General features: G+C 41.3%; 6 protein-coding genes across 7 annotated transcripts; 3 read left to right on the top strand and 3 right to left on the bottom strand.

Annotated features, from left to right (window-relative positions):
* Nucleotides 1–8,093: 8,093 nt before the first annotated feature.
* Nucleotides 8,094–31,006, bottom strand: ECHS1 (enoyl-CoA hydratase, short chain 1). Its single transcript, XM_043979957.1, has 8 exons — nucleotides 30,844–31,006; nucleotides 21,277–21,474; nucleotides 19,857–19,984; nucleotides 17,077–17,176; nucleotides 14,509–14,613; nucleotides 13,649–13,768; nucleotides 10,732–10,799; nucleotides 8,094–8,591 (listed from the first exon to the last, which is right to left on the bottom strand). The coding sequence occupies exons 1-8, from the start codon at nucleotides 30,929–30,931 to the stop codon at nucleotides 8,526–8,528; spliced, it is 873 nt and encodes a 290-aa protein (XP_043835892.1). The 5' UTR covers nucleotides 30,932–31,006; the 3' UTR covers nucleotides 8,094–8,525.
* Nucleotides 31,007–39,096: 8,090 nt separating this feature from the next.
* Nucleotides 39,097–53,692, top strand: PAOX (polyamine oxidase). Of its 2 annotated transcripts, XM_043988333.1 has the most exons (7): nucleotides 39,110–39,469; nucleotides 39,973–40,459; nucleotides 41,951–42,150; nucleotides 46,574–46,826; nucleotides 48,850–48,962; nucleotides 49,541–49,698; nucleotides 53,221–53,692. In XM_043988333.1, the coding sequence occupies exons 1-7, from the start codon at nucleotides 39,289–39,291 to the stop codon at nucleotides 53,362–53,364; spliced, it is 1,536 nt and encodes a 511-aa protein (XP_043844268.1). In that variant the 5' UTR covers nucleotides 39,110–39,288; the 3' UTR covers nucleotides 53,365–53,692. The 2 variants fall into 2 exon arrangements, with proteins under 2 accessions (XP_043844269.1, XP_043844268.1); XM_043988334.1 differs by lacking the exon at nucleotides 53,221–53,692 and having other exon boundaries at nucleotides 39,097–39,469; nucleotides 49,440–49,573.
* Nucleotides 53,693–61,634: 7,942 nt separating this feature from the next.
* On the top strand, nucleotides 61,635–80,464 carry MTG1 (mitochondrial ribosome associated GTPase 1). The gene is made up of 11 exons (XM_043983327.1): nucleotides 61,635–61,830; nucleotides 62,937–63,001; nucleotides 64,237–64,341; nucleotides 68,189–68,269; nucleotides 68,990–69,046; nucleotides 69,442–69,532; nucleotides 70,593–70,654; nucleotides 72,994–73,090; nucleotides 73,357–73,438; nucleotides 75,017–75,129; nucleotides 75,797–80,464. Exons 1-11 carry the CDS (start codon nucleotides 61,719–61,721, stop codon nucleotides 75,937–75,939), a joined length of 1,008 nt encoding a protein of 335 aa, XP_043839262.1. The 5' UTR covers nucleotides 61,635–61,718; the 3' UTR covers nucleotides 75,940–80,464.
* A 139-nt stretch (nucleotides 80,465–80,603) lies between these two features.
* On the bottom strand, nucleotides 80,604–85,373 carry SPRN (shadow of prion protein). The gene is made up of 2 exons (XM_043983328.1): nucleotides 85,170–85,373; nucleotides 80,604–82,392 (listed from the first exon to the last, which is right to left on the bottom strand). Exon 2 carries the CDS (start codon nucleotides 82,367–82,369, stop codon nucleotides 81,920–81,922), a length of 450 nt encoding a protein of 149 aa, XP_043839263.1. The 5' UTR covers nucleotides 82,370–82,392; nucleotides 85,170–85,373; the 3' UTR covers nucleotides 80,604–81,919.
* A 35,491-nt stretch (nucleotides 85,374–120,864) lies between these two features.
* Nucleotides 120,865–121,791, top strand: LOC122739936 (olfactory receptor 287-like). Its single transcript, XM_043981665.1, has one exon. It carries the CDS (start codon nucleotides 120,865–120,867, stop codon nucleotides 121,789–121,791), a length of 927 nt encoding a protein of 308 aa, XP_043837600.1.
* Nucleotides 121,792–135,954: 14,163 nt separating this feature from the next.
* LOC122738232 (olfactory receptor 6-like) lies at nucleotides 135,955–136,935 on the bottom strand. Its single transcript, XM_043980290.1, has one exon. It carries the CDS (start codon nucleotides 136,933–136,935, stop codon nucleotides 135,955–135,957), a length of 981 nt encoding a protein of 326 aa, XP_043836225.1.
* Nucleotides 136,936–143,886: the final 6,951 nt, after the last annotated feature.

The following is a 143,886-nucleotide window of genomic DNA, read 5'->3' on the forward strand; positions in this document are numbered from 1 at the left end:
AGTCTTTACAAATAACTTGGAACCAGAAAGGAAATTACTGAAGTGGTGCCCCTGAGGATACAATTTTTTCTAGGCTACCCCTAGAATATCAAGAATAGATGTTCCAGAGACCGTACAACTGTGTGGGATATCTGAGATTCCAGATGAAATGTGCTGATCAAACAGACGTTGGGAGTGGGTTACTAAATTGCAAGGAAACTTCATGTTTGTTAATGTTGATATTCATTGTATTACTTTGGCTTTTTGTCTCTATATCTATATACTGAGTTCTCTTGGTTATCTTGGTGTTGTGGTAAGATAATGGAATTTGGCAGACTGATTGTGATGGGCCACACCTGTCCTGTCCTGAGTGACGTATGCTGCTGATGTCAGCAGGAGAAACCACTCTCCCCAGGCAGTTTGAAGGACTTCCCCTTTTGGGGGAGGGAGAGTAAACGCTCGCTGAGGGGAGCTCAGTCTCTTTCTGGGGGTCACTTTCTTTCTGGTGGTGTGAGCTGCAGGAGCGGGCAGAAAGAGGTTTTTTCCTGGCAGTTTTGTCTTGTGGGCCCTGACTGCAAAGCTGTTTCCCATTGAAGCTATGGACCCCAGGTGGTGAGTTAACATACAAGCCCTGCTCTTTTGAATTAGCTGAACTGGAAGCGAGTTTGGAGATTGTGTAGACTTAGGTTAGCGTTAGGGGGATTATCCGTATTTCTTTTTCCCTATTCCCTTGTCTTTGATTTTATTAATTTCACCTTTGCTGTTTATTTTATTTCCAGTAATAAAACCTGATTCATTTGTGGAAAAGAGGCTGTAAGGCGAGGGAGCTTTGGACCTAGAGGTCCCTCATTATTTCCAGGACCCCAATATTACGGTGAGTCACTCAATTAACTCTCCCAATATTAAATTTGGGGGTTTTTTTGTTTATTTTTTAGTGAGGCAATTGGGGTTAAGTGACTTGCCCAGGGTCACACAGCTAGTAAGTGTTAAGTGTCTGAGGCTGGATTTGAGCTCAGGTCTTCTGACTCCAGTGCCAGTGCTCTATCCACTGCACCACCTAGCTGCCCCCTCCCTATGTTAAATTTGGCCCCCACAATGTTATATGAATTTCATTTCTGAATTAGTCCCTGATTTTGGACATTCTTACTATGGTTTGTATCGTGATGGGTCAATGATTCTGACCTCACTTTGTAATTGGAAGTATTCTGTCTCACCACTAATATGTTGTAAATCGCCCAATCCATGTTTCTTGGTCTCTGCACTTAGTTCAGAAACTCTGGCTCCCTGGAGGCTCAGCCTCATTGGCTCAGGCCATCCTTCAGGGTTTAGGTCTCCTGTTAGCTTTCTCTCTGTTAACCTTTATCCTTGTGAGGTGCTTCTTAACCTTAGCCTTCAGATGTTCTTCCTGGGTAGTGTCCAAGAAATGTTTTACCTTGTGGTCTCTCTGTGGTCATTGGCATACCCAGACGTCACTTTGACCAATGGGAGGGATGTAAAGGGACCCCCGAACTTGTTTTCTTGAGTTGCCCTATTTTTCAAAGATGAGGCCCCCCTGAACTAACTTAACAGTGATCTTTTGCTCTATTAAACTCTCAATGTTCTTGAAGCCAAGTCTGCCACAATCCTGGCTCCAGCCTAACCTGGACAGATAAACTGCAGCTGGGAACCTTTCAGATAAGCAGAACTCACCTCTAGGGTCTCATGTTCCCAAGCCCTCCTGCTTCCTCTCACTCCCCCTCCCCTTTTGCTCCCTTCTTCCTCCCATGTCATTTCCATTTGGGGAGGGCTTGTCCTCCAGTCCTCCCCTTTTTGTGACACCCCATAAAAATCCAAGGTATTGTCTATAGGACAAACTCTTTGTTATAAGGAGTTTCCAAATGCATGTACCTTTCTCTTGTAATAAATAGTTACTACCCCTATCTTGGAGACTTGTGACTTTTGGTTAATAGAAGCCACTGACAAGTTTGAGCAGACCTCTGTGTGTATGTATGTATGTAGATCTATGTATACATACACATGTGTATACATATATACACATTTACATATATGCCTATATATACACACATATATGTCTCTATCTGCAAAAATCCACTTAAAGAATACCATTCATTTACCACCGTCCCACTTGAGTGTCAGCAGAATTCAATAAGGAAACATTTCAGTGTCTGATATGTGCAAGGCCCTATGCCAACAACATTGCTCAAGCTTAAGACTCCAAGGGAAGTTGGCACACAGACAGAGCAAGATGAGGCAATGGAAAGCTCATTGGATTTGGAATTCAAAGACTTAGGTTTGAATCCTGGCTCTGGTACTTACTACATATGTGGCCTTGGGCAAGTCACCACCTCTCTGGTGCTCAGTTTACTCTTCTGTAAAATGAAGGAATTATGTTGAAAAGAGAAGAAAATGGACTTGTATCCCAAGCAAAGGAAATCCCCTGAAAACATAAACCAAGACCATTAGCACAAAAGATAGACAAGATTGCTGGAGCAACTAAGATACAAAGCACGAGAGCCAAGAAAAGCAACCTAACAACCAAGATGCTCCAAGGTGAAGAGGTACTTGATGGCTGTTATAAAGGGGGAGTCACATTGAATCCTATAAATGTCTTATTAAATCCTGCTTATTTGGACCTCTTCAAATCGGGGCCTGTTTTGGGGGCAATGCTTTCACCATCGCATTTACTCCATCATTTCCATTGCCTGTGAGACTGACTTCAGGATGCAAACACCCTTCTTGCATTCTTATTAACAGGTTGTTTCTGAAATGGTTTGCCCTTGAAAATGTTGTCCTTTGAGGGGCAGCTAGGTCGTGCAGTGGATTGAGCACCAGCCCTGGAGTCAGGAGGACCTGAGTTCAAATCCGGCCTCAGACACTTAACACTTACTACCTGTGTGACCCTGGGCAAGTCACTTAACCCCAATGGCCTCACCAAAATTTAACAAAAAATTTAAATTAAATATAAATGTCCCCAAAGAAAAGGCTGAGCAAAACAGTAAGAATTTCTTTTTAGGGACAAAGATGATTTCCCACTGTGAGGAAATCTTCTTAATGCAGCCGAATATTCCTCAACTAAATACATGTGGATAAGGGCAAAGGACAATTTAGAGTTTGAAGGCACTTGGACATTTTCTCAGTCGGTATGAAGTCTGCTCTGATTTAGCTGGAATATATTTAATAGTAATAGTTCACACCGATAGGTGGTACTTTGAGGCTTACAAAGCACTTGATATACACAGCATATTTGTAAAATAGGAGCTACAAGTATGATTGTCCCCATGTTACAGATGGGGACATTGAGGCTGAAAGGCTGAAGCGAAGCTCAGATTGGGACTCAAGGATCATAACATCATAGATATGGAGCTAAAATGGACTTCAGAGGCCATTTAATGTACGACAGCCAGGTGGTGCAATAGATAAATAGAACACAGGACCTGGAGTCAGTAAGACCGGGGTTCAAGTCCTGCTTCAGAATCTTCGTGCCGATGGGACGCCCTGGGCAAGTCATTCAACCTCTGTCTGATTTGGTTTTCTTCTCTGTAAAAAAGGGGGTTATAATAGCATCTACTTCCCAGAGTGGTTGAGAATCTAAAACAGTATTTGTAAAGCACTTTGCAAAACCTTAAAGTCCTATGTGAGTGCTTATCACCTTTTTGTCCAACTCCCTCATTTTACAGACGGAGGAACTGAGGCCCAGCGACTCAGCCAGGAAGTTACAGAGAGAGGATTTGGATTTCGGTTCTGAGATTCTCAGTTCAGTCCCTTTGCTGCTATTCTCAGGGAGCAGCAGAAAGATGGGAAATGAGAGTGGCCACTTCCACTCTCCGCCTTCTCATTTACAAGGATGACACAAGGAGCCCTGGGGCAACCAGATGCGTGCTTCCAGTTCTTGTCACGGTCACCATGGTCCTGGCAGGGGGTTAAATGTAGTCATTCTCCTTCTCTGAGTCCCCACCCATCATGTGTACAACAGATGGCCTCCACTGGGGCTACACTTGTGGCTACGGGACAGAAATATTCTCTTCCTCTATGTTCGAGAATGAGCTCATTAGAATAACAGAATTCTCTAAGATTAGAGATCAGTTAGTTCATCCTTCCCACTGTACAGGTGAGAAACCTGATCTCTATCTCTTACCCATAACAGAGGCACGGCGACCCAGGCATATCTGAGACTTCACCATTACATAGAACTAACTATACAATGACCACATTTCTGAAGGCCCAAATCCCATTCTCTAATCACAGGCCTTTCCATTTCTCTAGCTCTCTCATTCACACAACTCCCTACCTCTCAAAAGAACTCTTGGTTACTCAAGAATTCTCCAAAGCACTCCCATGTCACTTCCCTGTTCAGTAAACTCTAATGCCTCCCTCTTACCTCTAGATAAACTATGCTGGCATTCAAAACCCTTCACCAGCTCATCCCAACTTGACTTTCCAAATGTATTACACATTATTCCCCTTCACACACACACACACACACACACACACACACACACACACACACACACACACGACAATGGCCTTCTTACTTTTCCTCACACAAAGATCTCCATTTCCCACCGAGGGTCATTGGCATAGACCCCATTCTCATTCCTGGAATACATGCTTTCCTCACCTCTGCCTCTGTAAATCCTTGCTTTCTTTCAAAACGCAAACAGCTACTTTCTACATGAAGTCTTTGCTGATGAGCCATGAATCTTATCTCCCTCCCTTCCCCAGAGACTAAAGTGGTACAATGGGGTTTTTTCACCTTAGGTATTGGGGAAGATGTTTGTCTGTCTGTATTCTACCTTTAACGTAAATATTCCTTTGTAAAGACCAATATACAACCTACCAAGTAGTTAAATAGAACTATGTTGTAGGGATCCCCCTAAATTGGGTAGAACACAATTGGTAGGGGGCAGCTAGATGGTGCAGTGGATAAAGCACCAGCCCTGGATTTAGGAGGACCTGAATTCAAATCCAGCCTTAGACACTTGACATACTGTGTGACCCTGGGCAAGTCACTTAACCCTCATTGCCCCGCAAAAAACAAACAAACAAACAAAAACAAAATAATGTACTAGGGCAGTTGGTAAAATGACTAGGGTCAGCAGGTGATCCACTCTTTACCTGTGAAGGTAGATTCTCTATCCTCCCATTTTGTCACTTTGCATGCTCATCTGAAATTACCAGTTAGATATTTTGATAGTCATAGGGGGCAACTGGACATCAGAAATGTAACCCAATTCCTTGGTAGCTCTAGGAAGTTATTAGATGTCTTTATGTAGTTAATACTCCACTTATCCAGCCTGAGAAGGGACAAAATTAATCGCAGTTCTTAATTTTCTTCATAATTGAGGTTTTGATGTTATTTAGTCATTTCAATCGTGTGACCCATTTTTGAGAATTTCTTGGCAGATATTGGAGTGGTTTTGCCATTTCCTTCTCCAGCTCATTTTACAGACAAGGAAACTGAGGCAAACAGGGTTAAGTGACTTGCCATGGGTCATGCAGCTAATATCTAAGACCAGATTTGAACTCAGTCTTCCTTACTCCAGACCCAGCACTCTATCCACTGTGCCTGCTAGATGCCCTAATTGAGGTTTACTCCTTTCAGTTCTAAAACTTTTAAATTAGAACAACTTCTGATAGAAATCTAATAGGTGTTCCCCATTCACCTAATTTCTTACTTTTACTTTTTTTTTCTTTGTTTTTTTGCGGGGCAATGGGGGTTAAGTGACTTGCCCAAGGTCACACAACTAGTAAGTGTCAAGTGTCTGAGGCCGGATTTGAACTCAGGAACTCCTGAATCCAGGGCCGGTGCTTTATCCATTGTGCCACCTAGCCGCCCCTCACCTAATTTCTTAAGTAGAATAAAGTCAGTTCTCTCTTTGTGGCTCGCTTGCTGCTTTATACAAAGATCCACATTTTGCTTTCCTGTTTGACCATTATTCCTCAATTTCCAGATCTCTATAAGTCACTTATAGAGCCCTCTAGTGATCATTTGAACAACTGCAGGCTTTCTCAGTTTTAGGGCCTACTCCCACCCATGGGCCACAGGGTTTTGTGCCTGTTTTTGTTTTTACAAGGAACACATTCTTCCCCTCCCCCATTTAAAGATAGATATTTTTGACATTAGTGATTTTATGATATGCTTCTCCTCCTGTCCTTTAAGTCTACCTTAAAATGAAGAAAAAGCCTAACTGACCAACAAAATAAGAAGTAGGACAACCTGTGGCACTTTCTCTCCCCACCTCTCTTCAAAGGAGAGATGTTACCTTCTTTCAACTCAAGGATCAAGGTTGTTCACTAACATTTAATCTGAGTTCCATCGACTTTGTGATACGATCATCTATTTGCATTATCAAAATGGTGGATACTGATTTTTTAGGTAGGCTTTCTTCATTCTGTATCACTTCAGATACAAGTTTTTCCATGTTTCTCTGAATCCCTCATTTTCATAATTGCTTATGATTCAGTCATATTCAATTATATTCCTATCACATGGTTTGTTTGGCCATTTCCCCATCTACAGGCAGGCACCCACATTATCTTGCTGCCACAAAGCACTTGTATAAGTATTTCATCATATACAGTGTCTTTTATTCTGCCAGTGGTAGTGGCATATTGGGGCCAAAGGGATGAAGAGTTTGATGACTTTTCCCACATAGGGAAAAATCATTTCCCAGGATGAATGGGCAAATTCACAGCTCCACTGGCAGGCAATATTAGTGTTTGTCTTTCCACCGTTTCCACCAATGTTGACCATTTCCATCTTTCATCATCTTTACCAACTCAATTGGTATGAGGTGAAACCTACCGTTCAAAATGGAAAAGTCTTTAAAGATCATCTAAGCCCAGCACTCTCTTTACAGAGATGAGGGACCTGAGGCTCAGAAAAGTGAAGAGACTTATTCAAGGTCATACAGCTAGTAAATCACAAATTAGGGTGGGAGTATGATATAGTAGAACAAACTGGAAAGCCTATTTAATGTCGTAAACTAACGTTTATATAGTGCCTACTATGTGTCAGGCACTGTGCTAAGCTCATTACCATTACCTCATTTGATCCTCACAACTGAGTCAGGTGTTATGGTCCCCACTTAATAGATGAGGAAACTGAAGCATACAAGGGTTAAGTGACTTGCCCAGGGTCACACAGCAGCTATGCTACTTGCTCTGTGACCTTGGGCGAATAAATCACTGCTCACTTTTCTACCTCAGTTTCCTCATCTGTAATAAGGAACTTTCACTAGATCCTAGCTTCTTACACTGTGGGTCACCATTACATATGGGATTGAATAACTGAATGAGGGGTTGTGAAAAATTTGGCAACAGTAAAAGGTTATGTACCCTATTTTATATACCTGTATACTTAGGGTGATGTAAAAAATTTCTCCAATGAAAAAGGTGGAAAAAGTTTAAGAAGCCCTGCATTTTCTTTTCTTTTTTGCGAGGCAATGCAGGTTAAGTGACTTGCCCAGGGTCACATAGCTAGTAAGTGTCAAATGTCTGAGGCCGGATTTGAACTCAGGTCCTCCTGAATCCAGGGCCGGTGCTTTACCCACTGTGCCACCTAGCTGCCCCACAAGAAGCCCTGCATTTGATGACATCCAAAGACCCATCCAGCTCTAAATCTTTAATAGTATGACTTGAACGCCATCCTTTTGACTCCAGATTCAGGGCCTTCACTGTATTGTCCCAGAACACGTTTTGGGTTCCTGTGGCTACTTTCTAGTTCTTGTGTCTCGTCCTTTGCTATGAAGATGCGGATAATCACTTCTTGTAACTATGATTTGCAGCTCCAGGCTGGGAAGCAGGACTGCTAAGCCTACTAGAACTGGGCCTAAACCAAGAATCATCCATCTCCTAAAAGTAAATGCAAGAATTTCCATTAACAGGCATCCCAATGTCCATTTCAGCCGCTCAGAAGCATTCTCTGCCTCCCTCCTGGTTCTCCACTGTGTTCCTGTTAATTGAGGTTGCCAGATACACAACCATGGCCTAAGTAACAAAAGTAATCCCCCCCAAAAAAGATGATACATTCCTGTGTAATGGCTCCTTATCTGTTTTTGTGGTACTATTATGAAGAGGATTTTTAAAAAACTCACCTCTTTAGACAAAGGGCATAATGAGGAAGAAGTCATTTTAATCAACAGCTTATCCATGTCATTTAAATAAGGTCCAGACTCTTAATCCCTTATGTCAAGTGAAGCTGTTTTAATATACAACACCAAAGACTTCCAGTGAAGATTTTCTGACCTAACACCAGACAATAACATCAGACTGGTAAGATGCACCTGGAAACAGATCCATTAAGGCAAATAAATGACTTTGGCATCTTGAGATAAGACCTTGGATCCTGGTGAACCAAAGTACAGAAGGACATGCTCTCTGAATCAGCAAAGGATGTCCTGAATCAATTCTGCAGTCTCAGCAGAGGCACATTGTGTCACTTATAGTTTACTTGTGTACCATAGCTATGAGTTTTATTTTTTTAAAAAATCACTTCTAAAGAAAAATCTAAGTGTCTTTGCCACTTCTCAAGTGTACGTCAGTAGTTATTTGTCTTTAAAGCTGGCCTTCCGCTTCTCCACGAATGCGCTCATTCCTTCTTTCCTGTCGTCCTTTGTGAAGAAAGAAAAGGGAAAAGTTGGCATCAATATGTAATCTTCCTTCTTTCAGTCCCTAACCTCCTCTTGTTACAGAAAAATTATATTAATTATGTCAATATAAAAATTCTATGAATTGATGACATTCAGTCTCTTCCTGCATCCTTGTATATTTCTATACTGATACAAATCCACTCCAACCTCCCATGCAAATCCTACCTGTGGTGTCCTAGGCTCCGTTCTACCCACCAAAGCTAATCCCTTGTGAAAAGCAGCATCGAATGCATTCATCTCTATCATTCCACCAGCATCACAATCATAAACATTTATTAAGAATCTATTTGCATTTGATATGGAGTATTATGAAATCCACAGAGATGGCAATATCTCAACATTGTTAGGATCTTATACTTTAAATGCCACAGCCAATCCATGGATCAAAGGCCCACAGATCTAGAATTGATAGAGGCCTTAGGAGCCATCTAGTGCAGAGCTGCTTCAACTTTTTCCACTCGTGACTCCTTTTCACCTGAGAAATTTTTACATGACCCTGGATATAAAATAGGCATACATAATCTTTTCCTGTTGTCGAATTTTTCTCGACCCCCACATTCAGTTACATGACCCCATATAGGGTCGAAATCCAGTTTATGAAGATCTAGTTTAACTCTCTCGTTTTACAGATGAGAGAGGGGATAAGAGAGACTAGAAGAAAAATATTGAGAATATTCACTATGGGCAGTGTGGAAGAGTCAGAGAGCATGGGACCAGGTGTTTTTGGAGCTGAGGAGGATCCAGGGGATATATACTGAGGCCCGGAGAGGTTACCTGATTTGCCCCAAGTCACACAGGAGATGGTGACAGAGGTGGAAAATGAACCCAGGGTCTCAGACTGCAAACCCAGAGCTCTTTCTATGATGATACAAGCTGCTTTAAGATTCAGGACAAGGATGTGAGGTTGATGCTCTTACTACCTTCAAACCAAGGCTTAGAAATGTTAAGTGATTTGCCAGCTAATCAGTATCAAAGGCAAGATTCAAATCCAAGTCTCCCTGAATCTGAGTTCATATATCTTAGCTACTAATACACAACTCATATGCTTCTACGTGCTAGGAAGAGACTCTTTCATTTGCTCAGCAAAACCTGTACCACAGTGGGCACTCAGCAGTAAGGAAGAAATAAAAATGAGAATTCATCTAACTATTCGTTCCTTTGGTTACCAGCAAACATTCTAAAAGTATTAGCTTAAGGGGGCAGTTAGGTGGTGTAGTGGATAAAGCACCCGCCCTGGATTCAGAAGGACCTGAGTTCAAATCCAGCCTCAGACACTTAACACTTATTAGCTGTGTGACCCTGGGCAAGTAATTTGCCCCACTGCCTGCCCCCCCCCCAAAACAAAAGCAGTATTAGCTTAAGGCTTCACAGATCCCAATATAAAAATCTGGGTGATACAACATTTTACCTAATATACAGACATATGTATATTCCATATATTTCGGGGAAATAATTGTGTGTAAATATGTTTTAAATCCATTAGAGGAGCTATCAACAAAGATGGCAATAGGATGCTCAGAACAATCTTCTCAATTGTCCTTTTCTAACGCTTGACTTCTTTATATTATACCGTGTCTGTTCCAAGCAGGTTAAACATGCCCAACTAAATCTGAAAATCAGAGCTGAGCCAGCTAGGAAAGGTGAAGTGGCAATTAGTTACGCCCTTCAGAGTAGGTAGCCACTCTACCAGCACAGGCTTCGGCCCCTCCTCCACGCCTTAGCTGACAGTCTTCATAAGGTGCCAAAAATAACAATAGTTTACACTAACGGAATGCCTTATAAAGTATGTTATCTCATTTGATGGAAGAATCAGCATCTGAGAGCCAACCTTCTGAGGGGAGAGAACCTCTTGAAACTTGGCTGGATGGGTTTTTAATGATAACCATGCACATTCCTGGAGGCTTCTGGGTTTGGTAGGACCTGCTTGTGCTTGGTACCACCCTAAAGAACCCAGAGTAGCCTCCATATCAGCATGAGGGCCTTAATTACATAACCTCCTGTTTTCACATTGAAGTCACACGTGAGTAAGGACTTGAATCGGAACTCCTCCCACTTCAAGGGTGTAGCAGGGGCAGCACCACTGGCTAAACCATTTACTTACTGTGGCAAAGGTTGAATAGAAGAGTTTCTTCTCCAGTCGAAGTCCTTCTGCTAATGTCATCTCAAAAGCTGAAAAACAAATCCTAAGCGTCAAGAATGTGGAAGACACAGGATGAGTGTGATGCTGTTGTCCGGACTTTTTTTTTTTTAATCAAAGTGCTCACCAAATTGCGGTGGCCTCTGAGAAGTTTCTAGCCTTAATCCTCCTGTGTTTAGGGTGTCCTTAGGGGGTGTGTGTGTGTGTGTGAGAGCTTCTCTGCAGTTCACCACAGCTGATTTTCAATTGCAGTCCCCAATAAGACCATGTGGTGCTCCTTCAGAAACACTTAAGAAACTTGTTAACTCAATACCAGTGAATCTGAGGGTCTCACAACTTATACTCATGACCGCCTGCCCCCTCCCCACTGCTGTATCTTATAAAATTCCATAAACAACAAAATAAAGAATAATAAAGAAGTTAAACAAAAGTACTGGAGAGGCTTAAAGAGCACCCTTTGTACCTGTTGTCTCAAGCATTTTAGAAGAGAGAAGAAGAGCCTGGATACAATGTGATGTGCCCCAAAGCCCAAAGCTAATTAGTGGCATTCAGCCCAGAACTTCCCCAGTTTCCAGTCCTGTTCTTGTACAGCTCCATTCAGAAGTTAAAAAAGATTCATGTGGCCAATGGTTTCTAAGCCTTAACCTTCCATTTCAAGAAAGTCACCCAGGGAAAGAGCCTCTTCTGTGTCTGTGGAGCAGCACAGTCCAAGAGAAGCTACTTGTGAGCATGAGCTTCTTAGACTCCCGGAAGTTTATGTACAGAGGCTGATATGCATTTGGAGATTTTTGCAGCAGGTTGTATCAGAAGTGAGAAAATGCCCCTAGGATAGGAGTTCTTAAGTTCGTGGACCCCCCAAGGAGATAGTGGAAAGACTTCAGGATATCTGTAAACTTGGAACTTTCAGTATTTTGATCACTGTATTTCAATATAATTGTTTTTTGCGATGTTAGGGGAATTTTTGATTCCCTTTTATTATTTGGGACTCAGGACCATTCCTCCTGCAATTTTTGGTTAACTAAAAGTCTGTTTTCATGTTAACCTCACCTGAACAAAAGCTGTCCCACAGGATATAAAAATTTACTTAAGAGCCTTAAGTATTCCTTAGATAAGAGGCCAGAGGAAGAACCTCAACTGTCCAAGACTCCTTGGGAAACTAGTAAATTCTCTCCCTCAATCAGCCTATTGGGAATCCTGTATAAATAGTTTAAACTGTAACCTGACTCAGTTTACCTATAGAGTTTTTTGGATGAAGTTTGTTTCCTTAGGGGGATATAAGAGATTATGACGGGGCAGCTATATGGCTCAGTGGACGAAGCACCGGCCCTGGATTCAGGAGGACCTGAGTTCAAATCCAGCCTCAGACACTTGACACTTACTAGTTGTGTGACCCTGGGCAAGTCACTTAACCCCAATTTCCTCACCAAAAAAAAAAAAAACCCAAAAGAGATTATGACTCTGTTTAACTAAGTTTGTACAACTTTTATGACATTGAAAGAAATATGGGATATTGGATCTATCTTCTCCAACTTTTATAGTCTAGGAGGGATGTCCAAGATTACGATATATAAAAGAATGATTTCTGTCATTTTGATGTATAATTTTATAATAATTGTCACTTATAATTATAAGAAGCCTTGTCAGAATCCTCCTTGTGGTTCAAGTTTACTCTGAAGCCTAACCCTAGCTTTAAGCATAATGACAAAACCTAGGCTTTTACCTCCATAATTTCTGCATTGTGGTAAATATATATTTGGCCGTGCTATCTACCACATGAACTCAGAGAGAAGACATTTCTCCTATATCAAATCCTATATATTTTATGCATTTGAGACATTATTCTGAGAAGGGGTCCACAGGCTTCACGAGTCAAACAAAGGGGTCTGTGAGATAGAACAAGGTTGAGGATCCCAGTTCTACAATCTGATAAGAAGATGTAAAGCAAGACTCTGAGAGGCACCAGGAAGGTGAAAGGTGAATCAGGCCAAAAAAGCCTGCCCTTGGGAACTCTGTCTCCTTGCTGCCCACTTGCTGCCCAAAGTATCTGAGTGGCTTGTGAATTGTAAAGGGAACCAGCTGAACCCAAGAAGCTCAGAGGAGAGCTTTCTAGGTTTTGACAAAGGCTGATTACTACAACAGGGCACTGATCTGGGCTCTGGAATGTAAGACAAGAGAACACCCTGAGTTACATTATATTCCTCATATGACAAAAGAAAACGTAGTGATTATTTGGCAAAGAAAGGCTTTTATTTTTTTTTCCTGGAAGTAAATCTTATGGAGAAATTCATTCCAGGAGTACTTGCATAAGGGTGCATTGAGCCAAATTGATAGTATCTTCAACTATGGCTTTATAGAAGCCAAACTCCATTCAAATGGGCTTATACTGACCTCTAATAAAGGTTAAGGATGAATGTAATGTGGCTCTTTTTAGAGAAAGCTTCTGTTTTATGATGATCTAATCTACCATGGGGAAAAATAACAACCTGAGGGAACTAGAATGCTGAACTATTTCAGGGCCTTCAGCATGGATTGGGTGTCTGTTCTCAACTGAATTCCCTAGCAAGCATAGGAAGTGCTGTTCTCCTACTTAGTTTAAGCAAAAGCCATGTACTTTAGTTGGAAGTTATGAAAGGAAGAGTTTTCATTTTGTTACAAATGTGAAGAAGCTAGGCTCTCTTGCTCAAACAGAAGACTGTCTCATCCCCAACTGAAATATTTGAGAATCCAAAGGATTTTTACTCCCGATGTCATTAGTGAATTAGGATGCAGCCTTTTAATGCCATTAAATTTCACTCTTTAGAAATATTCCCTGGAGCCTTGGTTCCTCCCCGAAGTATCCCTTCCATTTTTTTTCCCCTTCCACTTTTGCTAAATTCATTACCTGCATTCACCGCTTCTTTGGCCATTTCTGTAACAATTTTAGAATTGTTGGCAATTTTTTCAGCACACTGTATGGCTTCTTCAACCAGCTTCTCCACAGGGAATATTCTGCTGACGAGGCCTAAAGCAAAAAACAAGGTAAATAGCATACCAAATAAATTCATTCGGAAGTATTTAGTCCCTATTCCTACTTCACCAGTAAGACCGGATTCTTATAGAGCAATGAACACCTTTCCAAAATCAACAAAGAAATCAATTCAGCAAATACATGTTCTGTGCTTCCTCTCCTCATCGTCGAGATTAAGCCACAAGTTTCCCCAAAGAGACCTTGTGTGGATGTTATCAGGGATGAGAATTCAACAGTGACTTGCTTGCTTTTCTCTTGAGGATGGACAGAACCAAACTCCAGGCAGCAACAATTTGGGGGAAGAGAACAGCAAATTCCCTTTTGTCACTTGGAAGGGGGTAGAGTGAAAAGGCACATTTGGCAATTATGCAACCTTCTTAACGAGCAACAACAGCATCACTACCCTATTCGTGCTAGCAGCACCAAGGTCCTCAAGCTCTTAGAAGAATATGGTTCTCTTGCTGAGAGGAATCCTGAGGAACACCCTATCTGAACATGGGAGGAAACAATGGCTACCATCCCCTCCCTCTCACCTTGGCATTGAGTGAGAGTGAATTCCCTGTTCTGAGCTTCTACCATTCCACTGTGACCTGCTTGAGGGCAGGGACTATTTTTTGACTTGTTTTGACTCCCCAGTGCTTAGCACAGTACTTGGCATGCAGCAGGAATTTAATAAATGCTTACTGACTGACTCACTGGTTGAAGTGGCAGCTACAAAAGGATGGGGTCGGTACCTGCTTGCTTGGCTTCTTGAGCTGAGATTCGGTCACCTGTAAGGACCAACTCCATGGCCAAAGACTTTCCAACTGCCCGGATAAGTCTCTGAGTTCCCCCAGCACCTAGAAGGAATAAAATGATAATTATTAGGCTCTCAAAAAAGAAAAAAAAAAGATACCAATACCATTTGTAAGCCTCAAAGATATTAACCATTGGGCTGAATAAAAGTCAAGGATGGGACAGATAAGATAGTAAAGGGCAAACAGAGTAGAGATTGGGGGGAACAGAAAAATTCTTAACAGAAAAACTACAGGCTCTGGTTCATCTCACTTCCAGGAATACTCCCCTTAGATATTGAAGTCTTTTAGTTACTTCCAGCCCTGAGTGTCTAAGCCCCAGTCAAAAGTGTATTTAGTACTATCTTGCCTTCATTTCTTTCCCTTTCTTTTTACCCACTGGCTTTCCCAACAATTCCCACCGCCTCTCACCAGAGAAAAAGATAATTTTGGAACAATGCCCCATACACCTCAGTGAGTTCTCTCTATTCCAACTCAGAACTCCCATTCCTTCAGTGCTCAACAGGTAGGTGTTAGGATTAAACAATCTAGGGGGCAGCTAGGTGGCACAGTGGATAGAGCACCAGCCCTGGAGTCAGGAGGACCTGAGTTCAAATCCGGCCTCAGACACTTAACACTTACTAGCTGTGTGACCCTGGGCAAATCACTTAACCCCAATTGCCTCGCCAAAACAAACAAACAAAAAAAACCAAAAACAATCTGATGAATGATAATTGTCACCCATAACCACTTGTAGCCTGGCTCTAACGGGATAACTAAAATCCCTTTCCTCTGCCTGGCACTTGCAATTCTCTCCTGGGATCTGACAGGCTGGAAACGTCCATTTCCCATGCAGTTTCCCTGGTTTGTGTTGCCTACCTTTTGAACTTAGAAATGGGACACCAATCAGATGCACCTGAGGGAGACCTCCCCATTGAACTCCAATCAACAGCCCAGAAGCACAAGGTGACCAGAGCTTGGTCTAATATTGCGGACCCCATCCTCCTGTCTTGGCATGCAAGGTCCCCCTCTAGACTTTGGTTGAATCCTTGTCCTGCCAGTGACTCTAGACCAGATTCCTGTGTGTTCCTGCCTCCTCCAGATTATGGATGTAGCCCTTGTCTATATCTTTCATGCCCTTGGGTGATTCTAGGTAGGTCACACTGCATTCCCTGGTGAGTAAATACATTAAGTAAAAGGTGTATGTTATCTGATCTTCCAGTTCTAAAGCCTTGATCCTGTGGTCCTTCTTCAAGCCATTAGCTAAACTTGTCTCTCCCTCTCTCCGTATAGACACAACTATATCCTCATAGATACACATAATGCATGTATGTGAATAAATGGATATGCATACACACGTATGACATGCTGAACATATATACATGCACATGTGTGTGCCTGCTCTTGTAACAGTCACTCATCCCCACTCACACTGACACAGAGCTTCCAAGGCCTGCCAAGTTCATGCCTTGCACCAATCCTGCAAGGTGGGTCACAGAAATAGCACCATCCCCACCTGACAGGTGAGGAAGCTGAGGAAGAAATGAGATAACTCGCCCATGGTATATAATCAGTAATCACAGGAGTCTGGACTTGAACCCTAAGGTCATCCCCTAAGGTCCTTCTACTTCTTTTCACCATCTGTTTAAACCTTTAAAAAATGGGAAGAATGGGGCAGCTAGGTGGTGCAGTGGATAGAGCACCAGCCCTGGAGTCAGGAGTACCTGAGTTCAAATCCAACCTCAGACACTTAACACTTACCAGCTGTGTGACCCTGGGCAAGTCACTTAACCCCAATTGCCTCACTAAAATAAAAAAATGGGAAGAATTCTGCGTATATCACACTAACAGAAGCTGCTAAAATAAGTTAGCCTCATATCCCTTTACTAGATTCTTATTTCTTTGTGTTTTTTTTGTTGTTGTTGTTTTGTGTGGGGCAATGGGGGTTAACTGACTTGTCCAAGGTCACACAGCTAGTAAGTGTCAAGTGTCTGAGGCTGGATTTGAACTCAGGTCCTCCTGAATCAGGGGCTGGTGCTCTATCCACTATGCCACCTAGCTGCCCCCTAGATTCCTATTTCTTGGATCCAACACAAATGTCTTATCCTTATTTTTAGGACTAACCCTCTCTGCCTCTGCTCATCTTCATTTCAGACACCTTTCATCTTCCATAATATTGTATCAATTGTTAGGAATCAAATGAATTAAAGTCTTACTTCCCTTACCACTCCAAGGATCCAGGATTATAGAGTGAGCCCTCTCTTCAGTGATGCAAATATCACACATACACACAGACACACTCACAGAACACACTCACACACATGCTCACAGAACACACTTGCACACACACACTTTAGCAGACAGAGTTCTGGTGATGAGGCTCTCTCTACTCTCTGAATTCCAGTTGAGTAAGAGCCACCAATGTGCTGGAGCTTGGCAGGCAAAGCTTTCAAATCCCAGGGTGACCAATGGTTAGACAACTTTAGTGGCAAAATGAAGAGTTGATGACCTAGCCTGTGGTCTCATTACCTGGGATGGTCCCTAACAGGATCTCTGGCTGCCCAAACTGAGCCTTCTCACCGGCGTAGATGATGTCACACATCATAGCAAGCTCACAGCCTCCCCCAAGCTGCAGAAACAAACAAAATGCCGTTGGCACACAGTGGACACCAAACCGACAATTATCCCCTTTGCCAGCTGTAAATCCCCTTAAAACAAAAAAGGGAGGAGACTGACAATGATAGGAAAGTCATCTCTTTGAAGGGTGAGGTGACTAAGCCAAAAACCTAGTGGTTTCCCTCCTACAACTGATGACATCTCTAACACTTTACCTTAACCCTGAACTTATTCTCATAATCCCTGCTCTATTAGAGGGGGGCTGGGCACCATGGGGAACCATGCCCTAAAAGAAGCTCTTCCACTTAATAAAAAACAATACTAATGATATTCAAGAAGGGAGGGCTGGAAAACCAGAGCAATCCTTCTAATTCGCCTTTAAGAAGAAATTCGGTATTTTAATTAAAATCTAAGGAGCTGGAAAAGTACCCAGAGAAAAGTGTTTTATGCCAAAGCATTTTTAAAATGTTTTAAGACTGATCAACTGATTAAGATTAAATTACTATCACAATCCAGGATGTATATGGAAGGGAAGCTAGAGGTCATTTAGTCCAGTTCTTTCATTTTATTTTGGAAATTAATGATATTTTTAGTTTTGGATTTTTTGGGAGGGGAAGGATCTTTGAGCTAAGTCATTTTTACATTTTTTAAAATTTAATTTAACTTACAAATTTTTCCCCAATTACATGTAAAGATATTTTTTGAGTTCCAAATTTTTCTCCCACCCTCCCTCCTCTTCCCCCCTTGAATATTTTTTTTTTTTGTGGGGCAACTGGAGTTAAATGACTTGCCTGGGGTCACACAGCTAGTAAGTGTTAAGTGTTTTGAGGCCAGATTTGAACTCAGGTCCTCCTGAATCCAGGGCTGGTGCTCCATCCACTGCACCACCTAGCTGCCCCCCTTGAGTCATTTTTAAATGAAATTTTTTTCTTTTCCTTTCTTTTTTTTTCTGGGGCAATGAGGGTTAAGTGATTTGCCCAGGGTCATACAGCTAGTATCAAGTGTCTGAGGTCACATTTGAACTCAGGTCCTCCTAACTCCAGGGCCAGTACTCTATCCACTGTGCCACCTAGCTGCCCACATGAAATTTTTTCAATGAGGAAAAATCTATATTCTCTCCCTCCCACCACCTCTCCTACCATTTACTGACAAGAACAAACCACAAAACCCTTGTAACGAACATGCACAGATTGCCAAAAAAAAGAAGAGACATAAAGCAGAGAGGGTCATTGAAGCATTTTTTAAAAACAGAATGCACAGGGGACAACAGAAGGAGGGCAGGAAGGAAACGCAAACAGGGAAGTTTTGAAAGCCACATACGGCATTTATTCTATATCTAAAAGGGAAAACAAGCTATACAGAATAGATTTTCATGTACAATCCTCTTTTTCTGTCCTACTTTGTACATGAAAGTGCTCACTTCATTTGGGGTTTAAGTTAAGAATAAAAAGTAACAGAGAAGCTAGGTGGCGCAGTAGATAGAGCACCAGCCCTGGATTCAGAAGGACCTTAGTTCAAATCTGGCCTCAGACCCTTAACACTTACTAGCTGTGTGACCCTGGGCAAGTCACTTAACCCCAGTTGCCTCACCAAAAAAAAAAAAAATAAAAAGTAACTATAAAGAACAAAGGCAATTACAGTGTCTACTGCCTAGATAAAAAAGACACTTAATTCAGACAGAGGGTCATGAAAAGATAACCTGAAGGCTTCCAGGAGGACTGGTGTTTTACCATTCAGTGGAATACAATGTTTCAAGTTTAGCTTTTATGTCTAAAGGACTATGGAGTATGCATACCCTTTGACCCAGCAGTACCACTACTAGGTCTGTATCCCAAAGAAATCATAAAAAAGGGAAAAGGACCCACATATACAAAAATATTTCTAGAAGCTCTCTTTATGGTGGCAAAGAATTAGAAACTGAGGGGATGCCCATTAATTGGGGAATGGCTGAACAGGTTGTGGTATATAAATGTAATGGAACATTATTGTGCTGTAAGAATTGATGAGCGGGCAGATTTCACGAAAACCTGGAAAGACTTAAGTGGCTTGATGCTGAGTGAAGTGAGCAGAACCAGGAGAACACTGTATACAGTAACAGCAACATTGTGTGATGATCAATTGTGATAAACTTGGCTCTTCTCAGGAATACAATGATCCAAGACAATTCCAAAAGGCTCATGATGGAAAATGCTTTCCACATCCAGAAAAAAGAACTGTGGATTCTGAATGCAGATTGAACCATACTGTTTCTATTTTTGTTTTTCTTTTTTTGAGGATTTTTCCCTTTTGTTCTGATTCTTCTTTCACAACATGACTAATGCAGAAATATGTTAATGTGATTGTACATATGTAACCTAGATTGTTTTTTGACTTGGGGTGGGGGGAGGAAAGTGAGGGAGGGAGAAAAATTTGGAATTAAAAATCTTATGAAAACAAATGCTGAAAACTAAAAATAAATACATAGATAAATTTTAAAAAAGTTTAGTTTTCATGAGAAAATGATGACTGCTAAGAGAGAAGCTACTCCTCCCTAAACCCTCCCGGATTTCTAGGTGCTCAGAGGGAAGTGCCTGTTGCTGCTGGACAGCTGCAAGTGGGAAAATTCAAAATCTTTGCTATAAATATATTTGAATTGAATCACTGAGACCTCTGAAATGAAGGAAACTGATGCGAGAAACAGTCTCAACACTCACTGCGAAACCATTGACAGCAGCTATGATTGGCTTCTTGATTCGTGTGATGGCATCCCAGTCCTTTAATAATACTCCAGAGTAGCAAGACTGGAAAGTCAAATCGCACATCTCCTTGATGTCTGCTCCAGCTATAAAGAGAGAGAAAAACTAACAAAGATCTGATCGTCACCGAGAAGAGGACACATCCCTTCCCACTTAAACTTTTGTTTTGGGTGGGTCAATGAGGGTTAAGTGACTTGCCCAAGGTCACATAGCTAGTAAGTGACAAGTGTCTGAGGTCGGATTTGAACTCAGGTCCTCCTGAATCCAGGGCCAGTGTTTTATCCACTGCGCCACCTAGCTGCCTCCCACTTAAACTTTCAAAAGTCTACAATCTAATCTAATCTCTGTGTGGGTAACCTCTAAATTGGAGTGCTGGGATTTTAAATCAAACAATTACAGGAATCATATTAATACAAGAGTGGGCTGAATCTTAATTTTTCAAGGTATCATTGTTTAGTGAGCAGAAGGTCAGCCTGGGAGTCAGGAAAGCCTGGGTCCAAGTCCTGCCTCTGACCAATACTGACTGTGTAGGAAAGTCATTTAACCTCTCAATGCTCCAGGATACCCTCTGACCATAAATTGCAAAGACCTACAATTGCACCAAGGAAATCCCAGGGATATGTGTGTGTGAGGGGATGCAGGGTGCGGGAGGATTGAATCATAGATGTAGTTGGAAAGAACATTAGAGACCATTTTACAGATGAGGAAACTGAGTCTTCAGTAATTTCAGTAAAAGGTCACAGGGCTATTAAAAGTGCTATTTCTTAGTCCTTACTGCATAGACTGAAGAATATGCTTGTTTCTAGCAATTTTCCCACTTGCTCCCACATCACTTTAGGTTATGGTTGGCCCCAAAGAGCCTATCACCTAATTTTTTTTTTTTTTTTTTTTTGCGGGGCAATGGGGGTTAAGTGACTTGCCCAGGGTCACACAGCTAGTAGGTGTCAAGTGTCTGAGGCCGGATTTGAACTCAGGTACTCCTGAATCCAGGGCCGGTGCTTTATCCACTGCGCCACCTAGCCGCCCCCATCACCTAATATTTTTAAAGCTGCTGGGGCAGCTAGGTGGTGCAGTAGATAGAGCACCAGCCCTGGATTCAGGAGGACCTGAGTTCAAATCTGGCCTCAGACCCTTGACACTTACTAGCTGTGTGACCCTGGGCAAGTCACTTAACCCCAATTGCCTCACCAAAAAAAAAAAAAGCTGCTAATGAGAGGTCACAGAGCCATGCTTTGTCAAAGTCTCTTTGAACAGAATACATATGTTGAGGAATGTCAGTTACAACTCATAAACTTGTCTATATATCCATAAGTTATCCAGAAGTCTAGGCAACCTTGGCAAGGCCATTTACTCACTGTTTTCATCCAATGTGACCCACCTGCAAATGCTTTTTCTGAGCCTGTCAGGACTATGGCTCCTATAGATGGATCCTTCTGAAATGCTATCAGAGCCTGGTTAAGCTCATTTATCAGAGGCTGGCAAAGTGCATTCAGGGCCTTTGGCCGGTTCAGCTGGACCAGCCCCACGTTATTCTTCTCCCCTTTCTTCCCGGTAATGATGTATTCAAAGTCACCACCTACAACAAGAGAGCACAAAGAAAAATTCCACTCAAGAAAAAAAACCAAAGTAGCCCACTGGGCTCACCCTTCCCTGGTCTCCTAAACCTAAACAAAGCATATCGACTGATCCAAAATATAATTTGGAGATATGCTTACTTTTGAATGACAAGGTTTATTCCTTGTAAGTGTAGGCTGAAAAGCTAGTATATATTGAAAAGAGGAGAGAGGATAGACTCAAGGTTCAGACTAAGAGATACATTTTTGGACACTACCAATGTAGACATTTGTTTTGCTTGACTATGCATATTTGTTACAAGGGTATTATTGTTTTAATTTAATTTAATTTAATTTTTCATTTTTTTAATGGGAAGTTGGGAGGGAAAGAAAAGAAATTGTTATTAGAAAAGAAAATTGAACAGAAAAAAAGGAAGGAAGTGAGGAAGGAGAGAAGAGGGTGGGGAAAGACAGTTACTCTGGCTTTATACAAACCTACAAACTCAACAGCTACAGCTTTGTGAGTCCTGTGTAGTTACCTAGCCACTACTTCCTAGGATCCCATTCTCTAACTTTTTGTCAGAGAAAAGGGAGGCTGCCTAACACAAAGGGAGCAGGGATACCTAGAGAGATACTGTTTGATGAATTCAAGGTCCTATTCCTACCTGCTTTCTTCCTGACCACTTCCTCTGCTGGGCCACTGGGAAAAAGACCTAGGTAGCTACGTGGTATCAGACTGGCCCTCCTTGAGGGCAGGGATTGTCATTTGCCTATTTTTTGCATCCCCATTTTAATCACATAACAACCTTGTGAGATGGGGACTATAGAGATTATTCCCATTTTACAGATGAGGTAACCTACCAATGGTTGCACAGCTATCCGGTACCAGGTTGGCCTGATTCCAAGTCCCCCACACCATTCAGTACATCATGTGGCCTCTATTTTCTCAAGAGAAGAATGGCTGAGATAAAGTAGACAACACAGAGACTCTCCTCTACCCACTCTCACAATAACAAACACCCCGTCTACCACTGCTCCCACATAGCCCATCCCAAAGTCAGATCTTATTTTAGTGATATGTGAGACCAGGTACAATAAATGGCCTATGGCAAAGCTTCTTAAATTGTGGGTTGTAATCCTATGGGGTCACATAACCGAATGTGGGAGTCATGAAAAATCTGGCAACAGTAAAAGGTTATGTATGCCTATTTTATATACCTATTACCCAGGGTTGCATAAAAATTTCTCTAGTGAAAAGGGGTTGTGAGTGGAAAAAGTTTAAGAAGTCCTGGTCTATGGGATGGTTTGCCCTGCTGAAATGCTTAACAGGTTAATAAACAAAATTAAAAAAAAAAAACTGACACTGAGCAAAACTGGCTAATACACCTAAATCATGGCCAATGGGAGAAGCTGTTTTGCTTGACTATGCATATTCATTTCATATTAATTTTGTTTTTCTTTTCTTCCTAGCAAGAGAGAGGAAAGGGAAAGAGAAAAAAATGCTTGTTAACTGGCAAAAATAAAATTTAATTTTAACATAAATAATTTTTTAAAAACTATCAATGTAAGCAAAGAGAGATAATGGCCCTTAACTTGGGGTCTATGAACTTAAAAAAACCATTTTTGACAAATTTATTTCAATATAATTAGTTCCTTTTATAATCCAGAGATTATGAGTTTAGTTTGGGGCACATCATCACAGTCATATATTGAAAATGAGACAGATGGAAGAGCAGTGAACGACCTTGGAAAGATTTTTTACACCACCATACACATAGGCCTGGAGTCAGGAAGACTCAATCTGACCTCAGACACTGACTAGCTGGGTGACCCTTGGCAAGTCACCTCCCCCATTTGCCTCAGTTTCCTCATCTGTAAAATGAGCTGGAGAAGGAAATGGCAAATGCTCCAGGATCTTTGCTAAGAAAACCGCACATGGAGGAGAAGATTCTGGGAAGTGGTAGAGCAGGTCAGAAAACTTTAGGCTCTCCAAACTTCCTCCTCAAAGTGAATGGAGAGTAGCAGAAATAAATAAGAGGTCAGGCTAAAGCAGCTGTCCTCCCACGACTACATGAGAAGATCCCAGGAAAGACACAAAGTTTGGCCAGAATGAAAAGCAAATGCAAAGGTGTTTAGGCCAACTCTGTGGAATCACAACCAAAAGCCCTGGCGGGGCTGCTGGGTGGGGAGATAGACTCATGGACAATGTGGAGGCCAGAGGGCTGAGTAGGAGAAAGTCTTGAAAGGCCTTTTACTGTGGAGGAAGCCAAGCACAGCTCTGGGGCTGAGGCCACTGCTGCAGGGGAGAAGGAGGCAGCATACACGTGGTGAGTGTGGTAGCAGTGGGGCAGGGACCCTGCTGGCTGTGGGCACTGGCAGGAGAGCAGAGTCTCAAGTTTCAGTTCCAGGGCAGAGAGGACAGCTGTAGTGTGCAGCCACCAGAGGGTCCACAGGGAACAAGAGCATTTGCCCCAGTCAAGGCTCAGGGGTGGAGAGGAGTGCCCAATGTTGGGACTGGGGACAAAGCTCAGAAAATAAGAATAAGAAGGACCTGAGGCCTGGGGCATCATTCCCCACACCTCAGGATTAGAACCTGAATATCAATAATAAACTGCTAAAAATAAAGTAAAACCAAATAAAAACAAAAATGAGCAAGCAAAGGAGAAAGAACCCAATCATAGTTAGTTAACAGCCACTATGTTGAAGGATCATAGGTCTTGCAACACTACATTTTGTAGAGCAAAGGAGTTGGGGTTATGATAAAGGTTAATTTATCCAGCAAAGTTAATTATAATCCTCAGTGGAAAAAAATGAACATTTAATGAACTGAAGGACTCTCAGGTATTTGTGACAAAAAGAACAGAACTTAATGGAAAATTTGACATGTAAGATCCAGGAGAAATATAAGGTAAATATTAAAGACCAACTAGAAGAGACTCAATAAGGTCAAACTTTATACTTTTATATGTGAAAAAATGTTAACTGTACTCTCATGATGATCATTATTGGAGTAGTTTGAAAGAAAGGCTTGTACTGAGCTGTGGATGATGGGGTAATTCTAAAAAAATAAAACTGCACAGGGAGAAATAAAAAGGATCTCATACAAATGAGGCATGATAGGAAGAATTGATAAAAGAAACAAATGGGGGAGGTATTGGTAGTGTTGGAACCTTACTCTCTTGGGAAATGAGTTAAAGAGAGAACAATATATACATCTGCAAGGGTATAAAAGATTTATAAATTCAGAAAGAAAGAAGAGGGTGACAGAATAGAATAAGGGAGGGACTTTTAGAAGGGTGTTTAGAGTATGAATTAGGAGGGGGTAGGGATAAGAAAGATAGGTAGATTAAGATGGAGGGTGGGGGAGAGGATAAGGGAGGGACTCAGAGGGGCGGGCAGATTAAGAAATAGGAGGGCAAGGTAGCAGGTAGAAGTAAATCAGAGGAGGAAGGAGGGATAGGGTAAATAGGAAAAGAAGTATAGTGAGGAAAATTAGATGGAGGGAAATATACAACAAGTAATTATAAATTGGAGTGTGATGAGATAAATTTACCCATAAAATGGAAACAACAGAATGGATTAAAAATCTGAATTCAACAATTTTCTGCTTTCAAAAAAAACAATTAAAAATGAGGGATATAGGGGACAGCTAGGTGGCACAGTGGATAGAGCACCGGCCCTGGAGTCAGGAAGACCTGAGTTCAAATCTGGCCTCAGACACCTGACACTTACTAGCTGTGTGACCCTGGGCAAGTCACTTTACCCCCACTGCCCTGCAAAAACAAATAAACAAAACAAAACGAAAAAAAATGACAGAATAGTTTTGGGGGCGGCTAGGTGGCACAGTGGATAAAGCACCAGCCCTGGAGTCAGGAGTACCTGAGTTCAAATCCGGCCTCAGAGAATTAAATAAATGGCTAGAGAATAATTTATTTTGTAAAAAAAATCAGGGGTAGTAATCATGATCTTAGACAAAGTTTAAAGCAAATTTAGTTAAAAGAAAAATGGGGAAATGTCACCAAGATTCAATATTGTTTTAGACTATTTAAAATAACTAGAGAGTATAAAATGAGAGTATATCTGCCAAAATAGACACAGGAACTACATGAATATAAACATAAAACACTCTTTATATAAAGTCAGATTTAAAATTGGAGAAACATTCGTTGTTCATGGGTAGGTAAAGTCAATATAACAAAAAATGACAATTTTACCTATTTTATTCAATGCCATCCCGATTAAATTACTAGAAATTTATTTGGAAGAACAAAAGGTCAAGAATTTCAAAGAAACTAAGGGAAAAGTATAAAGGGAGGAGATTCAGTAGCACCAGACCTTAAACTATAAGGCAAGAGCATTGTTGGAAGTGTAAAATGGATAATTTTGATTATTTTAAATTAAAAATTCTTTTGTATAAATAAAACCAATGTAGCCAAGATTAGATAGAAAGCAAAAAATTGGGGGGAAAATGATCATAGACAATCTCTCATATATCACTATGATGGAACATTGCTGTAATATAAGAAATGAGCTGGATAAATCAGAAAAATATGTGTGAGGAACAGGTGCAGACCACCTTCTCAAAATTAGTTCTTTCAGAGGCAGCTTTGGTATGACAAAAAGACCTTTATTGCATTCTCATGAGAATGGGCACCCACACACACACACACACACACAAAAGCAGTAGGTGAGTGCAAATGCTGAAAGCAAGCACTTTGTATTTATCCTATACTCTGCCATAATCAGTCTCTCCCCATAGCCACCGTAGGTTGCTACACAGGTTCACAGTCTTACCAGAAGAGTTCTAGCTAAATCCTCCTTGATATGTTACTCCTCCCATACACATACACCTTCATGTGATCCATGATGAAAAATGGAGTGGAGATTTTATATAGTGGAGAAGTTAATATTGATAAATCTATTAAGCAAGCACAATAAAGACTAGGATTCACCTTTTACCTACTTTTTCTAGGACAATAGCAAGAGCCAGCTCAAACTGGTTTCTAACTCTAACCCTGAAAAAATTTACTTTTCTCTTTCTTGAGCTGTCTTAATTCACTAGATAATATTGCCCTGCTGTTCCCTATATGGGCATGCTTTCCTTGGGAAGATCTCTTCATGTATCAAGCTATTCTGAGAAGATTTCACCATGTATCAAACTATTACTGTCTCTCACAATATGGAAAGACTTGGACCTATGGAGGAAGATGCTATCCGCTTCCAGAGAAAGAACTAACAAATAGAAATACACAGAGTATGGTCTTGCATATATATACACACACACATACATGTGTATGTTTATATGTGTATGTATATGTATATATGTATGCATATATAGGTACACATACATATATATATTTGTGTTCAATTAAAGTCTTGGAGGAGGGAATAAAACAAAAAGTATATAGCAGAGAACAAAAGAAAACTTAGAAGGAAGAACGTAAAAGCTGGGTTGCTTTGAAAACAATGTCTAGGATTTATGACAGGTTTTCTTAAAATGGAAATGTATTGTTTTACATTGAATCCTCTCATGTTCTGCTGTGTAAATGGGAATGTTATTTTTTCCTTTTCTCATTTTGTATTTAAGTTTAAAATAAATAATTTTTTTAAAAAATGAAAACTCCAAATAGGGTCACAGAGAGTCTGACATAACTGAACAACAAAAAAAAGGACAATAATACAAGTTTGGGAAATATAATTGTAATAAACATTTATGGAGGGTGTAGCCACAGGGATAAAATTATAATTGCATTGTCTTTTGGGCTTTAACTAGAGATATGTAATAAATTACCTAGGAATCTTGTGCAATAGGGATAACCTTTACAATAAAATCTATTATACATGATGTTAATTTATTTTTTGTTATAGGAAGGGTGGTGAAGGGTTAATTATGAATTTAGGAAGATCTTCCCAGTTGATGAGAATATAGACTTGCTGGGACCCTTTTGGTTTTGGAATAAATCAGGATGATCGATAGGTTTGTTTTCTGCCTCGAAAGCCTGTCCTGCTTCCTTGGAACAAAACAGAACTTTGGCAGAAGTTCAGAAACAGATAAATGTATTCCCGTCAAAGTAGGATGTTCTTCCTGTCTCACGGACTTGGCCAGTCCTTGAGGAAGGAAGAGAACATCTCTGCTGGTCAAGCAAGCAGTTGACTTAATGTCTTCTTTGTTTAAAACTGTATTTAAGTCTTCACTGGGAAAGTGGTCTCTGAAATCTCACCCGTGGAGAGGATGCTCTGCCTGGGACCTTTCCCAGTCAGAACTCTGGAAGCTGTGAACTGGGATCCCCCAGCTAGAAATCCAGATGTTGGTGCTCCCCTGATTTGGTGATGTATGTCTTATTGCTGTAGTTGTGATTGGAATTGTTATTGTGTCTTTGTTTCTTGATTTCTATACTTCTGAAACTTATTGTCCTTGTCTAACTCGCTATCCTATATTTAATAAAGTTCTTTTAACTCGAGAAGTGTGAGTGTGCTGGTTATACTTCGCAAATCTCGAAACCTTTACAATACAGGTGGAACATGTTCTGTTAACAAAAATTATCATAGATCCAAAGTCAAGTCAACAAGCATTTATTAAGCACCTACTGTGTACCTGAATATTAAGCCTTATCTTTTAGGCTTTATGTAAATTATAAGTATACAATAAATGACTTAGATTGCAAATCCTATTTAATCAAGATAGCATGTATATGGATATAATACTGACTTATTTCTTATCTTGTGGGTGTTAGGGATATACAATCAAGAAATTTCAATTTCATCATAAAAACATGTTGATACTGAAATACTAGTTCAGATAGTGTTGCTAGGGTTCAAATAAAGAGGGCAGCAAAATAGGGAGGTATCAATTAGACCTGAGCCCAAATCCAGCCACGGAGACTTACTAGCTTGGGTATGTCACTTAACCTCCATCTGCCTCAGTTTCCTCAATTATAACATAGGGATAAGAATAGCCTCCCAGAATTTTTGTGAGTATCAAATGAGATAATACTTGTAAAGTACTTAACACAGGGCCTGGCACACAGTGGGCACTACATAAATGCTAGCTATGATTATTGTCTTCATAAGAAGCTAGAGGTCTTTGTATTATTATTCAAATTCTTTGCTAGTGAATATGAACTTTCCTGAATTTAGGGAAGCTGGTCCTGGACAAAAGACACAGTTGAGAGGTTAGGCTCATATTTGAAGTGGATCGATAGTCATCATTACAAAATGAGTTAGCCCTTGATGCTCCTTCTCTCTTCCTTCCAGCTTCGCTAGAGCTGCTCACATGGATATTCCTAAAGCAAGGGTCTGAATGCATTCCTTCTCATACTCAAGGAGTTCCAGTGGGGGCTGATGGCCCTAGGACCAAATACAAACTCTGTTTAACACACAAATCCCTGTTCAACTGGCTCTAGCCTGCCTTTCTCAACTGATTGTACCCTATTTCCCTTCACAACTCGGGGTTCTGGCCAGAGTGGCCTGCTTGCTCTGGCACCTCTACAACATTCCATTCTCCAGTCTCTGTGCCTTTGGTGAGGCTGTTCCCCTTGCCATGCATGCATGGAATGCTCTCCTTCCTCCTAAATTTCACCTCTTGGCATCCCCTGCTCCCTTCCAAACTAGGCTCCCAAGCCTGTTCCTACACAAGGCCTTTCCCCCAGTTCTTAGATCTCTCTGTTCCCTCCCTTCCCTTACAGCCCAGCTCTAGTAGAAAGGAAACTCATGGAGGACAGGAACTGATACATTTTTGTATTTATATCTCCAGTGACCAGGACAGTGCCTGGCATACAGTAGGCCCTTAATAAGTGCTTGCTGACTTGCTGAATTTCCAGTTGCTGTTGTGTCGCATTCTAACCTTAACTCCCAAATTTCTTTAAAAAGTTATTTATGGGGGACAGCTAGGTGGCGCAGTGGATAGAGCACTGGCCTTGGATTCAGGAGGACCTGAGTTCAAATCCAGCCTCCCTGGGTAAGTCACTTAACCCTCATTGCCCTGCAAAAAAAAAAAAAAAGTTATCCATGCCCAGATGCTCCCACCTTCACCTCCTGGCTTCTGCCCCATCCATGCCCTGCTCTTTCAAGGGCTTCCCTATCACCTCCTCATCACCAAATCCAAAGGCCTTTTAAAGTCCCCATTTGCCCTATTTCTTCTGCCACTGATGACCACTCCCTACAACGGGATATGCTAAATCTCTTCCCTGGGCTTCCGACACACGTTCTCACCAGCTTCTCTGGACTCTTCAGGATGTGGAGAGTGAAAGTGACTTAGATAAGTCACTCCGAGCTGAAGAGTAAATGAGTCAGGGGGTCACCGTCCCCAGCAGGACTTAGATGACCTCTTCTCTAAATGCCACATCCTCCCACAACATTAGACTACACTGGTCTCCTAAGGTCAGCCTCCTCCAGCACTACACCATGAAACAATATCTCCCCTAGTACAAGAAGATTAAAAAGCATCAGTGCATGTTGTAAAGAACAACGGATTTGAAAGCAGAGGACCTCGTCAGTTACGACTTGAGAAGTTACTTAACCTCTGGGGCTGGATCACAGAATTGAGAGGGGAAAGGGGCCTTTCCTCCATCCCCTGACTCTGCTTCATGTCCTCCATTGTGGGGGGCACCCACCATCTCTCAAGGAAGTCCATTCCTCTTTTGGCCGCCTTTACTTATTATGGAAAACCCTTCCCAATCTGGTCCTAGCCTATGGTGCATGACTTACTGTCCAGCGATTCTATGTTCCAGCCGGGATGGTCCCCCACAACGTACTGCCTCTATGCCTTTTCCTTGGCACTAGCTCCCATGCCTGGAAGAGGGGAGCCTTCCCAGAAGAGGGAATCCCTCCTCACCAGTTCTTCCTAACATCGAGCCTCACTCCGTCTCTTTCCTGCGTGCACCCGCTTCTGAGTTTCCTGATCTCTAGGAACCTTGGAATTCTAAATCGATAATCACTGACCAGGTTGTCAGCCCTAGAAGCAGCACTGGACAATGGAGGCGCCTCGAGGGCTGATATTTTTCCCCTTTTTTAGTTCTTTTATTCCTAGTGTCCGGCATCAAGCAGGTGCTAAATAAACTCTGGATGGCTGGAAACCAACGACCCCTCCGTTCTATAACCACTCACACACATCTAGCGCTTTAAGGTTTGCAAAGTCCTTTACGGGCGAGGCGTATCCCATCTGTGCACGGCGACCCCGGGAAATAGAGGCTGACATTAGACCCATTTTGTTGGTGGGAAAACTGAGTCGGGGAGGTTGAGTGACTCGCGCAGGCTCACAGGGCAACGCCGGGATTTGAACCGGGGTCTCAGGGGCTCTATCCACGCAAGTACGTGGACACCCACAGGGCCTCAAGTCCAACTTTTCTCTCCCTCCTCATCCCTTTCCCCCGCCCCGGGGCGGCGCCGCTTACCCGCCGCGTAGGTGCGGGCCGCGGGCACCCGTGGGCAGCGGCGGAACAGGGCGGACCCGCGGAGCAGCAACATGGACACAGCAGCCATAGCGCGCAGCCTCGAACCTACAGGGTCACGGTCGCGATCTTGGCTTCTCCGACCAGAGAAAAAGCCCTGACCTTGACTCCGCCCCCTTTTCTTGCCCAGACCAATCAGGGGACGGATCACGAGCCTCCCCCTCTATGGCATCGCGAGATTTCCCTCAAGTCTAGAGAAGGGGGAGGAGGAAGGGGGGGAGGCTTAGCAAGCCCCGCCCCCTTGGCCAATGCAACTGACTGGGACTAAGATCATAGGATAGTGCGAGATCCGGAGATAGTCCAGAGCTGCCAGAGGTCTCAAGACGCGGTCCGCTCCAGCCCCCTCATTTCACAGGCAAGGGAACCGAGCCCCAGAAACAGGGAACAACCGGTTCAAGGCCACCTTTCTAGGAAACGAGCTGAGATGGCTTTTGGATCAGCTCCTTCTGACTTGCCCAACGTTACAGAAAGCTTATTGCTGAGCAAGCATTTAATTCACACGACTTAATATACTGTGTAGTGCACCTGTCCCTACCTGTAATGCCCAAGACAATCGGGGTAAAGGCTCAAGAAGCGGGATTTTTCCAATGTCAAAGAAAATACCTTGGTCCATAGATTTCAAAATGAGAAAGGGGAGGGGCAGCTAGATGGCGCACCGAGTACCTGAGTTCAAATCCGGCCTCAGGCACTTAACACTTGCTGTGTGACCCTGGGCAAGTCACTTAACCACAATTGCCTCACTAAAAAAAAAATGAGAAAGGGGAAAGCATGTGATGTCTTGCCTTCCTTCCTGCCTTCCTTCTCCTTCCCTCCTTTCTTCCTCCCTCCCGTCTTTCTTTCCCTTCTCCATTCTTTTCCAGGTGTTTGTATGTTAACCCAGGGGCAATAGGGAATCACATGAGTTTCTTGAGCAGGAGAGTGACTTGGTTAAATGTATACTTTAGGGAGGGGCAGCTAGGTGGCACAGTGGATAAAGCACTGGCCCTGGATTCAGGAGGACCTGGGTTCAAATTCTGCCTCAGATACTTGACACTTACTAGCTGTGTGACCCTGGGCAAGTCACTTAACCGTTATTGCCACCCCCCCCCCAGTGTACTTTAGGAATATAAATTTGGCAACACATCAAGGATGAATGGATGAATCAAAAAGCATTTATTAAATGCTTGCTACCTTTGTGTAAACCACTAGGGATATAAATAGGAAAGCAAGACAATCTCCATTCTCAAGGAACTTGTTCTAAAAGGGGGAGGCAAGACAACACAGAGCTTTTGGGACAAAAACTGCTGGGAAAACTGGAAAACAGTTCAGCAGAAACTAGGTAGAGACCAACATTTCATACTGCATACTAAGATAAGGTGAGAGTGGGTACATGATTTTGATAAAAAAGGGTGATACCATAAGCAAATTAAGAATAGTTTACCTGTCGGATTTGTAGTTAAGTGAAAAATTTAAAACCAGTTATTGAGAGCATTCTGAAATGTAAAATGGATAATTTTGATTATATTAAATTTAAAATTGTTCACACGAACAAAACCAATGCAACAAAAATTAGAAGGAAAGCAGAACACTGGGGGGGGGGAATTTTTACAGCAAGTATCTTTGTTAAAGGACTAATTTCTCAAATATAGAGAGAACTGAGTCAAATTTGTAAGAAGTAAAATAATTCTCCAATTGATAAATGGCCAAAGGATATAGTCAGGCAGTTTCCAGACAAAGAAATCAAAGCTATCTATAGTCATGAAAAAAAGCTCTAAATCAGTATTGATTAGAGAAATGCAAATTACAACAACACTGAGGTATCACCTTACATCTATGCAAAATGACAAATGCTGGAGGGGATGAAGGGAAAATCGGTACACTCATAAACTGCTGGTGGAGTTGTGAACTAGTCCAACCATTCTGGAGAACAATTTGGAACTATGCCCAAAGGGCATACCCTTTGACCCAGAAATATCACTACTAGATCTGTATCCCAAAGAAATCAAAGAAAAAGGAAAGGGACCTTTATGCAAAAAAATATTTATAATAGCTCTTTTTGTGGTAACTAAGAATTGGAAATTTAGGGGATGCCCATCAATTGGGGAATGGCTCAATAAGTTGTATATGATTGTAATGGAATATTATTGTTCTATAAGAAATGACAAGCAGGCACATTTCAGAAAATCCTGAAAAGACTTAACTGATGTTGAGTGAAGTGAACAGAACCAGGAGAACACTGTACATAGTAATAGCAACATCGTGTGATGATCAGCTGTAATTGACTTAGCTCCTCTCAGCAATACAATGATCCAAGACAGTTCCAAAGGACTCATGATGGAAAATACTCTCCACATCCAGAAAAAGAACTATGGAATCTGAATGCAGATTGAACCATACTATTTTTACTTTTTTTTTTTTTTGAGGTTTTTCCCTTTTGTTCTGATTCTTCTTCTACAACATGACTAATGTGGAAATATGTTTAATGTGATTGTACATATATAACCTGTGAGATTTAAAATTGGATATTAGATCATAAATCTCCCCTACTTAACCTACAAGATATGGTTGCTCTAAGCTTGCAAAGGAGATCATGACCTAATAAATTTACAGGGGCATCAGGCATGAGTAAAAATGAATGTTCTACTGTTAAGGGCCCCATAGATACCATGCGAGGATTCAATTTTGCCACTCTCTGGCTCTTTCCTGAGACTCCCACTACATTCAAAAATCCTACAGGTCTACACCCAGCATCTGGTTTGCTTACTAATACTGATTTAGAGGCTCCTGTGTCTAGCAGACAATCGTAATAAGTCTCCCCCACTTTTAGGGTGACATGTGGTTCATTACTCTGGGGAGGTGAATGGACTGGCACAAGTGTATTCAAAAAATCCGGATCTGGGAATATATGGCTTTCATTATCTATGTTCCATTCCTCCCCAGTTCTCTTGTCTTCTTGAAGTGGTAAGATGTCATCAGGAGGAAACTGGATTCTGATCTGGAAAACTGGATTCTGGACTCTGGTCTGGATAAATATAGTCCTTAACTGTGAAACTACACCATTTGGATGTTTCTCAAAACTAGGGATGTATTCCCCTGAAAAGATTTATATCCATTTTGATTCTGCCTGTAATAAGGCCTATAATTACTCCAGTTCTAGCTGGTCTGCTAAGGCCCTAAAAAGGCACTTGGAAGTTCAGCAGCCTGTGCACTAAAATGGGAAGGCAAAGAAGCTGCCCAGAGGGTGTCATAATCAGAAACTACAGCAGCTCCAGTAAAACGGGTTCCCTCTCTCATAAATGAGGAACCATCTGTTATCCTAACCAACTGTTAAAAAACTTTCATATTTTTTTTTACCACATTTCCCCCTTTGCTTCCTCAAGAAACGGAATATTTCCTTGATGGAACAGTAAAAAGAATATAATAACTGTTGCTAACTAATAATATGTGAACAACAATATAGAAAAGGAAGAGAGGAAAGTTTTGTCCAGAGGGGCGATTTTTTTTTGTCCTCATGAACCGACGATTTGACATTAGTCTTGCAAACCTATATCAGATTGCTTTCTGTCTTGGGGAAAGGGGAAGGAAGGGAGGGAGAAAAATTTGGAATTCAAAATCTTCTAAAAATGAATTTTGAAAACTATCTTTACATGTAACTGGAAAAAATAAAATACAATTAAGTTTGAAAAAATAAAGAAACGATAAGCATGATGATTTCAGAAAAACTTGGAAAGGCTTAAATGAACTGATATAGAGTGAAGTGAGCAGAACCAGAACACCGTACACAGTAACAGCAATATCATATGATGATCAACTGTGAATGACTTAGCTCTCTCTTCTCAGCAATAAAATGAACCAAGACAATTCTAAAGGACTCATCATGAAAAATACTAGCCTCCTTCAGAGACAGAACTGATAGTTTCTGAATACAAACTGAAGCATACTATTTATTTATTTATTTATTTATTTATTTATTTATTTCCTTCCTTCCTTCCTTCCTTCCTTCCTTCCTTCCTTCCTTCCTTCCTTCCTTCCTTCCTTCCTTCCTTCCTTCTTTTCTTTCCCTCCTTCCTTCTTTTTTTCCTTCCTTCCTTGCTAAACCAATTTCTGTTTCTGAGGCTGAACCATGTGACAGTGTCAAGGACTTTGGTGATAAGAATCTTCTTTACCAGGTCTCTAGTAACTGTGACTTGTTAACTGTGACTACTAAAGAAGCAATGGCTGCAGCATAGGCAGGCCATGCTTTTACACAGTTTGTTCTTTCTGAAATTATGAGATGCTGAGCTAGAAGAAGGGCTGGTGGTCTGAGAAACATCACTACGCCTAGAGTTCTTGAGCTTATTTTCTCATCCATGGCAATTGGATGGGAACTGGTCAGCAACTGGTATTGGTGTGGGGGAGATGATGATTGAGGGAGAGAGAGCTGGGCTGGAAGCAGCACCACTTGCCTATGAGCCATTGCTTTACCCAGGACCTGGCAAAGAGTCCTGCGTTGTTTCCAGGTTCTGAGGATGAATTGGAGAGAGGAAGAGCTTAGCCAGGAGAACCATGTGCCCTGATGTCCAGGAGTATTTGCCACCGTCCCTCCTCCTGAAGAAAGACCAAATGTTTAATAAGATGTAGAGCTGGAAAGAATTTGAGGTTACCTAATCCAATGTCCTCATGAGGACCCAGGAACATGAAATAACTTGCTGAAGATGGCGCAGGAATTTTTCCTACTACAAATCGTTCATCATACTTAAAATAATCTTCCACAGGGCTTAGCACAGGGCTGGGCATATAGTGGGTATGTGCTAATTAAATGGTCCTCTTCTATGATCACGGATTGAATCCCCTAATTTTACAAACCAGGTCATAAGGCCGATTTGTTGAGAGAATATGGGTTGGGGGCAGCTACGTGGTGCGGTGGATAAAGCACTGGCCTTGGATTCAGGAGGAGCTGAGTTCAAATCCGGCCTCAGACACTTGACACTTAACTAGCTGTGAGACCCTGGGTAACTCACTTAACCCCTCATTGAGAGAGAGAGAGAGAGAGAGAGAGAGAGAGAGAGAGAGAGAGAGAGGATGTGGATTAACTAGTAAAAACTTAACAAATTTGCAAAACAAACCAACCTAGCAAGTCAACTAATTTCCTATTAATTGTGGGTCAGTCAGTAGCAGTATCTTGGCAGTTACTTTGTATATTTGAAAGGATCACAAGATCATCTGAAAGAAGCTCATAGGTCATATCAGTCAATAACTTCTTTTCATAGATAAGGAAGCTAAGGCACAGAGAAGGTATGACTTGCCCAGTCACCCAGCCATTAATTTATAGTTGTTCAGTTATGTCTGGCTCTCCTCTGACCCCATTTGGCGTTTTTCTTAGCAAAGATACTGGAGTGGTTTCTTATTTCCTTCTCTAGCTCATTTTCCAGATAAGGAAACTGAGGCAAATAGGGTTAAAGCCCAGGGTCACACAGCTAGCTAGTGTCTGGGGCCAGATTTGAACTCACGAAGATGAGCTCACCTAGCTACCCAAGTATTAATTAGTAGAGCCATATTGATCCTAGGCCAGTTGCCTCAAAATCTAGCACTCTTTCTGCTGTTCACCTATGTGTTATTGAGGTAGGGGATGGGATTAGAAATACCAGAATGACATTGAGAAAGAACTGTGCTGGACTGGCTGGCCTGATTGTTTTTGTTTTTAGTTCTGTAGCATGAAAGGGCCCTCTCCCCTAGTAAGGAAGAGCTGAATTATGTATGCCTCTGGGAGGATAAGGATGCGGTTAGAGCTTCCGAAAGAATATTGATGTCTGCTCTAGGATACAGCCCAGCCCAAGGATAGAGCCCCTGAAGCATCTTGATATTCCTAGATAAAATGTTCTTCTGAGGTGTCACAAGAGGGGGCCCCAAGAAGTAAGGAAAACCCTTCTCATGATTCTTTTTTGTTTACTTTCTCCTATAAAAAGTTAGCGGTTTCTTTGCTTTGGGAAGTTGAGATATAGGATCTCTCCTCCCAGACAGTTGCTCTATTGTAATAAACCGAATCTTCCTTTTATCTGAATTATATGTGTGCCAGTTTAATTCCTTAACTGAGGATATAAAAAACCCAGCTCATCCCTGACATATGAGTGGATGTCAATAACTGATCGATGGGTGGGGTTGAAAGGGTCTCTCTCTGTCTCTGTCTCTCTCTCATTTTTTTTTTTTTTGGTGTGTTATTTTTCAAAAACAACCATGATGAAATTGATCCAGATAATACGTAAAGAATTTCACATACCTTAAGGTATTATATAAATGCAAGCTATTATTTTTGCTTGTATCTATAGTATATAGCACTTAGTATATAGGCACTAAGAAATTCGTGTAGGAAGGCAGGCAGGGAAAAAAATGATCACATTCCCCCTCTTTTTCATTTTGAAGAAGCCTATGGAAAAAGTATTTATTTGCTTTGGTTTTGGGAGAATCTAGACAATGAGACTTGAAACCGCTTAGGTGTTTTGCCCTGATTCTACAGGGCATCACATAATCTAGGTTCCGATCCCTGCTCAATTATAAATTCTGTAACCTTAAAACAAAAACAAAACATAAATTCTTGGACAAGTCAGAAGGACCTGGGTTCAAATACCATCTCTGTTCTCTGTTACTTTACTAGGAGAGTGACCTTGGACAAGTTGTTCCCTCTCTGGCCCTCAGTTTTCTTGCCTGTAAAATGGAAAGGGTGGTGGTGGTGTCTCTTCAGGTCTCTTCTACCTTTGTTTCTATGCTCCTTCTATCCTAAGGTCTCTAAGATACCCCCCCCCCCCCAGCTCTGAATCAATGATCTTGAGGCCAGTGCTTCTGCAATTTAAAAGAAAAAGAAAACGAAACCTTTGGAACCAACAAGCATAATCAAAGGAAACACGGAATTTGCGGTGGATAGAGAGCCAAGCCTGGAGTCAGGAAGAAAAACTTCACCCTTTGGCCAACCTGGCCAGGAGGCTTTGCTAATATAGGTAGGCTGGTCCTAAGGCAACAAACAGCTCTCCTCCACGTGCTTCTTGGGGGCCCTTCTAGTCTGTTTGGAGTTTCTAGAGCAGGTGATCTGGTGATCATCTTGGCTTTTCAGAGAACCCCAGGGTCACTTTTTAGCTGCTGAAGGCCTCGAGGGAGGACCAGCGTTAGTGGACACCAGCATGAATACAGGAAAGCAGAGTAGTTGACAAAGGTCAGGGCTCTAGCAGAGTCAGGGCTGGGGCGGGCCGAGGTGGAGCTGGATCTCCAACAAAGGGCATTAGGAGGGCTCTGGAGGAGCCTAGCGTTAGGTGGGAGGTGGGACCGGAGTGGGACGCGGCGCGGTGACTGATCACGAGTGGATCAAATTGTGGAGGCAGGGACAGGGAACTACCTCGCCTGAGTCCAGCTTGGGGGTTAAAAGCGGACCGAAAGGGAACCTGAGGAAGCGGTGAGAGCAAAAGGGATGACAGCCGAACCCTAAAAGGGAGGAGGAAGACCCGAGTGGGGGCGGAACCAAAGCGGGGGAGTGAGCTAGAGGGGCGGGGCTTGTGTATAATTAATTGGGGGCGTGTCCAGGGAGGGCTGCTAACTTTGGGGCGTGACTCGGCTTGGAGGGGGAAGGGTTAGAACCGCGACCTGGGCGGGGCGGGGCGTAAAGGGGCAGTGCCCCGGAGAAGCCGGAAAGGAATTGGGTATCGGGGGAGTTTAAGACTCGGGCCGGGATCGGATCTGGGGAGGCAGGACTTGAAGAGGGACCGGAGCTGGGGTCTGGATGGGAGGGGGGTGGGGTCGGACCTGCACCCTAGAAAGGGTAAAATGGGGACACGATGGAGAAGGAAATGGCAGACCACTCCAGTATCTGCCCAGAAAACCCAGTGAACACGTAGAATCCAACACATCTGAAATACCAAACAACTGGAGTAGAAGGGCGCGAGAAGGGGCGGAGCTAAACTGCGGGGGCGGGGAAGGGAAGAGTTAGAGCCGGCGCTGGAGGGGGAGGGGGATTTATCGAGGGATGGGAGGCGGGACCAGGATTAGAGAAGGGAAGCGATTAGAGCGGGAACTGGAGAACGGGCTCTGATTGGACGAAGGGCGGAGTCAGAGCTGAGCTCTGGCTGGCTGGGCCGAAGCGGAAGGGGGCGGGGTCAGAACGCAGGCGGAGCCGGACTGAGAAGGGGCGGGATCAGAACAGCGTGGGCGGGAAGGGGCGGAGTCAGAGCGTCCGGACTTAGGCAGAGGCGGAGGCGAAGAAGGAGGCGGAGCCGGAGCGGGAGCCGGAGGCGGAGGCGGAGGCGGAGGCGGAGGCGGAGGCGGAGGCGGAGCAGAAGCAGTAACAGAGTGTCCCGGGACGAAGTCAAGCTGCGGTCCAGTCGATCCCCGGAGCTCCGCTACCCCGCCGGAGCGGAGCGGAGCCGAGGAGGCAGGCGGGCGAAGGGCATGGAGAAGGGAGGCGGTAAAGGCCGGACCCCGTCGGAACACCTCGTGGTGGTGGTCGGCGGCGGCATCGCGGGGCTCGGGGCGGCTCAGCGGCTCTGCCGGCATCCGGGCTTCCGGAACCTGCGGCTCCTGGAGGCTACTGATCGCTGCGGGGGCCGCATCCGCTCGCAGTCTGCCTTCGGTAACATACGCCCCCACCCCCGAGACCCTCTCCTCAGGACAGTAGGACCCCTGGCCCCCACTTCTGGTAGAAACCAGGACCCGCTTAACCAGGGGTTCCCCGGGGTGGGCGTGTGGGGGGGAACTCATTGACTCTGGTCGTCAGAAGACGTCGTGGGAGGGAGGGACCATAAAGGTCATCTAGTGCAGCCCCCTGACCTCGGGGCGACAGTGGGGCCCACGGCCCTGGATTTAGAGCTGGAAAGGACCTTGGTAATCACCTAGTCCAACCCTTCGTACAGAGGAGGAAACTGAGGCCTAGCTGGGGGAGGTCCTGCTTAGCAGAGCTTTAGATCTTCCCGGGGTGAGAAGGGAATGGGGCTGATGGGCAGTTGCCCCTGGAGAGGTGGAACAGTCCCGTCTGGAGAGAAGAGAGGGAAGGAAGGTCAAGTTCAGCAGGGAGGGGAAGGCAGGAGAGCATTCGAGATGATGAACTTTGTTCCCTCTTTCCTTCCACTCCCTCAGGTGGTGTGATTGAGATCGGGGCACACTGGATTCACGGGCCCTCCAAGAACAACGCTGTCTTCCAGTTGGCTTTAGAGTATGGCCTATTGGGTGAGAAAGAGATGTCGGAGGAAAATCAGCTTATTGAAGTTGGTGGCCACCCGGGTCTGCCCTCTCTGTCCCTCTCCAGCTCGGGCAAAAATGTGGATCTCAAGTTGGTAGAAGATGTGGCTAATCTGTTCTATACTCTGTTAGACCAAACACGAGAATTCCTCCATGTGGCAGAGACCCCTGTCCCCAGTGTGGGGGAATACCTGAAGAAGGAGATTGCTCGGCACATGGTTGAGTGGACAGAAGATGAAGCAACCAAGAACCTTAAACTGTCCATCCTGAACACCTTCTTCAACCTGGAGTGCTGTGTGAGTGGGAGCCATAGTATGGATTTGGTTGCCCTTGGATCGTTTGGGGAATACGCCATGTTGCCAGGGCTAGATTGTACCTTTTCTGAGTAAGTAGAATCCATCTCATAGTGTGTACCTAGAGCTATTTGTAACTTTGGCTTGAAGAATTCATTTATAGTGGTTTGACCCAGTTGAGGATACCCTGTGACTCATAGTGTTAGGATGAACACATTCTGGTTCTGGTTTTCCAGAGAAAATGCTCAAAATCTGGGGGATGAGGTGGTAAGAAGATTTTAGAATAAGTCACATTTCCATTTTTCTGTTCCCAATCTACTTTTTTTCTACCTTACATTACTACCCTTCCCAATACTGTGGTCCAGCCAACTGCCCTGCTTACTCATAGACAACACTCCATCTCCTGCTCAGATACCTTTGCACTAGTTTTCCATCACATACATGATGTGCTCTGTCCTCAGCCCCTTTGGTCTAATTTCCTTCAGGGTTCAGCTCAACACCATTCCCTCCATTCCCCCAAAGAAGCTATTTTTTTTTTCCCCTTGGCCAATCAGTCCTTGAGATCCCTCTTAGGTAAAAAGGAAAGGGCTTAGGGGCAGCTAGGTGGTGCAGTGGATAGAGTTCCGGCCCTAGATTCAGGAGGACCTGAGTTCAAATCCAGCTTCAGACATTTAACACTTACTAGCTGTGTGACCCTGGGCAAGTCACTTAACCCCAATTGCCTTACCAAAAAAAAAAAAAAAAAAGGAAAAGGCTTAGAGATTTGCTTAATCTTAAGAGAAAATAACTAAAGGAAGGGGAAACATTTTTTGATATAGTGGCCTGTGATTCTCTCCCAGACTAAGCCATTTTGGGGAGCCAATATTTTACCTTTCACCTGGATAATTTTGTCATCTGTGTGTGAGACTTGTCAAGTACAGTAACCTGACTTCTTCTGACCATATGATGGTTTCTGTGGCCTGGGAATAGTGAATAGATGATAGATCTAGAGTGACCAGAACCAGGAGGTAGAGTTAGATAAAACCTCAGAAGTTTGGTGTTTCTTTTCTCTATGTTAGAGTTTGCTAACCAGCTCCTACCTCAGAAGTTTTTTTTTTGAGAGTTGGGAACAGTTTCATTATATATATATAGATATATAGATAGATAGATATAGATATAGATATAGATATAGATATAGATATAGATATAGATATAGATATAGATATAGATATTTTCTTTTTATTGGTGCTTCTTGTTATATTACATTCATTTTTGAATACAGCCTTTCATCTTCCCTTGCCTGGCAAGCCTTTTCTTGTAACATATATTTAAAAGATAAAGGAAAGAAGCAATTTAGTACAACCAACCAACCAAACGACCAATCAATCACTCAACTAACCAACCAACCAATGACTTGTCTGACAGTGTATTAAAATATTCCCACCCATAGTTCCCTACTTCTTCGATCAGAGAAGAAAAGGGCATTTGCTCAACTCTTCTGGTACCAAGTTTGGTTATTACAATTACACAGTTTTGTTTTAAAATGAGTTTCAGCCATTTGGTTCTTCTGAAAAAAATTCTGACTTGTGTCATAACTCTTCTAGGGGGTATGAAGGTCTCACGAACTGCATGATGACTTCTTTGCCGAAAAACGTCGTACTCTTTAACAAACCAGTAAAGACCATTCACTGGAATGGTTCCTACAGACATGAAAATTTTCCAGGAGGGAAATTTCCAGTACTAGTGGAATGTGAAGGAGGAGAGAAGTTTGCAGCACATCACGTTATAGTCACTATACCCTTAGGTAAACATTTTTTGTCTCCTTTTTTCTTGATACATTTGAAATCCAAACTCATCTAAATAGCTTTAGCCTCTTGTGTCTAGACCTGTCTTAAAGGTGCAACCATTTGCTTTATTTCACTTTTGCTATGTTAATTACTAAGCTATTTTAAATTTCAGAAATGTCTTAATTCGTATTTGTATAACAAATTTGTATTGGTATAAACTTATAGTTTGCAAACTGTTTTCCTCCAAAAAACCCTGTGAACTAAGTAGCATTGTGCCCATTTTGTGAAGGAGGCAACTAAGGCTTAGTTAAATTATGCACTTTGCTCAGAGTCACATAACTAATAAGTGGCAGAACTGAGATTTGAATTGTGATCTTCTGACTGGTGCTCTTTTTTAAAAAAAAAATCTATATTATGTTTCTCTTTTCAGTCAGCTTTGACTCTTTGTGACCCCATTTGTTTTTTTTTGTTTTTTGTTTTTGTTTTTTTTGCAGGGCAATGAGGGTTAAGTGACTTGCCCAGGGTCACACAGCTAGTAAGTGTCAAGTGTCTGAAGCTGGATTTGAACTTAGGTCCAACTGAATCCAGGGCTGGTGCTTTATCCACTGTGCCACCTAGCTGCCCCACCATTTGGGGTTTTCTTGGCAGAGAAATGGTTTACCATTTCCTTTTCCATCTTATTTTAAAGATGAGGAAACTGAGACAAACTTACACAAGGTCACACAGCTAGTAATGGTCTGAGGTCAGATTTGAATTCAGGAAGATGAGTCTTCTTAACTTCAGGCCTAGCTCTCTATGTTCTATAGCACCTCTTCGATGTTCCCCTGTACAGAGAGAAAAATAGAGAGTGCTGGACTTGTCAAGAAGACTTGGATTCAAGTAACTGATGACTACTAGTTATGTGACCTTGACCAGGTCATTGATCCCCTTTGCGCCTTGGCAGCCCCTTTGGGAGGAGCTGGCAGTTTCAAACAACTGATGAATTTGAACCAGAGAATGATGTTGGCAAAGGACTAGATTGGGAGGGAGGGGAGCACTCGCCACATGTGGTATGTGTTGCCTTGGACAAATTACTTCATCTCTGTGGGCCTCAGTTTCTTTAGCTGTAAATCAGGGGATTTGACTAGATCTGTAAGGTTCCTTCTGACTCTAATTTGATGATCTGCTACATTATTGATAAATTGCAATCTACACTGATGGAGGCAGTTTCCTTAGCTGACAAAATAATATTCTTCAAGCAGAAGACAAGGGTTAAATATCATTGAGAAAAATGAGGTACATAAGTAGTTATTTCCCTTGTTTGAAATAAGGTTGAGACAACAGTGCAGTAGAAAGAACGTGAAACTAAAGAGTCACAGGATGTGAGTTCAAATTCTGGTTCTCCCACTTCCTCCATGTATAACCTTGGGCAAATCCCTTCACTTGATCTATAAAATAGGGGGTCAGATTAGATGACCCCTGGGGTCCCTTTCAGCTCTAATCCGTGATTCTTTCATCCTGTGACTGTCTTCTAAGCAAAAGAAACAGCTGTAAGCTAGAAGAAATGAATGGGAAGTTAAAACTGTAGTTTTCATTTTTCTGCTTTCCTTATGAAAATTCTTTCAACGAATACAGAGTAGTTTGAAAATCTGATAAAATGTGGAATTAGCTGAATATGAGAGTGATGTTGTTCAGTTTGTAGAAGACTGGGGTGAAAGCCAAGAGGCCCTGGAAAGAAAAGATGACCAGGCTTCGTGGGGATGCAGATAACAAATGCTGACGCCACGAAAATAAACTGTAAATATCAGGCTTTGAAGTGTTTGTGGAACTGTGAGGCCACAGCTTCCCCTAGCAAGGAGCCTCTATAGGCAGCAACCTCATCATAGAATGGTGAGGACCTCTGACAGTGCTGGTCATACCCGTATCAGGCCAAAGAGAACAGCCTTCTTTTTTCTTTTTTCTTTTTTTTTTTTTTTGTGGGGCAATGAGGGTTAAGTGACTTGCCCAGAGTCACACAGCTAATAAATGTCAAGTGTCTGAGGCCAGATTTGAACTCAGGTCCTCCTGAATCCAGGGCCAGTGCTTTATCCACCGCACCACCTAGCTGCCCCATTCTTTTTTCTTTGAAGGCACACCCCCTTCAGCTATTTGAAAATTGCCCTTTTGTCCCTACTGAGTTTTCTCTTCTTCCTGCCTAGAGGCAGCTAGGTGGTGCAGTGGACAGAGTGCTGGGCATGGAATGAGGAAGACCCTATTAGCAGAGTGATCATGGACAAGTCCCATAAAAAAAATCACTGTGTGCCTCAGTTTCCTCATTTGTAAAATGGAAATTATAACTGCTCCTATCTCCTGGGGCTATTGTGAGGCTTAAATGAGATATTTGTAAAGTGCTTGGCTGTAGTAAGAATGTAATAAAGGCTTCGTTTCCTTTAAGGAATAGTACTGTGTAAATGTCAGCATCATCAGTAAGAGCACTTTAGGGTTTGCAAAGTGCTTTGCTTAATTAACTCTTTTGAGTCTTACAACAACCTTGTGAGGTAGGTACTCCAGGCATGATTAATGCTGGGTTTTTTTGTTTGTTTTGTTTTGTTTTGTTTTTTAGTGAGGCAATTGGGGTTAAGGGACTTTCCCAGGGTCACACAGCTAGTAAGTGTTAAGTGTCTGAGGCTGGATTTGAACTCAGGTCCTCCTGACTCCAGGGACGGTGCTCTATCCAGTGCTGTTTTACAGTTGGGGAAACTGAGGCTTAGATAAATTCGCTTGCTTTTGTATATGTAAGAGGTTGTCTTTGAATCTGAGTCTCTCCTGATCCTGAATCCAACATATATTTCTTTCTGTATCATGGCTTCTAGACCCTACGTGTCATCATCTCTTGGACTCATTGGGTTTGTTAATGTCTCTTCTAAAATGTGATTCCCCCAGAAGTAGACACAGTATAACTAATGTAGGCAAACCTGCTGGGGACTCAGTGGAATTCTCATCTTAACATTCACCCGAGGTTACACAAGCTCTTGTGGGGGGGTCATGTCCTATAGTTAGTGCATTCTGAACTTGACTTAAGCTCTTCTCCTGTGAATTGGAGTGAGCTTGTCTAGCTCATCATTCCCCATTCCTGCCCTTGTGCGTTTGATGTTTAAATAGGCTTTGAACTTTAATAGAAATTATTGTTCATCCTGCTATGATCATTTTGGATCCCAGTTCTCTCCTCCAATGTATATTAGCAGATAATCTGTTGAGTCTGAAGTTTCCTCACCTGAAAGTGGAGATCATAGTCCCTCCCTCCTTCCTTCCTCCCTCCCTTCTTTCATTTCCCAAGGTCCCACAGCTATTAACTGTCTGAGACTGCATTGAACTCAGGTCCTCCTGACTCCAGGGCAGGTGCTCTATCCACTGCACCACCTAGCTGCCCCTCAGATCTTGAAACACTTTCACTAAGGGTCTCAATGAGGCTCACATGAAAGGATCTATGTCATGTGCTTTGCAAACCTTACAACTCTCTATGAATGTCAGCCGTTAATATGAAATTAGAGTAAGAACATATTCAAGCACCTTTTGGTCTTCAGCTAAACAAAATCACTTTTCCAACATGGGGATAGACATTTTCCTGTTTTTCAAATTCATAGCATCAGAAAAGGGGTCTATTCATTGTCCATGTTTGAAAGACCCCTTTTCTGCTCCTTTCTGGCTTGAACACAGAAACAATTTGGGCTAACTGTATGTGAGTTTTAAGAGAATGCTTTCCTTCAGAGTCATATCACAGGGCCTAGGGTGGGAATGGCTCTTAAGGGGCATCTGGACTAGCCTCTCTCCATTTAACAGATGAGCATATAGACCCAGGTTCAGTAAATTAACCAAGGTCATGTGACTAGTAAGTAGTATAATGGGAGTTAACAGAAATTACTTTTTTAAAACTAAGTTAAATTCTTGGATCCAGTAGTCTTACTTGACTGCCATCCTCAGATGTTCCCATTGTGTGGAGCTCTAGATATTTTGTGGGATAGAGATGATCTTGAAACTGTGTATAATCTCAGTGGACTTCATTATACCCTCATTTATCAACAAAACCAAACCCATGCTTGTTTGTAGTGACATCATACATTAAACAGCGCCATTAAAGTGAAGGAGCTTTATTCTAGAAGACTCCAGGGTAGGGGATGGAGGTGGGGAGGTATTTCTTGCTTTTGGATATCTGCTCTCCTGAGAAAACTTCACCAATCATTTCAACCACTTTTGGTAGTCCCTACTTTCACATCACCTGGTTCTCCAGGTCAGCATCCTACCAGCTCCTTCTCTTTCCAGCCAGGCCACTCTATGTTCAAAAACTCAGCTGGATGAGAGCCAGCCCAACCATTGGAATTTGAAGCTCTGACTTGTTTTGTACTCCTCCCTAATTATCGATTCATCCCATCACTTTCATCTTGACCTCAGACTCATGTTTTGATCTGATTTGATTTATTTCAGGTGTTCTCAAAGAGCAAATGACTACCTTATTCGACCCTCCACTGCCCCAGAGGAAAGCACAAGTCATCATGAGAATGGGCTTCGGAACCAACAATAAAATATTCCTGGAGTTTGAAGAACCTTTTTGGGAATTAGACTGTCAGCAAATCCAGGTGGTGTGGGAGGACACGTCGCCCTTTTTGGATGTCAAGGCTGAGCTACAGGACATGTGGTTTAAAAAGCTCATTGGCTTTTTAGTCTTGCCTCCCTTGGAGTATGTATTGATTTTTTTGTTTGTTTTAATTTGCGTTTTGAGAGATTCCTCAGGACTGAATCACAAGTGGGTTCCTGGCAACTGGGGAGTTAGCATTGAAGGGCAAACTCAAGTTGCTAGAGTAATACAAGGAATTTAATCCCTATGCCCAAACTCTTGACTGGTTTAGAGCCCACCAAGAAGGGAAATAAGTCTATGTGGTTCTGATAAGATAGATTCTGGATGGCTCATACAAGACTTGGCAGGTTTGAGTATTTGGAAGGGTAGGTAATATGTGAGGTATTGGAACACCTGCAATCTGCTAGGTGCTGAGGGGTGACAGAGGAAGTCAGACACATGGATGTTACCCACAAGGAATTTGTAGTCTTGTGAGGCAAGATTGGAGCGCAGTGAAGACGAAAAGAGGAAGGGATTTAGAGTTGTGGATTGTTGTTTTTGTTGTTCAATTGTTTCAGTCTTACCTTACTCCTTGTGACTGCATTTGGGATTTTGTTGACAAAGATACTGGAGTGGTTTGCCATTTCCTTCTCCAGCCCATTTTACAGAAGAGGAAACTGAGGCGAACAGGGTGAAGTGACTTTTCGAGGATCATACAGCTAGTAAGTGTCAGAGGCCAGATTTGAACTCATGAAATGAGTCTTCCTGAAACCAGGTTCAGATTCGTATCACCTAGCTGCCCTTGTCTTTGGTTTTCCAAGCATTGTCTTGCCACTTAGCTGTCCCTGGAGTCATGGAGCTTGGGTTCAAATCCAGCCTCTCCTGCTTACTACTTTGACAAACCACTTAACCTTTGGGCCTTAGCTCCCTGATCTGTAAAATGAGGGTATTGCTTTAGGTGACCTGGGACGTCCCTCCCAAATGCACAGTCTATAAAGATAATAAATAAGATAGCATCCGTCAGGGTGACATCAGAGAATAGCAGGGTTCAGTCATATGTGAGTGGGACATAGATGGCATTGTGTGGGAAAGGTAAGGGGATAGAGTGCTGGCTTCGGAGTGTGGACGACATGGGTTTGAGTCTGCCATCTTGACATTTCCTTGTCCCTTTTTTGTGCCTTAGACGCCTCCCAGGGACTGATCTATTAAGTCACAGATACAGAGCTGTGTGTGTGTGTGTGTGTGTGTGTGTGTGTGTGTGTGTGTGTGTGAATAAAAGAATCTGTGATTTTGTGATCTGGAGACTCTCTCCACCAACTCTCCCGAGGAGATCATACCCCATCCAGAATTTAGTCTTTGAGAGTCGCCTGGGGCACAGAGATGGTAAGAGGCTTGCTAGGGTTCACATAGCTACGTAAGCAATGGGAAGCAGACTTCAATCCCATGTCTTCTAGACTCCATACCCAGTAGCTCTATCACACTGCCTTTATACCATGTAAAATCATCTCCATATATGTGTATGTGTGTACAGGTATGTGTGTGTATAAATGTATATACATGTGGTGATAATGATAATTCAGAGATTAAATTGAATAATTTGGAGGTTGGAAGAACTGTTTTCTGGGGAAGATTACAGAATCTAAACTGGTATAGTGTGTTAAAGAGAGAAAAGTGTTATCCTGTTACAGCAAAAGAGACAAATAGCAAAGGAGCCTTGAGAACAGTGGGGCAGAAGGAGGGCATGGAGCATAAACGTGGTCCTTTGGTTGTTAAACAGGAGAAGAGTTGAGCAGCTTCCTTCTTTTTTTTTTTTTTTAGTGAGGCAATTGGGGTTAAGTGACTTGCCCAGGGTCATACAGCTAGTAAGTGTTAAGTGTCTGAGGCCGGATTTGAACTCAGGTACTCCTGACTCCAGGGCCGGTGCTTTATCCACTGTGCTACCTAGCCACCCCAAGCTTCCTTCTTTAGGTCATGGTAAAGGAGCTGGCCGAGAGCTTGCCTGCCACCACCCAGCATTCCTGTCTGCAGTTCTACCCGGAGTGCTTCCCAGCTTCCTCCACAGCAGGGGGTCAAGTGGCCAGGCCTGTTCTTTACTTACTTACCCAAACTACTCCTCTCCAGTGAAGGAGCCTTTCTTTCTATGCAGGTCGTCATACGTTCTCTGTGCATTCATCGCTGGACATGAATCAGAATTTATGGAAACCCTTTCTGATGAAGAAGTGCTTTCATCTCTAACCCAAGTCTTGAGGAGGATAACAGGTACTCCTCCCTTAGGTGGGAATAAGTGACCAGGATTGTGTTTGCTTTGAATTGACCTCTGACTCCTAAGCCCAGTGTTTCAGGATATCCCGTGATAGATTCAATCTGTGCTTTCCTAAGGGAGGTTCCTCATTACAGAAACATAGATGGATTAAAAAGTGATTGTGAGGTGTGTAGGGTCACTTTTGCTTAATCCTTACAATGACCCTAAGTTAAAACAGAGGCAGTTTACATTAGCCAACTGAGACCCCAAACAGGAAAGTGACCTTGTTGGGGTCACACATAGTTGATGGGTCAGATCCCCCTTTGTCCCCTCTTAATCTGTCACTTACTGGTCAGCATCTGTTTTGTCCACAAGATTGCATTGCCTTCCTGTTTTGTTTTTTTGTTTTGTTTTTTTTAAGAATTTAGCAAAGCTAAATGGCAGAAGGCGCCTTTTGCTAATATGCTGTATGACTTGGTTTTCTTCCTTGGTAGTGACTTTCATTTTGGAAAATGCCCAGTCTTTAAAATGAAAAGCAAATTGCAAACATACGGGAGGGAATGCTGTGTTAACCTGCTGCATCTCTGGGCTTCAGGAAATCCACAGCTCTCCGGGCCTAGGAGTATACTCAGGTCCAGGTGGCACAGTGCCCCCTACACCAGAGGCTCTTACAGCTACGTGGCAGTTGGCAGCTCTGGAGAAGACATTGATATACTTGCCCAACCCATTCCTTCGACCTCCTTAGACTCCCAGGTAAATGTCTGTCCTCCTTAGACAATGAACTCTAATACCTTTTGATGTGCAGTCAGTCTCTTTTAAAAAATGTTTTATTGTTGCTTTAGAAAACATCATTGCTGTCACTTCGCCAGTGACATCCTCACCACTTTCCTGCCCCCCCCTTATACACACAAAGAGCTACAGTCAAGCAAAGCACACCAGCACATCGGCCATATCTCATGTTCTAGGTTGGCAATTTCTATTCCCTCAACTGAGGAACACTTTTACATTCAAAAACAAAAAAATCTGGGACCTAAAAACGAGTGGTACAAGAAGATAAGTTTATTACTCTAGCTCTGGGCCTCCTTCGGAGGAGGCAGCTGGATTTTATTTTTTAATTTAGAATCCATGCACAGTGATAAGTTAAAGCATTACCCCTTGTGTAGATACGGAAATGATAGGTGGCCTCTCTCATGCAACCGAATGAAACTGGACAGTTCCTGGTGCCCAGAAGCATGTGACTCTGTGCCTTTGGCTTGGTGGGAAAGGGAAAGAAGGGAATGTGTCCTTGATGTAACAACCTAGAATTCAGAATGCATTTTTCAAAAGGAACAATCTTATAATCAAAGGATCATAGATTTAGATCAGGAAGGGACCTTGGATGGTCAAATGCAGTTGAAGAAACTGAACCAAATAGTTTAAGGAACCTGATGTAGGTCACACAGAGTGTAAGTGGCGGATCACGATTTGGATTCAGAGCCTGTGACCCCAAATCCGTTGCTTTCCCCTGGACTAGTCCCACAGAATGGAGGGTGGGAATGAAATAGTATTCTCCTTAGGTAGGGTACAGCTTAAATTGACTTTGGAACCCTCTTCTGAGAACCTGACCATCATTTATAACATTTTTAAAGAGTCGTTCAACAAATATAAAGTTATCGCTGTGCAAAAGCTATGTTAGGCACTGGAGGTAGAAAGATTTTTTTTAAAGTGACATAGTCTGTGCCTCAAGTAGCTTTCTTCTTGGGGTGAGGCTGTGTGTGTGTGCGCGCGTGCGCGCGCATGTGCACATGAGCGTGCGAAGGTGGAGAAGTACAACGTCAACATGGCTAAGTACAATACAAGGTAGGATGTATTGGGGGGTAAAAGAGAGATCCTGACAAAGGATTCTAGGAAAATTTGAGGAAAGAAAAAAATTTGTTAGGAGACCTATAGGAGGGCTTCATGGAGAAGGTGGCACCGAACTGGTCCTGGGAAGAAAAGGAGCAAGATTCTGAAAGGCAGAGTCGAGGAGGGTGGGCATTCTAGGTATGGGGGATGGCTAAGGTAAAGGCATGGAGTCCGGAGGTGCCATGTCACCTCCAGTAGATGTCTTTTTTTTGGGGGGGGGGCGGCAATGAGAGTTGAGTGACTTCCCCAGGGTCACATAAAAGGTAGGTGTCTTGAAGCAGATATAATGGCATTGTCAAGCACTGACTTAGAAATTAACTTTGAAAAGACCGCTCCTAATTTTTGGAGCACCTCTAATACACGTATATTTGCTCAAACAACACAGACTCATAAGTAATGAGAAGAATATGGCATATTCATTTGGATTAGGAAATATACTATGTGCACGAGTAAATATTTTTTAGATTTATTAGCATGGGATCTTTGATACATAATACATCCAGTACTTCCAGTTTGTTTTGTAAGTATTTAGAATGATTATCAAATTTGGATTTCCAGAGCCTTCCTTTTGGCTTTTGGATCATCAGTGAATGGACAGAGGAAAGAGAGATAAATTGGATTTAATTAACCGATTTATAGTCATAGTGAGGGTTTTTTTGAGGAGAAATTTAACTGTTGGTCAGCAGGCATCTATTAAGTACTTGCTATGCTAGGCCTTGTGTGTAGCTCTGGAGAGACAAAGACATAAATGAAACAGTTCACATTCTGTAGAGAAAGGCAACATGTTCATAATAGTTTAGTGTGAAGTGGAAATCCTGGTAATGTTGGACATTGACTTTATCTGTAGTCCCACCTGTGGGGGCTCATTCTCCTAATGCCCACTCATGCTTCTCCCATCAGGGCTCTAGGGCTAGTTTTCTAGGACTGTCCTCATGAGCCCCTACTGCTTTGCTCTTCATTGATTATCTAGTTGATATCAATTAGTCAGCCAGGGTTAATTAGCTCTTAGGTGTGTCTACTGAGGCAGTATAAGAACAGTGGGTACAAAACATCCAGTCCAAAGGTCTTGGGCCCAGTCTCTCACAATTGCATGTGGAGGCCAGGGGAAAGTGGTTTGGGAAAAAGAGAAAAGAAAGCAAGCTTGGAAAGCACAGGGGGCAAGAAGGGAAACTCACAGCCCCTGGAATCCTCAAGAAGTTCCTGTGGCATGTGTGTGCCCCTCTGCCGGGCCCTGATGTTCCAGGGTCCTTGAAGAGTCCTGAAACTGGCCACACCTTTCCTCAGCTTGGCCAATTTGTCTTCCCTCAACTCCTGGCTGCTCTTGACTCTCTAGTGACCTGAGCAGGCCATGCTCATGCTCCCATGCTCTGCCCTCTAGTTTCAGGCACCAGGGTCCATCTAATTCCTCAGAGTATTCTCTCTCTCTCTCTCTCTCTCTCTCTCTCTCTTTCTCTGAGGCAGTGAGAGTTAAGTGACTTGCTCAGGGTCACACAGCTAGTAAGTGTCAAGTGTCTGAGGTCAAATTTGAACACTGCCTGAATCCAGGGTCAGTGCTTTATCCACTGTGCCACCTAGCTGTCCCCTTTGTTATCCAATTTCATTCAACGACTTGAAGTACTTTACTCCTCGAACCTCAATTATACCTTTGAATGATTCAGTAGACATGTCTAGGAGTTGTTCCTATCTAGTTTATACATTTGCTTCTGCAAATCAAAAAGGTGTTCTCAGCTGATTAGGATATTAGGGAATAGAACATCTTGTGAGTTATATTAATTGGGAGGGGAGTGTGCATGGGAAACCTCCCTTTTTCCTTGAAGTTATCTAGTTTAGTTCAATTCAACAAAAATTGCCAGCTACTCCACTTGGCTCTGAGGACGAAGAGTAAAACCAAAGACAGTCTCTGGCTTTAAGGAGCTTACATCCTATGGAGGAAGAGGAGCTATACAATCTAGAGAGAGAAATACCTGTGAAACAAAAGGAGGCTTTGGTCTGTGACCCTTTCAAGTATCCATGCCACACCCATTGTGGAGGATCCTAATATCCTCTTGGTCTTAATAGTCGGGTTGGTAGCCTTTTCATTCCTTCTTAAGAATGTGTGGAAAACACGCAGGCCCTAATGGAGAGAACAGAAACATATTGGAAAATATTTTTCTTTTTCTTTAACACATAATCTTCTTTATTAAAGAGGACCCATGCCAGTATTTAAGTGGGAAAAAACAACAACAACAAAACCAAACCAAACCCCCCCCAAAACCCACAAACCTCTCTTCAGAGCTGTGATCTCCATGGCAACAATAGTAGGAAAAAAATATTCCTTAAGGGAGAAAAACACATCTTTTATGTGCTCCCAACCCCTTCTGTTCTCATCTAAGTATTCCATTTGACTTGTAGTTACAGATCCTTTTCGCTGGGGAAGCCACCCATCGCACTTATTACTCCACCACCCATGGTGCTCTGCTGTCTGGGTGGAGGGAAGCAGATCGTCTCATCAGCCTGTGTGACTCAGGGGCCCAACAGCTTCACCCCAAGCCCTGAGTCTGTCCTTGCTTTATCTTTGCTCTAAATGTTATTTCTCTCTGATGGCTTAATGATTGTTTAGTTAGCCACTGTTTCCTCCAACAAATAATTTTCAGTCCAGCTCAGGTTTTCTTTGAGAATGTCAAGAGTCATTCTCCAATTTTAAAAAAATTCTTAGTTGGTCACTTTTATTTCCTGAAGCTATTGCTATGTTCAGATTCCTCCCACCTACCCAAAATAATCATCAGTGCCCTCTCTGAGAAGCAAGAGCTAAGTGTTCCTGGTGATTCTGAATACAGTGTACGATGAACAGTATTGCACTAAAATAAAGTATTTAAAAAACACATTCCTGTTGATAGTTTCGTCATTCATACCTCAGAGGCAGGTAACCCTGGATTTACAAGCTCTTCCAGGTTCTTCCAGATTGGAAAAGTTTCAAGTACATCTCAAGGAGGGTAGATTATCAGCTGTCAGAAGAGTAGTCTAGGTAATGTGTGCATATATGTACTCATACACAAAATACACATGTATATGTGTGTGATATATACACACATAAATAGATATTGTTGTTGAGTTATTTTTTAGTCGTATCCAACTCTTTGTGACCCCATGTGGGGTTTTCTTGGCAAAGATACTAGAGTGGTTGACCACGTCCTTCTCTAGCTCATTTTCCAAATGAGTAAACTGAGGCAAATATGGTTAAATGACTTTCTCAGGGTCACACAGCTAAGTAAGTATCTGAGGCTGGGTTTGAATTCAGAAAGCGGAGTCTTCCTGTCTCCAAACCCAGCAATACATTCACTGCGTCACCTACTTGACCCATACATATACAGGGTGGGCCAAAATCACAAAGGGGTCTGATGTTTTAATAACTTTTTGAAAATTATTTTTTCTTTTTTTCTGCCATTTATGAGATTTGATTTTTCACATGTAATGTAAATTCATTTCCTATGTATACTGTATATGTTGCTATGGTATTGTAAATTAAAAACAAAAAATAAAGGAGTTATTAAATATTGGTGACTTTTGTCCCACCCTGTGCATTCATACATATATATGTATTTTAAAGACTAGGTAGGTATTCCCATCTTGCCTAGGCTGGAAGTTCTGGGGCTTCTCATGAGACAAATCCACTCTGATCCACTAGGGAGCTTAGACCTTATCCAGCCTGGGTCAGCTTGCCCTTCATTGGAGCCTCGGCAAAAATAATAGCAATTATTATAGTGTAGTATATTATGTGATTTGTTAACACTATAAGATTTATAAAGTTCTTTCCTAAAATCAACGGCCAGATCTGTAGAATAAATATAACAATAAAAAGAATAGCTAATAATCATATAGTGCTTAATATGTGCCAAGCACTGTGTTAAGCACTTTATAATGAATTTTATTTGATTCTCACAACAGCTGGGGTTGGTGGGTGCTATTATTACCTCTATTTTACAATGGGGAAACTGAGGTAAACAGAGGTTAAGCGACTTGCCCTGTGTCACACAGCTCTGATGTGTCTGATACTGGATTTGAACTTGGGTTTTCCAGACTCCAAGGGTTCAGCATTCTAGCCACTGTACCACCTAGATGCTTCAGCTAGGGGCTATAATTATTCCTACTTTAAAGTTAAGTTACTTGCTCCCAAGTCACAAAGATGTCATGTCTTGGAACCAGGATTTGAACTGAGGTTTGGTGGCTCTGGGTGTTTTAGTCCTTGCACAGAATTACAGCATTCCTGCACAAGCTTTCCTTGCTTGATGGAACAATCATGATCCTAAGCACAGTTGGGCTCATCAGCAGCAGGCTGGCCAGCAGGAGATGAATTCTTTGGCCATGGTAACCCATGAGACTGGCACAAGATGAAACACCCCTTCATTCTACTCCACCTCTGATTCTGCAGTGACGGACAAAGCACTTAACTGTAGCTAGTAAAAATAATAAATGCTTTGGACAATGACCCACACTCCTGGAGGAACTGAACCACATTCAAAATAAAAAATGGATGGCCAGAATGTCTCACTGGCATCCACATAGTAATAAAAAACCAAGGGGAAGGCTTTGAGCATGTTGTGTAACCCTTCTGTCAAGGATTTTTAGAAGCAAAAGTAAGAACTGCTCCAGATGGGAAGGCTCAGCGGGGCCTTTGGAAATCCCTGCTAATGGAGGGCTTTCCACATCAATGGATCAGATCCATCCAATAGAGTTGCATTATTTATGATTTCTGTAGTACTTTATTCTCTGAAAATGTTTTGACTTTCATTTGGATTAGCCATTTTACTAACATCCTCAAGCAAAGAAGGTCAAAATTCTCCTTATTTGAAAAAAGATTTAATTTCAGAGAGAAGTGATTTAGTTGCCCATGATCATGTAATGAAACTTTGAAAGAGGGCATTAAACTTTAGCCACAGGCTACAATGATAGCCAACCCAGGAGCAACCTTCAATATGTTGAATTCTGTGTTGAGGTCAGTGGGACTGGCAGATGGGATATAGTAACAATAGCTGACATTGATGAGGTCTTTCATGTCAGCAAGGTGATTTGTATACGTCATTTTATTTGATCTTCATAACAACATTCTTTTTCCCCTAGATCTTTTGCTCTTCACATTTAACTAGAGCCAGTTCACTTTACCTACCGGAATCCAACAGTTTAGCTTTTATTTCTCTGTTTACAAGTAGGTAATGATTCAGGAATTTATTAGAATAAGGTAAAGGAAAGAAATGTTTGAGTTTTACCTAATCATCAGATGGTGCAGCTAGCTGGAGCAGTGGATGGAGCACTGGGCCTGGAGTCAGGAAGGCTCATCTTCCCAAGGTCAAATCTGGCCCCAGACATTTACTAGCTGTTTGACCCTGGACAAGTTACTTCACCCTGTTTGCCTCAATTTCCACATCTGTAAAATGAGGTGGAGAAGGAAATGGCAAACCCTTCCAGTGGAAACCCCCAAATGGGGTCATGGAAATTCAGATGCGAGGGGGCAGAGCCAAGATGGCAGAGGAAAGGCTGTGACTCTCTGAGCTCCTGACAAACCCATCCACATACTTCCAAAAAAAATACCATAAGACAACTGCTGGAGTAGCAAACCCCACAAAAGAACAGAGTGAGACTATTTTCCAGCCAAAAATGGTTTAAATAGGTGGCAGGGATCGTCTGCCATAAGGGGTGAGAGGAGCTCCGAATGCTGCACAGATCCAGACCCCAGGCAGGCCACACCTCCAGAGCCTCAGAATCTTCAGCATCTGCAGCTCACAGACTGGTGAGAGGGTCCAGTGGTTGGCTGGGGAGAAATAGTAGGGAGTGTCTGTGGGAGCAGAGGTGGGAGTGCTATGGTGTTACTCAGGAAGTGGACTCGAGTGGCAGTGGCCCAGTGGGGGAGGGGCACAGGCATGCCAAACTTGTAGACTACAGAGAATCAGATTTCAGTCAGATTTCTGCTTCCGGGTTAAAGAGCAAGCAGGTCCATGGTTACTTACAGGCCAGGCAGGCTGAGAGATGAGCCTAAATCGTACCACCTGGGATCCCCTGTAGCTTGGGACAGTGCATTCTGGAAGCAGGGCTCCATGTTAAGAAGTTAAAAGCCAAGAAATAGGCCAACAAGATGAGCAGAGAAAGCAACAGACCATCGAAAGTTTCTTTGGTGGCAAGGTAGATCAAATTACACCTTCAGGAGAAGATGATAACAAAGTCAAAGCTCCTACATCCAAAGCTTCCAAGAAAAATATGAATTTGTCTCAGGCCATGGAAGTGCTCAAAAGGGACTTTAAAGATAAAGTAAGAGAAGTAGAGGGGAAAGTTAGAGAGGTAGAGGAAAAAATGGAAAGAGAAATGAGAGTGATGCCAGAGGGTCACAAAAAAAAAGTCAACAGCTTGAAAAGCCAAATTGGTCAAATGGAAAAGGAGGTACATAAACTCTCTGAAGAAAATCATTGCCTAAGAATTAGGAGATAGCAAAATAGAAGCTAATGACTTTATGAGAAATCAAGACACAATAAAGCAAATCCAAATGAATAAAAAAATAGAGGGCAGTATAAAATATCTCCTTGGAAAAACAGCTGACCTGGAAAATAGATCCAGGAGAGATAATTTGAAAATCACTGGACTACCTGAAAACCATGATCAAAATAAGAGCTTAGACTTCATCTTCCAAGAAATTGTCAGGGAAAATAGCCCAATCCACCAATCACCTCCAGAAGGAGATCCCAAAAGGAAAATCAGACATGATTGAACAACAATCATAAGATCCTTCTCAATTTTAGATTCATTACTGCCTCTTGAAATAAGGCTACCCATAAATACAAGGATGTTTATTTGAAGTTTACCATGTTATTTGTCTTATGGTATTTTAATGGTGATGGTGGGAAATGATTCTGGGATTTTGCTGTGGCTGAGTTCATTCAGAGAATGAGCATAAAGGATTGTTGTTATACCAAGCTCAGGGTACAGCTTGCTTGCTGGGCCTTAGTTCTGGAAAACAGGATGTTTCCTAATAATAAAAACAAGAGAGATGGTCTTGGCATGGGTATCCTGACAGTGCTAAACCAAACCAAATATTTATGTGCTAGGAATAAAAAGTCCCCCACCCCCAACAAAAAAAAAGTCAGTATCTTGTCCTCAATTAGCTTATATTTTATTGGTATCTAAAATGTGGAGTTCCTGAAAAAATGCCTTAGTATTGTTGTTGTCCCCTCCTAAAAGCTAAATATAATTATAATTGTCAGCTACAACCTGATTGATTAATCAAGTGAAAACATCACTCATGAAATTCCCTCCTTCCTTGGTATGAATCAGTAACTAGAGAAGGTAAAAGTCTAGACAGTTCAGTTTTTAAGTGTACCAATTCCATTCATGATGATTTTGGCCCCCTTGAGAGTGTGGAAGGGGTCAACTAGGTGGCGCAGTGGGTAGAGCATTGGACCTGGAGTCAGGAAGACTCACTTTCCTGAGTTCAAATGTGGCCTCAGAGACTAGCTGTATCATCCTGGGCAAGTCACAACCCTATTTGCCTCAGTTTCCTCATCTGTAAAATGAGGTGGAGGAGATAGTCCAGTATCTCTGCCAAGAAAACCCCAAATGGGGTCATAACAAGTTGGACATAATGGAGAATGACTGAACAACACGAGTTTGGAAAGGGCAGTACTCATAAACTTCAGCCGAATACCCAACATCTGCTCCATCCTCCTAGTGCGATAGAACAGCTGCCAGGTTTCTAATCATTCAGCTCTTAACAGCCACTTAGCTAATTTTAGGCAGTATTTTACAATATCTTCTTTTCTGGTACTAATAAAACCTTTGTCCACTTAAGTGCTTCTGCATTTTGCTGTCCAGAGCTGAAATGGGTGTGGCAGGTGTAGGAATTCAAAAGGTGGGGTCTAGGAGAGACTCCAGAGCTAAGAGCTGTACAAAGGAGATAATAGTATAGTATGTGAACTCCCAGCTGTTTGAATAACTGTACTCAGTGTTAATTAATGACTGTGTCAACCCTCTAAGAAGTCTCAAATTACTTGAATAAAGATAGAATGTATATTTATGAAATCTTCAAAAGGTAAAAAATGGGGGTGGAAATAGTTCATAAGTGGCAGAGTCAAGATTCAAAAGAACTTGCCCCAGCTGGAATGTTGGGTTGAAGTATAGATGAATTTTAATGGGAATATGGCAAGGGCCTTCATGAAAGGCCTACAGAATTCAAATCCCTCACTGTGACTGTAAACCGAGGCAAACCTCTCTTGATGGAATTTAGATCTCTCATTCCCCAAAGGGGAGGACTGGAGAATGCAATGGCCAGTTCTTGAGATTTAAATCCCATTCTTCCTAAATGGGAAGAAAACCAGAGAAAGACAATGGCTGTGAAATTAAAGAAAGGTTTTTATTAAGCAGGGAAGAAGAGAAAAATTTAACATTCAGTCTATGCTGAATAAGACACTAGGCAATGGATTCTGTGAGTTTATATACATTTTAAACAAAGGCAATTTTGAAGGGAAAGGTGGGCTTAGAAAGGAATGAGTCAGTGGGTTCCATTCCCAAGGGGAGGGGGAGTGAGGAATTCCAGTGGTCAAGGATGTGGCGTCCTTGGTGATAAGCAGTTCATAGTTCAAGACTTTATTAGGGGATGTCTTTATAAGGAGTTCATACAAAAACAGGATAATTCTGAGAGTCCCATAACTAGAATTGGGGGAGAGCTGAAGACAATAAGACCATAAATAGGATATGTTCATAGTCTCATAACTTGCAGTCAAGTAAGTCTTTGAAGAATGTCTCTTGAAGGTCCATAAACCACCATGACCAAATAGTTCAGGATCTGTGTCAAAGCTGGTATAAGTTTAATTGGCTTCAGAGTTATTAATTTTTTCCAGCTAGGTTTACTCTGGTCACTGCAAAGGCTTGTTAGTGTGTTAACCAATGCAGCCAGTCTTCATAAGTTGTTCTGATTACCTGGATAATTGGGGGACTTAAGCAAATCAAGGTGTCCATTTTCACATGGTGAACCTTGGGTCCCTAATGGCTACATCAGTTGAACACAAGCTTCTAACTGTCCATACCAAGATAGGAAGGCTGTCAGTATGGTGTTGGAAGTGTTGAATATTAAAATGTAGTTTTGTATCTGCCTATCTCCTACAAACAGATCAGATAAATAATCTTTAATCTCTCCTACAAAATTAATAAACAGATCAGAGACATTGTATCTTATAATATCTCCTACTAGATTAATCTCCTAACCAGATCAGAGAACATGATAGCCATATCTATCCTACAAAACAGACCAGAGACAGAAAAAAATAATATCAATTTAATATTTTGTCCCAAGAAGAAATATAACACATGATCATGTGGAAACTCCTCCTCCTAAGAAGAGAGCTCAGAGACTCCCCGTTTCTGAGGGTATATATGGGGTTTTTTTTTGTCCACTGATTACAGGGCGTTGTCAGTTTCAATACTATGATACAGAAGCAAGGGCAGTTTAGCAATTTCAGTTGTAAGGAGTATGGAGGAAATACCGAAGCATCATGATAAGATTGCAGGATTCAAAAAAAAAGTTTGGCAAGGATGAGGACACTGAGATGTCCATAAGATAGGGACTTACTATCCTGAGGGAAAAGAAGTCACTAGGGTCTTTTATCTGCTAGCTATCTGGGTTCAGTTTGGAATTCAGTTGAAGGACATTTTGCTCCTATTAACCCAGGGTTTCATACAAAATACTTTTGGATAATAAGGTACCTCCATCAAATCCAGGTGATCCATATTTTCATATTAACAGAAGTTATGTCTGTGATAAAGACAATTTACTGAGAACTGATTGATCCCCACCTAGTCCCCATTCCCAGGCCAATGAATTGCCTGAGGCTAACTAATCTTTGTTAATTCCAGACGCTTGATTGACTTACAGATCTCCCCCAAAACAAAGGATACCCAGGCTTACTTACTGGACTTTAGGTTATTATGTAAAAAGTTTCTGTTTGTGAGAAAACTTTGTTTTCCCAAGGGCAGTCTCATAGCTCCCTCTGTTGTTACCCCATGTAAACCTTGTCCTCAGTTCCCATCTTTGGGTATTCCTAGCATTCTTACTTTGCAATACCCCAAGTTATAGCTCCTCTGCCCTGATTAAAGATCTTATTTTCTCCTATGTTGATTGTTTCATTAATTTTCAGGTTAATATCTGTATTCTGATGATCAATGAATCAAATAACATTTATTGAGCACCTAGATGTACCAGGAACTGTGCTAAGCGCTGGGGTTACAAAAAGAAGCAAAAAACAGTCCCTGTCCTCCAGGAGCTTACACTCTACTGGGGAGCCCACATGTAAACAGATACAAAGGGAGCTGTATATGGGATAAATAAGAAGCAATTAAAAGAGGGAAGGATTGTTGTGACAACTACCAGGAGTAATAAAAACAAAAGCTAGTGTTTACATAGCACTTTAAAGTTTTTACGAGTATTATTTCATTTGATCCTCACAACTCTGGGAGGTAGGTGCTATTATTGTCCCCATTTTACAAATGAGGAAACCGAGGCAGAAGGTAAGGACCCCAGGGTCACCACAACTAGACAGTGTCTGAGGCTGGATTTCATCTGTAAAATGAAGGGGATATTCTGGATGACCATAGTCTCATGCCCTCCCTCTGACGCAGGAGGAGGGCCTGCTGCAGGGCTGGTCCTGGAAAAGGGAGAGAAAGGAAGCTGATGAAGCTTCACTTGGGTCAGGTAAGGGGCATTTGCAGTAGCTCGCGCATGCGCAGTTGTCAGACCGGCCCCTGCGGAGCTCGGAACGAGGGGAGCGGGGTGTTCCGGCGACGGGGACGACTACGCGCTGCGCCCGGTCGGAAGTGCCCCGGCCGGTGCCGGAAGCATCCCGGCCGTTGCCGGCATCGGCCCATAAGACTGCAGAATGAGGCTTGCGGCTGGCGCGCTGTGGCGCGCGGCCGGGGCCGCCTTGAGGGGCAGCTTCTCCGTTGCGGGCCATGACGTGGCACGCTGGTTCCCGGGACACATGGCCAAAGGTGAGAGTAGGGGAGGAGGACCAGGGGGAGGTGCCTCCAGAGCCGCCCTGGCCTCTAACCCCCCCCCCCGCCATCTGGGCATGCGGGGAAAGCACCGTCCGGGAAGCCACCCACACTTATTAAGCGCTTACTGTGTACCGAAGTAGATGTAACGGACCCAGCCCTCAGATTGAGACCTAAGAAGAACACATTTACACAGACAACCGATAGAAGCGGAGGGCCGGATAAAGCGCTGTGAAAAATGTGGGGAAGCAGAGACGGATTTCTCTGCCGAGGGGCCTGGGAGGCTTCGGGGAAGGGTCGGCTCCCGATCGGGCTTTTGCGGGAAGGGAAGGACTTCAGGAGGCGGAGATCGTGGAGCCGAAGCGGGAGTGCGAGGCCTGCGAGGTGGCGTGAGCAGAAAGAAGCGGGAGTAGGGGAGGAGGAGAGGAGGGAAGGGGAGGGGAGGGGAGGGGAGGGGAGGGGAGGAGGAGGGGAGAGGAGCGGGGAGGGAGAGAGCTTTCCGAATGTCCCGCCGCGCACACGTTGCCAGGCGAGTCTCTCAATGATTTCAGAGGTGTTTCAGAGGCTTGAATGCTTCCATGAGGTGTCCTGACAAGTGGCCTGGCCCTGACTTGTGAAGGCAGGCCATTACACTCTTTTTTTTTTTTTTTTAAGGCCATCTCGCTTTTAAGCCGTTCTAATTGTTAGGAAGTCTTTCTTTAGATTGAGTGGAAATCTGCCAAAACAAAAAGGAAACGGATAAATGTACATACATTCGTGTGTATTTGTGTGCTGTTTGGCATTGCCGTGCTGTGACAGTTCATGTTAAATACAACTGCTCACCCCATCTTCTTTGGCTACCCCTAAAGTACTCAGTATTTTATAGCTCCCTTTTCCGCAGATTTCAGGATTTGCAAAATAGTACTCTATGAGGGACTGTAAAGTCTTGTAGGTACTGTAAGGATTATCCCTCTTTAACAGATAGAGAAGCTAAGGTGCTGTTGGCTAAGTGACTTGTTCATAGTCACACAGCGAGTGAGTTTCTGAAAGCAGGATTGAAGCCAGATCTGGTTGCAGTTGCAGAGCTTTGTCTGCTGTGTCTTTGCACCTTCTCTGTGTTACAGGTCTCAAGAAGATGCAGAGCAGCCTGAAGCTGGTAGACTGTATCATCGAGGTACACGATGCTCGGATATCCTTCTTTAGTACTCATTGTCTCCCCAAAGCAAATGGCTAATAGGAGGGCAGGAAAAGCACTTGGATTTGTCCCCCAGTGTTTGCACTTGACCCTTTCTCTGCCTCCCAAAGTTTCTTCTGCCTCCCTTGTTTGCATTCTTGGTCTCGTGATCTTCCTAGAGCTATCTTTGGTCAGGACTATCTGGAGTGAGTTCTGGAGTAAGAAGGCAGTAAATAGAGTGTCATCCATCATGCATTTGCCTTAACCAGGTGTCCAGTGTATTCTGGGTGGAGGTGATTAATTTTGACATTTTAAGAGCTTGATTGGTACCTCTCGCAGCCCAGGTTGATGAGTAAGGAAACAGTCAAATGGAAGTTCTCAGCCAGAGCAGCCCAAATGGAATTTGTCTCTCTGTTGGTTAACAGATTCTTTTGGGGGCGGGGCAGGGCAATGAGGATTAAGTGACTTGCCCAGGGTCACACAGCTAGTAAGTGTCAGGTGTCTGAGGCTGGATTTGAACTCAGGTCCTCCTGAATCCAGGACTGGTGCTCTATCCACTGCACCACCTAGCTGTCCCTGACAGATTCTTTTGGGCATCTTCCTTACAGTTGTTTGTCATTTTGATTGTCACTAAAAACTGAAGATAATAATTCCACTTGCTGAAATACTGACAGTTTCTTTTTGAGCAGCTAACATTTTTTCATGCTTATTCAGAGAGGCCTTTCTCAGAGAAGAAGAATCCTTTTTAAATGAACTTTAATATTAAAGGAAGGATGAGAATATTAGGTGACATTGTGAAAGCAGTATCTAGAGGTTTGGTTAAAAGTATTGATTCTTGGGGCAGCTAGGTGGTGCAGTGGATAAAACACCAACCCTGGATTCAGGAGAACCTGAGTTCAAATCTGGCCTCAGACACTTGAAACTAGCTGTGTGACCCTGGACAAGTCACTTAACCCTCATTGCCCTGCAAAAATAAATAAATCAGTAAAAGTATTGATTCTCTTGCAGGTAGGTAGGGATGTGCTAGTTTGAGTACTAGAACCAAATTGTGTGTGTGTGTGTGTGTGTGTGTGTGTGTGTGTGTGTGTGGCGGGGGTGGGGGGGTGGGGGGGTTGTCTTTCCTGTATCTGGCATTTCTGGGAGTTTCAGAAGAAGCAGCCAACTTCTTGTAATTTTCGTATTTTGGGAAATTTTTGTAATTTTAGGAAATATCTAAGTGTATTGAAGAACTTTTTCCTTAATTTTGGAACATTCCATTATCTGGTCGAAATCCTTTGTTCCATGAAACTCTTGGAATTAAGCCTCACCTGCTTGTACTTAACAAAATGGATTTGGCAGATCTTAAAGATAAACAGGTATGGATCTTTTTTATAGTCATCTTCAGCACTGTCACTTACTGTGCCTTAAAATTGTTCCTTGTCTGGTACATTGCTTTATATAAATGTAGAATGGATGTATGCAAACAACAGTTTGGAGATTGACTGTTTGATTTAATAAAATAATCTTTCCTTTACAAAATGATCTTTGTTATTTCTTCAGGTAGCAATCTTCCCTGGTGCATTTCATACATAGGTGCCATTTACCAAAATCGGATTTGCATATAACTTCTCAGAAACTCATTTTATTGCATTTGTGTTATCAGAGGAATAACTTTAAGGGAAGAAACAACATCACTGCACTCAGCCCTCAGACCACACCTTTAGTATTGTGTTCACATTTTTAGAGGGTCAGCAATAAATGAACATATGTCCAGTTGAAGAGCATCAGGATTGTTAGGGGAAGCAAAATCATATCACATGGGAAACATCAAAGGACCTGGGGGGTTGGGAGGAAGAGGAAGAGAGGTGAGGTTAATCCTGGGAAAAGAAACCTTTGGAAGGGCATGGTACAGCTTGAGATTTGTGAGGAAGTCAGGGGGAACAGGATTTAGCTGCAGTTCATGTGTCTGGGGAATGGAAAAGTAGGAACAGTGGGTAGAGTTTACAAGGAGGGAGGTTCTACAGACTATAACTTCTTTATAGAAGAGATAACTGGAAATGGAATATGCTGGCCTGGGAGACCGTTTCCTATTATAGGCTTTATTTATTTATTTATTTTTGTGTGTGTGTGTGTGGGGGGGGGCAGTGAGGGTTAAATGACTTGTCCAGGGTAACACAGCTAGTAAGTGTCAAGTGTCTGAGGCAAGATTTGAACTCAGGTCCTTCTGAATCCAGGGCCGGTGCTTTATCCACTGTGCCACCTAGCTGCCCCTATTATAGACTTTATTTACATAAAGCCTGGATTATTTGTGAATTCAACAGTTTGGAAAACATTTATTATTGAATGCCTCCTCTGTGCTAGGTGCCAGGAGAAGTATAACGTAGAGATAAGATACGTTCCCTCCTCTTGTGAAAGTTATGGTATAGTAGGGAAGATGATACAAATAATGCCTTTAATACAAAGTAATATCTATAAATATATGAATTATAAAGGGAAAGGTATCATTTAAGTTGGACTCATGGTATGGATGTGATTCTGCAATTGGGCATGGGAAGAGATATTGCAGGTATAGGAAGCAGCTTTAACAAAATCACAAATGAATGAATGAATGAAAAGCCTTTATTAAGTCCTTCTTCCATGCCCGGCCTCTTGCTCAGTGCTGAGGATACAAATATAAAAGAGAGGTAGTCCCTTGGGGCCACAAGCTAACACGCCCTTTTCAAAAGCAGTGGTATTATTGATTTGAATCCAATACTCAGAGAAAGTTTGGGCCAGGGAGAGTATGGCACCTGTATATTGGTCAAAAACAGTCTGGTTTGGCTTCAGTAGAAAGTACATGGAAGCAGAAAGTGTGTCCACCATTTGGAAAGGTTGGTTGGTGCCAGATGTTACCAGGCCTCCTTGAAGGGCAGGTGAAGGCATGTGAATTTTCATGTTAAACAGGAGGGATCCACTGAGGGAATCTGACTGGAGACTTGAAATGACCAGATCTGTTCATTGTTGTGACCTTCCAAATAAAATCCAACTTGTGTTCTTGCAACTTTTTGAAATCCTTTAATGAATCAGAGAATTTTTAAGCTAAAAGGAAACCATTACATCATTGAATCCAGACTCATTTTGTGGGTATGATAGAAACAAGGCTGAGGGAGACTGTGACTTTCCCAAGGATGTACAGTGAACTAGTGACAGGAGACCACTGGCCAGGACCAGAATCCCTTTCTTTAGGACCATAGATCTGGAGTTAGAAGGGACCCCCATTTTTTTTTTTTGTTTTGTTTTGTTTTTGCAGGGCAATGAGGGTTAAGTGACTTGCCCAGGGTCACACAGCTAGTAAGTATCAAGCGTTTGAGGCCAGATTTTAACTCGGGTCCTCCTGAATCAAGGGTAGGTGCTTTATCCACTGTGCCACCTAGCTGCCCCTTGGACCCTCCATTTTTTAAATGAGGAAACTGAATCACAGCAGGTTGTGACTTATGAAATGTGACTCACATAGTGCTCATCAGAGATGGGACTTGAACTCAGATCCTTATAGCTTCAGAGGCTCTCCTGGGCTGCCTGCAGCCCCTCAGTTCTTCCTGTTATTCTGCAGCCCAGAAGCCAGGGCATCACAGAACATTTTTTGCAGTGTTACTTTGTTTTGAAATGTTTCACCTAGAGTTTCTTTTCAGTTAACAAAGAGTAAGATTTCTTTTGAAATCACACCTGGGTCTTTTGCTAAGTTACTAATAGTGCGGAATGCCTCTTTGTTCAGTAGCAGTCATACGTTTCAAATTGCTCAGTCCATTGTGTAACCTCTGAAATGCATAAAGCCTAAGCATGTGACTTTGAGCCACTGCATTTCTAGGCTAACATTAAACCACAAACCCGTATTGTTGTTCATTCTGGAAATTCAAAATCTAACTTTTGGGTGTTGATGACATTTTGTATAATGTGACCCTCATCCCAGCTGTGCATGCATCTGGTAGTTTACCTAGTAATTAGAAATATCCCTGCTGTGCAACACGAGGGAGTTACAGTTCCCCTGAGAACATCCAGTTGTACTTTGAAGTGCTCACATTTGCAGCTTTACTTACATATTAATACCTCTTTTAAAACATATTTTATTGACCCCCTGTGTTTTCACATCACAATTGTGGGGCCGTGGGGAAGGTGGAGGGAGTAAAAGAGGGGAAGGAAAGACAGGAGCCAGACTACCCTTTCCTCGCCTTGGCAGCAGGGAGTGCAGTGGCCTCAGTCAGGAAGACCCAAGTATGATTCCTGTTGTCTCAGATACTTCCTGGCTGAGTGATCCTGGGCAAGTCACTAACTTCTCAGCCTCAATTTCCTCCTCTGTAAAATGAGGCTAATAATAGCTCTGACTTCATGGGGTTGTTGTGGGGAATAAAGTGAGATAATGCATTTAAACTGTTTGTTGCTAAAGAAATGTTAGCTCTCTGTACACGGAAAAACAAGCAAAAACACCCAGTCAAGTGACTGAATGAAGATACACAGTAATCTAGGAGTCAGCATCCCCTCTGTCCTGAGAAGAGAGTTATGTTTTATTACCTCTTTTCTGGCACCAACATTGTTCCCACCCCCCACACCCCCCCCAAAAAGACTTTTTTCTACCTCTTTCCAAATGCATTTTTATTTGCAATTTTTGAATATGCTTAATCAGACTCTGGCACAAGAAGCTTCTTTCCTCCAGTGAAAGAGTATGGAATCCCAGAACACTGGGACTCTCTGGTGATGCAGCACAGCAGTGTCATCCCTACAAGGTACAAAAAAAGGACATGTCCACATTTGGAGCGGAGATGTCTCTAACTTTGCACATCTCATATTTCTTCTGAGCTGCTGCAGTTCACTCATAGAGCACAGTGTCTCCTTTGATGCAGGCACATCATTCTGGGCAGTCCTGTGCCAGTGTCTCCCATGTCTCATGGTTGATTCCAAAGTTTTTCAGAGATATCTTGAGAATGTCTTTGTATTGCTTCTTCTGACCTCCATGGGAGCGCTTGCCTTATGTGAAAAGTTCTAGCCAACTGAAATTGAATGGAATCAACCAGTTTTCATACTGGAAGACCCAGCCACATTTTACAGATAAGAAAACAGAAAGGCAAAGAGATGAAGTAACCTGACCACAGTCATAGGAATAAGCCAAGCTCTTCAGTCTTCTCCATTAGATCACACTGTTGCTGATACTTGGATTTGTTATTTAATATGAAATTATCTTGTCTTTTTTAGAAAATTGTGGGACAACTGAACAAAGAAGGAGTGAAAAATGTAATTTTTACCAATTGTTTAAAGGATGAAAACATAAAACAGGTATTTTATTTTCTTCTGTTCAGAAACTTGCTGTTTAATGGTATTGTAAAGATAGGAATAGAAATTATTTTGAGTTTTAAAAGACAATTATCTTCAAGACGAGTTCTAAGTATTGAATTTTCAATTGCCTTTGTTAGCAGTTCTAAGTCTCTTAGGCCAGTGCTTCCTGTGTCTCTTCTGTAGGATCAATCTCTGTAGATATCTTCTAGTGGTACTGAGAGAGGAAAGCATTAGGACTTATGGTTGTGAAGATTTCTAGACACTATATGGAAAATTGCCCATTTTCTTTGGGCAGAGAGTATTTCACATTTTGACTGTTAAATTCTATTTTCAGTTACATTTCACTTCTCTAAATAACATCCAAATGAAATGTGCTGTATGAGAGAGAAGTACTACCCCATATTATGAGTGGTGGGGTTAGAGAAGTTCAGTTATTCCTAAAGGTTGGAGATCAGAATGGGGTTCAGGTCTTTTGGACACATACTTGAAAACCATTGTTTCTATAATGAAAAAAGAAAACAAGTTTTATGTTAAAACAGTAAAACAGATGGGATACAAGAGGTCACTGTTGATTGTTCCTTTAAGGAGTGGCGAGGGGGAAAAATACTGGGTTTCTATTTTTCCCAGCCTTAAGTGCAAGGAAATTTCTAATCTATGTAGCCAAAGATCAAGTCCATATCATTGATTGTTGTTGGGTTTTTTTAATGAATTTTTTGGCAGATTGTTCCAAAGGTTACTGAACTCATCGAGAGTGGCTACCGCTATCATCGAGGAGAGGTCAGCTGAAAGGGCGAAAATTGGGAAGTAAAAGTGCTGAGGGATTCGGTAATGAATCTGTCATATGGCAGACTTAGAATGCAAAGTAGGGCAGGAATTGTGGGCCACAAGGAAAATGCATTTGCCAGGCATAAATGTGGCAGAAATCTTTAGTATTGTGGTGGTTTAATACCCTCCTCTTCACTCCTGCCAGTAAAAACAGTCGAAATGTTCCCTGAGGTGGATTTTGTCTTATCGTTATTGACCTTGTTTAAATTCTTGACTGATCCTGAGGTTAGCTTTCCTCTAATATTTATGTAAGCATAAGGAAATCCATCCTCTGATATCAGCATAAGGGGGGAGCCTGCCTTGCAGGAGACCTGGGCTTCCCTTTCTTACTCACCTCTTTGTTGCAGAATCTAGAGTACTGCATCATGGTGATTGGTGTGCCCAATGTGGGCAAGTCCTCACTCATCAACTCACTCAGGAGGCAGCACCTCAAAAAAGGTACTGGCTTCTTGGTACTGTTTCATGCATTTTTTGCTTAGCTGTGGAGAAACAGACTTGAAGGAACAGAGAAGAATTTTAGGGAAAAAATCAAGGGGAAGATTTCTTTTGTATTTTTCTCCCCACTGACTTAAGAAAAAAAAACTGCTATATACTAAAAACTCATAGAGACTTAGCCTAATGCATTTTTTCCCACTAAGAAGCCCTGTCTGAAAGCCTAATGTTGTAGATTTAATACTGACCAGAGGTTAAGGGGGTCAGTTCTATTCTGTTGGAAAGTTTTGTCTTAGCTTTATATTTGATATTGAGCAAAACATTTTCCTTCCTACATTATTTCCATTTGTAAAATGGGAATTTTTTTAATAAGCTGTGATGATTCCTTTAATTAATTTATGTTTAAGGCAAACTTAACTGGATAATCAAAGTATTATGGACTCTTCTTCAGAGTTGTTTCCTTGGGAGTCCATATGGTTACTGCAGAAAAGTTTGTTTCCATTGATCACATTTGGAATTCCTCTTTTCGGAACTACCATCAGAGTCCATTTATGAGTCACACAAGAAAATTGGTGTCTTTTCTAGTCATTTTGCATTTTTAACCCCAATCTTGGTCCAGACTTGCTTGTTAGAGCGGCTTAACTGGTATGTAGCTATAGCACATCTGTAGGTCTTTGACACACTTGACATTAAAATTCAGTTTATAGAACTTGAGTGAAGTTTTCAGCATTCTGGAAGAGTAAGGAGAGTTCTAGTTACATGGTAGCCATTCAACAAATGGACCAAAATTTTAAACTTTTGGTCCAAATTTCAGAGCTAAGAAATGTGCTTTGGTGTCTTTAAGACCCAAGTCCCTGGTACCCTCTCCTCCCATTCATGATTCAGTGTCTGGGGATGGGTGAGAGGGGAGGGTTGCACTGCTTATTGGATAGTTTATATTCTAGACAGTCGATCTTGGCTGTGCTCAGCTCTGTGAGGTATTTAATAAATGTCTGTGGCATTGAATTGACTTTTAGACGACATGGTAACTTTGTGATGAATTTGACTCCCTCTTTTTTTCTTATAGGAAAAGCCTCTCGAGTGGGTGGTCTTCCTGGGGTTACGAAAGCAGTTATGTCCAAAATTCAGGTAGTACATATTGGACTACCGGGGCGGGAGATCCATATCATTCCTTTCTTGATCTCCCTATAAGTGGCAGGAGGGGAGTTGTTTTTTCTGTCTTGATTAAAAAAAAAAGTGGGAAGTAAATCTTTATGTTTCTGGAAATATTGATGAAAATGATGAAGGTAAATAATGAGTTACCATCCTGTAGAACTCAAGACCACTCTTTTATGACCCTCTAATGCAGAAACCGTGTTGAGCTTTACAAAGGGACCCAGGGGAATCCATCAGGCTGGAGATGTATTCTAGTCCTAGACCAGTCATTGAGCTGGTTACTTAAATATTCTTTGTCTCCATTCCTACAATTGTAAAACGAAGATAATAATGTGTTAGAACTTCCTCTGAATGTGGTGACTTCTGGAATATAATTCACTATTAGGTGCCTGCAAAAGGATTTCATCCTTGGAGCACTAAGAAGATCCCATGGTCATTCAGTAGGATTTAGAGTGCAAAGAGCTTTGAGCCTTGGGCTGGAAGCCCCTGCCTTCATCCTGTCATGAGCAGATCACTTTCCTTCCTCTCAGTCTTAGATTCCTCATTTGCCCGTCATTTGGGAGTAATGTTGGTGTGATCTGTCACACTTGGTGGTTGTGAGGATTTCAGTACAATCAAGTGTAGGATGTGCTTTGTAACCTTTGGCAGAGAATCTAAGGCCAGCTCCCAGGTGTATTGTTTAGCAAAGTACTTTGAGTTCTTAGCAAGAAAAACGTTCTGTTCGGTGTGTGGTTACAAGGGGAATTGGGTAGTCAGTAGGCCTGTGATTTCATTGGTTTGGGGAATTCTCAGAGGAGGAAACCCTGGCATTTTCTCTGTAACTTACAGTTTTCGTTATTGAGAGTGATTTGCCTATAGGGTCCTCCAGCCGGGATGTGTCAGATGGGGGACTTGAGCCTAGGTCCTCCTGCCTGCAAGACCAGCTCTCTAGTCACTATATCTTGCTGCCTTTCTAGTATTAACACTTAATTCCTTTCCAAATCTGGGCTTTCTTGAAAAAAAGGAGCTGGTGAGAGTAAAGGGTAACTGACGACTCAGCTATTTCTTCCCCTGCACTTTTTGTGACAGGAAGTGAAATTGAGCACGGCCTCCATCAGGGTGGGTTGGATGAACTTAAAGGAAGGAGGGCATGGACAAGCATTGACTGGAGTCAGCAGGCAAAGAAGGGAAGACCTTGTCAGGGAGCTCATGGATCTGTTAGAGAATTTGAGTGGCTGCGTTATTGTCATAATTGGGTGCCACCAAAACCTTACTCGGATGCTTCTTTGGGACCTGGGTTCTTGGGTTCTTGAGAGACAGGCCAAGGAGAGTGTGAGCTCGGACAAAGCCTGCCAGTCTGGGAGGGTTTGGAGCGTGAGCCCAGTGACATCTGTTGGCTCAGCCAACAGAGAGGCTTGTCACTGGGCCATCTAAGTCATAGAGGCCAGTGGTTGTTTGTCCTTCATTCTTGAAAAGGACCCTGACATTGGGGTGATGTCATGACTTGTAGTGATTTGGATTTAAGTTAGGGAGAGCTGTCTTCTCCAGAGCCATCTGGGTCCAGTGGCAAGATCTATATCAAGATAACTAGAGATGGCCCTGGATGTTTAAGGCAGTTGGAGTTGTGACTTGGCCAGGGTCACACAGTGTTTCAGGTGAGATTTGAACTCGGGTCCTCCCTATTTCAGAGAGAAGACCTGTAGTCTACCTAGTGGAAGGAATACCTATACCAGTAAAACTATAGATTCCTGAAGTTATTATTAATGTTATTTCCCCAAATATCTTTCTCTAGAAAGCAGAGAACAATTACATACATTTTTCTAATGTCTCTATAATATTTCCATTTTGCAGATATTGTGGTTGTTGTTCATCCTTCATTTTCAAAGAGGACCAATGAATCACTAGAAAGAGAATCAGCAAGAAAAGGAGGGACTTTGTAGATGTTAGACTAGTTAGATTTGTAGCTTCAAGATCAGTTTGTTGGGACGGCTAGGTGGTGCAGTAGATAAAGCACCGGCCCTGGATTCAGGAGTACCTGAGTTCAAATCTGGCCTCAGACACTTGACACTTAACTAGCTGTGTGACCCTGGGCAAGTCACTTAACCCCATTGCCCTGCAAAAAAAAAAAAATCAGTTTTTTGTCCCTTGTTGTCATCAATTGCTATGACTATGACTACTGCTTTCACCATTGGCAGGGTAAAGATGAACCCCCCTTCCTGGGATTATTTTTTCCATATTCTATTACAGTGCTTAGCATGGTGGAGGTGCTTAGTAAATGCTTTCTTGGTTGATCATCTCTCTGTTGATGATGAATTCTGTGTATGCCCAGCTAGGTGTGTGAGCGGCCTTTGATGTTCCTTCTGGATACTCCTGGTGTGCTTGCTCCACGGATCCAGGATGTCGAGACTGGGCTGAAACTCGCCACCTGTGGTGAGCTGTGCTTAGATTGTTCTCTGGTACTTCTCCCCCATCCCCTGATTTATTCATGCTACATCTAAATGTGGTCAAATTGGCCAGTTATCCATCTCCCTTTTTTCCTCTCTTATTCTCTTCTCGCTGGAGGTGATTTCTCATCAGGACTGCCTCCTCCTGCTAGCCAGCTTCTCTGTACAGATTTTTATGTGTGTCTAATAGATTGATTGGGCAGTTCTACACTCTACAGGACTTATCCTCTCCCTGTTTTTTTTCTCACATAGGAACTATTTTGGACCATTTGGTAGGAGAAGATATCATTGCTGATTATCTTCTTTTCACACTTAATAAGCAACAGCAGTTCCGGTGAGTAAATAGCCTTTCTCCAGACTCTCTCACACATTAAATTTGTCTAAGAGTATCCTGCCCTCTAGACTTTTCTTAGTCTCATCCATCTGTTGTGGGGTTTGTCATCATCTTTATAGACTCAAAGTCACTAATTTCAAAATTGGAAGTCACCTTAGTGGCCAGTCCATGCCCTCCACAGGATCCTTGCTGCAACATACCTGACAAGTGGTCATTTGACCTCTGCTTAAAGAACTCCATTTAAGGGGAGTCTGCTCCCTTCTGGGTCCCCCCATTTCACTTTTGTACATCTCTGATGGTTAGGAAAGTTGTCCAGACACAGAGCTGTGAGTGATAAATAATATATTGAGGACAGATAAGGACCTAAAAACATTTGGACAAGATTTGATGTCTGACCAAATCTGAGGTGACATGCAGAAGGGATAAATATAGAATCTTGAGCTTGGAATAAAAAAAAATGAACTTTGCAAAAGTACACTGTGGGCAAGGCAAGGCTAGATAATTGTTCATCTGAAAAAGACCTGGGTACTTGGTGGCCTCCAAGCTCAGTATGAGTCAGAAGCATTAGATGTCAGCCAGAAAAGCTGTAATCTTGGGCTGCTGCTGTGTGGGAGTAGGAGGGGACAGTCCTGCTGTACTTTGCTTTGGTCACAATACATCTGAAGGACTGTTTTCAGTTTGGAGACCCACTTTTTAGGAAGGATATTAATAGATGATGACAAAAGACAGGGAAGGTCTGTCCTTGAGAATAGACTGTTGAGTGGCGTCGCGGGGGAGTAGAGGGGGAGAATGGTAGCAGTCTGACCTCAGTCATGTGGCTCAGCCGGGGCTGTCACTTGGAGGAACACTGACAGCCTGTTTTTCTTGTCCTCAGAGCAGAATAAACAGTTTGTGTAAGCTTCAGAGACAGATTTTGGTTTGCTTGAAGGAAAAACCTCGTGTGTGTGTGTGTGTGTGTGTGTGTGTGTGTGTGTGTGTGTGTTTAGGGGGGATTTGGGGAGATTTTTAGAGTTGTTAATTCATTGGTCTACGGAGCTCCTATTTAGCTAACTCTCTACTAAAGCAAAGAAGTAGATGTTCTGTGATGCTCAGATGTGGTGAGTTGCCTGAGATAGTGAGAAGAGATAAGCCCTTCATGACTACTCATGGCCACACAAGAAGCAAGCAAACATCTGTCTAACTTGGAGGCCAGTTTTCTACCCACCATGCCATGTTACCTCTCTCTTGACAACTTGAGAAATCAGAATGTGAAAAACAGATTGCTTTGTGAGGCCATGGATCATGTATTTCCCCTCCTTAAAGCCCTCAGGGGCTTGATGGTTACTTAGTAGGGCTCCTTAGCGAGATTCACGTTCATCTGTGTGTTGGACTAGGTGACTTCTGGAGACTCTTTTCTGCCCTCACACTCCATGATTAATGTGCTGTCTAAACTGGTTCCAGTGGGCAGTGTTGATTCCTGAACATTGGCCTTTGTAGGAGTTGTATTTCTTTAAAGCATGATTTTTGAACAGTTGCTTTGTGGAGCTATTTTTTATTGCATTAATACTTACATCTGGGCTTGGGTTCTGGGTACTACAGGTATGTGGAGCATTATGACCTGGGGGAAGCTTGTGATGACATAGGAAGCGTACTGAAAAGGATTGCTATAAAACTCAAGAAGATCCACAAAGTGAAAGTGCTCACTGGGACTGGTGAGTCCTCAGAGGATGCAAAGTGGTGAAGATCGGGTCCCAGAGGGTACTTTTAAGTGATTCAATGAAGGCAACTTGATGCCTGCTTTCCGAGAACAGGAAGGGAACCCACCTCCTCCTTTTTATAGGAGTAACCTCAGTGGCAGAGATGCTGTGGGCAAGAGTGCCTGGGGGGTGGGGGGTGGGGGGGTGGGGGGGGTTCGTCCTTCCTCAAAACATGAGGGGGTGCATAGACAAAAAGATGTTCTCGTGAGTGCCGGGATTTTCTAGGCCCAAGTTCCAGAACTAAGAAGTGCTGTGAATTCCTTTGGCAACCCAAAAGCAAGAAAAAAAGAATTGGAAAGGATAAATAAAGGGGTAAAAGTGGGAAGGAAGAGAAGAAAAGGGAAAAAGAAGATGTGCAAGGGCATGGTGCCTACAAGATGCCAGCAGTTTCCTCAAGAGCTAGGTCAGGTTTATCTCAGTCTGTATAGTAAGATGAATTTAATCTTGCTTGTTTAGGACCCCGCCCCCCCAAACAAACAAACAAAACAAAACAAAAAAAACACTAATAACAACAATTACAAAAAAAAAAATTTCAACAGTGACATTTCACACTGGGCTTTGGGTTGTGGCCTCTGGTGGAGGACAGGATTTACCCAACTTACAATATATTTTCACCTCGTAGGTGATGTTAATGTAACTCAGCCTAACTATTCTGCAGCAGCCTGTGACTTTATTCGAAGCTTCCGAAGTGGGGTGCTGGGTCAGGTGATGTTCGACACTCCTGTCCTGCAAGAGCCCCAGGCAAACAACGATTTTGACTACTGAGCCTGAGCAGTCAATGTTCTTTTCTGCTCCTACTCCCTGTGTGGCCTCAGGCAAGTCACTTATTGTGTTTGGGCTCCGTTTCCTCTTCTGTAAAATGAAGAAGTTGGAATAAATGACCTTAGAATAGAGGTCCCTTCTAGCTCTAAAGGTGAAACTGTGAGCCTGAAGTCCAAGAAGTAGCCTCTGTCTTTGGGAGGTGTCTGAGGATTTGGCATTAATTTTCATCATGTCTTGGCCGAATAATAAAGTATAGTTTGTTATTTCTTCTTCTTCTTCTTCTTTTTTTTTTTTGGTGAGGCAATTGGGGTTAAGTGACTTGCCTAGGGTCACACAGCTAGTAAGTGTTAAGTGTCTGAGGCTGGATTTGAACTCAGGACCTCCTGACTCCAGTATCCGTGCTCTATCCACTGCGCCATCTAGCTGCCCCTTTGTTATTTCTTCTTAAATGAACAACAAGTATATTTTCAGGGCTAGGGTCCATGAAATGGGATGATCATTGAATTTCTTTTAGATACAGTGTGTGTTCCTTTAATAACTCAACTTTTTCTTACAGTAGATAATAAAGGAATCTTTAAAAAAAAAGAAAAGAAAACACTTATTCCATACATTGCCATCCAGCTGTGGGAAAGGGTCTTTTCTTTGGGTTAATTGAATTTCACTTGTCAAAGATTTTTATTATCTAAAGCAGCTATACTCCAGGTCAAAGACTTATCACTTTGTCAAAAGTAGAACTTGGAGCTACAAAAGAAGAACTACATTTCTTCTTGTGAACTACTTAAATGGTCATTTTCTTGGCTAACCACCTATAGCTTGATTTTCCCTGCTTAGGAAAGACATTAGTTTGAAATGTTCCCAGCCAGTTACTTTTAAAACTTTATTAAAACTTGCTATTCATGATTGCTCTTGCAATATTCCAGAGATTACATTGAGAAACAATCAGCTTTTTAATGTAGTGGTTTATTTTCATATTACTTTGAAAACATAAATAAAAACTTGAACAAATATGCTTGAAAAATACCTTGTGGTCTAATACAAGAACAGCCGCCTTCCATCTTGTGTTGAAGTCCAGCTAAATTGATTCCATCATTGCAATGATATTTAATTAAAGCCTATGAAACAGTCATCCAAACAGTGAGTCATATATACAAGTCATAAGTCAAGTAAAATAACTTGTAAGACAGAGACATCAAACCTACCCCTGAGCTCCTTTCAACTACAATAAATGAATAATAGAAGTCTATTTTTAAAAAGTTAATCTATTATTAACTAACAGTAGTAGCTAAGATATTGGGGAGAAATCATTCAATAAATGTTTATTAAAAAGAATATGCTTTTATAGTGTTTGAGTCAACTAAACTGTGCCTTATTCAGTATTTTTGGGAGGATTTTATTGAAATAAATTATTTGAGGTTTTTAACCTGTACCATAACTCTAGAAAAGGCCATATGGAGAGGGCCTATGGAAGGGTTCTTAAACTTTCTTTCATGATGGGTCCTTTGGCAGTCTGGTAAAGCCTATGGACCCAGTCTCAGAACAGTCTTTTTAAATGTAAAAAATGAAAAACATAAGATTACAAAGGAAACCAACTATACTGAAACATAGTTATAAAAAATGTCTAAGAATTCAAGGACTCCAGGTTAAGAACTCTTGGTTTAGAATAAGGAAATACTGGTATCTGGAATGTTAAAATGGCAAGATACATTTGGGCTTTTAGTACCTGTTCCTAATCTGTCTTCTCTAACCACAGCCAATGGCCACCTTGTGAAGCATTGCAATAATATTGTCGAGGATGTTTGTGTCCTGTGCAGTTTTGACAGCCAATGCATTGTATTCTCATAATCTCTTCTTATTGGATGATAGGAGTATAGTGTTGGGTGGGACTTTAGGTCATTTGGTCTACACCCCTCAGATTTATAGTTAAGAAAACAGACCTAGATAGTGAAGTCAGTTGTCCAAGGTCATCCTTCATGAACTAAAAGTGGGTTTGGGGACATTATTAATTCCATTCTGAGGGGAAACAAAAGTAATAATTATAAAACTTTATGGTCATTGCTAAATGCTGAATATATAGTCCATGTTCAAATTTGCCAAAATTAAAGAAAACTAACCACGTCTTAAGAAATACAGTTGGGATATCTGATGTAAGAGTCCATTGTATCCATTTTCAACTTTAAAAGTAATTAATGTTTAGGATGGCTTACACAAGTGAATCCACATATGAGTTGCATTACCAGACCTCCCCAGTGATGGGGATTATTATCATGTTTAGTTGATATGGTCTCTGATCACATAGGTTTATCTTTTTCCTTATTTCTGCCATGGTTAAAAATGTCTTGAGTGTTGTAGGGCTATTACAGAAATTTGATACTCTCTGTCTAGGCAGCAGACTTGTTAGTATCAATTGACTTGCATTTGTATTTAGATGACTCTTCTAACAGCAAAAATAGCTGTTGAAGGGAGAATTCAGAGAGATGTCACCCCTGAAGATGCATACTCCTGACTAAAGTGAACTGTTTTCCTTGCTCATCTGCTGCCTAGTCCCACAACACCATTAAAAATATACTTTGAATAATACTCATGAAGCCCTCCTAGCAATTCCATAAAGAAAACTTCAAACTCCTTAATATTATGTTTCAGACAAATCTTCGGTGTTAAAATCTCAAAATGTTTTCTGTTCAGATTCTTGATTCAGATACTGAAAAGAATGTAAACCTCAGGATTGCTAGTCTTATTTTTTATTGTTTTTTGTTGTTGTTGTTTTTGCTTTTCTCAGGGCAATGAGGGTTAGGTGACTTGCCTAGGGTCACGCAGCTAGTGTCAAGTGTCTGAGGCCAGATTTGAACTCAGGTCCTCCTAAATTCAGGGCCTGTGCTCTATCCACTGCACCACCTAGCTGCCCCCTACTAGTCCCCCTACTAGTCTTATATTTTAGTATACTTAATACTTCATTGAGGTGTGCTCCCCCTCTAACAGTACAAATCTCAATCCATCTATGCTTTTAAATTCTTTTCCATAGCCTCCCATAAATCTTGGAGAACTAGAAAAAGGTTCCTAGCATATTGGTTGGACTCTATGCACAGGCCCCCCCCCCTTCTTCCTTGCATGTTAGTATTCACTGGCAGGCCATTCTTCAGTACCCTGGGGCTGGCCTATGGAACCTTTGGTAAAAGCATGGATCAGCATATCTCTCTGCCAAATCTGATCGGTCATGATATCCATGAATGTAATAACATCAGTCTTGGCATGTAGAGATGCTTATAACACTGGTTTCTCACCATAGAGATGGAATATGGCAGTGTGGAGGCAGACAAATAGAGAATATATATATGTGTGTGTGTATATCAGGGCTCAGACCTTTAGAAAAAGTGCTCGGCTCATTGTCCTTTTGGAATCTCCATCCCGGTCTGTTCATCCAAGTTTGTTATGGACATAATGAGGCCCAGGAGAAGGTTTCTTGTCTTTGGCTGCTTCCTTAATCTCTTGTTCCAGGCCCGTTCACTTCCATAGACCAAATACAGTATGCTGAAAGGAACATTTTTTATATTGTTATAATAAAGTCGTGGGCAAGTCTTTGAATAGCTAGGAGGAGCAGGTCTTTTTGTCTGTGTCAGAAGTCCAAAAGGCACAAGACCTCTGAAGTCCTAGGAATCTAAAGCTCAGGTCCTGAGCTATCAGCCTAGGGCTGCCATGACTGGCTCTTGAGCCAGAAGCACCAAAGATCACGTGAACCTCTTCTAAGATTTTGTTGGCGGAGGCGTTCCAAGAAAATCCATGCACCTGTGATTTTAATTTTCTCCTACGAGAAAAAGAAAATGTTTTTCCCTAAGACTGAAGACCAATCTCCATTGTGATATCACACACTGAATATCTTAAAAATCAAAACTTCTCTCTTTTGGAGGACTCCAGAATTAAATGGAGTGCTGTGTAAGGGACAAAGACTCCTCTTTGTCAGAAAGACGAAGTTAGGCTGTTACATTCTCAGAATGAACTTCTTGTCTTTCCTTTGGAAGTGAGCATTCTTTGGGGGCTCTGTACTGCATCTCACTGAATTCCTTTTGCTGGCAGAAAGGAAAAAGTGGCACATTTTGATGAATATTGTTGAAGAGGGCAAAAAACCAGTTCTTTCCTTTTGTCTCGAGAACAGAAAAGATCATATGGTGTTCAGCATTAAAACTGACTTTAGTTTTGATTTCTTTTTTCTTTTTCACTGAATGCTGAAATCTAGTTTCCCTCAAACTTTCTTTCAGGGCTGCTCTTTGAAGGGCATCTGAACAGAAAAAAACCCCAGTTTAGTTAGTCCACTAGATGAACTTGGTTCTTAGGTCCAAGGGCCTGCCTTCTGTGGGGTGTCTGCCTTCTTTTCAATTATTTTTATTTTTTTGTGGGGCAGTGAGGGTTAAGTGACTTGCCCAGGGTTATACAGCTAGTGAGTGCCAAGTGTTTGAGGCTGGATTTGAACTCAGGTCCTCCTGAATCCAGGGCCAGCGCTTTATCCACTGCGCCACCCTGTCTGCCTTCTTTTTAGCCTGGTTCAGACACGAGATTTACATTTTCATTAGTCTTCACAATGAGTCACTGAGGAGGAAGACTCTTGGGAGTTTGAAAAACCTTTCTATGAATCAGAAACTAGATTTTACTTCTAGGGAAGGACCTTTAGCGAGGAATTAGGGATTAGTAGGTAAAATCCCTACTGTTGACAGATGAGGACTTGTTACCGCAACTGATCTTGGTCAACAATACCTTGAATGAAAAAGACACTTAAGTTGAAATGTAATACTTCTCTCTTAAAGGTAGCCTAAGGAGAGTTAGCTTCTTATTTCACACTCATAGTATTAAGTAATGATCTCCCCCAAACCCTTCAATCAAATGTTGGGCACACATCCAGGAGGTCGGGAAGTCAGGCTTCAATGAGGTGATCGTCCACAGACCAGTTTCCAGAGTGGTTAAGTATTGCCACAGCCAGAAGATAGATTAGTTCAAAGGGCTGAGCTTGAGCTAAAGCCAAAGAGAGAGAAAACATGTCCAAGGAACAGAGGCCTCTGTATGACATCCTTGGCAAGGGGCATCAAGACTCCTTTAGTCAGAAATAAATTTCTTGGTTTAATGAAATGTTTCAGAGGCACCTCTGTTTTTCTGCAGCAAATGAATTTCTTTTAAGGGCCTACCAAATTGTCCCCTCTTCAGTTGGGTTTTATTGAAGTTTAAATTACGCCCCATGACTTAATGTGAAAGGGCAGGCAGTGAAGGGGCAGTCCAGGTTTCCCCTCATCTTGAAACTCTTGGATGATACTATTGCTTCTCTGAGTGATGGAGAGCACCCGCTCAGTGTTCCTCATGTGGCCTCAATTTAGGTATCAGCCTCCATAGCTGCTCTTGGCCTGCTGGTCATCACGCCTCAGCCTTGGCTTGGGCTCAGCACCTCTTCTAGGTTTCTCAGAAGAGAGTATGAGAGTTGGGACACGGCAGTTGGAATCTGGTGGGAATAGAGTTGTTCTCAGCACCCCTAAACACTGGCAGAAGTGAGAACTATCTTGAAACTACGTGAGTCAGTTCCTGTAAGATGAACCCATGTGATATTCTTAAGGGGAAAGAAATGGGGGAAGGGTTTCTGCCTGGGGACTAATGCCATTGGGTATGCGACTATGTCAACGGCGGCTAATGATGCCCTAGAAAAGTGAACTGTGGGGAGAATGCCCAACTTAACTCTGACTACAGTTCTCTAGAGGCCCTTTTCATGAGTCCAGGTGACTTAGTGCTCCTTCACCTCTGCATCCTCAAACTCTCTTGAAGCCGCTTTAGGGTTTATTGGTAGTTAAGGAAGAGCTCAAAGGAAAGGAGTGAGCGCAGCTCATTAGAAGCTACTGTAGAAGGTAGGAGATGAAACCATTAGGACAAGGAGGTGGGGCTAAGGAAAGTAGAAGGTGGGGGGCAGATGGCATATGGGGGGCCAAGGTCATGGTCCTCCAAGAAAAGCTAATCTCTATAGAGGAAACAGCTGAAAGAAACCCAGCGTCAAGCAGAGGCTAAGATTAGGCTCCACGCCCCAAGGCTCAGTCCCTGATGTCCACCTGTAGCTGTAGACCCCATCCTTGGTCCGGTTGCCGTAGTAGAAATCCGTCTCCAAGACGTCGTTCATGCCTACCTCTCCGGACACTCTCCTCCCGGCGACCCCAGCTAGTGCCCCCGCAGCCGCCCCGGCGGCCGCCCCTGCCGCCGCGGCAGCAGCTGCCACCCGGAAGGCTGAGCCGGAGGAGCTGTAACGGGGGGCCGACTTCATCCGCATCCGGCTGCTGCTGCTGCTGCTGCTGCTGCGGCCCCTGCCACGAGCTGCGCCCCGGGCTCCACCACGACCTCCCTTGCTGGTGACATTCTCGCAAAAGAAGGCGGCTAGGAGCAGGAGCGTCCAGCACGTTATCGTTGCCCAATTCATCTTCGGGACTGGAGCCTTGGAACCTGCGAAAGAGTGGGGGTAATGAAGCTATGAGGCTGGGCGCACAGGGAAGTGGAGGGAGGGCTGGTGCAAGTGGTGTTCAAAGCAGAAGGGATAACCCTGTCCTCTTAGTCTTGGCTCTGTGTGCTCAGGGCCCGCCCTCCAGGACTTGATGAGAGAGAAGGCGCTGAGTTCCACTGAGAAAGAGCCAGAGCAGATCCCAGTGTATGAAATTCAAGTCCATCCAAAAAACTAATCAGTTTTTGCTTTATGAAGGAAGTGGGAGTGGGAATAGAGACTGATAGTTGCACACGCCCTTTTCTCTCCATTCAAGGTTAAGCTCAAATTGCCAGCTTCCTTCCTTGATTATTCCCACGTGTAACCCAGCCAGAAATGTCGTCTCCTTCATGTGACCTGATGACATTGTGGGCCCTCCCATATTCAGCATTTAGCAGAGTTAGTGTTATATTCATTGGTGTACATGCCACATCTCCCCAACTAGATTGTATACTTTGTGAGGACAGGGGCCATATCTTATCTCTATCTTCCAGTGCCTAGCACAGGCATAGAATATAGGACATTTAATATATTGTGCCTCGTGAAACGTAGAACTTCAGATGAGTTCCAAAGGGCCCTGAAGAGGACTTTGTACACAGGCGCTGTTAGGTAAATGCTTGTTGAATTTTCTTCATTATGGGGCTTTGATTCTGAGAAACCTATGATGAAATAATTGTTGGAGATTTGCCCTAAAGAAGGTGCCAAGAAGTAAAATAGCTCCCACCCTGATCATTCCTGCCACCTCATTCCATTCCCTGCTACTTCCACATTGGGTCCCTTAACAATTATAACCCATTAAGATGTATTTGAGAGGCTAATAATAATTGGCATTTATATAATGCTTTAAAATCTACAAAGTGCTTTAGATGCATTGTCTCATTTTAACCTTCCAGCAGACCTGTGAGATAAGTATTACAGGTATCATTTGCCCCATTTTATTGCATAAGGAAAGTGATGCTCAGGTTAAATGACTTGCCCAAGGTCACACAGCTAGTGTCGGGAGAAATTTGAACTCAGGTCTTCCTGATTTCAAGTCCACTGCTCTACTACTAGGAAAACTCAAGTCTCCCTGATCTTGAATGTGCTCCCTTTGTCAGTAGCCATTTTGTCTGCTTAGAAAATAGATGTATTTCTATCATGGCAAATGAGGAATAGTTTTAGGGCCTTTAACAATTCCTTTACTGAAATCCTTGACCTACGGAGGAGGTCACTTGATCTCCCTGCTCGATTTTCCTAGGTGGAGGTGGAGACACATGCTCTAAACTATTGAATGAACAAGGCTTTGGGGTCAGTTCTAATGATACCACTTCTCCCTCTCACTACTTATACCTTAGATGCTCTGCCTCACCCCCACACCTTCCAAGCTGCCTTCCTGTCCAGTAGTTTTAAGGAAGAAATGCAGGTAACAAGGGTTTGACATGGACACGGACAGTTTTGGCTTAACAGCAAATCTAAAGTCTCATAGGATTTATATAACTCCTACCTTCCCGTCAAGAGCTGCAGAGCACTATTTCCTCTCATAGGGGATCTTTGGGAATAGCATTAGTTTGTCTAGGAACCACATCCCAGGAGAATCTTCCACAACCAGCCTGGAGGGGAGGGGTGGGGAAGGGAAAAGAGATGATGCTTTCTTTCTCACCCCTCCTTTTCCAGCAGGAGTAGGTAGAAATGGGGAGGGGGGGAGGGAGGAAGAATGAAGCCAACACTGGGGCTCCCATCCAGTTCCGGACTGCTCCCCCAAATTGTGGCTGGTAAGGACTCACATGGAATGGTCTACTGTGGGAGTCCATGAAAAAGAGGGGGGCAGAAGAAAAAGTGATGAGGAATGGAAAAGACTGGAGAGAATAGAAGGAAGAGTGAGGGAGAGGGATATGGAATGGAAGAAGAAAAGGGGTGTCCAAAATGGAGAAGGAAGGCAAGGGATATGAATATAGTGCTGCAGGAGGAAGAGGATGTGGGGACAGAGGTTGGGAAGCAAGAAGGGGGAGAGGAGCTGAGAATGACTATGGAAAGGGGGTCCAGTGAAGGATAGAAGAAAAGGAACCTGAAGTGGAGGATAGATGGAGAAGAGGAGAGCTGATAGGGAAAGAGAAAACGGAAAGAGATGAAGGAGTTTGGGGGGATGGGAGGAGGTGGGGCTGGAGCAACAATTAGGGAAGATTGCTAGCAGCACAGGGAGGAGAGATCACTTCCACCATTCATTAACCCCCCCTCCCCCATGTAGAAATTCTCCTTCCAACCACCATTCATGTATTCATTCTCAGACCTCTCCTGTTACTGTCCCTGGATCCTTTAGCCCCCACATAGCCTTCTGTCCCCATCTCCCAGTGTTTCCACCTCCATTCCCCCATTTTTATTGTGACCCCTCTGTAGTCCATCTACATCCCCAGTAGCCTCCTTTTCCTTTCCCTCTCTCATCCTCCTTCCCTATCTCCCTTTCCCTTGCCCATCCCCCTACCAGGAGGTCTTTATTGTTCAAAAAGCAGGTTCTGAGGCTGGAAACAGATCTGGGTCAGAAGCTGAGTGGGGTAGCGGGTTAAACCCTTGCATTTCCAGAGAACCTGTTTGTGTGCCTTGGACAAGTCACTTGGTCTTACTGGACCTCAGTTTCCTCATCTGTACAATTAGCAGATTGCAAGCCCGGATAATCTCCAAAATCCCTTTCAGCTGGAAATCCAAGCATCCTCCAGCCCAACCCCCTCGCCCCCCTTCCCCCTCAGCTTTCTGACGGTAAATCGCTTACCCAGTGAACTGGCTCCAAGACTAGACTTCCCTTTAGGGAGCTGGCGCTGTCCAGGCTTGTGGTACTGATCCTGGGAACCCGACCTCAGTAGACGGCAGATTCCAGACCTTCCTCCTAGATAGAGGAGAGGGCGCAGAAGCAGTGCTGGCTCCCGGCTTGCGGCTGCCTCTGAAGGACTCCTCCCCAGATGAGGGGGTGGGAGGAGGGTAAAGGATTGAGGCTCAGCCCTCTTGGCACTTCAGGGGTGGGCAGGATCTGCAGAGCTCACGTTCCCACCCTCCTCCCCTCCCCCACCCAATCCCCTTCCTGCTCTGACACTCACTGAACTCTACCCTTCTGGCACATTTCACCCGGTGTTTGAAATCTCTTCTTTACCTTAGGATCAACTCACATGGATGTGGAGCAAAGACCTAGTTCTAGAAAGTGGTTTAGTTTTGATAGGTTGTGGTGGTGACTTGGAGAATGTAGGAGACCCTAGAAAATGAGGAGGAAGTGGCAAATCTCATTACGATGCCTCGTTTAAAACAGTGCCCTGTAAATAGTGCTTAATGTTTGTTAAATTGAATTAAATTGAGTTGATTTAATTATGGTAGACCATGCCTCTTTCTTTACCTGTGAAATGGGTATAATACTGCACTACATACCTCAGGGGGAGAGTATTGTGAGGAAAGCACTTGGTAAACATTAAAGTACTTTAAAAGGATAAATTATAAGAATTACTATGTCATTTTAAACAGGAAGCATTATGTTAGTGAAATAGCCTTGTATATTTAAGCGCAACAATGGAAAGCTGTAAGCTAGATTGTAAAATGTTCCCTTCCTACCTTCCTTTTTTTTTCTTTCTCACTTGGATGGGTCAAATGAAAGTTTTTTTAGGATGGGGGCATGGAGACATGGACATGGTTGTAGGTAATAGAGATGCAGATATTAGATAGGGAGAGATCAAATAAAAATGAGAGAATAGAGATCATAGGGAGGACAATCAGTAGGAGAAGATGGGATAGAACGACATCACTGTGCAGTGGAGAGGTTTGCTGTGGCATGAAGAAGGGTATCATCTCTTCATGTGACGCAGGGGTAAAAGAGGATATAGTGGCAGAAGTCATCTTAGTCATGTAAGATGAGGAAGGGAGAAGAAGGAGCTCTCTGCAAATGGCCTCATTTTTTCCCAGTAAAATATGAGGCACGATTCTCAGCCGAGGGGGTTGTTTGTCCTTCCATTCTGGAAGAGGACTGTGACATCGGGGTGATGTCATGAATTGCAGTGAGGAAAGACTGTACAAGGTCATCAAGGTCTACCTCACTCTTTCTCCTCCAGAGCCATGTGTGTCCAGTGGCAAGATCTATATTAGGCTGCCTGGAGATGGCCCTGGACGTTTGAGGCAATTAAATGATTTGCCTAGCGTCACATAGCTAGTAAGTGTCTGAGGTGAGATTTGAATTCAGGTCCTCCCAACTTCAGGGCCAGTGCTCTATCCATTTTGTCACCTCATAACCATATCCATTTTGTATCTTTGGGAGATACTATTACCCACATATGAAGAAACCCTACACATGGACTGCACCTATTTTATTTTTTATTTCTTTAATCATAAAAGTATTATATTATTTTCCAGTTACATGTAAAGACAGTTTTCAACATTTGTTTTCATAAGATTTTTAGTTCCAAATTTTTCTCCCTCCCCTCCCTCCCCAAGACAGAAAGCAATCTGATATGGGTTATATATGTACAATCTCATTAAGCATTTCTGCATTAGTCATGTCGTGAAAGAAGAATCAGAACAAAAGGGAAAATCCTCAAAAAAGTAAAAAAAAAAGTAGCAACAGTATGGTTCAATCTACATCCAGAATCCACAGTTCTTTTTTCTGGATGTGGAGAAGATTTTCCATCATGAGTCCTTTGTAATTGTCTTAGACCATTGCACTGCTGAGAAGATCCAAGTCTATCACAGTTGATCATCGCACGATGTTGCTATTGCTCACTTCACTCAGCATCCATCCACTTAAGTCTTTTCAGGTTTTTCTGAAATCTGCCTGCTCATCATTTCTTACAGCACAATAGTACTCCATTACATTCATGTACTACAACTTGTTCAGCCATTCCCTAACTGATGGGCATTCCCTCAATTTCCAATTCCTTGTCACCACAAAGAGAGCTGCTAGAAATATTTTTGTACATGTGGGTCCTCTTCCCTTTTCTGTGATCTCTTTGGGATACAGGCTGCACCTATTTTAGAGACTGCCTTGGAGTTTTACTCTGGGAAAGGAGTAGAATCAAAGAGAAAAACTGACAATATTGGGGTTAACCCCTCTGGCTCAAACTTGATTCTTCTGAGTCCAGAGCCTTTCAGCAATCTTGGGGCTGCACTCCATAAACCATCTGCAAAAGTTTTAATCGGGCTCTTAGACTTGAGATGTCAATATCCATGATAATTTTTTTAAGTCTGAAAAACTCAACTATTATGGAAAATAAAGGAAATTGTGAAATGACTTTCATCGAGTGTTTGATATTGCATTTCTACCTCAGTCAAGTGACTTTTATCTGTCTTTCAGGTGCAGATCAATCATCCTTCTGGAAGAATATGTGAAAAGACTTAAATAATGCCTTTCCAAACTCCAGATCATTAAAGACAATAAAATGTTCCCAAAGGAAACAAAAGCATGCTTTCAATGGGACAAAAAGATTCAGAGGTAGAGGAGAGACTGGACCATATCAGGATGTTGGAGAGTGGAAAAGTGTAATTCAGAGGAGACGGGGAAGTAAAAGGATAAAATCTGATTTGAGGATCTCCATGAATAGAAGGGAACTGGGTGCTCTGAGAAGAAAGAAGCTGCTCATCCTCCCAGAATGGCAGATTGGAGCCACAGAAGTTATTGGTGTCTTTTTTTTGGGGGGGGGCAGGGCAATGAAGGTTAAGTGACTTGCCCAGGGTCACACAGCTAGTAAGTGTCAGGTGTCTGAGGTCGGATTTGAACTCAGGTCCTCCTGAATCCAGGGCCAGTGCTCTATTCACTGTGCCACCTAGTGGCCCCTGCCACAGAAGTTATTAGACTAGAAAACATCTACTGTGGGGAAGAGAAAAATTGAAGAGTAGTTGTAGTTGGTAGCTCCTTGCTGAGGGATACTGAGGAAACCATTTGTTGAAACAATAACAATAATAGAGAAGAAAATTGTCTTCTGGGGACATGTATCCAAGTTAAAAAAGAGAACCTCCTAAGCCTTATCTAGAAAACTAGCCAGTTCAGTAGATTCACATGGACACAAATGGTGCTGCCAACAAGAATTGATAAAGTGCTACCATTTATTGTGAAATCTTAACGCAAGAAACTGAACACCATAGAGGCACAGGTTGTATTTTCTTCATTGTTGCCCATTGAAAGCCAGTGAAGCAGAGGAGGAAAATTATTTTGGGAAGTGAACAGCTGTTTAAGAATATGGCGTTTGAGAATGCTACTTGGACTTTAGGGTGATTGCTTGAAATATCAAGATGTCAGATTCTTGGTCAAAGATGGATTGTTCCTCATAAAGACTAGTAAGAATATATTTGATGAGTATCTTCTGTGTTCCATGATCTTTGTTAAATGCTGAGGATATAAAGGGAGGCAAAAGACAATTCCTGTCCTCAAGAAGCTCACAATGTAATGAAGGAGAGAACAAAGAAATATGTACAAACAAGCTATATGTAAGATAAGTAGGGATTAGTCAATGGAGGGTAGGCGCTAGAATTAAGAGGGATTGGGACATGTTTTTTGAAGAAGATGGGATTTTAGTTGGAACTTTAAAGAGTCCAGGGAAAGGAGGAGGGAGAGATGAGGAAGAGCATCCACTCTAGGCATGTGGGAAAGTCAGAGAAAATGCCTGAAGCTGATAGATGTATCTTGTGTGAGGAACAACAAGGAGGCCAGTGTCACTGCTTCAAAGTGTGTGTGTGTGTGTGTGTGTGTGTGTGTGTGTGTGTGTACATATACATACAAGATGTAAGATAGGGGCAGCTAGATGACGCAGTGGTTAAAGCACCGGCCCTGGATTCAGGAGGACCTGAGTTCAAATCCGGCCTCAGACACTTGACACTTACTAGCTGTGTGACCGTGGGCAAGTCACTTAACCCCAATTGCCTCACTAAAAACAAAAACAAAAACAAAAAAGATGTAAGAAGAATGGAAAGGTGGAAGGGCTAGGTTATGAAGGGCTTTGAATGTTAGAGGATTTGCATTTGATTTTGAAAGTGATAGGGAGCTGCTGGTTTATTGAGTATGGCTATAACCTGGTTGGACCTGTGCTTTAGGAAAATGACTTTTTTTTTTAAATGAGGCAGTTGGGGTTAAGTGACTTGCCCAGGGTCACACAGCTAGTAAGTGTCAAGTGTCTGAGGTCAGATATGAACTCAGGTCCTTCTGAATCCAGGACTGGTGCTCTATCCAAGGAAAATGACTTTTATGGCAGAATGGAGGATGGGTTGGAGTGAGGAGAGATTTGAGGCATACAGATCCACTGGTAGGCTATTGTAACAGTATAGACTTGAGATAATGAGGGCCTGTACCAAGATGGTGGCACGTTCAGGAGAAGTAGGGCATATTCAAGAGATGTTGCAAAGGTGAAATCAACATGATTTGGCAATGGATTGGATATGGGAGGTAAGAGATAATGAGGAGTCAAGGATGACGCCTACATTGCAAGCCTGGGGGACTGGGGAGTTAATGGTGCCCTTGACAGAAATAGAGAAGCTTGGAAGGGGAGGGAGTTTAAGAAGAAAGATAATGAATTTAATTTTGGACACGTTGAGCTTAAGATTTCTATTGTAATACAGTTTAAGATGTCTTGAAAGGCAGTTGTAGGTCAGCAGAGCAGTTAGGACAGGTTAGGTGTATTTCAGAATGATCAGCATGTAGATAAGAATTAAATTCATGGGAGCTGGTGATATCACCAACTGAAGTAGTATAAAGAGAGAAGAGAAGAGGGTCTTGGACAGAGCCCTGTGGGAACTTTATGGATGGTAGGCATGATGTGGATGAAAATCCAGTAAAGGAGGCTGAGAAAGAGCAGTCAGGTATCAGAACCAGGCAAGAGTAATGCCCCAAAAACCTAGAGAGAAGAGAATATCAAGGAGGAAATTGTGATCCACAGTGCCAAAAACTGCAGAGAGGTCAAGAAGAATGAAGATTGAGAAAAGGCCACTGGACTTGGCATATAAGAAATCATTAATAACTTTGGAGAGAGTAGTTTCAGCGGAATGATGAGGTTGGAAGCCAGACTAGGGGATTAAGAAGACAGAATGATCCTTTCCACTTCCAAAGAAAGGACTGATATTGATGGAACAGATGGAAGCATGCTATTTTTCACTTTCTTTTTTTTAATCAAATTTTCTTGTACAAAATGACAAATATGGTAATGTTTTACATAATCACACATGTAGAACCCACATCTGATTGCTTGCCACCTCAGGGAGGGGATAGGGGAAGGAGGTAAAGAGGGGTAAAAATTGGAACCCCAAACTATAAATAAAAATATTTATTATTTTAAAAAAGAAGAGAGAATGAGAGGTAAGTGTCTTGCCAATCTAATCAAAAGGGTTTAAACTAAAAAAGGATGGTGAGAGAGAATGTGTATGTATATCATATGCTATGTATAGCCCCTAATCTAAATATCATAGAGAATATTTACAATGAAGGAAGTAACTGACACATTCAGAATTTCACAGGAGACAAATCCAAGAAAGGGCTCAATAATAAAAGATAATGTCTATGAATAAATGCACAAAAGGAGTTAGGAATTCCAACATAAGGAGGCAAATTTGACCTCATGCCTCTTGGTGGGATGAAGCCTAGACAATGGCTCTGGATGGGTATGTTTTATTCAAAAGAAAACATCATAGGTAAAAGAGGATATGGTAGGTTAGCATTGTATATTACAAAAATATACTTGTGAGGAAATCTTGGAGCCACTGGGGGAGATGCATGTTGGAGAATATTTGGGTGAAGGTCAATGGAGAGGAAAATAAGAGACTTTGTCATTGGAATAATAGAAACATAGAATAGAAAGAATAGATGAAAGTTTGGGTAAAGGGATGACAGGCCTTTCAGATGCAAAATATATAATTTCTGGAAGATTTCAATTCATGGATGTAAAAGGGGGCCTGGGGAGTTTACTCTCTGTGTGTGTGTACAGGATGACAATATCAGACTTATGTTTGAGGAAAATCACTTTGGCAGCCAAGTGGAGGTTGGACTGGAGTGGCAAGAATTTTGAGTTAACTGGATCAACCTGTAGGCTATTGCAATAGTCCAGGCATGAGGTCATGAGGCCCACTGGGCTGGTGTCTGTGTGAGTGGAGAAAAGAAGTTATATATAAGGAATGCTGTGAAGGTAATAATGCCAATATTGGGCAACAGATTGGTCATGCAGGTCAAGAGCAAGTGAAGAGTGAAAGATAATGCTGAAGCAAAAGCCTGGTGAATTGGAAGTTCAGGAGAGGAAAGGCTTTTGGAAGAAAACCAGTTCTATTTAAAACCTTCACAAGATGGAAGAATGAATGAGGGGAAATTCTATTATGGATCTGATTTTCACTAACAAGGAGGAAATGATTCCTGGGGTGAAAGTGATGGGAACTCTGGGGTGAATGATCCTTTCTTAGAGTTATACAAGAGAAAGAGGGGAAATCTGGCGATAATATGACATGGACCTTAAATTTTAGGAAGGCAAATGTCAAAGGGTTTAGAGGAAAGATAGGTAGGGAACGGGAGAAGCTCAAGAATGAAATTCTGAAGACACAAAAGGAATCACTTTCAGTATAGAGGAGCAATGAGATTTGTTTAGAGAAACTGATGTAGATACACAGGCACTCATTAACCAACTTGGACATAAAAAGAAAGTGGAATAAAGTCCAGATCTAGGAGATGCATATAAAGACATTGGCACGGTGTTGTGAAAGTGTCAGGGGGGCTAAAACTCAGAATGAATCAGTGAAGGAAGCTAAAGGCAGCAAAAAGAGTGTTTAAAATCTACTAGTAGGAAAAAAAAAAGGATCAAAAGAGGGGAAAGCCCTTTGCTGGTAATGGATGGGATGATGATAACTGGCAGAAGTGTGAAACCTTGGCAGTCCAATGCTTATCTCACTTCTGTTTTCCCTCCAAGAAGAATGACTTTTGCCTAGGAGGTGGCAGAACAAAAATACCTAACAGGGAGTTGATACAAAAAATAAGTAACAAGATAGTAAGAGAGCACCTCACACCCCTTGATGAATTCTAATCCTTGGATTCAGAAGAGCTACATCCTCAGATCTTGAAAGAAATGGTAGATGTATGGGTGAGCCAACATCAGTGATATTTGAAAGAGCATGGAAAAAAGGAGAGAGATCACAAAATTGGAGAAGGCCAGATCTTATTTCTCTCTCTCTCTCTCTCTTTCCCTTGCTCCACTTTTCTCCTCCCTCCTTCCCTTCCTTTCTTCCTTCCATTTTTTTGACTGGAAAACAGTCATCTGTCTCTATTACAAAATTATTTTGTTACCAAGTTATTTTAAAAATGTTTCTTCATGAATCGTTCCAAACTGTTGGCAAGCACAAATTATCATCTTCATAAATATTTTTTGAGGGAGAAAAGGCCTCTTTTTCTCAACCAATAGTTAAAGTAAAAAGTTTACAGCAAAATATGAGAAAATGTTGCAGTGTTAATGGACCTCATCAAAATTAACCTCACTTGTCATGCCAGACTAACCTTGTTTCTTTTTTTTTTCTTTTCTTTTGGATGGGATTACTAAACTAGTAGATGCAAAGAAAATCCTATAGGTATAATCTGCCAAGGTGTTAGCAAAACTTTTTTTTTGCTTGTTTTTTGTGAGGCAATTGGGGTTAAGTGACTTGCCCAGGGTCACACAGCTAGTAATAGTGTTAAGTGTCTGAGGCTGGATTTGAACTCATGTCCTTCTGAATCCAGGGCCAGTGCTCTATCCACTGCGCCACCTAGTTGCCCCAGCAAAACTTTTGATTAGTTATTATCCCATACTATTCTTGTGGAGTAGATGGAGAAATGTAGACTAGATGATAATGCAATTAGATAAATGTAGTACTGTTTGCATGGCTGGATTCAAAGAGTAGATATTAATGTTTTAATGTTAATATGTCAGGAGGTCTTCAGAAGAGTATCCCAGAGACTTATGTTTGGCTTTGTGATGTTTAACATTTTGGAAAAATGATTTTCATACCTGTCTCCTATGAAAAAGTGGAGTGAGAAACTCACATAACAGATAAGAGAGCAGTTATTTCCATAATCATCTACAGAAAAAAAAAAAACCAGAGGGAGGATCTCATGGAACAGATCAGAGAACAGTAAGGAAAATACAGCACTAGTTTATCTATCCTAAGAACAAGCAGGCATGTACATGTGGAGACTCCTTCCAAAGATGAAATTCAAAGACTCCTTTTTTTAGTGAAGATATATAAACATTCTCTGCTCACTAACTACAGACCTTAGTTTAGGTCTTTATTGGTAAATCAATCAGATCCAGATTGATTAACTTTTGGTTTTCCTAGCTCATTAGTACAGGGTGTTATCAGTTTCATTAGCATGATACAAGTAAGTTTGGCAGTTCAACTTAAAAGCAAACAGTATAAAAAGAGTATATGAAATACAAATCAGTTTGATAGTTCAACTTAAAAGCAAACACTATAACAAGAGTATATGAAATACAAATCAGTTTGATAGTTCAATATAAAAGGAAACAATATAACAAGAGTATATGAAATGAAAATCAGTTTGATAGTTCAAACTTGAAAACAAACAATATGATAAGAGTATATAATTCAAAAGGAGTTGTCAACGATAAGGATACCCAGATGTTTTTTACAAGGATGGCTCTAGCAGACAAAGGTGTTTGTTAGAGAACCATAAAATCTACCAATTATCCTGTGGAAATAAGTTACCATAGATAGGGACTTAATAAACTTCCCAGACATTTGGAGAGATAGATGATATGTAACCCCCCAAACAACTGTGGGGTTTGCCTGACACTCACTTGTATATTGTCTGGGTTCAGTTCGGATTTCAGTTGGAGGGCATTTCGATCTTGTTAATCCAAGGTTTCATAAAATTCTTTTGGATAATAAGGCAGCTTCATCAAATCCAGATGGTTTAAATACTCATCAATCTTCTCATTTGTATATAGAGTGTACAATTTTACATAACATCTTTTCAATGACATGGATAAAAAGAGCAAAAAACAAAACCAAAAACTCTAATGCTATCTGGGGTTGCATTAAGAGGGGGCATAGCTTCCAAAAATAGGGACATGATAGTTCCATTATACTTTGCCCTCATCAGACCTCATCTAGAATATTGTGTTCAGTTATGGGTGCCATGGTTTAAGAAGGGCATTGCTAAGGTAGAAAAAGCAACCAGTTTAGTGAAGGGCCTTGAGTCCATGTCATATGAGTATTGATTGAAATAACTGGTGATGTTTAGCCTGGAGATGAAAGGACTCAGTGTGGACGTGAGAGCTATCTTTAGGTTCTCGAAGGGTTATTATATGGAGGAGGAATTAGTCATGTTTTGTTTGGTTCCAGAGGGCAGAAACAGTAGAAATTGTATGTTGAAGCAAGGTCGATGTAAGTTTGACATCAGGAAATGGAGCTGCCCAAAGGTGGAGCAGGCTGTTTCAAAAGATAGAAAATGGATAGAGCACCGGCCCTGGATTCAGGAGGACCTGAATTCAAATCCGGCCTCAGACACTTTACACATTTACTAGCTGTGTGACCCTGGGTAAGTCACTTAACCCCAATTGCCTCACCAAAAGCCAAAACCAAAAAAACAAAAAAAAAAATAAAAAGATAGAAAATTCCCATTCTGGCCTAGATGCTGTTGAGTATGTGATAATGGAGTTTCTTTTCATTTATGATTTGGACTGGAGGGCTTTTGAGGTCCCTTCTGACTTTCAGATTTTGTGATCTAACCTTTTGATTGTTGAATGGGCCTCATTCGTTTCATGCCAAGCCTGACTGAAAGGGTCCTCATCCTCATCTTAAGAGAAATTGTTATTCCTATGGTAAGGGAATGCTGTGTTGTTTGCCCTGAACTGTCCAAGTCCTTAGCATCCCTCAGCCTGATGAGAAGTTTGTATTTCCTTCCTCCATTGGACTATAAGCTTCTTAAGGGCAGGGACTTCTTTATTTGCTTTTCTTTGTGTTCCCATCAGCCTGAGGGATGCTGGTGGGGATACAGAAATGAACAAGTAGTCAGCTCCTGATCACAAGAAACTTTCAGTCCAGTAGGAATGATCAGAGGAAGTTCCCAACTATTGCTCTTCCATTCAAAACCATCAAATTACTCTGAGCCCCTTTTAGAAAAGATTTCTTATGCCTGACAGAAGGAGGAAGGAAACACACTTTTATTAAGTGCCTGGTATGTGACAAGCACTGTGCTAAATGCTTTACAGTGATTATCTCATTTGATCCTCACAAAAATCCTGTGCTATTATCATCCCCACTTTACAGCTGAGAAAAATGAGACAAACAGAGGTTTAGTGACTTGCCCAGGGTCAGCTGTCGCCTGAGCTAGGATTTCAACTTAGGTCTATCTGACTCCAGGCCCAGTTCTCTATCTTTTGTCACCTAGCTGCCCAGATGGCTTTTGGTCTTTTCTGATCCCCATCATCTTCCATTTTATCATGCAGCAAACTCTCCATATTGTAATGATTGGAATGACGCCACCTGCTGGATACTTACTGTAGAAGAGTTCTGCCCATGAAGGAAGGTCTTTGAGGGCAAGACCAGGAGTCTTTTCTTTGGCGGGAGGAAGTGACGCGGACTAGTGGGAGGAGGAAGGAAGAGACTGGCGCTGACTCTGGGGCTCTTTCCTGAGGACGCTGGCGGAGAAGGGAGCTAGAAATGTGCTCTCCCTTTAATAGATAGGAATCTAGGCCTTTCTCTCTCTCTTTACCAAATTCTTATTCTCCTTAATAAATGCTTAAAAGTCTAACTCTTGCTAAAGCTTGTAATTGATTGGCGACCACTCATTAGATATTTTAGACAGACTAGCTAGAATTTTAGCCCTTAACAGATGGCTGACCACGAAGAGGAAAGCTGAACCTCACTTCTGATCTTCTGGTTGGGTAAGAAATTTCCCTTCCCTCTCCCTTTAACTGCTAAGTACTGGTGTACTGGCTGTGTTTCGAATGGACCTTTTAAACTCCCTAATTACCCTATTTTTGATTTTAGTCTGTTTAACCAGACAAATGGGAGATAAGATCATGTTAATGCTTTGTTTTTGTGGATTTTCTATTTTTCTTTTTATTTTTGTTAAAAGAGCCAGCAACTTACTCACACAAGGAAATATCTCTCCCTCTCCCAACCATGCTTTTTCAGAGAAACCTGAAGAGATTCCCGCAGCTTTTCCCAGTTCTAACACTAATTGTTGCTTTAATTTTGCATGCCTGGAGGCAATGACCCACCCTCTAGAAGCTTTTAATCCCCTAGCACCTGGAGGCAAAGTGGGGGAAGAGGAATCCAGGCCTGAGTTCAAAATCAAGTCTGATTCAAATTGCTCTGGTCCCTCCCCTCCTCTCCAGACCCCACCCTCTACTCCTCCTATGGCCAAGCCCATAGCTTCCCCTGCCTGGGAAGTCCAGAGATCTGATGCGCTTGCTCAACTTTTTCTACCTGCATTTGCAGCTTTAGGCTCAGCCCTTCCCCGGCCTGGCTGTGCTTTTGAGACAATCTTAGAAAACTCTTTAAATTCCAGATATGCTCAATTTGTTCATAATTTTGCTAACCTGCTTTTGTCTTTAATTAGTAATCTTATAAAGCATTTGTATGGTGAAAAGCCCGACAGACAATATAGAGGGGTTAAAGAAGAAAAACTTAAGCTGAATAAGAATGACAATCATCAACATAGTTCAAGACTCTGCTTCTTTTGCCATGGAAGGGTATATATTGTACAGAAAGGTAGAAGTAAGAAGCAAGGTATTGATATGAGTATTGGGGATTTTAGATACCGGAATCAAAAGTGTTCTGAATTCACTCAGAGTATTAATGTTAGTTCAGAGGTTACATAGGATTTCTATGCTATTACATCTACATTTCGAAATTAATGGTATGGGTTTATTTTCATAGAGATTTTTATGCTTTTGAGATTGTGTTTTATACTTAGTTTTTAAAACAAGGAGAATATTTGTAGAAGTTTTTATAGTCATGTGATCAAGTTTATATTTTATAAGACTCTTATTAATATTAAATTCATATTCATTTAGATTTCCCTAGTTTGAATTTCATTGTCTTATTATTCCACGTGTATTTTCTTCTATTCATTCATCTATCTAATTTTGAAACATGGTTTTGATTTCATAATACAATGTTAATTCTAGGAGTATTGTGCTCCCATATTCTGAGTTGTTTGTTTTTGTTATTTTTTCTCAACTGATTATTTGATCAAACTCTTTAAAGCATTTCCCTGGCAAATTGGTTGCCATGGCAAGTGTAAAGAAGTATTATTTTTGATAAGCATATTTTTAAAAAAAGAGGGGAATGTTTGTAAAAGTTTTCTTTTTTCAAAAAAAGTTTTCTTTAGGATTGTGTTGTGCTTTAACTTGTATTTAAATATGTTCAGATTTTTCACAAAAGTAATTGAATACTAAGTAAAAAAAGGTATTATTTGAAATTGTTGCATAATTATGTATTATATTCTGAGTCAAGATGTATTCACATTTTTTGCAATCATTTATTATCCTCAATTTTTAAATCCATATGAGACTTGGATTATGGGAACTTATCATTTAAGATATTAATTGCCTTTATTCTGAGTTATCAGATGCCATCCAATCACAAGAGGAATACATGCAAGAGCAGACACTGAACTGTCACGAGGGGAGACATGCATGAAGTCAAGGTATGACCGAGGGAACGGCTTTTGACTAATGTTGAGGTTGGATTCTCTTGGTTTAATATTTTATTTTCTTTTTCCCCACAATATTGTACAGATGGCTGGAAGTATTCATCCCACCCATCTCACTCCTACACCTGGCTTCTATGCTCCCTCCTATATGCCTGATGCCATGGACATCTCAATCCCATGCATCTGATTAAGTCTGACTCAGTTTCCTCCAATATGTTCGGTGGCATGGACATATATTCCATCCACCTATTTTAAGTCTGGCATACTGCATGGACAGTATATATTGCTCAAGTGTGGGAATGCTCATATCCCATCATTTCTCTGTTCTTTTATGGTAACCCCCATAATTATCTCAGGTGTCATGATAAATATAGTGTTGAATTTGGCCTTGACACCTGTTACCAGTGTTAAGGGCTAAAATTCTAGCTAGTCTGTCTAAAATATCTAATGAGTGGTCGCCAATAAATTATAAGCTTTAGCAAGAGTTAGACTTTTAAGCATTTATTAAGGAGAATAAGAATTTGGTAAAGAGAGAGAAAGGCCTAGATTCCTATCTATTAAAGGGAGAGCACATTTCTAGCTCCGCTCTCCACCAGAGTCCAGAGGAAAGAGCCCCAGAGTCAGCGCCAGTCTCTTCCTTCCTCCTCCCACTAGTCCGCGTCACTTCCTCCCGCCAAAGAAAAGACTCCTGGTCTTGCCCTCAAAGACCTTCGCTTCATGGGCAGAACTCTTCTACAGTAAGTATCCAGCAGGTGGCGTCATTCCAATCATTACAGTCCCCCCTGTTGTTCCTCAAGAAACAAAATGTTTCCTTGACGGAACAGTAAAAACAATATAATAACTATTGCTAACTAATAATATGTGAACAACAATATAGAAAAGGAAGAGAGGAAAGTTTTGTCCAGAGGGGCGATTTTTTTTTTTTGTCCTCATGAACCGACGCTTTGACATTAGTCTTGCAAAGGGAGGGCCTCTGCAGAGAATACATGTTACAGATGGTGTATATTATAACAGAAAGAGAAAAAAAACAACAAAAACAACAAATCAAAACTGTTCATTTAAAGTCTCTGAAAGTCTTTTCTTAGATGTCCTCTAGGTGTAGTCGTGGAATGGAAGTCTTTTCAGGGGTTGATGTGTGGATGCTGGTAATCAGCCAGGAAAATTTCCTACAAAATTGAGCTTAACACAACTTTAAAATAGCTTTGTCAATAATCAAATCAAACAATGAAAGTTCTCAAAAACATGTCTAAGGGAATTCAGAATCTTAGTTGTTACACATGAAACATATAATAAAACAGAAATTGAACCATTCTTTAAAATTATAATATTACTATAGTCCCCCCCTTATGGAGGGTAATTGAGAAGACAATTGCTGCGATATTAATTATTAAAAATAATTTTTATCTTTGTTTCATCACTTTTTGCATCATCTGCCTAATCATCCTCATGCCATTATGAGAAATTTTAAAAATCTAATATAATTGGTAACAGGTGTCAAGGCCAAATTCAACACTGTTATTTATCATGACACCTGAGATAATTATGGGGGTTACCATAAAAGAACAGAGAAATGATGGGATTTGAGCATTCCCACACTTGAGCAATATGTACTCTCCATGCAGTATGCCAGGCTTAAAATAGGTGGATGGAATATATGTCCATGCCACCGAACATATTGGAGGAAACTGAGTCAGACTTAATCAGATGCATGGGATTGAGATGTCCATGGCATCAGGCATATAGGAGGGAGCATAGAAGCCAGGTGTAGAAATGAGATGGGTGGGATGAATACTTCCAGCCATCTGTACAATATTGTGGGGAAAAAGAAAATAAAATATTAAACCAAGAGAATCCAACCTCAACATTTGTCAAAAGCTGTTCCCTCAGCCATACCTTGACTTCATGCATGGCTCCCCTCATGTGACAGTTCAGTGTCTGCTCTTGCATGTATTCCTCTTGTGATTGGATGGCACCTTGGCCAACTGGCATCTGATAACTCAGAATAAAGGCAATTAATGTCTTAAATGATAAGTTCCCATAACCCAAGTCTCATATGGATTTAAAAATTGAGGATAATAAATGATTGCAAAAAATGTGAATACATATTGATTCAGAACACAATATATAATTATGCAACAATTTCAAATAATACCCCTTTTTTTTTACTTAGTATACAATTACTTTTGTGAAAAATCAGAACATATTTGAATACAAGTTAAAGCACAACACAATCTCAAAGACAACTTTTACAAATGTTCCTCTCTTTTTTTTTTTTTTTTGGAATATGCTTATCAAAAATAATACTTCTAAAATCAATTTACACTTGCCATGGCAAACAATTTGCCAGGGAAATGCTTTAAAGAGTTTGATCAAATAATCAGTTGAGAAAAAATAGCAAAAACAATAACTCAGAATATGGGAGCACAATACTCCTAGAATTAACATTGTATTATGAAATCAAAACCATGTTTCAAAATTAGATAGATGAATGAATAGAAGAAAATACACGTGGAATAATAAAAGACAATGAAATTCAAACTAGGGAAATCTAAATGAATATGAACTTAATATTAATAAGAGTATTACAAAATATAAACTTGATCGCATGACTATTAAAAGCTTTTACAAATATTCTCCTTGTTTTAGAAACTAAGTATAAGACACAATCTCAAAAGCATTAAAATCTCTATGAAAATAAACCTATACCATTAATTCCAAAATGTATATGTAATAGCATAGAAATCCTATGTAACCTCTGAACTGACATTAATAATCTGAGTGAAGTTAGAACACTTTTGATTCTGATATCTAAAATCCCCAATACTCATATCAATACCTTGCTGCTTACTTCTACATTTCTGTAAAATATGTACCCTTCCATGGCAAAAGAAGCAGAGTCTTGAACTATGTTGATGATTGTCATTCTTATTCAGTTTAAGTTTTTCTTCTTTAACCCCTCTATATTGTCTGTCGGGCTTTTCACCATACAAATGCTTTATAAGATTACTAATTAAAGACAAAAGCAGGTTAGCAAAATTATGAACAAATCGAGCATATCTGGAATTTAAAGGGTTTTCTAAGGTTGTCTCAGAAGCACAGCCAGGCTGGGGAAGGGCTGAGCCTAAAGCTGCAAATGCAGGTAGAGAAAGCTGCACATGCGCATCAGATCTCTGGACTTCCCAGGCAGGGGAAGCTATGAGCTTGGCCATGGGAGGAGTAGAGGGTGGGGTTTGGAGAGGAGGGGAGGGACCAGCACAATTAGAATCAGACTTGATTTTGAACTCAGGCCTGGATTCCTCTTCCCCCACTTTGCCTCCAGGTGCTAGGGGATTAAAAGCTTCTAGAGGGTGGGTCATTGCCTCCAGGCATGCAAAATTAAAGCAACAATTAGTGTTAGAACTGGGAAAAGCTGCGGGAATCTCTTCAGGTTTCTCTGAAAAAGCATGGTTGGGAGAGGGAGAGATATTTCCTTGTGTGAGTAAGTTGCTGGCTCTTTTAACAAAAATAAAAAGAAAAATAGAAAATCCACAAAAACAAAGCGTTAACATGATCTTATCTCCCATTTGTCTGGTTAAACAGACTAAAATCAAAAATAGGATAATTAGGGAGTTTAAAAGGTCCATTCGAAAAAATTTAAAGGGAAACACAGCCAGTACACCAGTACTTAGCAGTTAAAGGGAGAGGGAGGGGAAATTTCTTACCCAACCAGAAGATCAGAAGAAGACTGAGGGTTAGCTTTCCTCTTCATGGTCAGCCATCTGTTAAGGGTTAAAATTCTAGCTAGTCTGTCTAAAATATCTAATGAGTGGTCGCCAATAAATTATAAGCTTTAGCAAGAGTTAGACTTTTAAGCATTTATTAAGGAGAATAAGAATTTGGTAAAGAGAGAGAAAGGCCTAGATTCCTATCTATTAAAGGGAGAGCACATTTCTAGCTCCCTTCTCCGCCAGCGTCCTCAGGAAAGAGCCCCAGAGTCAGCGCCAGTCTCTTCCTTCCTCCTCCCACTAGTCCGCGTCACTTCCTCCCGCCAAAGAAAAGACTCCTGGTCTTGCCCTCAAAGACCTTCGCTTCATTGGCAGAACTCTTCTACAGTAAGTATCCAGCAGGTGGCGTCATTCCAATCATTACACCAATTATATTAGATTTTTGAATTTCTCATAATGGCATGAGGATAATTAGGCAGATGATGCAAAAAGTGATGAAACAAAGATAAAAATTATTTTTAAAAATTAATATCGCAGCAATTGTCTTCTCAATTACCCTCCATAAGGGGGGGACTATAATAATATTATAATTTTAAAGAATGGTTCAATTTTTGTTTTATTATATGTTTCATGTGTAACAACTAAGATTCTGAATTCCCTTAGACATGTTTTTGAGAACTTTCATTGTTTGATTTGATTATTGACAAAGCTATTTTAAAGTTGTGTTAAGCTCTATTTTGTAGGAAATTTTCCTGGCTGATTACCAGCATCCACACATCAACCCCTGAAAAGACTTCCATTCCAGGACTACACCTAGAGGACATCTGAGAAAAGACTTTCAGAGACTTTAAATGAACAGTTTTGATTTGTTGTTTTTGTTGTTTTTTTTTCTCTTTCTGTTATAATATACACCATCTGTAACATGTATTCTCTGCAGAGGCCCTCCCTTTGCAAGACTAATGTCAAAGCGTCGGTTCATGAGGACAAAAAAAAAAAATCGCCCCTCTGGACAAAACTTTCCTCTCTTCCTTTTCTATATTGTTGTTCACATATTATTAGTTAGCAATAGTTATTATATTGTTTTTACTGTTCCGTCAAGGAAACATTTTGTTTCTTGAGGAACAACAGGGGGGACTGTAACGATTGGAATGACGCCACCTGCTGGATACTTACTGTAGAAGAGTTCTGCCCATGAAGCGAAGGTCTTTGAGGGCAAGACCAGGAGTCTTTTCTTTGGCGGGAGGAAGTGACGCAGACTAGTGGGAGGAGGAAGGAAGAGACTGGCGCTGACTCTGGGGCTCTTTCCTGAGGACGTTGGCGGAGAAGGGAGCTAGAAATGTTCTCTCCCTTTAATAGATAGGAATCTAGGCCTTTCTCTCTCTCTTTACCAAATTCTTATTCTCCTTAATAAATGCTTAAAAGTCTAACTCTTGCTAAAGCTTGTAATTGATTGGCAACCACTCATTAGATATTTTAGACAGTTTAGCTAGAATTTTAACCCTTAACAATATGAAGAGAGAGAAGCCATCTTCGGTGCAGCTTTCCCCTTGCTTGCTCTCCCAGCGACAGTAATAGATGCTTCTCTTTTGGATAAGAATGATGGAATATCAACAGCCATCTGGGAACCAGAGAAGAATCAGGTGCTGGTGCCTCATTCATATATCTGGTGCTAAAAATGGCAGTGATGGTGGGACAAGACATCCACAGTGCCAGAGGAAGAGCTGGCAGTCACTGAACAAAGCAAGATGACTGTGGCTCAGCTGAAAAAATATCTATCGAGCAGCAAGAGTTTCCTAAGCTGAAGAATTTCCCCTATCTTTTATGAGTCTCAGCCTATACTGAGGGCATGTAACGTGAAACCTTTTGGTACTTTCTACACCATTTCCCTTCAGCTGCTGTGGCTATGGACCCCTGAAATTACTATCCTGTCATAGCTGCTGCTGTTGGGAATTCCTGGGTAGAAGCATCAGCCAAGGAGAACATTAATCAGTGAAAGCCCTGCTGTCTTGTGCCCATATGGCCATTTAGGTTTATCCCTTAAAGGCAGAAGAAAAAGATCTTTTGGGTAGTTGTCTAGAAAGCTCAGATTCTCTCCTTTAGCACAGTAAAGTAGAAAGACTGTTAGATTTGGAACCAGGAGAGAATGGGGCTCACATCCTGCCTTAGACATTTACTAGCTTGGGGCAGCTAGGTGGCGCAGTGGATAGAGCACCGGCCCTGGAGTCAGGAGGACCTGAGTTCAAATTTGACCTCAGACACTTGACAGTTGCTAGCTGTGTGACCCTGGGCAAGTCACTTAACCCCAATTGCCTCACTAAAAAAAACCAAAAAACAAAAAAGTCATTTACTAGCTTTGGGACCCTGGGCTAGGTTGTCAAAGGTGGGCTAGACATCTCGTGGAGGACTTATTGGTAATGATCTACAACATTGGAGGGAGTATTCACATTGATGAGATCCCAGATTCATTGAAGTAATTGATACCAGGTAGGTTTTTATTTCTTCCCCGCAGGGAAGGTACCAGTGCCCAAACAACCACACAGGGTTGTTATGAGGCAGGTGCTCTGTAAAACTAAGTGTCCCAGTTTGGCTGATGGTTGAGAATTATTCTTTATTTGGTTCCTGGACAGACTTATCTTATTAACTTTGTGATTGCTCATCTCCAAGACATGCCACCATAGAGGAAAGGACTCAAGAATAAAAGAAGACTATCTCAGCAGACCCCTCAGGGTGCACAGGATCACTGCCCACAGGGTCTGGAGAGCTTTTGCCCAATAGCTTTTCAAATAGACTCAATTTGGGGGCAGCTAGGTGGCACAATGGATAAAGCACCAGCCCTGGATTCAGGAGGACCTGAGTTCAAATCTGACCTCAGACATTTACTAGCTGTGTGACCCTGGGCAAGTCACTTAACCCTCATTGCCCCACAAACATACACACACACACACACACACACACACACACACAACCCAAATAGATTCAATTCATCCAGTTCTGGAGCTCGGGGAATATTAACATTCACACATCTCCAATATATCTGTAGGGTGTACTAGAATATGGTTTACCAGTGGGGTGCTCATGCAAGAAGATACAAGGAGCCATGTACTTCTTCATCACTACCATTCTTGAGTCCCAGTCTTTGCTTCTTGGAAATTAAGACATATGTATAACTACCTCTCAGGGATATTGTCAACATCAAATGAAATGTTTGTAAGATGCATACCACAGTGTCTCGTACCAGCCCAGATCACATTTTGCCACTGTTTGGCTTCTTGGTGGCTCAGAGTGGGCCTAAATAGCAATTGTATCTCTTTTTGGTGTGTGAGGAATTTGGGGTTAAGTGACTTGCCCAGGGTCACACAGCTAGTAAGTGTTAAGTGTCTGAGGCCGGATTTGAACTCAGGTCCTCCTGACTCCAGGGCTGGTGCTCTATCCACTGCACCACCTAGCTGCCCCAATTGTATCTCTTTTGGCCAGAAACCCTGAAGGTCTTTCACCCCCCCCCCATCTATATCTATCTATCTATCTATATTTTTTTTGACTAGATCAAAGAGGCCTTTCTTTGCCTCCTTTCTTATTTAGCTTTAATCACTGAATTGGGTTGTCTCAGAGAAACCTGTGAAAGGCCTTAGCTTGAAAGGCCAAGGTCTGCTACTGCATCCTGGGACATCTCCAGTTGTCCTGCTTATATATTTTGCCACTGGACCCAGATAGCTCCTGAGGAGAGTGAAGTTGTTGACCTTGCACAGCCCTGACTCACTTAAATCCTATTCACTGCAGGTCATGACATCACCTCCCTGATGTCATGGTCCTCTTTGAAGGAAGGACAAACAACAACAACAATAACAACAACACAGTGGTTCATACACAGTAGGTTTTATAGCTTAATAAATGTGTGGTCCATTCTTTCTCCATAACCTAGACATTAGATCATTTCAGAGTGGCCTGAGAGGTTAAGAGCTATGATTTTACACTCAGTTAGGCAAACGGTAATAGTTTTTTTTTAAATGGTATCTTTTGTTTTTTTGCATAACCTTTATTTCTGAATCCATGTCTCAAGTCATCTCTATAACAAAGAATGTAAAAAACAAACATCCCCCCTACATCTATAGGCCTTTATCTCTTCAAAGAGAAGAGAGAAGTACATTTTTTCACTTCTGAGTCTGAGCTGGGTCATTGTAATCACTTATTGACCAGTTTCTTTTAATTTTTTTCCTATTTACCTTTTTGTAGTCATTATGTTTATTGTTTTTCAGGTTTTACATATTTCACTCTGCATAACTTCATATTAGTCTTCCTCTGAGTCTGTGTGTCTTTTGACACATATTATAATGTACCAGTACTTTCAGCCATCCCCCTGTTGATGGGCATCAACTTTATTTCTAGTTCTTGAGCTAGAGTCTTTCAAAAAGACATAAATCAACCAGCCTTTAGATATCTTTAAACACACCAATCATGAGTAGGTCAGATATAGAGATTGGCAGAATTCTGTTCATGTCCTGGACCAATATAATGGATTTCTCAGTCATTCTAGCTGCCTCCCCCTTTCCCTTGTGACCATCCCCCCCCAATCTGGAGGCTAGGGATCTAATTAAGCAGACTTTATGAGGGACCCAGATTTTTTTAACCATAGAGTCAATATTTAATTAAGCCCTGATCACATTTGACATATCTCTTTGGACAGTATATTTCTCTGTGAATCTTTAAAGTTTCTAACTATGACTAAGAATCTTACCTCAAAATAGTCTCTCATTGAATCCAATAATGAGCAGGCTTTATTATAGGGGATATACTATTTTTTTCAACTCTACTTTAAACATAAAAATAAGAATTTAATATTTTTCATGCATGTTTACTTGCCAGTAAGAACACTGTAGGGTAGCTCTTTGACTTCTTGCATTTGGACATTTAAGTATATACATAAGAAAGAAAATAATTTAAATAAAACCATTCTACTGTGTTCTAAAATGCTCTTTCTTTCTTGGAAGCTAGCAACCATAGCAATGCCAATCGAATCACAGGGCCATCTGGAAAACCTTAGCAACCAGAGGAACTCTTCTCGGAGAAGGGTTTTTTTTTTGTTTTTTTTGTTTTTTTTGTTTTTTTTGTTTTGTGTGTGTGTGTGTGTGTGTGTGTGTGTGTATTTTGGCAAGAAAAGGGGAAGAGAGGAAAGGAAGAATTCAGATGCTAGACTTCTTATGTTGTCTGATTCCCAGGATGGTCAGCTCTAGCTTTTCCCCAGTAAGTATCCTCATTCAGTCTTGCCTAAGTATTTGAAGGCCAATGAGGACTCTTCTAATGCCACACTATTGTCACACATGCCCTGTGCCCCTAATACATCTGCAAGCATTTATGAAGTACTCACTATGTGCCCAGGCGCTGGGGGTTGGGCATGTAAAGGGAAAACAAAAACAGTCACTATCCTCAAGGAGCATACACTTTAATGGGGGGAAAACATCCACATAAATAGGTAAATACAAGATACATACGAAGTAGAAGGAGAGTGATTTGAGAGGAAAAGACCAGCAATTAGGTGGGGGAGGTACCTCCTATAGACGCTGGCATGTGAATGGAGATTTGTGGGAAGCCAGGGATTTTGAGAGGTAGAGTTTTGGGGGAGACTATTCCATGTTTGGGGGACAGTGAGCACAAAGGCATAAAGAAAGGAGAGTGAGTGAGGGACAGCAGGTGGCCCAGTATGACTAGACTGCAGAGTTCATGAGAAAGACTGGAAAGATAAGAAGGGGTCAATTTGTAAATATTTGTTCCTAGAGGTAATAGGGAGCCATTGACCTTTATTGATCAGAGGGATGGCATCGTCAGGTGTGTACTTAAGGAAAACCCTTTGGCATGTATGTGGAGAATAAATTAGAGGAATTATGTCTTCCCCAAAACAGAAACATTGCCTTAGTAACCAGTGATCCAGATACATTGAATGAGACCGAATGTGATCTTATAGCCCATTATCATTTCTTTTCTGCTTGTATATATAACATAGAGAGGTTATAAGCCAGCACAACATCTAATCAAGCAGTCTTTGGCTAAGACCACTGAAGAAGGCCCCCATCATTTCTAGGTAGCTAGGTGGCAAGTAGACAGAACTCTGGACCTGGGGTCAGGAAGACCTAAGTTCAAGTTTGGTCTCAAACACTTAATATCTGTGTCACCCTAAGCAAATCACTTCACATGTTTGCCTCAGTTTTCTCAACTGTAACTTGAGGATAATAACAGCACTTACCTTCTAGAGTTATTGTGAGGATCAAATGAAATAGTATTTGTAAAGCAGTTATACAATTCTTGGCACATAATAGGCAGTATATAAGTATTTATTTTTCCCCTTCCCCTCTCCCCCACCTAAGATACATGAAGTCATTTCTGGGAGCCACACCCTGAGGCAAAAGGGAAGGATGTTGAAAATATTGTTGTGGGGAAAGGGATTTCTACATCAGTGGGCAGCTCTGATTCACTCTGGCCCATCTATGTGGCTATAAGAACTGCAGGGAATGTAGGAAATTTAGACTTTGTCATTTATGAGATTTCAATAGATTAAATCTTTTGATATTGTCTGGTTTTGTTAAAGACTCAGAATATCAAATACTACTGTTTTGGATCAGTGGCCATATTGGCCAGTTAATTAGAAGTTATTAAGCACCTACTATGTACCAGGGGCAGAGCTAAGTGATGGACCTCCTAGGATTAACTGGAGAGAATGAAAAGAACTTTTCAAGACAGGAAAAAACCCACCTCCCTAATAATTACTGCTATCTGTATGTGGGATGGACTGTCTTGGGGACAGGTCCTCCTTCACTAGTGATCTTTAAAATAAAGGCTGATAACTGTTTGTTAGGCATGTTGTCCAGAGTAGTCTTATTTGAGTGGGAGTTGGACTAGAAAGCTTCTGAGTTCCCATCCAACTTACAGTTATGTAATTCTGTAGGGATCTGTTGAGAAATGAGCCACCATGCTCCTTCTTTGTTAGTATCAAGTAGCATCTGCTTGGGAATTGAAGCTTTCCTGATTAGTGCCCTCATAAGCCATTGATTCTTGCTTAATAATAGCAATGATAACTGACATGATTTTAAAGATGGAAAAGGGCTCTGGTTTCATGTTATTTGAGAATTGGTTGGAGGAACTGAATGTATTTAGTTTAAATAATACAAGAGTCAAGGGTGCAGTGGAGCACCATAGCTACCTTCAAGTATTTGAAGGACTATCATATAAAAGTGGGATTAGCTTTGGTGCCAGAGGATAGGACCAGGAACCATGGTTCAAAAAGAAGCCAGTTGAGGTTTGATATCAGGGGAAACTTCTTAACAATTATAGTTGTTCCCAAAGTGTAATAGGATGCTTTGAGAGTTTAGGTGTGTTTCCCATTCTTAGAAGTCTTCCAGCATAATATAGGTGACCACTTGTCAGGTATATTATAATGGACATTCCTTTTGTGCATGGAATGGACTAGCTGGCCTTGAGGTATCTTCCAACTCATAATTCTTTGATTCTGTGAAAATCTGCCAAGTACTTTATATAGATCATCTCATTTTGATTTATATAAATAAATTACATGTTGTCAACAAGCATTTATTAAGTACTTACCATGTGTTAGGCTGTGCTCAGCACTTGAGATACAAAGAAAGGCCAAATATAGTCCCTGCCTTCAAGGATCTTATATTTTAATGAGAGACATAACTTGTAAACTATTGGGTAGATACAAGATACATACATAGAATAGATAGAAGGCATTCCGAGAGGAGAAAGCATCAGCAGCCTAAAAAAAACATAACCAATTTGAGATATCCAAAAGACATTTGATGATGCTAGACTGGGGCTCAGGAGAAAGAATGGGGCTGGATATATAAATATAGGAATTAGCTAAGCAGAAAAGATAATTAAATGCTAGGGAGCCAATGAGCTCACCATTGGAGAAGAGAATGGTAAGAGAAGGGAGCCCAGGACACAATGATTTAAAGCTTATAAAATGTTTTATGTACATGATTTCATTTGAATCTCATCACAACCATATGGATTAGGTATTTGTTATTTATATTTCCTAAGTGAGGAAACTAAGGCCATGAGAGATGGTGACTGGTAAGTTGTATGTTAGCAAGTGAGAGAGGCAGGCTTTGAATACCAGCCTTCCTTGGGTCTCCCTGTGTTTTCTATTGACTAGGCCATGTCACCTATGTCAAGGTTCTCCAAAGTCATCCTCATAAGTTTATACTGCTTCTATAGGTTTTAGTGCTATGGGTTTTCTTTTCCAGCTAATGGAAAACCCATTTAGCTACATGAGGAAACACTTAGTTATTTAAAAGATTCTTTACCACACTTAATGTTTTACCACACTTGGTTTCAATTTATGGTCCAGACTTGTGGTTTCATCTTTATAGGGGAGCTCCCAGTGTGGAAATTTCTTTCACTGGTGTAGATAGGCAACTCATCAATGATTTAGAACCTTAGCTGTCTAGTGATTTGTTCATAGTTATACAGTATGTGTCAGAGGGCTAGTCTTTGAACCCAGACTTATTTTTAACTTTTTAAAAGATTTATAAAAACATGGGAAATTAATTTCTCATTTGAGCCTCAAAAACCGCCTTGTGAAATAAATGCTGTAGCCATTACCGTCCCCATTTTACATTAAAAACCCCTGAAACTCAGAAATTAAATGATTTGTTCATGGTGTTACAGTTAGAATGTTTCAGAGACAGGATTTTCAAGCCCAGATTTCTTCTGACCCTAAGCCCACCTCTCATTCCACTATAGTGTACTAAGAAAGAATCAACAAGGCTGCCACTTCTTGATAGAAGCACCTCTTAAGAACATCTACCTTTGCTGTAATTTTGTGTATAACAAACAGCCTGATCTGTAACCTGGGTGCAGAGACTTCCCTCTAAGCAAAAGGATCTTATGCAGATAATTGGTTCTAAGTATATACTCTCCCATTATAAATGAATCTATTTCCATTCTAGCTTATAAATCAGGTTGCTATGATTTCATTTCTAGTGGATCGCTTATCCACAGACTAATCGCCCTTTGAATTAATCGAAACCAGTGCTTTTTCTGAATCTGAAAAACTGATGGAACCCAGATTTCTTTACTTCAAGGCTGACCTTCTATCTACTAATCTATGCTGCCTCTAAATAGTACTTTAATAATAGCTATGACCATTGATCTCAACGGCAGCCTGTCAGTTAAGCCATTTTTGGTCAATGTTTACACTTACAATATGATAAGAGCAATTAGAATTCTGTTCCCAGCCTGATTCTCTGGCCTTGGACATTGAGAGGTATATAAGGCTGCAGCTTCATATTATTGTTGGATTTAGACAATGGGAGATTCTGTACCCCAGTTAAGTACTCCCTTAACCCAGACGTATATAAGCAGTAATGTTGCATGTGGCCTTGTTTGTAGCATCTGTAATATTCAGACACATTCTTATGGGTAAAGAGGCTCTTGGTGAAATGAGGGCAAGATTTGTCAGGAAAATTAGTGCAATATTTTATCCTGGGTCATTCCATTAGGATATATAAGCTTCTGGTAGACAGGGACCTTTATTCTTCTCTGCATTCCCAGTGCATGGAATAGTGCCTAGCACACAATATTAATGATTGGATGAATGAATGAACACAATTAAGTGCTTACTATATGCAAAACACTGGGCATACAGTTAGAAAAGCAAGGCACTCCCTGCTCTCAAAGACCTCAAATTCTTTTTTTTTTTTTTAGTGAGGCAATTGGGGTTAAGTGACTTGCCCAGGGTCACACAGCTAGTAAGTGTGTGTTAAGTGTCTGAGGTCGGATTTGAGCTCAGGTACTCCTGACTCCAGGGCCAGTGCTCCATCCACTGCACCACCTAGCTGCCCCAAGACCTCAAATTCTAATAGGGGCATATGACAATAAATGCTTATTGATTAATTGACTCTAAATGAAAGAGGAACAGAGAAGAATCACCTGAAGAAAGGTTTTATCTGTGATTATCAGAGAATCCAAGTCTGAGCCATAACTAGAGTTGGGGCAATTTACGTTTTAGTCCATGTTTTTATACTATTCACAATCTATCAACTGCTGGAATGATCAGAGTTCAAAACTGGTTAGCAAGTATAATGAGTAAACTAAATGTCTAGATAGATAGCAAGAAGAAGCGCTTTTTATTTTATTTTTATTTTTAAACTATTTTTAAGAAGCACTTTTTAGCTCCCCATTGAATGAATGAATACATGAAAAAGCATTTATTAAGCACTTACTGTGTACCAAGTGATGTGCTATGGGAACATAGAAAAAGTGAGATTAGTTCTTCTTGAGTTCACACTAAAAATGGGGGAGATGGCCCCAATATCTTAAGGGTTCAGCTGTGGGTCACATGGCAAGATCCAGAGATCTTTACATTACATAGTATATAAATATAATAGCCTAAGGGTCTGCAGAGCATAAAGCCAATGCGGATGGTAAGTCTACTGGTCCTCCATCTCATCAGAAGGAATAGAGTTAATAACTGCCATCTTATCCAAGCCAGTCAAGGAGCTGGAAGGAAGGGGGAAGGAAAGGAAAAGAGAAATAGCACCCCTATCCTGGTGACGCTTCTTCACAGCCAGTCAACATTTCCCTCTTCCTCACCCATTCTGTTTTTTTTTTTTTTGGTGAGGTAATGGGGGTTAAGTGACTTGCCCAGGGTCACACAGCTAGTAAGTGCCAAGTGTCTGAGGCTAGATTTGTACTCAGGTCCTCCTGAATCCAGGGCCAATGGTTTATCCATTGTGTTACCTAGCTTCCCCGCTCACTCATTCTTAAATTTGAGTGTTCTTCATATTTCTTGCTCTGGGTAGAGTTTGTGGCACTTGCCCTAGTTGTAGCTATGTTTTAAATACAAGCTCAGTAGTACCCTCCTCACCTATGAGCACAGGAATAGGGTGGTTTGATCCTCCCTGGGAGAATAGAATTATGCTACAACTTTCCCCACAAGCCTGATGAGAAGTGAAATGAGGAAGGGGCTCTGTGCAACTGCATGGTCAGGGTCCTAGTAAAAGAGCAAGACTGGGACGGAAAATTTCCTGAATTCTGTGTTGCATGTATCTTCATCTCTTCCAAGGACTTTGTTAACTAGGCTATGTTAATTTTCCTTGCAGCTTTCCTGGGAATCATGGATTCGTAGAACCTCCCGATCAGAAGACACTTCAGAATTCATCAGGTCCAGCCCTTACCTGAACAGAGACCTTGTCTACAGTATCCCCGACAAGTGGTCATGTAATCTCTGTACAGAGGCCTTCAATAACAAAAACCTCATTACCTCTTGTCTCTCTTATTCCCTAGGGCAACATTTTCCATTTGGGGGAAGCTCTAATTGTTAGTAAGTTTCCCCCTGTGTTGAGTGGATATGCTTCTCTTTGTAACATTCACCCTTTAGTCCAAGTTCTCCCTTCTGTGGTCAATAAGATGCATAATTCCTTCTTCCGTAAGCCAACCTGCTATCACATCTTTAGGAAGGAGGGAGGAATGCAGGTATTAGTCTCCCTGTTTTACAAAAACTGAGCTATAAAGAAGGAAATGACTTGCTTAGTGTCATGTGCTTATTCAGTAGAAGATCCAAGTTGCCTCTGAAACTGTAGGTAGTAATATTAGAGGTCAAGGTTGGCAAAGTGCTTTTTACACATTTTATCTCATTCGAGACTCACAACAGACCTGTGAGGTAGATATGATTATCCTCATTTTAACGATAAGGAAACTGAGGCAGAGAGAGAGATTACAAGGGATTGGCCCAGGGTCACAATATAGTAATGTTGTCCTGGGAGGCATTTGAACTCAGGTCTCTTTGACTTCAAATTCTGTGTCCTATCCACTGTGCTACCTATCTATCTAATTGATATTTTATAGTATCATAGATTTAGAGCTGAAAGATACCTCAGACATTATCTAGTTCATCTAATCCCCCATTTTACAGATGAGGAAACTGAGGCCCAGAAAGGTGAAGTGATTTGTCCAAGGTTATACAAGTAGTAGAGCTGGGTTTTAAATCCTGGATATCTTTTCTTCAAATCTAGCACTTCATACTGACATCACCACATAAGAGGAACTATGAGATGTGTTTTTCTGAGGGAGGAAGAGATACAAAAAACCCTAGCAAAGTATTTGTCCAAGAAAAGTTGATGCATTTCCAGGGGATATACAGGGGTCTCCAGGGCATAGGACTCAATGGGATTCCAGCAGGAGGCAGCAGAAGCATTATCCGGAGCTCTGGAAACACAGAGCCCATGGCTGAGAGACCTTGGGCCACCACCACCTGGGACCACACAGTGGGCCTCATTATCATCCCTGTATTGGTATAATTGGTCCATTTGGCATTTGCCCAGACCTGGGGCTCTGGAGAGTCAGGAACAACAGAGTATCTCCCACATCCCTTTTATACTACAAGTTCTGGAGTGTAGCATGGGCAGGGACAAGGGAAGGGGGAGAGAAGCAGACATGTAGCTTTGCTAGGGAGTCTGTGTATGTGAGGGAATGATTTTCCTAGCTCTAGTAAGCTCACGTGGAAACTCTCACATGTTCATGGAGAAAGGTCAGAAGTGGGGATTTCAATATGGATAAAAACAGCTGCTCGCAGCCTTGAGGCTTTTCCAAAGCCAACCCCAAACTTGGTTTCCTAAAACAGTATTTTAGGGCAGCAACCATGAATAATGATGAACAAGTACCCCATCTTTATAGCAGTTCCCTTCTTTGGAGGAAGGTGGCAAGAGCTGTGACCACTGTATAGATCACAAAGTTTTCAAATTCTAGCTCTACAACTTACCACTTGTGTGACCTTGGGCAAGTCACTTCCACTCTTTAGGCCTCACTTTCCTCTTCTATAAAATGATGGAGGGTCTGGCATCAATGGCCTTGAAGGTTCTTTCCAGCTCGAAATCCAAGATCCCAAGAGCCCATGATGTGAGAAGCAAAGACTGTCTCTGTCCTATGCAAAATACAGCTTTCTGTAATTCATTACCAATTCTAGTGCATGAGTCTTCCCAGTACAAAAAACACTGGACCTGGGGTCTGATTTCTAGGTTCAGGTCTTAACTGTGACACTTACTAGCTGTTAACTTTGCTTATTCTCAGTTCCCTCATCTAAGAATCAAGAATGATAATACTTGCATTTCCTACCTTTCTAGGTTATAGTAAAGCAAGAGCTTTATACATACACCTTAAAATGCTAAATGTGAGTCCTATTTGTTACATGGGGTTTATTTTTATTGGGTTTCTGGACTAAATTTAGCAATTTATTTAGTAGATAATTTAACTGATTTTTATCTTTTTTTTTTTTTTTTTACTGAATCGACTGAATTGACCAAAGTGATCAATTGGTCAGGCCACATGCAGACTCAACCTACCTTTCTTGAAGAGCTAATGGGTATTGGCATTTAAGGCTCACAGAGCTGATGGAAGCCATCATTCAGTGGATTCAAGTAAGTACCCCTCTCTATCATGCCCAAGTTGATTGAAGTGATTTCTAAAAAGTTTCTTTTCTTCAACAATATTCCATTTATTATATCTTTTGTTTTTGTATCACTTTCATTTTTCATTTCAAAATATATCCCTCCCCCTATCTCCAAACTTCTGAGTCAGCCTTTGTAACAGAGAATAAAAGAAAAGGAAGGGAAAAATGGTTTAGCAAAACCAACCAACACATCAGTCACATCTGACAGTTTATGCAGTATTCTACACCCATATATCCTTGACTCTGCAAAGAAGGAGAAGAGGTGCATTTCCTCAACTGTTTTCTGCCCAAGGTTAGTCAATATCTTACATAGCACTAAGTTTCATTTTGTTGCTTTCTCCTCATTTGTAATGTTGTAATCATTATTTATATATTTTTCTCAGTTCTGTTTGTTTCATTCTGGATCAGTTTACTATGGTCATGCATCTTTAGTGTTATTCCCATTGGTATCTGTTATTGAGGTCAAACCTTGAGTCATTTCACTCGTGTCCAACTCTTTGTGACCACATTTGGGATTTTCTTGGCAAAGATACTGGAGTGGTTGGCCATTTCCTTCTCTAGTTCATTTTACAGATGAGGAAACTAAGGCAAACAGGGTTTAATGACTAGTGCAGGGTCACACAGCTAGTGTTTGAGGCCAGATTTGGACTGAGGAACATGAATCTTCTTGATTCCAGACCCAGTGCTCTATCCACTGTGCCACCCAGATGCCCCTCTCATGACCTCTATATGGGTTTAAAATAATAACTATAGTCATTAAGATGTTGAGAAATGATAATGTGAGTAACATCAAAACCATGGGAGAGGTGATAGTTTCATCGTCCTCTGCCCTGGTTAGAATGCTTGTGGAGGATTGTGTTCAGTTCTGGAGAGGAACAATTTAGGACCGGACGTTGACAAGTCTGAGCATTTTCAGAGAAGGCCAACGGGAGGGTGAAGGGTCTCATAATGGTGGCATATAAAGAACAGATAAAGGAACTGGGGTTAGTTAACCTAGAGAAGACTTGGGGTGACATAGGAGCTGACTTCAAGTATGTGAAAGACCAATGAGTGGAAGAGGAAATGGCTGTTTTTAATCATCCTTGCAAGGGAGAAAAAGGTGAAATGGGTGTAAGTTCCAAGGAAGTGGATCCTAACAATGAGAGCTATCTTGGTATGGGATAAGCTGCCTTGAGAGATAGCAATTGTTTTCATCCTTGGAGATATGATGAGATGCTTATGGGGGATGTGTGTTGAGAGGATTGCTCTTTCAGGGATGCGTTTTGACTGCATTCTGAGATTGCGTGATTCTAACCAGGCACTACAAGCCATTTCAAGGGGAGAGACAGTTGGGGAATAGGATATTGGTAAGTTGAATGTCAGCAGCAAGATGCTAGACTTGGAGTCAGGGAAAGGTGGTTTTGAATCCTGCCTCAGAAACTTAATAGCTTTGTGGTCCTGGGGAGCTGCCTCAGCCTCTCTCAGTTCTAGTTTTCTCTTCTATAAAATGTGAATAATACCAGTAATACTTACTTTGCAGGGCTATTGTGAAGTTAAAATTAAATTACATATACACAGCACACACATGTATGCATATATGTATATATGCACACATGTAAATATACACACATATGCATGTATATATGTGAATATATGTCTTATGCATACCCATATACATCTGTATGGATATATATGTACATATATGCATATATACACATATAAGTGTATATGTATGTATGTGTGTATATTGTCTTCGTAAGCCTTGAAAAACCACATAAATATCTGCTATTATTTTTCTCTTGGCAAGAAAATATCATTTCACCCCACCCTGCCCTGCAACCCATTTCCTGTAACATGAGAGTTCCTATATGGAACCTAAATTTTGTCATCTCTGAAAGGTTACATAGAATGGGGCCACCTTAAAAAAGAACAAGGGCAATTTACTTACTCATGGTCTTTCTCCGAGTCAGTTGGTGGTACTTGGACCTTGGCTCTAGAGTACCACGTCACCTTTTCCATGTGATCTTTGGCTCACAGAGATCGCCAATGTTCATAACAGAACATTCTATTGTATCAGTTGCTACGAGGCACAAAGGGGTCGTGTGGATCATTTGCTTCATTGGGTATTGTGAGGCAATCTTGGCGAGTAGGCCTGTGCTGTTCTAGGCGTTAATGGGAGAGATGAAGGTGTAGGGAAGATAATGACCGTGTCTATGTCATAGAAATTGGGGCTTCATACAATTTGGCGTTTTAGGCCACTTTATCATGTCCGTAAATGTGATTACCTCTTCTCCTCTTCTGGTGTCTCATTGTGGCATGGAGGGGACCCTGGACTCTTACAGGCTGTCCCAGTAGAATTCATGCTCTGAGAAACCTATAGTGAAAAGGAAGAAATAATAATCTGTGCCTGAGTTCAGCATTTTACACCTTTCAAGAAACTTTCACGTCTACTATTTCACTTAGCATCATATAGGTAGAATGGGCTTAGAGGTCATTTAGCTCATTGTTCTGCTTATGGGGCTGATAAGCCCCATAACATACATAGGACAGCTGTGGTGGCAAGAGTACTGGATCTGGAGTTAGACAACCTGGTTTCAAACCCTACCTCTTATGCTTGCTACCTGTGAGACCTGAACCTGAATTTCTTCATTCATAAAATGATGGGGTTGGACCCGATGTTCTGTGAGTTCCCTTCCAGCTCTCAGTCTATGAGACCCAGAGAGGGAAAGTGCCTTAGGTTGCACAGCTGCTTATTGGGAAGCCCAGGACTAACAGTCAGGTCTTTTGATGACTTGGCATCAGATTAATCACTTAATCAACAAGAATTTATTAAGCTCTTATAATGTGCCAGGCACTATGCTAAGCAAACGAGATATAAAGGAAAGCAGAAATAGACCCTGTCCTCAAGGAGCTTACAGTTTAGTGGGGAGAAAACACACAAATAAATGGATATGTATAAGATACATACAGAGTACATTGAAGAAAATCTTAGAGGGGAAGTTTCTAGCAATCCAGGAGACCAGAAAAGACCTCCTGAAGAAGGTAGGATTCGACCAGAGTGGTGTCTATGTCTATGTCTATGTCCTATGTCTATATCTGTCTGTCTATCTATCTATCTATCCATCCATCCATCCATCCATCCATCCATCCATCCATCCATCCATCCATCCATCCATCTATCTATCTATCTATCTATCTATCTATCTATCTATCTATCTATCTATCTATCTATCTATCTATCTATCTATCTATCTATCTATCTATCAGCAACAATAGGGCATCTAGGTGGCACATTGGATAGAGTGCTGGCCTGGAGTCAGGAAGACTTGTCTTCATTAGTTCAAATCTAGCCTCAGATGTTTACTAGCTATGTGACCCTGGGCAAACCACTTAACCCTGTTTGCCTCAGTTTCTTCATCTATAAATGAGCTAGAGAAGGAAATGGCAAACCACTCCAATATCTTTGCTAAGAAAACCCTCAAATGGGGTCATAAAGAGTTGGAGGGCTTTGGATGGACAACAACAGCAATATTCTACTATGTTCTAGACCATAGTTTTATTGGCTATTTCCCAATCAACATGGATTGTTTTCCATTTTTGGCTATTATTAATAAAATTGCTAGGAGGTAGTAGAGGATGTTGGATAGGGTTGACTTTCTAGTCAGGATTGCTTTGGTTCAAGTCCTCTCTCTGACTACATGTAGCCCTGAGAAGGTCATTTAAACTCTTCGTGGCTAAGTTGTAGTGCAGAGGCCAATTTTCATTGGTAGAGGGAATTTCCTTACTGTGAAGAACTCACAGTAAACTCTCTTTACTCAAAGTTCAGGACCACAATAATAAGGAGCATCCTGATGGAGTTACCAGTAGAGTTTGGTGATTGAGAAAGCTCTTGACTTTCATAACATTAAGCAGCAACATCAATTCAATTTGAAAAGCTTTCATGTACCAACTATTATTGTAAGGTACTGTGCTAGAAACAAAATCAAAATGAAAAACAGTTTCTGCTCTCATGGAGCTTACATTATACTGGAATAAATTAAGATATATCCAAATGAGATATTTGGAAAGTGCTTAGCACAGTGCCCAACACATAGTAGGTACTATATAAATGCTATTATTATTATTATTATTATTATTAACAACAATGTAGGGCTTTAAAATCATTGTATTAATGAAAACTCAGAAATTCAGATGCTAGTATTGGAATCCACCTAGATAGACATCTAACCTAACTTAATGCAAGAATTGTTTCATCCTCTCTTGACAGGTGGTCATCCAGTTTTTGTGCAGGCATTTCCAGTGATGAGCCTTTTACCAATAAAGAAAGCCTTCTATCTTCCTGCTATGAAGTTTTGTTCTCATTTGAGATAATAGTAGCTGACATCGGAGCAGTGATTTTTCACTTGATCCTCACAACATCCTTATAGGTTCTCCTGAAGCTCTCTATTTTTCAGATGAAGAAACTGATGCCCAGAAAGGTTAAGACCAGACATCTGGGACTCTTTCCAGTTCTGAATCAATGATCCTAAGTAGCAGAGTTGGGATTCAAATCCAGTTCTTTTGATCCAAGTCCAGCCCCTTTCCACTATGCTATAGGCTTCTTCAGCATAGAAGAGCCTGAAAGAGGTATGGGGGCAGAGTTTTCTCCCTACTCTGATTCTAGAAGATATGTTGATATTCATTCCTGAGTCTGAAAGTCAGAATCTGGATCGAAGAGTCTTAATATCTTACTTCATTGTTCACATCTTTATGAAAGATTGTCCCCTCCTCCCCTTTCCATATGAGGGATTGGGACACAGAGCATGTCATTGATTACTTAATTTCCCCTTTTGGACAGAGTGAAGAGCTCAGGTTCCCTGCCTTCTATGTCTGGATGTTTTTGCTTCTCTGGATAACAATATCTTGGGAGCAGTTTTGTAGTGGAAACAGCATGAGATTTAGATTCTAAGGATCTGGGTTTGAATTCCAGGATTGCTTTTTGCTAGCTGTGTGACTTTGGATAAGTCACTTCAAATTTCTGGCCTTGGTTTTCCCATCTATAAAATGGGATAGTTGGCCTGGATGACCTCTATGAGTCAATTCTAAATTCTATGAGTTTAATAATAGGGAATGGAACCACATTCTTCTATGGGAATCTAGTGATGATGCCTCTACAGTCTCTCTGCACCTAGTTTCCTTGGTGTGGAGTCTCCAGTCAAACTTGTATGCTTGGTGTCCTCTGAGTCAGCACATCATCTTTTACCTCTGTGTCTTTGTAAAGCCAGGCTACCTTCCACGCTGAAACGAATTCCCTTCTCATTTCTACCTCTTAGAGACTTTAGCTTCCTTTGAAGCTCGGCTCATAGACCATATCTTGCATGCATCATGTCTTCCCTGATCCGTATGGTCAATAAATAAGCATTTATTAAGTTCCACTATGTGCCACGCACATAGCAAGCCCTCTTTTCCTCCTCAAATTATTTACCTAGTGAGTCTCGCACCCCAGCCCTCAGTAGAGCATAAATTTCTTGAGGGCAGGAACTTTTAAAATTTTTTTGCTATCTCCAGTCCTTCATATGGTGACTTGAACATAATAGGCACTCAGCAAGTGTTTGTTGAATGAATAAAGGAATGCTGAGTTAAGGATTTCCTTAATGGTGTGGTTCTGTGTATTCTAGCAGTTCCTGTTGCATGGATGGAAAAGAAGAACCTATCCAACTTGGAGGAATTTATTCTCTTGGGATTCCCAGGGACAAAGGGTTTGCAGATATCTCTCTTTCTGTTGTTCTTTGTAATGTACATGCTCACAGTAATGGGCAACATGGCCATCATCACCTTGGTATGGACCAATCAGCGCCTTCAGACCCCCATGTACTTTTTCCTCTGTAATCTCTCCTTCCTGGAGATCTGGTTCACCACAGCCTGTGTCCCTAAGACTCTGGCTAACTTTGCATCTCAGAGCAAAGCCATCTCCTTCATCAGCTGTGCCACTCAAATGTACTTTGTCTTTTCCTTGGGGTGCACTGAGTATTTTCTCCTGGCTGTGATGGCATATGACCGCTATCTGGCCATCTGCTACCCTCTGAGATATAGCACCATCATGACTCACACCGTCTCAGCCCATCTTGCCCTGGGTTCCTGGGTGTGTGGCTTCTCAGCCATCACTGTGCCCACTGTACTCATCACTCGACTCTCCTTCTGTGCTTCCCATGTCATCAATCACTTCTTCTGTGACATTTCCCCATGGATTGTGTTATCCTGCACTGACACAAGGGTAGTAGAACTGGTGTCTTTTGGCATTGCCTTTTGTGTCATCTTGGGCTCTTGTATCATCACCTTGGTCTCCTACATCTATATCATCTCCACCATCGTGAGGATCCCATCAGCCCAGGGGAGATACAAGGCCTTTTCCACATGTTCCTCCCACCTTACTGTGGTTCTTATCTGGTATGGTTCTACCATTTTCTTGCATGTGAGAACTTCTGTTGAGAGCTCCCTGGACTTGACCAAAGCCATTACGGTCTTGAACACCATTGTCACCCCTGTACTCAACCCCTTTATATATACTCTCAGGAACAAAGATGTAAAGGAAGCCTTTTGGAAAACAGTCAGTGGGAGGTGAAGCTCTTCCAGACTCAGGGAAAGTCTTTTCAGCACTCTGGATAGATAATTGAGGTTTTGGAGCTATCCCTTGATTTAGCAACTGCATACAGGTTTCCTATACCATATTTCTTTTGGTTAAAGCTGATAAAACCTAAACATGGGGACATGTTGACTAACTCTGGGATAGGGATGGGATTGAGTCATGTACTAGATAATGTAAACATAATCACCGATAAAAGTTTATTAGCAACATTCAGTTCAATCCAACAAACATTTATTAAGTTGTTTCTATGTACAAAACACTATGCTAGTTGCTGGGCATGCAAAGAAAAAATAGGGAAATAGTCTTGGCTCTTTACTGGGTCAGGCTCTTCTTACCACTGGGTCTATAAACTTGTAATTTGTGTTTTTACCTCCCTTGATTTCTTTTTTTCATATTAATAAGAATTTTTTCATTTTCCCATCCCACCCTATTGAGAAAGAAACAAAAAAGAAACAAAAAAAGAAAAACCAAATGCTTGTAACAAATGTGTACAGTCAAGAGAAAAAAAAATCTTGACAACGGCCATGTCTCCAAATATTTGTTTCATTTTGTATTCTTCATCAAGAGTTTGTTACTTCTCTGCCAGGAGGTGAGTAACAGGTTTCTAGTACTTTTTTTTTTCTACAGAAAGAAGAGGAGAGAACAGAAGCATCTGAGTGCTACAGGGATTTTCCTATAAGATATTCTGGCATGGAGGAATATTGCTCAACTTCCTCTGTGGAAGTGGTTTTCCCTCTGTTTTGTAGACCCAATATTTTGGGTTCTCAGGTCATGAATAGCAGGAAACACATGACAAGATTTTGGATGAACATCATGGTATGGAAAGAGGGGAAATAAAAAACATTTTTTCAGAACTTAGAACAAATCCATTCCTGCAGCAAATGGACAGCTAGCGAGTGCAGTAAAGTACTACTGGCCCTGGAGTCAAGAAGACCTGGGTTCACATTGGGCCTCAGATACTAGCTGTGTGCAAGTATTTAACTTCAGTCTACCTCAGTTTCCTTATTTGCAAAATGGGGGTAATTTTAGCACCTACCTCATAGAGTTGTTGTAAAGACAAAATGGTATATTTATAAAATTCTGTGCAAAACTTAAAGTACTATATGAATGTTAGTGATGATGGTTTGTGGACAAAATGTTCCCCCAACCCTAACCCTCTGTATGAAAATATAGAATGAGGGTATCCTCACATTTAGCTCTTTCATGCCAGCTATAGGTTTCTAGTAGTAGGCCTCCACCAGTTGTGGACAACCATGGATCAGCACCTTGAAGAGCCACAGGTCACAGTGTGGCTGTGCAGTCCAATACAGGAGCTGCAGCTCCTGAGTGACTTATAACCGGTAACTGCCACATCTCGTGTTGTATCTGGCCTGGGCGGATCAATATGGAAAACAAGCTGTTGCCCATGCAGCAGGTTTTCCCTCTCCTCGACATTGGTGGATCCAAAGGAGAGGCACAGCCAGTACAGTTTGGCATCAGTGCTGACTCAGAAGTTGCCAGAGGGATGTGATGTCCAACATCCAACTGCCTAAGGGACTCCAACTCCTGATTTTTCCTCAGGTTAACTCCCGAAGCCTTTCTCATATATGGGTATAGCCTCAAGGCAGCGGAGGTTTAAAATCAGGGTTTCCTTCCCCTAGGCGGGTTGCCTACCAAGGCTAACGAGCCCCACCTGCCCGAAGCGATTGGTTTTAAGGCGCCAGTGACTCGCCTTCGCCCCTTCTCCTATTAGTGGAAACAGTTCCACCACGAGAAGGCCAGGAGTTGGGCTTCGGTTGTCAGAGGCTATTTGAGATGCACACCATTGGAGCATTTTATAGAGAGTGGGAACTTATCCCCACTCCCACCCCGGCATGACAAACCTTTGGAACCTACAGGTTTCTAAGAATGTAATTACTATTGATAACAATAATAGCCTATTTACCAGTGGGGGCACCCTCTTCATCAGCCCAGTTCCATCCCCTCTTCAGCTGTCTACCCCTGCTCCTGCTACTTGGAAATTATTCTAGGGTATGTGTGAAAATAATACTAAATGGGCCCTCACAATAGATGCAGGAGGCCTGTAGTGGAAATATCCTTAACTCTATTTTTTCAGGGGGAGGAAACTGGTTCAGAGAAGTGACATTCATTGTCCAGAGTAACGTAACTAGTGATTGACAGAAAACACTCAAACCCACGTCTTCTGACTTCAAGCACATTTCTAGTTATTTAATCATAGAGAAATAGCAAGCAGAAAAGTAGTGAGCATATTTTCATGGACCCACATCTTGAACTGCCCACACAGATCACTTATCTGGGAATACTGTGCCTGACTTTTTAAGATCTGGGTACTACAAAAATCAGAATCGCAGATGACCCTCTTAAACGGGCCATCTGTATTGTAATTGAGGGGCTAGTTTAGGACTCCTGACACTCATAAATGAGGATAGGGATAGGAGAGAGATATATAACAGGAATCTGACATTATTATTATTTATATTCTTAAAGAATGAGCAGTGTTTGAATTGGGGGAAAAAGAGAAAAGTTGGAGGTCAACTGCTTCTTTGCAGAAGAAGTTGGAGTCATCCCCCTGCTTTTTTTTGGTTTTGTTTTTTTTTGCGGGGCAATGGGGTTAAGTGACTTGCCCAGGGTCACACAGCTAGTAAGTGTCAAGTGTCTGAGACCGGATTTGAACTCAGGTCCTCCTGACTCCAGGGCTGGTGCTTTATCCACCATACCACCTAACTGCCCCCCATCCCCCTGCTTTTCAGCTGCCCAGACCTCCTGACATATCAGGCTGCCTCATCTGTCTAGATAAAATGATATATGCACCTTTCCAGTTTCTTTGTTCTCTCATTTCAAGTGCTTCTCAGGAGGCTATAGTTGTTTAAGCTGATTGAATTGCCCTGAACCCCAAGTTTTACATGGCTGATTTCCAGGCAATCAGGAACTGATTTGAAGCTCAAATCTGCACTCAAATGTGTGATTTAAGAATGAGAGGGAAACTTGTTCAGTTGAAGGGAGGTATGCTGACCTGATCAATCTTTCTGTCTTGAGTTATCTAGGTTCTTGCAGCATTGGAGATCTGATATTCCAGGGTGTTAAGTTGAACCTGAGAACCCACTGACCCTGAAGAAGATGGGAAGGGCTTTTCCCCATACCATTACAAGAAGAGAAGAGCACACAGACCCCCATCTGGAACTGCCAGAGGCTATCACAGACCCTTGGCATGAGAAGCAGTGAGAGCCTCTTCTTTGATTCTGTGAGCACTTTAACCATGAGAATGTGAGGCAGAGCTACCCCATCTCTGATACCTATGAGGCCTGAGAATTCATTTCAGAGGCAACGAAATAATAGGAACATTTAGTGAGTCAGAATTCCAGAACCCCATGGTCCTTTAATTAGGGAAATTCTCCATGTTCTGTTGTCTAACCACTACATGAAGGATGCTTTTGAAGCAGGGTCCTGGAAAGAACGAATGCCTCAACTTAAGTTGATTTTTTGGCATAGATTGATTTAGATCTCTAGGATATATTGTTTGTTAATCTTTCACCAAATTGAGGGTGGCAAGAAAATGATGTTCTTTCACCCAATCAATCAGTCAACCAACTATCAAACATTTATTAAGCACCTACTTACTATATGTCAGGCACAATACCATGCCCTAGAATAATTTCCAAGTAGCAGGAGCAGGGATAGAAAACTATAAATATATATATTTTTATTCATACTTATCTCTTAGAATTCTATAGCCTTCTACTCCATCAAAACATATTCACATATGTCCTTATATTTTACTTTAGTTTCTTTGAATATGACTAATTAAACAATATCTCTAAGTAGTCACTGCTTTTATAATTGTTGCTGTTTGGAAAAGATTCAAATATTTCCTCATCTTAATTCTCTATTTTTATGACAGGGTACATTTTCCACATTCATTATCTGACTAAATTAGCACAAAAAAGGGGGGTTTACTCAGTCAGTCAGTCAATAAGATTCATCACAAATAATGATGGAGAGCATTCTAGCCATCGAAGAGAGTCATGAAAATGTCCTGAATGGGAGAACTGAAAAAGAGTGGTATTGTGAGAACCAAAAGAGAAGAGAACATCAAGGAGATGTCAATGATCAACAGTGGCAGAGCTAGCAGTGAAGTCAAGAAGAATGAGGATTAAGAAAAGGCAAAGAGGGACGGCTAGGTGGCAAAGTGGATAAAGCACGGGCCCTGGATTCAGGAGTTCCTGAATTCAAATCTGGCCTCAGACACTTGACACTTACTAGCTGTGTGACCTTGGGCAAGTCACTTAACCCCCATTGCCCTGCAAAAAACAAAAAACAAAAGAAAAGGCAAAGAATAAATCATGGAAATAAAAAATAATTACATTAAAGAACATAATAATGAAATAAAGATGGTGTGATGTAGCTGAAGTGGTCCTTAGAGTGAAATATGTTCCTTTAAGCACATAAACAAAAGTGAGAAAGTGAAGACAACAAATTAAGTATGCAACTAAAAAAATCCCTAAAAATAACCAATGGATGAATAAACTCTTCACTAGGACAAAAATATAAATTTAAAAATTAAGAAGTCAAATTACAAACAGAGGTTAATAGTAAAAGCAATTAAATTTATAATAATAAATTAAAACAATTGAATGGACATGGTTTTAAATTTCATTTGATTTGATGAAGTCTTTGAGTGAAAAAAAGCAAGTGTATTAATGATGTCCATCCAACAATTAACCCCTTCTGGCTGAAAAGAAACCATGTTATTGAAATTTTGGAAAAATCAAGCCTCCATGGGCACATTTTAATCACCTGAAATCCACAGTTCCTGTTATGGGAGGAAGAATAGAAACTTTTGCCCATTTGCCATTGCACACCTTCTTGGGCTAATCCCTAGGGACTCATTAGCTATCTCCCAGTGATAGGTGATGTCTATGTAATTCTGAAGGAGGCTAAGAGGAAAAAGCATCGGTATGTCTTCCAGAGGACCTATCTAAATAGAGAAACTGGGAGAATCAAGTAGCAGATCTACGTGTATCTCAGTTGTGAGGCCACAGATTTGTTTTCCCACTGTGGTATCCAGACTAGTTAGGCTCTAGATTTGGTTTCAAGTACCTTGGACAGAGCTCATAATTGTTTCATAGTCTCGTTTCCCTTAATATTCCTGGGATTTTAAGTATGATTTAATCATACACATATTTCCCGGATCCGGGATGCTCTGGGCTTTGTTTAACTATGATTCATTCAGGATTCTTATAATTAGAATCTTAAGAGATGGAAGGTAACTCAGAGGTCATCTTTTTCAATTTCCTACCTAATGCAGAAATCCTTTCTTTAATACCCCAGACATGTGTTCATGTGAGGACTGCTTGAATACCTGAAATTGTTGTTTTGTCCTTCCATCTTGAAGAGGACCATGACATCAGGGTGATGTCATGACTTGCAGTGAATTGGATTTAAGTGAGGCAATGCTGTACAAAGTCACCAGCCTCACTCTCTCCTCCAGAACCATCCGGCTTGTGATGAAATAATGAGATTTAGCAGATACTCAAAGACCCACCTGGAGATTAATCTATACTGATTGAATCAAGTGAGAGTGATTGACTGCTGATTAAGCCTACTTCAAGTTAATTGGATTGTAATCACACCTGGCTAGCCCTTAAGAAGGTATTGTTCTCAGAAACTAGACTGTGAACTCAACTTGAGAGCACCTTCAAAGACAATGGATTTGGGTGAAGCCAACCAATCACCTTGGAGCAGTGTGTAAGGACCCCCTCTGTTCCAGATCTATAAAAAAGCTTCCACAAACAGCTTGGGAGGGTGTTCCTGATTAAAGCCTGCTCATGGAGGAGGACTTCAGGAAAAACCCACTGGCCTGGAAGTTAGGAGGACCTGAGTTCAATTCTCACCTCAGACACTTACTAGCTATGTGACCCCAGGGCAAGACACTGCTATAAGTGATAGGTAGTTATGGTATAGATAGGAGAAATATGAATTTTATTTATTAATATGAGATAGAGGCAAGTCATCTCACTGAAGAGACCCTGATAGAATGAGTTGAGCAGGACAAAAAGGCTGAGAGTTCATAAAAGAGCAGAGATTCCAAGGCTTTTCACTGGCTAGGGGAATGCATTACCTCATCACCTCTACCTCTACCTCTACCTTGTGACTTCCTTGGTTTCCTTTAAGACTTAGTTTGCCTTCAACTTTTGTAAGGAGCTCTTCACAGCTCCCTCCCTCTGTCTCTCCTCATTGAGTTTACCTTCCATTTACAGGGTATATAGCTTGTATTTACATAGTTGCTTGCATATCTCTCCCATTGAATGTGAGCTCCTCAATGGCGGGGACCATGTTCTTGACTTTATTTTAGAGGTAGCTAGGTGTTGCAAGGGATACAATTCTTGGCCTGGAGTCAGGAAGATCTCAATTAAAATATGCCCAAAGACACTTACTAGCTGTGTTACCCTAGGCCAGCCAATTACATCTGTCTGCCTCAGTGTCCTCAACTGTATTATGGGGATAATTATCAATACCTACCTAGAAATTGTTGTGAGGGATAAAATGAATTATTTGTAAAACATTTAGTGTAATGCCTGGTACACAGTTAGTGCTTTATATAAATGCTTATTCTCTTTCCTTTTCATTGTTATCCCCATTACTTAGCATAGCATCTGGTATATTTTAAGAACTTAATAAATGTTTGTTATTGTTATTGATGGTGAGAGTTGAGAGCTCGGCAGGAGAAATCTCTGATAGAGCCTTGTATTTATCATTTTTTTTTGTGAGGCAATTGGGGTTAAGTGACTTGCCTAGGGTCACATAGCTAGTAAGTGTCAAGTGTCTGAGGCCATATTTGAACTCAGGTCCTCCTGAATCCAGGGCTGGTGCTTTATCTACTGAACCACCTAGCTGCCCCTGTATTTATCTTTGATTATCCAACCTTGCTTACATCATTTATATTTCTTCAGTGCTTTAATATTGGACTACTTCCACTCCTTAATAAGTCATAAGCATCATACTTTGTGAAACATCTGTTACGTTTTTTCCTTTTGTGAGGCAATTGGGGTTAAGTGACTTGCCCAGGGTCACACAGCTAGTAAGTGTCAAATGTCTGAGGCCGGATTTGAACTCAGGTACTCCTGACTCCAGGGCTGGTGCTCTATCCACTGCACCACCTAGCTGCCCCGATCTGTTACGTATTTTGAAAAAAAAAATCCAAGGTGATCAGTGAGTTCCTTTTGCATTCATTTTAGTTTCCATAGACACTTTCCTTTTGTTCTTCCTCATTAGAATTATTTGTGTTGTCAAAATTTCATTCTTGAGCCCTTTCCTTGCTTTTTGGTCCATCCATTGATCTTAGCTCTCCAGAGATCTCCATTAACTTTCTTCTAATACATTTTCATATAGACAATTTTTCAAATAATTTTAAACTGTTCAAACCATAGTTCATTTTCCTCCATTGGTGTATTTACTTTTACTAAATATGCATAAGATGATTCAGTTCAAAACAAACACATTTAATGAAGTAGCATGATAATGAATAGATAACAAACATCCCATTGATTGTGAACTTACTCCCACACAAATACTCAAATGCTCATTCAGAGTAGTTGACATGGATAGGAATCAGCAATGGGGTGTACATATGCAGGCTTGAATGGAAGGGTGCACATGCAGGTAATGTTAAGATACCCAGGTGAAGGGGAGATTCATTGCTCTGGTGATATACAGTTACTTAGGTCTTCTGGAGATGTCATAGAGCCAAGTATGTGGGATAGGAAGAGTTTGAGGAAAAGAGGGATTTTCTAATGCAATAGAGCACAGTGGAAAGAAATGCAAAGAAATGGATAGAGACTTAGGAGGGAAGAGCTGAGTCGGGGAGGGGGTAGGGGGGATGTGAGTACTGGGAATGGTAAGAAACAGGGATGGGAGGGGAGTTTTTTTTGCCTGAAACAAAGCAATTCAGTCTCAAGGATTCCAGGAACTGGAGGTAAAAGTTTTCTAGCTATAGAACAAGGGAAGTGCCTCTAGATCAGAGTCTCTACCATCTTGTGATGATGATGGAAACATAGACATCTGTGTTCCTTTAATAAACAAGGAGGGTCTGGGGAATAGGGGCAGTTAGCAGTTGAGATCAGATTCCTAGGACAATAAGTGCCAGGGGCCTGGGTAAGCCAAGGCAGCTAGGTGGTGCAGTGGATAGATCGCTGGGCCTGAAGTCAGAAAGATTTAGCCTCAGACACTTGGGGGACCCCGGATAGGTCACTTAGCTTCTGATTGCTTCAGTTTCTTCATCCGTAAAATGGGCATAATAAAAACATTTACCTTCCAGAGCTGTGCGTATCAAATAAGACAATATTTATAACGTGCTTTGCAAACATTAAATGCTACTATAATAATAATGATAGTGATGATTATTTACTAAAGGTGTAAAAAAACCCAAAACAACATAGCTCATACAAGAATTCTTAACTTTCCAATAGACTTCTTTGTTATAGGAAGTAAGAGTTGTCCCTGATATCTAAAATAAAACATTTCTCCAAGTCTCTGCTTTTCGGGAGGGATCCTGTGTTTTGCACCCTTCTGTGGAGTGACTATTATTCCTCCTAATATTTCCCAGAGCATGATCTTGCAGATCAGAAGACCTGAGTTCAAGTCTCAACTACTGTCACTGCCTTCAGGTCTTACCATCTTACATGTCTCATTGCCATCTGACTTACTGACCTAACTTAAAGACCTCTGGGCTTTGCCATCTGACTTCCTTTTATGTGCTATGGACTTCTTGAGAATGAGGAGCTTCTGTTTTTTATCCCCACTTGTATATCCAATATTTAGCTCAATTATTATCATATTACACTCCTTAGTAAATGCTTTTTACATTCATTCATTCATTTTCATCTATGCAAATGAAAAGCTTTGAGACTTTGGGAATGTCACTTCCCATCTCTGGGCCTCAGTTTCCTTATCTGTATATGAGGGAGTTTGAGTTCAATTCCAGCTTTAATATTCTATGAATTTTTATTTATTTATTTATTTTTTTAGTGAGGCAATTGGAGTTAAGTGACTTGCCCAGGGTCACACAGCTAGTTAAGTGTCTGAGGCCAGATTTGAACTCAGGTACTCCTGAATCCAGGGCTAGTGCTCTATCCACTGCACCACCTAGCTGCCCCCTATTCTATGAATTTTTAAAGGGAACCAAAGGAAGTAAAATGAGGAATGCAAATATTTGAAGACAATTCAAGGATGCATTGGACACTGCTCTTTACAAAGTAGTGTCTCTTACAAATTTGCTTATTTTGGAGGTGAGAGAGAGCCTATTCCTGTCTTTTCAGGGTTTTTGTCAAAACTGCACAGGCAGACGACACTGTTCATCATATACTTTAAGGAGAATAGCCATTTCTTCTCTTGCCACAGTTAGCTTTAGACCAAAACACCAGTCTACTAATTGAAGACAGGCTGCTGTTGCTTGGCTCTTTTCAGATCATTTTTTCAAATGAAAACTTGACTATTCTTCATTAGAACCAATAATCAGCCACATATGCTTAGTCCTGGGAGGTGAATTTCTCATATTAGCTTTCTGGAGTCTATCTTTCCCAAATAGAGACAATCTAGTTTCCTCTAGTGCCATGTCTCTTCTACCTAATCAGTGAGAAGATAACTGGAAGTCTGAAAAAGGGTAGAAGGTATTCCCTATATGCTTTAGGTTCAATATATACATACATACATACATACATACATACATACATACATACATACATACATACATACATATATACATACATATACATACATATACATACATATATATATATATATTTATGAGGCAATTGGGGTTAAGTGACTTGCCCAGGGTCACACAGCTAGATAAGTGTTAAGTGTCTGAGGCCGGATTTGATCTCAGGTCTTCCTGACTCTAGGGCCAGTCTCTATCCACTGCACCACCTAGCTGCTCCTAATATTTTTAAAAAAATAAATTTTTATTGAAATCTTTTGCACATCAACAGAATTTCTCTCAACATCTCACCTTCACACCCTCCTAGAATCATTCCATATAATAAAGAATTTTTTTAGAAGAAACCAAGAGAAAAAGGAAGAAGAGAAAATTTTCAAAACTGATCAATACATCCTAAAGTTCTGAAAACAAATGCAATGTTCCTCACTTGTGTCCCTTTACATTTGCAGACGAATGGGCTGGAGATGCCTTTTCTTATTTCTCTTTTGAGGCCATATTTATTCTTTGTTATTTTGTAACATTCACTTTTTTGTAGTTGTCCTTTACATTGACATTGTTATAGTCATATATTTTGTTTCCTTGGCTCTGCCTACTTTGCTATGTATCAGTTCTTGTAGATCTTTCCATACTTTTTTATATTCATTACATTCTTCATTTCTTGTAGCACAATAATATCCCATGACATTCAGGTGCCACAATTTGTTTATACATTCCTTACTCATTGGGCATCTACTTTGTTTTCCAGTTCTCTGATATTACAAAAAGCACTATTATAAATATTATGGGGACATATGTAGACTTTCTTCTCATCAATGAGCTATCATTAATCTTAATTGAGAATATAAAGGAGGGGAAACTAACATGTAAAGAACAATGTATAAATAAAATATATACAGGACAAATTAGAGACAAACACAGAAGAGACACTAGGTGGCTATACATAGTCTTTGTAGGGAACCTTTCTACACTTATATTTCCCATATTTTGGACGTCACCTATATTTGACCCCGTGAACTGAATATAAGTTAATATTGTCATTGTGAGTAGGCTCTCCTGGTTCACCTGAAAAAAACCCAACAACAACAAAACAAAACCTTAGCTGGGTGACTATTAGGTCTGTCATGTTAGATCAGGAGTTTTTAATTGGGGTCTATTGACTCCCCCAAATTCCATGAATACAGAGAAATTAAGTGTCTTGTCCAGCCTTACATAACTAGTTAGTGACAGAGCTAGGATACTTTGCTTTCAGGGCCATTGTATGGTAAGTGACTATGTTGATCTCTCTTTAATTTGCTCAGGGAAGAAGGGAGCAAGAACCTACTTGCCTGGTAGGGGACTCATCCTAAACAGGAAATCAGCTGAGACTCTTCTGAAAAACATTAAAATAGTAATAGATCACATTTCTGTTGTGTTTTAGGCATAGAAAACGGAAAAATAATGACAAAATGACCTTATAACATAGAAATTTATTGTGAAAAAAATTTGCTTTGTATTTCTTTAATTTCAAAATAGGACTTTAAATTCATTTTTATTATCTCTGCTTTTTTTGTCTTCATCATTTTTTTTGGGGGGGGGTGGGGCGGCCATGATTCTGTTCTTTACTTGGAGCATGATTATGAGCCCTGATCAGGTTTGGTACAAACCAACTTTGGAGAAAAAGTTGTCTATAGTCAGGCCAACAATAACTGTTATTTGTTAATAACATTGCTTTTTAAGGTTTATGATATGAATTATGTACAGTATCTCATTTGGGATTTTATAACAATGCACTATGAATTGGTTATTACAGTTATTAATCTAATTTTGTGGAAGAGGAAACTGAGATTTAGAGATAAAGTCTCTTGCCTGAGGTCACACTTCAGCTAGTAAGCATAAGAGGTGGGATTTGAATCCAGGTTTAGGCCTTTATCCCCTGAGCAACTTCTGATCCTAAATGTACTTCCTTTTTCTGGAGCCATTGGACTCATCGCCCTATATTTAGACAATAGCTCTATTTCTGATATGAGGCAGGGTCAGGTTGAGGCATTTTCTGAGGGCATTTGACCAATCCCTTTATTGGAATTCCTGTCTCAGGAGACTACCCGAGTCCGTGATCTGCTTGTTTTTCTTGGATAGGGATGGGGACACATTGTTCATGCTATAATATAGAAGCACATGGAGCTTTGGGGCCAATTCCAGTGTTGTCAGTTAGTTTCCCCTTCCTACACCCTCCATTCTACTTAGCAAATTGCCCCCAACTTCCAAGTTGGCTTCTAGGGCAGTAGAATGATTTAGGAAGAAATGCAGGTAATGAGGTTTCCAGGTGATGAGAGGAGTACTGGCATTATAATTACTCTGAAGTCTCATCTCATATACTTTGTATAGCCCTATCTCAGGTCTTCCTTCCTTCAAGAGCTTTAAAATGCTGTTTCCTCTCTAGAGGATCTTAGGGGGAGGATTTGTCTTATAAGAGTCACTTATTAGGTGAATCTCCCACAAAGAACTTCAGTGGGAATGTGGGGGATGGGTATTATGCTTTCTCATTTCTTTTTTTTTTCAACAGGGTTTGGTAGAATGGGGCATAGGGAGAGAGGATGACACATACACAAAAGCTTCCATCCAGTTTCAGATTGCTCTGTTAAACAGAGAAAGGGGAGGTCTCCTATGGAGTAAAGTCTGCTGTGGGTTCATATTGGGAATTTATGGGAAAGAAGTGGGCAAGTGAAAAGGTGGTGAGGAAGGTCACTGGCAAAGCAAAGAATAGGAAAGAATATGAAGAGAATGGAAGGAACAATAAGGGAGAGGAATGTTGGCTGGGAGAAAGTAGTACATGGAGTGACTAAAGGAAGAAAAAGAGTAGGAATATAGTACTTTAGGAAGTGGGGGGAGAGTGTTGTAGGCTGGGGATGGAAAAAAGGAGAGAATGGAAAGAGGCAGGGAAGAGGAATACAATAAAGGATAGATGAGGATGGAGAGACTGAGACAGAATGGAGAAGAAGAAGCTGGTATGGTGGCAGAGAGAATAGCTGGGAGAGGAGGGTAGTCTCAGTAATAATTGGGTGGAGATGCCGTAGGCTCAGGGAAGAATGGGATCTCTATTAATCATTTTTTTCCCTTTCCACTTAAACATCTTTCCCTCAACCCTTCAACCCAGTCATTCACACATCCATGTTGGGACCCCTTCTGTCACTATCTCCAGGTCCCTTGTGTTCCACATCCTGGATTTCCCTTCAGTGACTTATCTTTCAATGTTACCATGTTCACTTTGGCAATTACAGTCAATCTCCATCCTCATTTCTCCTTTAATATTCTTCATCGCTCCCTTCCTTAGTCTATCTCCAATCTTTTTGGACTTAGCTCAGGAAGTAGGAAAAGGCAACTGACAAAGCACTCATAAACATATAATGGTGCCAGAGGCTATGTAGTGTAGTGGGAAAAAGACCTCAATTTTCAATCTTTGAAACTGCTTGTCTGACTGGGCAATCTCTCGGTGTCACTGGGTTTCAGTTTCCTCATCTGTAGTATTATGATTGGAAAGCTAGATAATCTAAACTTTTCAGATCCATATCTCAGAATTTTTCTGCACCCAGTTCCATCCTGCCCTTTGCCCTAATCTTCATAGAGTCTATTCACAGCCCAGGGGACCCATTTTACCCAGATATTAGATTAGAGTCTCCCAGAGAAGCTGTTAGTGTCATTTCTGTGCTGCTACTCTTGGAGCTTGACCTTTGAAATGAAATAGGCCAGCCTTGTATCTTAATGTGAGGGATTTTCCTAAGCAAGAGGATGGCAACAGGAGGCTCAGATCTCTTAGGACTTTGGTCAAAGAAAGAACTGGGAAGCTCACTTCTAGACATTTCTTTCCCATTCAATACACAAGACCTGGCCAGCCCTTGGAACTATTTCTTGTACCTGTTCAATGTAAACATGATGTTAGGAAGATGTCAGCTTGGGAGAACAATATAAACTCACTGAGGGAAGAATGTTTTGTTTTGTGTCTTTGAGTTCTCAAGGTTCAGTGAACTACAAGCTCAAAATGAGTTACCAGGGAATTATTTTTGAGCACAAGTCTGAGACTTCCCATTCAAGCGATTTTTATTAGATTTAACGCACAGTTCTTTTTTTTTTTCCAGGGCAATGGGGCTTAAGTGACTTGCCCAAGGTCACACAGCTAGTAAGTGTCAAGTGTCTGAGGCCGGATTTGAACTCAGGAACTCCTGAATCCAGGGCCGGTGCTTTATCCACTGTGCCCACCTAGCCGCCCCTTAACACACAGTTCTAATCACATATTGGAGGGGGCTGAGAAGGAAGGTACAATGCAAATCAGGAGACAAGTATGTATTTTCAATTTTCATTTTGTCCTTTTATCCATCAAGCTATTTCCCCCTCTTGGCTGAGGAGCAGAGGTAGTAATGAGAGAAGATGAGGCACATATTCACCTAAATTCAGATGGATTTCCCTCTTATGTTGGAGCTGAAGTGAGCAGCCACCGAGAGTCTGGAGATCCTGGTGAGTTTGGCCAAGGCCTCCCACACTTCCCTGTTCCTCAGGCAATATATAATAGGGTTGATGAGTGGTGTCACCACTGAGTAGATTATAGACACCAGCTTGTTAAAGTCAAAGGTGCTGATGGCCCGGGGTCGGGCATACATAAATATAGTGGTAGTATAAAAAACAGTGACCACCACCAAATGGGAGGCACAAGTAGAGAAAGCCTTGCGGCGGCCTGTCCCAGATGGGATCCTGATAACAGTAGCCAGGATACAGGTGTAGGAGAAGGCTGTCACAAACAGGGAAGTCATGAGCACAGCCAGAGCTGCCACAAAATCTAGAGTCTCAATAGCTTCTGTGTTTGAGCATGAGAGCTTCAGCAGTGGAGAGATATCACAGAAGAAATGGTTGAGTACATTGGGACCACAGAAGCTCAGTTGGGAGATGAGCACAATTGACACAAAAGAGGCTAGGAAGCCACTAAGCCAGGCACTTAGGGCAAGACCCAGGCAGAGGGTTGGGTTCATGAGTGCTGGGTAGCGCAGAGGGAGGCAGATGGCCAAGTACCGGTCATAGGCCATGGCTGCTAGGAGGAAGCATTCAGAAGAGGCAAGGGAGAGGAAGAAAAAGAGTTGTGTGAAGCATCCAGCAAAGGAGATGGTCTTCTTCTCACTCAGGAAGTTCTCCAACATCTTGGGGATGGTGACTGAAGTATAGAGAGCCTCTAGTACTGATAGGTTAGCTAGGAAGAAGTACATGGGGGTGTGGAGTTGACGGTTGACCTGGACAATTATAATAATGACCAAATTCTCTATAAGGGTCATCACATAGATGATACAGAAAATCAGAAATAGCAGGGCTTGTAGATGACTGAGGCTTGGGAAGCCCAATAAGACAAATTCTTTCACAGAGAAGGTCCCATTTGTATCTTTCATGTTCTTTTATTTTCTGTAAGTAGGTTCCTGCTGAATAGATAGATTTAAAAAAGTATGGGCAAATGGTTATTCTAGGGAACATGGTGGCAAGCCATTTTCTTTTTCTAGTGAGATGATCACAGGGAGTGGATGTGGGCTGAAATTTTTCAGGAAGAGGTAGACATCAGGATGAATCTTTTGACAAGAAGGGTTTCTAAATGGTGTACTGAGCTAGGTATATTGAGGAAATATTCTTTGTTGGGCATATTGGAAAATATAAGAGCCTTTTTTTTGGGTGAGGCAATTGGGGTTAAGTGACTTGCCCAGGGTCACACAGCTAGTGTCTGAGTCTGGATTTGAACTCAGGCCCTCCTGAATCCAGGTCTGGTGTTTTATCCACTTCCCCACCTAGCTGCCCCTAAGATCAGAGCCTTCTAAGGGCTTCTGATGCAGACCAGTATGGTGGAAAGAGAGGTATACTTGGAATCAAAGGTCCAGTTACTTATCTCTGCCCAAAGTAAAATATAAACAACTTTAGAGCTGCAATTCTTTGTCTTTGTACTTCCATCATTTAACATTATGTTTTCACTATGATAAATGCTTAATAAATATTGAACTGAATTGAACTCAATCCACTGCTAAGTGGCTGAGTGATCGCGGACAAATCATTTTGCTCTCTGGGAAACTTGCTTAATTTGTTCAATGGGAGGTATTAACAATTTTCCTAATAACTTCAATTGCATGGCAAGTATGAACATTCTTTTAAAAATGCAAAGCATTAGATATATGTTTAATTACTATTTCAATCTTTTCAATCTTTATCTCAAGGTTTCTCAACCTTTTTTTTGGTAGCAGGACCACTTTTGAAAGTCTGACAAAGTCTATCAACCCTTTCTCGGAACCATATTTTAAAATGCATAAAATAAAATGCGTGGGATTACAAAGCAAACCAATTACAAGATAAACTTCAATTTTAATCTTTCAAAGCTTAATTTAAAGTTTAAGCTACTAAGATTTAAAACTACACTAAGACTTTTGGGACACACGTATCAAAATACAGTTATCAACATATTAAGGTCCACCATACCTAAGTAGGGCTAAGAAACTACTTTCTATTCTATTCAGAAAAAAGAGGAGGTTATCAAGAATTTAATATGAATCTCACTTTAGCACTCAAATGTTAAGGTTGGAAAATAGGTTTCTACTAAATTCGTTTTTTTAAAGGACTGATATTAGATTATTCATCTAATAATCTAATAAGCAGAATAATATGCAATTCTACTAGCTTTCACCATCTCCTCACCTTGTTTCCTGCAGAGAAATACAAATTGCTTCCTATTCTTGTGCCTCAAAGTTGTACTATATTTCCCTAGTGGACAAAATTCACCTGAAAAAAATCACCAAATACTTTCAATTCAGATTTCAAGAGGGACAAGACCACTATATCCAATCTCATTGAGTACCCACAATCTATAATATAGCAGCTGCCACCTAAAACTATTGAACACATACACACATCTTTCTCACCTTCAAAACCCCATCACCCAGAAAATTCAGTTAAATGAAGAATTATTAAGAACTTACTAAGTTCAAGGACCTTTGTAATATTTGGAGGATAAAAAGATAAAAATGGAATAGCATCTTCCTTGAAGGAGCTGGTCTTGTGAGGTGTGGAGATAGGAGGTAGGAATGTTACAGATAAGTAAATACAAAATAATTTGGGGGAGAGAGCATCAGCAACTTGGAAATTCAGAGAAGGAAGACCTCAGAGGTGATGACAAAGAAGTGAAGGGAGGAAAGGATTCTGAGAGTCAGAGATTAGAAGGGAATGAATTCTGGACAGTTGGGAAGACACGAGTAAATGCTTGGAGGAATCATGCTTGGAATGTCAATTTTGGAGAATGGCTAGTGTCAAAGTTTGTCTAGAAGTGGGAGTAATAGGAGGTAAGGCTAGAAAGTTAGGTGAGTGACAGATTTTGGGGGACCTTAAATGCTAGGCTGGGGAATATGTTCATTGAGGTAATAGGAAATCACTGAAGGCTTTTGAGGAGGGGAATAACATGATCAACTTTACTTTGGAGAGATAGTTTTGCCAGATGTGTAGAGGATAGATTGGAGAAGGGGAAAACTGGAAGCCGGCATTCTATCTTCCCTCTGCAATTTTTGAAATATGCTTTCCCCTAATCTAGGTTGCATATATACATACCTAGTTTTTTCTCATTCTTTATGGCACATTCCAGAATGGAGTGGTCACTTCTCACCCACAACCATTACCAAGGTTCCCATAATTTCCACCAAAGAAACCAGCTCCTTCCTTTTAGTGACACTCAGATTCAGTATAGATTTTCTTCCTTGTTAATTCGGCTGTCATTTGAAAGATAAAATTATCATTAAGGCAAGTTAAACAATTATTTGCTGCTCTGCTTTTGGGAGAAAGACAGGTTCAGTAGATATCCAGATAAATGAAGTCTTCCATCACTACTATTCTTTGCCTCTATGCCAGGATTATTTGTTTCTTGAAGTACTTATCTGTTTCCTCCTTCTGTCTAGGTAGTTTATAGTATACTTTGATGACAAAATCCCTTCTCTCTTCCTTCACTGATCTTCAACCAAATACTCTCCAAACTGCTGCTCATCACTATTTCTAACAGAAATGTTTTTCTAACAGAACTATACCTTTTTAACATGCAGTCTTCAATAACCCCATTATTTATCTCGTTTCTTTCGAATGATGCATGGCATGTTCTAGTTACAAGTTTCATCCCATCAAGTCTTAGTGATAACTATGAGGCTAACTTTGCTTCCTTGCTTCAGTGCTTCTAGTTTCTCTTCCTTGTAACCTAAATTTTATTTGTATATAGATATCTGAGAGGGGGCAGCTAGTTGGCACAGTGGATAAAGCACCGGCCCTAGATTCAGGAGGACCTGAGTTCAAATCCGGTCTCAGACACTTAACACTTACTAGCTGTGTGACCCTGGGTAAGTCACTTAACCCTCACTGCCCTGCCAAAAAAAATATAGACATCTGAGGGTGTGGATTTTACAATTGCCTCTTTTCTAGGATTTTGTTTCCTTTGAATTTTCAGGTTTTTTCAAATGCTATTATTCTTCCTCCATTGCAACTTCTCCATAGATTTTAGCCTTGTGGATACATACATAAATACATAGGTAGTTTGCTCTCTCCTCCATCTTTTATAGGTTAGGTTTGCAAGATGTCTGGTAAATGCATCCTTACTAGAATTTGTTAGGTGTATTCCTTCCTTAGTCTGGAGCCTGTCATCTTTATATTTTAAGCTGTTGTCCAGAAACCCAAATCCAAACATCTCCCTAATCAGTTTTTCACTTTTAACCAGAAGTGTTTCTCTTTGCATCCCTTTCTTTCAAGATTAAACAGTGGGACGACAAAACCAAGGTCTCTATGGTCTTCAGTTTCTTTTCTAGACTTCATAATTTTTGGCCAAACTTTGAAACACTTAAGAACTCTGATCATGCAGTGATCAGCCTTGAATCCAAGGGATGCTTGATGAAGGATGTTCCTGACAGAGTGAGTGGTGAAAGGGTAGTGAAAGACAGTAAAGAATGAGAAAAATAATGTTTTTGGATATGGATAATGTGAAAATTTGTTTTACTTGTCAGTGCTTATTTGTTACAAGGGCTTTGTTTTTTATTTTTATTTTTTTACTTTCTTTCAGGGCTTTGTTTTAATTTTTTTCCAGTGAGAGGGGGAATATGATAGGGAGTCTTTTGGGTCCCAGAAAGCAAAATTAAGAACAGCGAGTGGAAGAGAAACTTTGGCTTGATATAAGGAAAAACTTTCCAACACTTTCTCCTTTTTAGACATTTTCAAGTAAAACCTGGATGTCCACTTGGCAGCCATGTTGTAAAGAAGTTTTTGGATACATATGGGTTAAACCACATAGCACTTAAAGTCTCTTCCATCTCTGAGATTCTGAAGGCATGTTGGAGGCATAAATGATCTTAGAGATCATGGCATCACAGAATCATAGATTTGGGCCTTGAAAAGACCTCAGAGTTCATTTAGTCCAACCTCATCATTTTAGAGGAAAAGGAAATGAGTGAGGCCTACAGAGGCTTAGTAACTTTCCCAAGGTCACATAGGTAAGTAAGCATCAGAGGAAGGATTTGAATTTAGGTCCTTTGACTCAAGAGCCAGAGGTCTTTCTATGACACTGCACTGACATCTACTCTAAACACACCATTTTAAAGATGAAATAGATGAAAAACTAGACAGGGGAAGAGACTTTCTCAACAGGAATTGTCTTTGATTTAGGTTAGAGTAGGACCTTCAAAGGCGTGAGTGGTCTGAAGAGATATTGCGTTTTTCTGTGGAGCTACTCTCTGAGCACAGTCAAGGATGGATGGTGGAGAAAATATTGATGATAAAAAAGATATCCTTAAGAAAGAAGCTCTTACAGGGATTTCTTGTCTCAGAGAATTATTTAGGGGCTATAATATTTAGCCTCTCCAGAGAAATTCTCTTTGCTGCTTAGGCAGACTATTTATCTCTCAGTCCCTTAGTTTACCTTGAGTTAAAAATACTATGTAACAGTACTAAAGATTTGTAGGGAAACAGTAGGGAACATTTCGAATTATCTTTGCTAAGAGAAGAAGAAATATTATGAATAATGGATAACTACAATTAAGCCACAAATCCCTTTGTACCCATATTTTATCTTTATCCTGGATTTACATTTTTTCTATCTCCCCCTTTCTTAGTCCACCCTTTAATGAAAGTGTGAATAGAAGATAAATAAACATGTCCAAACAAGATTGTAGAGGGCATGCATAATTAACTAACCATATACTGAACTGTTGTTTGATGAAGATCAAATGACTGTAGGAAATCTTAAAACCTTTGGAAATATAATATACAATTGAAAAATTGGGGATTTGTTAAGATGAGGCATGATGGCACATACCTGTAATCCCTGATGCCAGAGAAGCTAAGACTAGTGGATACCTTGATTCCCCAAGTTCTGAGATACAGTAGGGCTATGCCAATTGAATGCTCCTATTAAGTCTGGAACCAATATGGTGAACTCACTTAAGAGGGGCCAGAGATTTCCTGAGGTTCGAACTGGCAAGGCTTGGAAACAAAATAGATCCAAGTGTCTGTGCTGATATGAAGCAGGATCAGCTTGTGAGTAGCACCTCAATATTCAGCCTGGGAGAGATGAGGTCCAATCTTTAAAAAAGTAGAAGTGACCAGACATAAAGTAATAGGCAGGATGGTATAGTGGAGAAAGAGTATTGTGTTAAAAGAGAAAGAAGTCAGTGTTCTCTATAAACCAATGGGGCAAAACTAGATTATCTTTGAGACCTTTTAGGTCCAATGCTTGTGGCACTATGTCATGCTGCAGATAAGATCTTTTTAGTACTCCAGGGACTAAATCATCTTTTGATTCATCTTCTATTTAATTCTACCCCATAAGAAACAACATTGTAACAAGAATCTAGTATATTATAGTTTGTTTTTCAAATGAAGGGGTGAAGCCAAAGAGAGTTGAAATAGCTGGCTCAGTTGTTGGAACCTGGATTAAAAAACACCTTTGTGGGCAGCTAGGTGGCACAGTGGATAAAGCACCAGCCTTGGATTCAGGAGGACCTGAGTTCAAATCCAGTCTCAGACACTTGACACTTACTAGCTGTGTGACCCTGGGCAAGTCACTTAACTCTCATTGCCCCCCAAACAAACAAAAAACAAATACAAAAACCCCCACCTTTGACCTCATGGAGTGGATGAGTTGACAACATAGGATGAATTGTATTAAATAAAATTTGGTATTATTTACCTATCAAAGGGTCACAAAGAAGCAGGGGCAGATCTTGTAGGATAACTTAAAGATAATTGCTATTTAGCCCTTTTATCTTCACCATGCTCTGAGATCCATAAAACTATTTACATCCAATTTAGTCTGGAAAATAATTTTAGGCAACCAAAACATTTCTCATAAAGATGGAAGGATGTCTACATGAAGTGGAAGTTGTAGCATTAACTCCTCCATAAGTTGGGAGTTTGTGCTGAGGGATCACTGAGCATTTCAACAACTCTGAAATTATTTTAAGGAAAATGGGCCAGGGGATGAGGCTGTAGGAGGCATTATAGATGGTTATATGACACAAATTAAAAAACATTAGCACCCAATTTTGAATGAGCACAAATGGAGAATTATGAAACCCCGTCTATAGAATCAGGAAGAGTACAGGGAGAGTAAATGTAAACTTATTCACTAAATTTCATATCTCTGAAGGGTGGAAAAAGTTCATAGAATGATAATCTTAGAAGTGAAAGGGATCCAGAATGTCATCTAGTTGGGCTTCCCATTTGAAAGATGTGGAAACTGAGACCTAGAGAAATGAAAGGACTTCTTCATGGTCACACAGGTAAGTGGCAGATCTGGGAATGACATCCTATGTTGGTCAGTTTGAGCTAGATAAAAGGAGGTATTTAAATGTTAGCTGCAAAATTGAAACCCACTACTTAAATAGTAGTATAAGCTGAGCATATAACTGGATTCAAAACTGGTTTGAGTACTAACAACACAGGGAAATTTAGAGACACTTGGGTATAGATCCAGCCTTTGAAACTGAGGTCAGGGAAGATATCCATGCCCTCCCTCAACAATCTTCTGCTTGTCAGTATCTTAGAAAGAATACTTGATCCAATCACTTAAAGGTTTGTTTTCTAGGTCTATCTTCACTCACCTTGAGATTGAGGACACTCCTGAGTGTTTTTGATGTTTCTTATTTGCTCTTTGTGAGCAGACTACATGGTGTCTGCAATTTGCCTGCTCATGATTTGCAATTAAGGATCCTTCTCCATTGTTCATTTGGTTGTATGATTTTTCAGATGATAACATTAGATCTTAATGAAAATTGGATTCCTTCTGCCAAGGAAAGCACTGGGCTTCTGGTGCTCTGTCCAAGGATTATTGGCAAAAACATGCATCC

Source organism: Dromiciops gliroides, chromosome 2 (assembly GCF_019393635.1).
Source record: "Dromiciops gliroides isolate mDroGli1 chromosome 2, mDroGli1.pri, whole genome shotgun sequence".
Taxonomy (NCBI): Eukaryota; Metazoa; Chordata; class Mammalia; order Microbiotheria; family Microbiotheriidae; genus Dromiciops; species Dromiciops gliroides.

What these genes read in the sequence shown, in the direction of transcription:
- MTG1 (XM_043983327.1), top strand. Translation starts at nt 61,719, where the DNA reads ATGAGGCTTGCGGCTGGCGCGCTGTGGCGCGCGGCCGGGGCCGCCTTG. An exon ending in AGGATGAAAACATAAAACAG is followed by an intron (nt 68,270 to 68,989) that starts GTATTTTATTTT and finishes ATTTTTTGGCAG; the next exon opens with ATTGTTCCAAAGGTTACTGA. An exon ending in GAGGCAGCACCTCAAAAAAG is followed by an intron (nt 69,533 to 70,592) that starts GTACTGGCTTCT and finishes TTTTTCTTATAG; the next exon opens with GAAAAGCCTCTCGAGTGGGT.
- LOC122739936 (XM_043981665.1), top strand. Translation starts at nt 120,865, where the DNA reads ATGGAAAAGAAGAACCTATCCAACTTGGAGGAATTTATTCTCTTGGGA.
- ECHS1 (XM_043979957.1), bottom strand. Translation starts at nt 30,931, where the DNA reads ATGGCTGCTGTGTCCATGTTGCTGCTCCGCGGGTCCGCCCTGTTCCGC. An exon ending in CAAAGAAGCGGTGAATGCAG is followed by an intron (nt 10,800 to 13,648) that starts GTAATGAATTTA and finishes TTTGTTTTTCAG; the next exon opens with CTTTTGAGATGACATTAGCA. An exon ending in TCTATTCAACCTTTGCCACA is followed by an intron (nt 8,592 to 10,731) that starts GTAAGTAAATGG and finishes TTCTTCACAAAG; the next exon opens with GACGACAGGAAAGAAGGAAT.
- LOC122738232 (XM_043980290.1), bottom strand. Translation starts at nt 136,935, where the DNA reads ATGAAAGATACAAATGGGACCTTCTCTGTGAAAGAATTTGTCTTATTG.
- PAOX (XM_043988333.1), top strand. Translation starts at nt 39,289, where the DNA reads ATGGAGAAGGGAGGCGGTAAAGGCCGGACCCCGTCGGAACACCTCGTG. An exon ending in CCGCTCGCAGTCTGCCTTCG is followed by an intron (nt 39,470 to 39,972) that starts GTAACATACGCC and finishes CCACTCCCTCAG; the next exon opens with GTGGTGTGATTGAGATCGGG. An exon ending in TATAGTCACTATACCCTTAG is followed by an intron (nt 42,151 to 46,573) that starts GTAAACATTTTT and finishes GATTTATTTCAG; the next exon opens with GTGTTCTCAAAGAGCAAATG.
- SPRN (XM_043983328.1), bottom strand. Translation starts at nt 82,369, where the DNA reads ATGAATTGGGCAACGATAACGTGCTGGACGCTCCTGCTCCTAGCCGCC.